Genomic DNA, 144,179 nt, shown 5'->3' with positions numbered 1-144,179 from the left:
AAAGCAAAAGAAATGTGATCATAGGCATAAATTTCTGAGACAGTAAAGTCTGTGAAGAGACCCCAGACAAGATCCTGACTCTAAAGAGATGGAAGTTACTTATGAGTATTCATTCTCATTCTTTTGTGTTGTTGTTGTTCCTTTAAAAAAAATTAACTTCTGGACATGTGTACTAGTTTGGTAAGTTTGTCATAACAAAATACCACAGACTGGGTGGTTTAAATAATGGAAATTTATTTCCTCACAGTTCCAGAGGCTAGAAGTCCAAGATCAAGGTGTAAACAGGTTTGGTTTTTCTTGAGACTTGTTTCCTCAGCATGAAGACAGCTATCTTCTCACAGTGTCCTGGTGTGGTCTTTCCTTTGTGCATCTGTGATGTCTGTTTGTGTCTTAATCTTGTTTTCTTATAAGGATGCCTGTCAGATTGGATTAGGGTCCACCCTCATGGCTTTGTTTTAATTTAATTAGCTTTTTAAAGGCCCTACTTTCCAATACCGTCATAGTCTGAAGTACTGAGTTTGGGCTTTAAGCATATATATTTTGGGGGGATATAATTCAGCCATAACAGCACTATTTATGAAGAATGATAGAGATAATTTGAACCTCTGGATAATGTTGTCTTCCTTCAGAGTGAATTTACTTTCACTTTAGGGAAGCAGTTGGAACAGGGGCAGACCTCTTTAATTCAGTCAAGGGTTGAGCTGAGTAGGAGCTGCTCTTCAGCTGTAAGTAGTTCCACTTCATTTCCACTTCTAAGGTACATGCTTCCAAGGACCCACTTGAAAGCTTTGTTTTCCAAGACCCCTCCTTCTTAATGGGTCCTGGGTTTCCATTTTTGTCCCTTCTGACCTTTAGCTGCAGGTTTTGAATCAGTAAATGACTCATGAGGAATAGTAAGAACAGATTTCAGACTAATTCCTCTGTGTTTTCCTTCTCTTGAACTTCCACTGCTGGTAACTTACTGATTCCCTCAAGTAGATTTTTAAAAAATAATAATGAGTCATATGGAAATATACACATTACCATATGTAAGATAGATAGCCAATGGGAATTTGCCTTATGACTCAGGGAAATCAAACCGGGGCTCTGTAAACCTAGAGAGATGGGATGGGGTGGGAGGTGGGAGGGAGGTTCAAGAGGGAAAGGACATATGTATACCTATGCTGATTCATGTTGATGTATGGCAGAAACCAATACAATATTGTAAAGCAATTATCCTTCAGTTAAAAATAAATAAATTTCAAAAAAGGAAAAACAAAATAATATGCCAAATTTTTTTTTTTTTTTTTTATGTTCTCAGCAAGAAGATAGAACTTAAACAAGCCAGTCTATGTTTTCCAGAAGGAGAACCCCATCCAAGTCCCTGAAATCAATTATTTGAATACCTCTTAACCAAAAAATCAACCAAATGATTGGTTTCCTAATTTATCTTTTACCAAATGCCTGTGTTTCTTTAATATTTATAAAACTTTATATTGGATAAGATAATATTAATACTTTTAATTATGGTTAGAGGTTTTGAACAATGTTAGATGTTGATGAGTTTTCATTCTTCTTTTCATAACAGTTTTTAAAGGAATGTTGAGTTTGTCTCTCCCTGAACTCCATGATTAAAAAGAGCCAAGGCAAAGGTAGGGACCCTCTACTAGAAAAAAGAAGAAGAGTCAATCTGAGCTCTATTTCAGCTGTCTATGTAAAGAGCAATATTGCATAGGAACCTGGAATGTCAGGTCCATGAATCAAGGCAAATTGGAAGTGGTCAAACAAGAGATGGCAAGAGTGAATGTCGACATTCTAGGAATTAGCGAACTGAAATGGACTGGAATGGGTGAATTTAACTCAGATGACCATTATATCTACTACTATGGGCAGGAATCCCTCAGAAGAAATGGAGTGGCCATCATGGTCAACAAAAGAGTCTGAAATGCAGTACTTGGATGCACTCCCCAAAATGACAGAATGATCTTCTGTTCATTTCCAAGGCAAACCATTCAGTATCACAGTAATCCAAGTCAGTAACACTGAAGAAGCTGAAGTTGAACAGTTCTATGAAGACCTGCAAGACCTTTGAGAACTAACACCCTAAAAAGATGTCCTTTTCATTATAGGGGACTGGAATGCAAAAGTAGGAAGTCAAGAAACACCTGGAGTAACAGGCAAACTTGGCCTTGGAGTACTGCCGGGAGCCGGTGAGGCATTCCGCTCGTGACAAAGGTCATGAGGAAGGAGGCTCGGCATACGCAAAGGCGGGATCGAGGCTCAGGAGTCCGCCCGGATATTCTCGAGCATTTTCCCCCCAAAAAACCAGAGTCTGCCTACTTTATTGCTTTGTGCTCTCACCTCTGACTTTACTGGGGGCTGTCCCTTACCACCATCTCGCTCTCTCTCTGTTGACAGAGTTAACTTACAGCTCCAATTAATAAAGTTCCTGGGCAATTAGGAGTGTTTAAATCCAAACCCCTCAGATGGCTCTCTAACTCGCCTGACAAGTTTACCCGGACTCCTGCAGCTATGCATACGATTGTTTACAGTCTCCTAGCCTCCAGAGGCACGGGAAGCTTAAGATATTCAAATAGCTTAGAGCCTCTCAGAGAGTTAAAAACTGTCAGAATAAACTAGTAAAGGATTTCATTGATGAGTCAATGCTTGTTGCCAAGTTTTCACATCCCCTGAATTGTATCCTTGAATGTGTATTAATTAATAGTTGGTATATGGAAAAAAATAAGTAGTGGCCTTGGTGTTAGTAACTTTAGACCCTTAAGGTAATAAATTCTTTCCTTTGTTGTAAACCCATTACACATCCGCCCTATAGGAATGCAATTTTATCTTTGGAAGATGGTGCCAAACCTTAAAATAATTACTCTTAGAGAAAATAAGTCTTTGTTGATAAGTCCTTGTCAAGAGTCATAAAATGTTAGTAGGCCTTCTGGCCAGAAGATGATGTAAATCACCTAAACCATTTGTATACGATAAATTTGCAGGAAAGAAACCTTGGTTTTTGATAAGAATCAAAGACTGCTGACTTTGCATCCCCTATTATCCTCTATGTGTAACTTAGGGTATAAAAGCCCCTGTTAAAAATAAAGCTATGGGCCTTGCTCACCAACGCTTGGTCTCCCCATGTCATTCTTCCCTTTAACTTCCAGCTGAGTCTCCATCTGGAGCGCAGAACCCACCATGCTTACTAATTATGCCTGGGCTTCTAAGACCCACTCGAGAAGGTGTCTAGGGTGAGGCACCTTCCGCTATTCGAGAGGGCGCCTGCGGCCTACGTAAGTGGTGCAAACTTCTTGTCTTGAAGTTTTATTGGTCTCCCACGTAAACCAAGCTACTCAGCCTCTTTTCTCCACTGAATTTTCCTACTGAGCTATCCTCATTCTATTATTCTTTATATCTCTAATTAGCATATAAATAGTCGCCTAGGCCGTCTCTCCTTCGAATACCCTGGATCAGCTGGGGCTGGTCCCCAGCAGAGTACAGAATGAAGCGGGGCAAAGACTAATAGAGTTTTGTCAAGAAAATGCACTGGTCATGACAAACACCCTCTTCCAACAACACAAGAGAAGACTATACATGGACATCACCAGATGGTCAACACCGAAATCAGATTGATTATATTCTTTGCAGCCAAAGATGGAGAACCTCTATACAGTCAGCAAAAACAGGATCAGGAGCTGACTGTGGCTCAGATCATGAACTCCTTATTGCCAAATTCAGACTTAAATTGAAGAAAGTAGGGGAAACCACTAGACCATTCAGGTATGACCTAAATCAAATCCCTTATGATTATACAGTGAAAGTGAGAAATAGATTTAAGGGCCTAGATCTGATAGATAGAGTGCCTGATGAACTATGGAACGAGGTTCGTGACATTGTACAGGAGACAGGGATCAAGACCATCCCCATGGAAAAGAAATGCAAAAAAGCAAAATGGCTGTCTGGGGAGGCCTTGCAAATAGCTGTGAAAAGAAGAGAAGTGAAAAGCAAAGGAGAAAAGGAAAGATATAAACATCTGAATGCAAAGTTCCAAAGAATAGCTAGAAGAGATAAAAAAGCCTTCTTCAGCGATCAATGCGAAGAAATAGAGGAAAACAACAGAATGGGAAAGACTAGGGATCTCTTCAAGAAAATCAGAGATACCAAAGGAACATTTAATGCAAAGATGGGCTCGATAAAGGACAGAAATGGTATGGACCTAACAGAAGCAGAAGATATTAAGAAGAGATGGCAGGAATACACAGAAGAACTGTACAAAAAAGATCTTCATGACCCAGATAATCACGATGGTGTGATCACTGACCTAGAGCCAGACATCCTGGAATGTGAAGTCAAGTGGGCCTTAGAAAGCATCACTACAAACAAAGCTAGTGGAGGTGATAGAATTCCAGTTGAGCTATTCCAAATCCTGAAAGATGATGCTGTGAAAGTGCTGCACTCAATATGCCAGCAAATTTGGAAAACTCAGCAGTGGCCACAGGACTGGAAAAGGTCAGTTTTCATTCCAATCCCAAAGAAAGGCAATGCCAAAGAATGCTCAAACTACCACACAATTGCACTCATCTCACATACTAGTAAAGTAATGCTCAAAATTCTCCAAGCCAGGCTTCAGCAATATGTGAACCATGAACTTCCTGATGTTCAAGCTGGTTTTAGAAAAGGTAGAGGAACCGGAGATCAAATTGCCAACATCCGCTGGATCATGGAGAAAGCAAGAGAGTTCCAGAAAAGCATCTATTTCTGCTTTATTGACTATGTCAAAGCCTTTGACTGTGTGGATCACAATAAACTGTGGAAAATTTCTGAAAGAGATGGGAATACCAGACCACCTGATCTGCCTCTTGAGAAATTTGTATGCAGGCCAGGAAGCACCAGTTAGAACTGGACATGGAACAACAGACTGGTTCCAAATAGGAAAAGGAGTATGTCAAGGCTGTATATTGTCACCCTGCTTATTTAACTTATATGCAGAGTACATCATGAGAAATGCTGGACTGGAAGAAGCACAAGCTGGAATCAAGATTGCCGGGAGAAATATCAATAACCTCAGATATGCAGATGACACCACCCTTATGGCAGAAAGTGAAGAGGAACTAAAAAGCCTCTTGATGAAAGTGAAAGAGGAGAGTGAAAAAGTTGGCTTAAAGCTCAACATTCAGAAAACGAAGATCATGGCATCCGGTCCCATCACTTCATGGGAAATAGATGGGGAAACAGTGTCAGACTTTATTTTTCTGGGCTCCAAAATCACTACAGATGGTGACTGCAGCCATGAAATTAAAAGATGCTTACTCCTTGGAAGGAAAGTTATGACCAACCTAGATAGCATATTCAAAAGCAGAGACATTACTTTGCCAACAAAAGTTTGTCTAGTCAAGGCTATGGTTTTTCCTGTGGTCATGTATGGACGTGAGAGTTAGACTGTGAAGAAGTCTGAGTGTCGAAGAATTGATGCTTTTGAACTGTGGTGTTGGAGAAGACTCTTGAGAATCCCTTGGACTGCAAGGAGATCCAACCAGTCCATTCTGAAGGAGATCAGCCCTGGGATTTCTTTGGAAGGAATGATGCTAAAGCTGAAACTCCAGTACTTTGGCCACCTCATGTGAAGAGTTGACTCATTGGAAAAGACTCTGATGCTGGGAGGGATTGGGGGCAGGAGGAGAAGGGTCGACAGAGGATGAGATGGCTGGATGGCATCACTGACTCGATGGACCTGAGTCTGAGTGAACTCCGGGAGTTGGTGATGGACAGGGAGGCCTGGTGTGCTGCGATTCATGGGGTCGCAAAGAGTTGGACACGACTAAGTGACTGATCTGAACTTATCTGAATCTTGAGAGTGGGGAGACTAAGGAGCAGAGGACCCAGGAGGGGACAGGAATAGGGAGAATTTGGAGGTCTAAGGAGGTTAGAGTCAGGCTTCCCACAGTCTCTCATTGGAGGACCATATATTTCTGACAACTTTATAAAAATATTTAAGAAAAAGTTTTTGGTTAATAGATGCATTTGGTTAATTTGAAAAATTGGCATTTAGCAGATTGATCCTCAGGCGGAGTAGCCGTTTGCAATTATTGATATTAATTAGGGTGCAGGATACTATAAATAGACTCCAAGATATGGGAGATTAATAAGATTGAAATGGATATTTCTTTCATTTAACACTCTGAGCCCAATGTTGATAGAACAGCTCCTTGATATTCAGAAGCCAGGCTTTGCCATCCCAAGGTTTTGGCCTTGTGTAAATGGTCAGAGAAGGGCCAAATTATAATCATGGTATTCATATCACAGTGGGGAGGACAAAGCTGGGACAAAGGAGAGTACATTTATCTATTATAGGGACATGGAGTAATAGTTGCATGTATCACTTTTGCTGTAACATCCCCCTGACCAGTACTTGGTCATATGGCCACAGCTAGGGCCATGGTAAGCTGAGAAATGTAGTTTCCTTTCTGTATGGCCATGGGTAGTGACCATGGGTCCAGTTAAATGCAAAGATGTTTTGAGTAGAGAAGAGGGGAAATTGTTATTGGATACACTATGCAGTCTTTGTTACTCTTGACCAAGAGCAATCTTTGTACAACTTGGTTCGTATTAATGTTTATTCATTATTTTGGTAAGACTTTATTGACAGCCTGTACTGAGGGACACATGCATACAGCCCATGCCTTAAAATACTTACGGCTGGTATGTGAAAATAACTATAAAAAAGTAAGTGTAAAACAGTGTCTTAAGTTAGGGCTCCTGGGAAATACACTCCAAGGTGGAGTTAGCTGGGGAGTGCACTGGTCGGTCTCTGTGGGGAAGTGGGAGAAGAGAATCAAGCCGTGAATGGAGTTGAACTGTTTTATGTCCTCCCAGGAGCTCAGGAGCAGGAATGGACATCAGAATCATCTCATGTTGAAGCAAGAGGTGCTTTGTATCCTATTTTTATCGACTCATCCTGGATTTGAGCTGGCCTAGGCAAATTTCGCTGGGGGCATTCAGCTGAGACTCAGCATCTCAGTTCTAAAGTGGCGATCTGGACACCACACACTACAGCGTGGTGCACGGTATTATGACTCAGTGGTGGAACTGGGTTAGGGTACCAAGAGTGAAAAGGCACATGTGTGCATGTGTGTGTAGCACGTGTGTCTGTCAGTCAAAGTTTTCATAGAAGAGATGATGAGGGGGATGCCTTCCAAGATAGGGGTTTATCAGGTAGAATAGAAGCAATGGCATTCTAATCAGAGAGAGACACATAAGCAACGACAGGCACCTTTAAGGAAATGTCTGTCACTCATGTGGCTGGGAGTATAGGTTATAGGAGGAAGAGAGGAGGAGAAGAATGGTGAGGTGATGATAGAGGATGAAGCTGCAGAAGTAGTGGGAACTAGATTAGGGTTGGCTGTGGTATGCTCAGCTGTTTGCATTTTATTCTAACAGCAATGCAGGCTTTTAAGTAGAGAAGTTGTTGTGTCTTATGAAGTTGTATTAGTCACAGTCGTGTCTGACTCTTTGTGAGCTGTAGCCCACCAGGCTCCTCTGTTTATGGAATTTTCCAGGCAAGAATACTGGAGTGGGTTGCCATGCCCTTCTCCAGGGGATCTTCCCAACCCAGGGATCAAACCCAGGTCTCCCGCATTGCAGGTGGATTCTTTACTGTCTGATCCCCTGCTGCTGCTGCTGCTAAGTCGCTTCAGTCGTGTCCGACTCTGTGCGACCCCATGGACTGCAGCCTACCAGGCTTCTCCGTCCATGGGATTCTCCAGGCAAGAACACTGGAGTGGGTTGCCATTTCCTTCTCCAATGCATGAAAGTGAAAAGTGAAAGTGAAGTCATTCAGTCGTGCCCGACTCTTAGCGACCCCATGAACTGCAGCCTACCAGGCTCCTCCATCCATGAGATTTTCCAGGCAACAGTAGGGAAGCCATTTAAGCAGAGGAGTCTCAATCAAATTGACTTTAGAAAGATTATCCAGGCTCCTGGATGAATTGGAAGGCAGCAAGGAGAGAGGCAAAGAGTTAAGTTAGACACAATTACAGTAGCCTGAGTTCTTTTCTCTAAATTTTGAGCATCTTGAAAGCAGCGACTATGATTATATATATATATACACACACACACACACATACATACATCTTACATACATATTTCAAGATATATGTCCTTCGTGCTTTCAAGATATATATATCCTTCCTTGTGCGTATGAAATAGCTTCATTATTTTATATGCTTAAAAGTAGTAAAACTGCAAGGAAAACTCTTTAATTCAGATGTTCATTGTTTAGACCAGCTTTTTAATTTGCGGATTTCTATTCTAGATGAGGTCAGAGTAGGAGCAAGTATAGAGAAGAGAACTCACATTTGCTATTTTTCTTTGCAGGAAGGATGGGGCCTTCTCTCTACCAACTCTTTTGAACAGCCGAATTCCTGTTGCAGGGTACTTTACTTGCCTTCTCCCCTCCGTTTCTGTGTTAACTTAGGGAATGGTATGCTTTGTTAGGAGGCTAAAATAGATGATAAATTCAATTTGCCTAACCATTCAAGGCATTTAATAAATAGAGGCCAGTCAGTGCAGTAGTTAACTAAATTTTTTAGTTTTTATTATTTTTATGGGGATTATAAACATTCCTACTTCCCTTTTCTGAGTTCACATTACACTGTGATTACCTGTTATTTCTCCCTCTGTTGCCAGTTATAAGCCCTTTTTGAACACGATTCTTGTCAATATTGTTCGCCTAATGTTTTCTCAGTGACACCTCAGGCGGTGTATCATTTACTTGCTGGACTCTATAAATATAAGAGAAATAAAAGTACGAATTCTCCAGAAAACATAGTAATAATAGAAAATGTTTGTGTGGATCTTACCTATGTGCCAGGAGCTGAGCTAAGTATTTTAAGTAGATCACTTACTTTCAGCTTTGAAATAAATCTTTAACACAGTCTATTCGGTTCGGTTCAGTTGCTCAGTCATGTCCAACTCTTGGCAACCCTATAGACTACAGCACGCCAGGCTTCCCTGTCCATCACCAACTCCTGGAGCTTGCTCAAACTCAGGTCTATTGAGTCGGTGATGCCATCCAACAATCTCATCCTCTGTTGTCCCCTTTTCCTCCTGCCTTCAGTTTTTCCCAGCATCAGGGTCTTTTCCAATGAGTCAGTTCTTCACATCAGGTGTACAGTTTTAATGTACAACCAGGGAAAATAAGGCACTGAGAGGTCTGATAACTTGCCCCAAATTCCCACAGCGTAATAGACAAGGGGCTCAGAATTAAAACCTGGGGTCTCTGTCTGGGGCTCCACCCTTAGCTCTCATGCTATTCAACCCTATTTTATGAGTTGCATTTCTGGTGTTTATATTTCTGGTGTTTAGACCCTTTTTGTTCAGCACTATTTCTAGGTTGCTGAACTTTCTTCTAAAAGGGAGGATATTTTCTCATATATTCAGCATTGTTTTCTTAAGGATAAGTCTAATTTCTCGACTCTGACATGGTGCAATTTTCTTTATGTTCATCTCTTTTTATTAGCTTTTAAAATTTTGACCTTCTTGAAATTTTTTCAATTGGTGATGGTGAACACTTTATTCACCATCATCAATTTACTAGTGTTTTAAAATTCCCTGGTCCTTTGTAAGCTCCTTTCTAAGGGTTGAAGTTAAATAAAACACATCCTCATAGTACATACACATTCCATCATTGTATATATAATATTCTGAGTTCATAACTGTGTTTCCGTTAGACTGTGAGTGCCTTGAGGGAGTGGACATCATGCTGATGTCTCTCCAGGGATGAGCGTCTAATAAATAGTGCATGACAACCAGTGTTTGGTTATCGAATGGAAGAGTGAGTGCTGCTTTTGGAGGTGTAACTCCTTTGGGTCCCCATTTAGATTTCAGATCGTCTATCCCAGAACTTACTTGATATCTGATATGACAATGAATTGGAATGAATTGCTAAGGTAGCCTATGAATAATTTTATTCTGTGAATACTCGTAGGTGCTACTCTTGATTTCCTCAAAACAGTAATTCATTCTCCTGATGCTCAGAATATATGACATTAAACACTTGTTTGGACACATTATTGGTTAAGTATTGTTATATAGACTCAGCTTCAAAATAAATGAATTTTCTGTAACTCAGGGAGAGACACAGATCTCAAACTACACAATCACATTATCTTCTTCAAAGAGGCTGATCACTATCATGAGCAGTCTGATCATGATAAAAAAATTTTTTTTAAGACTTGAGTTCATTTGACATGCAAGACAAGAATTAATGGATACTTCATTGATTTTATGTGACTGTTCAGCCCATGTGTTCTCTAGGTCAGCAATTTGATTTCAGCATTGCATCTCACTCAGTTGGTTCTAGCAGTGGGACTGATTTTCAGATAAGAAGCCCAGAGGATCTCCTATGATTTTTTTTGCATTTCTTAAAACAACAGAAAATTCAAGGAATGAGCTTCTTTCTATGGATAATGAAGAAAAAAACGGTTGGATAGTTACTCTTTGGCTTTTGACAAAGAAGTGCAACTGGAGTAAAGTTTATATGTGAAAGCTGATTAGGAAAAGGAGCCCCTGGCACTGCCTGTGTCACCCTAGCTGGAGGCAGCCAGGCTCAGTGTGGGTCCTGTAGGACCTCTGCAACTCCTGGCTGTCTTGTCTGAACCATTCAAATTTAGGACTGAAGAGCCGATCCATTGTTATGAAATAATCTATCGCTGTCACCATGCTGCATTATGATTTTAAAAAACACTCAAACTTTAATAAGACACTCCTTTCTTCGATTTCTTCAAAGGACTGGGGGAAGCCTCTGACTCTAATCTCTTCTTAGGTTATTTCATTCATGCCCATGGCTTTAAAATCACCTATACTATGACTCATAACTCTTCCTTGATCTCCAAACTTGTATATCCAACTACCTACTCTCCTAATGACCCACTTGGATGTTTGTTGGAGTGAATGGGTAGTTGGAGATGAAAATCAATTAAATTTTGAACATGAGAAATATGATATTTCTATTAGATGTCAGATAAAGTTTGCAGAGGTAGAAAAGTTTAAAAAAGCCCAAGGCATCCAACGTTTAAGGGTCAATAGGGGAGGGGGCCAGTAAAAGAGATTGCAGAGACACCCAGAGAGATAGGAAGAACACCAGGAATTGGGGCATCTCAAAACCAAGTGAAGATTGAGCTTTAAGAAAATAGTCACCTTTCATACTCTACCAGGAGCCAGGGCAAGGTGAAGATTACAGATGTGACCATTGTACTTAACAGCATGGAAGTACTTACATTGTTGTACTTGACAGGGGTGGTGATGGTGGTGGTTCAGTTGCTAAGTTGTATCTGAGTCTTTGCAACCCCGTGGACTGTAGCCTGCTAGGCTCCTCTGTCCATGGGATTTCCCAGGCAAGAGTACTGGAGTGGGTTGCTATTTCCTTCTCCAGGGGATCTTCCCAACCCAGGCATTGAATGTGGGTCTCCTGCTTGGCAGGCAGATTCTTTACCACTGAGCCACCTGAGAAGCCTCAACACAGGGGTAATACAGTGAGACTGACAAACAATTTCAGGGTTGTGGGAAGACAGAGCCAGATTGAAGTGGATTCTATCATGAATTCTCAAATCAGTAAAGCAAATGGCAAATTCTTTATGCTGTGCAATTTCAGTTTGTTAAAACAAACAATGATAACAAAGTTTCTTCATAAATGCATATATGTTTGCATAGATGGCAGGGGATGTGGATCAATATAAGCCATGTTATTAACATTTGTGACCTTACAGAAGACATCCTTAGACCATTGCATTTCTTTACAAGGTACAGTGAATACGCATATTTATTTAATTAAAAATTAATAAAAATGTTGAAAAGGGAATGGAGGATAACAAAGTGGTGACAGGGTACTTTGAGACTTTTTGCTAAGCGTTGTTGTCAAGCAGAGCAAGGATATGGGACCATAGCTGAGGGTGGGTGAGGTCCAGGAAGGAAGAGCTTAGAGCATGTCCAAAATGCTTCAGGATGGTTGAATAGAGATGGTAAGATTGAAAACACAGAACAGGGATAACTGCAGAATAAGGTTTGGGGACGATGCCTGTGTCTTAATCTCCTAGTTGAAAAATGATCACAGGAAACAAGACAATTCCAGCCCTTGCTTTGTGGAGTTGTCTTCCCTATATTCTACAGTGTTTCAGTGACAGAAAGTTGAGGGCTTTGAGGTGAGTTGAGAGAGGAGAGCTATGCTCTCCTCCTTCCTCCTCCAATGGCTCTCACGCATCCCTTGGTCCAGACATGTGACTGTGGTAATGCCTTTAGTCTTTATCATACTTGAATGTTACCACATTTCCCTCAACCCCGTGTTTCAATTCCATACTTCTGTTTTCCCCTGTCTGTTTTCTTTATACTGTAAATCTGCTTGTATGACTAAGTAGGTTTTACAAGCTTTCATGGATGATTTATATACTTTTGTTTGCTTTTATTGGAACTTTTCTGTTAAGATATTCTGTTATGAGGAATCTTTATAAATCCTTGAGGGCTAAGAAATTTCTCATCAATAGTGTGTCTCATTCTTTCCGTCTCTCATCTCTCATGTAGAAATGGGTGGGAGAGTTCTTCCTGGTGACTCTTTACCCAACAGAAGGAATCATTATGAGAGTTCTTGATCAAGAGAACAGAATGACAAAGGTCTTAGTCTTCACTACTTGAACAACTTTCAGGCCGTGACATACCCTAACCCCTGCTTAAATACTTGATAGGCAGACATTGATTCTTTAAAAAACAGATTAATAATTTGAACAACATGTTTAAAAAAAATTTGCTGTTTTAAATTAGCAAAGGCAGTGTAGCAAGAATGCTACATCATTAAGTGACACTCCAGCTATTATTTTTACGATGCCTATTCCGGTTGGGGAAACTGGCTAAGGCTATGTTGACTTCTTTCACACTCTATATATGTTAAAAGATCTTTCCACACATTGACGGAAATATTACAAATCTATGCCACTAAGAGGAAGAGTTGTAAAAAATTGGATTATCTGGAGAAAAGAAGAATAAATGCTACATGCTTGATATCTTAAAATGTTGGAAGAACTCTTGCTTATAATAGGAATAAACTTATTTTGCATGGCCACTGACTGGAAGTTACAGGGAATCAGATTACAGCTCAACACAAGAACAAATTCTCTAACAATATCGAAGTCTTCAAAATCTTCCTGGGAATCTTTGGGTCATATCATTGGAGACATTTGAATATGGAATGGTAGAAGGCACCGGGAGGAGTATAATTCAAGAAGACTAAGAACAGGCTTTGTGGTTAACCTAGAAAATTAAAAATGCTATTTGTTAAAATTTTTTGGTTACAAAGAATTGTGTAGACTTTGCAGATATGGGAACCCTAAGAGGAAAATACAAATCATCTTAATATAATCTTAGTACATGAAGATAAGAACCAGTAATATTTTGATCTGTAGGGTATCCCTATGTGGCTGTTTTGGTTACTTCCTGCTTAAAAGGGGCCTGAAAAAAGAGAACAAGTGAGGCCCTAAGTGCAAAGTTGCGGTAATAACTGTGTACTGTTTTGTAGATTACTTTTCTCTTGTGCTGCTTTGCAAACATTTCTCATGTGGTCATGGGATTTTTAAGGCCAGTGTAGTAAACATAGTTTAGGTACACAGTGTGAATGTACTGTAATTTCTTTAAGAAAATAGCCTTTTGCGTGCACTGAAGTTTGTGATGTTGCGCTCTTAAAATGTGATCTGGGCATTGTGCATATTTTTGACTTCTTTCTAATGATAAATTCTCTGAAGTGGCTATGCTATATCAAGGTAAATATTTATAAGGTTTTGATCCATATTAGGTGATTTGTTCCTGAGATTCTGCTAGAAAAGTTAACTTGTCAAAGTTTACACAGCTAATTATAAGCAGATTTACTTTTAATTGTATTATCCACTATCATGTGGCTTGTTTTAATTTTTCTTGAATACAAAATTCAAAACAAAGGAAATGTGTTTTTCCTCTAATCTTGTTGCTACTCTTGAGATAAAATGGGGAAATTATTAACTAATGTATTTTATGTTCAGTGATTTTTTTTCCCCTTTCTAATCTTTATTTTCACCCCTTTCTGACTGCATATAAATTCTGCCTTTTGAGTTTATTGAATGTGGAGGCCAGTTTCTACACATACTTATTTTGTATCTAAAAATATATCTAAGTTATTGTCATTTTAAGACAGTAATTTGATAGGCTATTTTGCTCTTGAATTTTCTATGTAGGTCATCATATCATTTACAAATATTGTTTTTTCTTCCTTCCCAGTATCAACCTCTATTTATCTCCTCTTATGCATTGGCTAGGTTACTGGAGTAATCGTGAATAGTAGGCCTCAGAATGAGAGTCCTTATTTTATTAGTAATTTTAGTGCCAGTACCTTCAGCACTTCAGGCTTCAGAGCCGTGTTTTCTCAACTGTGTAGGTGTGTACCCTAGGTCCCAGTGGGGAGAGCAAAGGGTTCAGTAGTCTTAAGAAGCTTGGGAAACATCACAGCAAATTCCATTCCAGAGGAGTCACGGAACGAACATGTTAGCATATTAAAGCCATGAGAAACGCCCCAGTATAAAAGAAACCCGTTTAATTTGCTTAATAGCTAAACAAACCAACTTATTTGTTATGCAAAAGATGTTTTTTTCTAAACTTAACTGGGCACATCTCCTCCCTTCATAACAGTTTAAGGATCTCTGCTCTCTTGTTTCAATTTTGAGTATTGTGTCTGCTGGTGGTTTCTGAGAAATACTTTTTTATCCTGTAATTGATGTTAAACATTTCTATTTAAACTCAGGAATAGCTTTTACATTTTATCAAAACCTTTTCTACTTTTATTGAAATGATCAGTGTTTTTTCTGTATCTCTTAAAAATAATACCTTGTTTTCATGTGAAATCACTCTTGCACATAATTTAGAGGTCAAGATGTTAGGCTTTGTGGTCACTACATACCATGTAGTGTATGTGTTTTTGTCTGTGTTCCAGTCTTGGGCAAACTCTGGGAGTTGGTGATGGACAAGGTAGCCTGGCATGCTGCAGTCCATGGGGTCGCAAAGAGTCGGACACGACTTGGCAACTGAACGACTGTGTTCCAATACCAGGTCTACCCCCAAAAGCTGTGTGAAAGCTGACAAATTACTTTGCCTGTCTCTGCTTCTTTGATTATAGAAAGAAGATTGTAGTCAGTCACCTAACAAATAAAGTGCTCAAAACCATGCCTGGAAAGTGCTAACTGCTAACAATCCCTCTTGCTTATGTTGAATATTAATAATGGTGGCTTTTGAAGGCCTGGTGACTTTTCAGATCAGATCAGATCAGATCAGTCGCTCAGTTGTGTCCGACTCTTTGCGACCCCATGAATCGCAGCACGCCAGGCCTCCCTGTCCATCACCAACTCCCGGAGTTCACCCAGACTCACGTCCATCGAGTCAGTGATGCCATCCAGCCACCTCATCCTTTGTCGTCCCCTTCTCCTCTTGCCCCCAATCCCTCCCAGCATCAGAGTCTTTTCCAATAAGTCAACTCTTCGCATGTGGTGGCCAAAGTACTGGAGTTAGCATCATTGCTTCCAAAGAAATCCCAGGGCTGATCTCCTTCAGAATGGACTGGTTGGATCTCCTTGCAGTACAAATTTGACAGATTTTTATTTTATTTTTTAGAATTAGCTCTCTTAGGTCATCTGCCTCTTCTTGGGGTGATTCTGATAATTTATATATATTTTTAAGAGTATCACATATTTTATCTAGATTTTCAAATTTCACCTGTATCTGTGACTGTATTGGCTTTCTTATTGCTAATTTTGCATATCTTTTGTTCTTTCCATTTTTAATTTTTATTCAGACTTGCTAGATCTTTGTCTTATTTGTGCTAGCAAAGGTTTTTAATGCCATTTCACAATTTCTAGAAATATTACATTTCTAGTTTGTTAATTCCTGCTTCTATCTCAACAGAGTCTTTCTTTTGACTCCCTTTTGGCTTACTTACTTATTCTTTCACTAGCTCCTTTAGAAGAATAATGAAATAACCTGTTTGATATTTCTTATTTTCTAATGAATGTATTTGGAGTTATATTATTTTTATTCCATACTCTGATTTCATCTTATAGTTTCAATGTGTTATCATTGCCTTTCCCTTTAAAAATTCTATAATTTCAGAATCAATTTCCATTTAACCTAAATTGTTTGGAGGAAGATTTTTAAAGTTACAGATAATTAGCTGGATGGTGGGAGTGTGGAGGATACCTGCTAGTAATAACTGCTTTTATAGCAGTGTGGTTAGTGAGGCACACTGTAATATTCTTACTTTTTGGAATTTATTATGATTTCTTTTATGGTTTACTGTATTATTAATTTAAAAGATAATTCTATGATATCTGAAAATAATGAGTATTTTATTGGGTATAAAATTCTACATGTTAATAAATAAAACTTATCAAGTTATTCTAATTTACTGTTATTTTATTGTTTTTCTCTCCTTGATCTAGAAAATATGTCTAAGGTCACAGTTCTTTTGTTCAGAATTCTATTTTTTTTTTTCTAGTAATGGCTAAGATATTTACTTTTTAAATTCTATACTCAATAATATAAGATAGAAATCTAAAACTTTTGATTCTTATTTGGGGATAATCTTGTAAAAATTATTTTTTAAGCATGCAGCACTTTCTTTATACCTGTGGAATTAAAAAAATCTCACCAGAAAATGTCTAGGTATACTCCCTGACATTCAATAATCAAGCCCTTTTTGGGGAAGGATTTTTCTCTTACGTTTTCAAACTGGCAGTCCAAAGAATGTATGTGCAAACCTTGGATACCTTTGTGTGTTTGGAAAACTGCAACTGGGCCTGTGTGCTTGGAAATGTGTGAGCTTGGGGAAGGATGACAGAAGATGCCAGCTGGGAAGTAGACAGGGCCTGGATTATGCAGAACTTTTGGAGGAGAGAGGTTGGTTTTCATTTAAGTATATTTGAAAGTTGTTGGTGCATTTTAGGTAAGTTGGTGGCATTAATTAGGTTTATATTAAAAAAAAAAAACAACTGTTCTGGATGTGGTATGTCTGGAACATTGGAGGTAGACAAAGTGGAAGCAGGAGCCGAACGAGAAAGCTGTTTGTAGTGTTTCTGGTGAGATTTAGAGTGTGGCTTGGGCTAGGTTGTGGGTCAGAGGAGAGGAGAGGAATAGATGGAGTCAGGATTTATAGTGGAAGTAGGACCAATTAAATTTATCGATAGATTAGGTAAAAGGGATTGGGGAGTTAGAAGAATTAAGGAAACAGACTTTCAGATTATTCAGTTGGTGGAAAGGAGGTACAGAGTTACAGTTGAGTTTTAGAGACACTTAAATTAACCCAGCCTTCTTATTCTTTACCCTTGTTTCATTCTGCAAATATTTGCAGAAAACCTTGTGCACCAAGAACTAGAGTTGCAAAGATGACTGAGATCCCTTGCCAGTTCTCAGCTGAGTCCCAGAATTATCCTTGGTCTGGTGAGCATAATCTATGGGCATGCTGTTCATGAAATGATGTGAGCATGACAGTAGAGCTGTGCTAGAGGCTTTTGTTGTGAGTGGCTCTCCAGCATCAGGAGGAGCTCAATTGCTGTTCAACTGATTGATAAAGTCTGGCAGCATCTCCCAGTCAAGGAAGATGACAAGTTTTGGCTGTTCAACAACATTCTGTTCATATATAGGAACCATAGTCTCTGAATCATTTGGGAATAACAAATATTCTTGGAAAATAATCCAACATATTGAATTGATAAGAGTCTGAAATCTAAATCAAGGTAGAACAATACAGTTGCTCTAGTCCACTAACAATATTTACATAAATATATAATTATATAGTAAATTAGTGTATATTCATGTAATTTAAATTAATGAATATAATTTAAACTAACTAACTTTAAATAAATATAATTATATATAACAGGAGTATAGCATATTTCATTTATATATATTATATATATATATAAATGGATGGAGAAGGCAATGGCTACCCACTCCAGTACTCTTGCCTGGAAAATCCCATGGATGGAGGAGCCTGGTAAGCTGCAGTCCATGGGGTCGCTAAGAGTCGGACATGACTGAGCGACTTCACTTTCACTTTTCACTTTCATGCATTGGAGAAGGAAATGGCAACCCACTCCAGTGTTCTTGCCTGGAGAATCTCAGGGACGGGGGAGACTGGTGGGCTGCCCACAGAGTCGGCAGAGTGGGGTCACACAGAGTCGGACACGATTGAAGTGACTTAGCAGCATATAAGTGGATTGTTCTACTCTGATGTAGAGTTTAGATTCTTATCAACTTTATATTGAATTCTTTTCTGAAAATTTTTGTTATTTTCAAATATGTGTCAGAGAACATGTGCTATTCATAATGATAATAATATTATTATTAACATAAATACTATTATTTACTATTATTAACATAAATACTATTATTATTAACATAAATATTATTAACATAAATACATAACATATAATTCCTAACTGTTGAGTGGAATTGAATACACATGCACCGTATATTACAGATACTATTTATAAGTACACATAGAGAATTCTCTAGTTTGTCAGTCCTGTCGTAAATCACTTGTAGAGAATTTGGGAAGCAATGCGGTATAAAAACCAAGCATGAATCTTAAGAATTTGGCTGAAGTTAACCCATGGAAAATCCTATGATAAAATGAAATCATCTGGAAAAACACTAGAGCAATGCAAGGAAAAGTATAAAAATTTACAGGTTTATTTAATAAAAGAACTTTATGATTTTGATTGGTGTAGAATAAAGGACACATTATAGTATGGTAATTGCTGGAACAACTTAATACTGAAGGAAATTCTTCTCAAGAACATAGGAATGGATATAAAACACTCAGTTATACACCTCTTAAAATCCACGTTGAAAAGTCAAGACATAAGAATCATTTACTCTTAACATTGTGTTACTACATATTTTATAACCATATGACCTGTAAAGTCATATTCCAGACCAGCCAGACATATAGGCCTAATATATGTGATTTACAAGTAATCAGATTATAAAAGAGAAAAGTGGATAAAGAGTGTTGAAACCTTAACCTTTCACAGTTTTAAAAGTGCCTGGAAAATAAACTAGACTTGAGTATTTTAAAATGAGTTTATAATAGCCTTACAAATATCTCTTTCCACTGTCCCACATACTAATATCAGCAAATTCTATCTAGATTACACACAGTGTGATGGCTTGGTTCATCATTTTATCAACCCATTTTACCAAGTGGGTTCAGCTGGTTGAGAACAGACAAGTCTTATACTTGGTGTTACCTCACCATTATCTTAAGTACATAAGAAGTGATGAGTGAATATTTGAGGAATTTATTAACATTTCATTCCTCTATTATAAATACCAGATTTTGAACACAAAATCTAATTTTTCACATATTAGAAAATTGCTTCTGGGTTAGATAAACGTCTAAGAATTTATTGTGTGATTTAACTCTTATTCATTAAATGAATGAATCAATGAATATCAAAATCTATACTTTATCCTGTGCTATGTATCTTGCCATATTGAATAGCAGTTAAGAGCATGGGCTTAAGAATTACAGTGATCTGGGTTCAAATCCCAACTTGAGCACTTAGTAGCTGTGTGACCTTGGGCAAATTACTTCATGTGTAAAATGAGAATAACAAGAGTACCTATTCCATAAGGCTGTTGAGAGAATAAAATGAGTTAATGTGTGTAAAACAACACTCTCTGAAAGACATCTTTACACATGTTGTTCTTCCTTCTCACTCCATTCACTCTTAAACCAACTCCAATCTGGCTTCTATAGACCCCATCACCCCACTGAAACTTCTTTTGTTAAATTCATTAATGATCTCCATGTTGTATTTATGTTGCTTTTTCTTTGGTTCTCTTATGCTCAACATCCTAGTGGACTTCCTCTTTTATTTATTTTTATTTCTCCCAAGATTATTTCACTCTTACCTAAGTTTTAAACACGGTCTACATGCCAACAATGTCCAAGTGTGACCACATGAGAAATGCTTGCAATGTGGTACAAGAGAAAAGTAACTTATAAAACAGTGCACAGTGCGTTCCCATCTTCACAAATTCACACACTTTGGGCCCCACTTGCTCTCTTTGCTAGACACCTTTGAGCGAAAAGTAACCTAAAGAGTCATATAGGGACTCCCTGCAGATCACAATATTACTGAGATTTATCTCTACATTATATGAGGGCTTCCTTGGTGGCTCAGACAGTAAAGAGTCTGCTTGCGGTGCAGAAGACCAGGGTTCAATCCCTGGGTCAGGAAGCTCCCCTGGAGAAGGAAATGACGACCCACTCCAGTATTCTTGCCTGGAAAATCACATGGGTGGAGGAGTTTGGCAGGCTACAGTCCATGGGGTCACAAAGAGTCAGACACGACTGAGTGACTTCACTTTCACTAAGATTATATAAATTATATAAACATAAAGGTGAGGTCTGAGGACCTTTTTTTGAGACCTGACTTTATAACTCACTTTCCAAACATTCTTATAATACAGTACAAATCCAAATTGTAGAATTTGGTATTTAATATATGTTTATTAAACATATAGTATATTTGTTGTTTAATTTCTAATTCATGTTTGACTCTTTTGCAATCCCATGGACTGTAGCCCACTAGGCTCCTCTGTCCATGGGATTTCCCAGGCAAGAATACTGGAGTGAGTTGCCATTTCCTTCTCCAGGGGATCTTCCCAATCCAGGGATTGAACCCTGGATTATATCTTGCATTGGCAGGCAGATTTTTTACCACTGAGCCTTAAGCTATATACTATAAACTGTATACTGTACACTATATTGAACTTCCCTGATAGCTCAGTTGGTAAAGAATCTGCCTACAATGCAGGAGATCCTGGTTCAATTTCTGGGCCGGGAAGATCCACTGGAGAAGGGATAGGTTACCCACTCTAGTATTCTTGGGCTTCCCTCATGGCTCAGCTGGTAAAGAATCCACCTGCAATGCAGGAGACCTGAGTTTGATCCCTGGGTTGGGAAGATTCCCCTGGAAAAGGGAAAGGCTACCCACTCCAGTATTCTTGCCTGGAGAATTCCATGGACTGTATTAAGGGGTCGCAAAGAGTCGGACACAATTGAGCGACTTTCACTTTCTTTCATTTTCACATATACTATATATTAGGTTTCCCAGGGATTTCTTGGTAAGGAATCTGCACCTGCAGGAGATGTGGGTTTGATCTCTCAGTTGGAAGATCTCCTGGAGAAGGAAATGGCCACCCATTCCATTACTCTTGCCTGAGAAATCCCCTGGACAGAAAAGCTAGGTGGGCTACAGTCCATAGGATTGCAAAGAGTCGGACATGACTGAAGTGACCTATCTTGCACGCATGTGTAGTATTTAATATAGCATTCAGTTGGTTTTGTTGTCAAAGTCACCATATATTTCCACTTTCTTAAGCATCACTTCTAAGGAATGTATTTGACCTCCTGGTAGCACTTGTCATAGTTGATTACTTTTCTGTCCTTTACCTGTTTTCTTTACTTTTGCCCCACAGAATATCACACCTATCTGATTTGCCTTCCACCTACCTGCTACTTCTTAGTCTTTTGCTATTCCTTTGTCATCAGCCTGAACTCAACCGAGAGTCCTCCTCTTCTTTCTTCTATCTATAGTTGCTCCTTTAGTGATCTTTCAGTCTCCTATTTTAAAAAGTCATCTATAGGTGAATATTGATAATTCCCTAATTTACGTCTTCTGCTTGATCTCCAAGCTTATATATACAATTGCCTGCTCAACGTATCTACTTGTAGTTCTAACAGGCATCTAAAACTTACCACATCTGCAACTGAATTCCTATCTACCTCACCAAACCATCCCTACACCTATTCTTGCTCTTCTCAGCTATTAGGAACCTCATCCTTTTCATTGCTTTGGCCAACATCTGGGAGGCAACTTGACTCTTCCTTATACTCCGTGTCCAATCCATTAGTGAATCATATTGACTCTACCCTCAAAATATGTTCAACCTCTTCTCACATTTTCACACCTTGGTCCAAGCCACCATCATATCCTTCGTGGGTTAGTCTGGTTACCTCCAAACTGGGGGCCTGAAGTATGAGAGGAACTTGACAGAAGTAACAGTAAGAGCAGCCACGCCAGAGGGAACAGCTAGTGCCAGGAGCCAGGTCTCCAGGTCTTTTCTCATTAGAATGAAAGGTTTCCAAGGGAAGGGATTTTGGTGTTCTGTTCACTGCTATGTCCTCAGAGGACTTCCCCGGTGGCTCAGCAGTAAAGAATCTGCCTGTAGGACAGGAGATCCAGGAGACATGGGTTCTATCCCTGGATCAGGAATATCCCCTGGAGGAGGGCATAGGACCTGACTCCGCTATTCTTGTCTGGAGAATCCCATGGGCAGAGGAGCCTAGCAGCCTACAGTCCATGCGGTTGCAAAGAGTCAGGCATGACTGACTGACTAACACACACACATGTGTGCGCACGCACGCACACACACACACACACACACACACACACACACACACATATCCTCAAAGTGTCATGAAATGCCTTCAAAATTATTTAAGTTAATGAATTTTTACTGTTAATGATATCTCATGACAGGGAGCCTATGGATTTCTGTTGTACAACTTCTCATATAAAAATTGTAAAACTTTTTATATTATTACTGGCAAAATTATGAAGATTTTGCAAGTAATAATAATTGTTTTTGTCCACTGTTACTCCTCTCTGCCTTGACAATCTTATTCTTTTTTATTCCACCTTCAAGTTGTGCTTTAAATTTTTAAGATCTTTCCACAACTATGTTTATTCACTTCAAAAAGGGAAGGAGAGGGAAGTAGGAGAGTGGTATCTTGTGATTCAATAATTTTTGCAATTTGATATTTTATTCTTAAGCATATTAACATTTGTAATATTCATTAAAACATAATAGAAAAATTACAAAAGTTTATTTCTATGAACATATTTCTTCATGAACATTAATCTTGCCATTTCTTGGGAAATATTTTCTAATCCTGCATATGCATTCTTATTTTGAAGTTTTTTGAACTTCTACTTATGAAATAATAAGAAAACTATACCGCAATTAGCTGAAAGTCTAAGACTACATTGAGTGTGTGCATGGGAAGCCCAAAACGCCATTAGCCATGGACAAACTGTGTTTTTTAAACAGCAAAAATGAAAATCTAATTTTAATAGTACATATTTTCAGATTTTCCTCTGATAAACAATGAAAAATGTCTATTTTTCAAATGGAACTTTTTGACTCTTCCCTTTTTTAATGAAGGAAGTGGTACTAAGACCCAAGCATTTATTTGGAAACTTCTTTGCAAGTCAGTTCAGAGTAGCTTAACACTCACTTCTCCCTTGGAGGACTTCCCAGGTGGCACTAGAGGTAAAGAACTTGGCTGCCAGTGCTGGAGACATAAAATGAGGGTCTAATCCCTGGGTTGGAAGATCCCCTGGAGGAGGGCACGATAACCCATTCCAGTATTCTTGCCTGGAGAACCACATGGATAGAGGAGCCTGGCAGGCTTCAGTCCAATGGGTTACAAAACATTGGACATAACTATGCGACTAACGTTTTCACTTTCTCCTCTAAAGGCTCTGCAAGTGGGGAGAACATTCAGTGCCAGACTTTTGCCCTGACAGTCCTTAGCTGCTGTTGTTCAGTTGCTCAGTAGGGTCTCACTCTTTGTGACCCCATGGACTACAGCACTCCAGGCTTCCCTGTCCTTCACCATCTCCTGGAGCTTGCTCAAACTCATGTCCATTGAGTCAGTGATGCCATCCAACCATCTCATCCTCTGTTGTCCCCTTCTCCTCCTGCCCTCAATCTTTCCCAGCATCAGGGTCTTTTCAAATAAGTCAGCTCTTCACATCATGTGGCCAAACTATTGGAGCTTCAGCTTCAGCATCAGTCTTTCCAATGAATATTCAGGACTGGTTTCCTTCTGGATTGACTGGTTTGATCTCCTTGTACTCCAAGGGACTCTGAAGAGTCTTCTCCAACACCACAGTTCAAAAGCATCAATTCTTCAGTGCTCAGACCTTGTTATGGTCCAACTCTCACATCCATCCATGACTACTGGAAAAACTACAGCTTTGACTATACAGACCACTGGTAGGAAAGTGATATCTCTGGTTTTTAATATGCTATCTAGGTTGGTCATAGCTTTTCCTCCAAGAAGCAAGTGTCTTTTAATTTCATGGTGGTAATCACCATCTTGCAGTGATTTTGGAGACCAAAAAAATAAAATCTGTCACTGTTTCCATTGTTTCCCCATCTATTGGCCATGGAGTGATGGCACCAGATGCCATGATCTTAGTTTTTTGAATGTGAGTTTTAAGCCAGCTTTTTTCACTCTCCTCTTTCACTTTCATCAAGAGGCATTTTAGTTCTTTTTCAATTTCTGCCATAAGGGTGGTGTCATCTGCATATATGAGATTATTGATAATTCTGGCAATCTTGATTCCAGCTTGTGCTTCATCCAGCCCTGCATTTCACATGATGTATGCTACATATAAGTTTAATAAATAGGGTGACAATATACAGCCTTGACACACTCCTTTCCCAATTTTGAACCTGTCTTTTTTTCCATGTTTAGTTCTAACTGTTGCTTCTTAATCTGCATACAAGTTTCTCAGGTGGCAGGTAAGGTAGTCTAAAATTCCCATCTTTTGAAGAATTTTCCACAGTTTATTGTGATCCACAAAGGCTTTAGTATAGTCAGTGATGCAGAAGTAGATGTTTTTCTGGAATTCTCTAGCTTTTTCTATGATCTAACGGATGTTGGGAATTTGATCTCTAGTTCCCCTGCAGTTTCTAAATCCAGCTTGAGCATCTGGAAATTCTTGGTTAACATACTACTGAAGCCTAGCTAGGAGGATTTTGAACATGACCTCGCTAGCATGTGAAATGAATGCAATTGTGCTGTAGTTTGAATGTTCTTTGGAATTGCCTTTCTTTGGGATTTGAATGAAAACTGACCTTTTCCAATCCTGTGGCTACTGCTGAGGTTTCCAAATTTGCTGGCGTACTGAGTACAGTACTTTCACAACATCATGTTTTAGGACTTGAAATAGCTCAGCTGTAATTCCATCTTGTTCATAGTGATGCTGCCTAAGGCCCATTTGACTTCACACTCCAGGATGTCTGGCTCTAGGCGAGTGATCACAACATCATGGTTATCCGGGTCATTAAGATTTTTAAATATAGTTCTTTTGTGTATTCTTGCCACCTCTTCTTAATATCTTCTGCTTCTGTTAGGTTTAAACCATTTCCGTCCTTTATTGAGCCCATCTTTGCATAAAATGTTTCCTTGGTATCTCTAATTTTCTTGAAGAGATCTCTAGTCTTTTCCATTCTATTGTTTTCCTCTATTTCTTTTCATTGATCACTGAGGAAGGCTTTCTTATCTCTCATTGCTATCCTTTGGAGTGCTACATTCAGTTGGGTATATCTTTCCTTTTCTGCTTTGCCTTTCACTTCTTTTCTTAGCTATTTGTAAGGCCTCCTCAGACAACCATTTTGCCTTATTTCGTTCCTTTTTCTTGGGGATGGTTTTGATCACTGCCTCCTGTACAATGTTACAAACCTCTGCTCATCATTCTTCAGGCATCCTGTCTATCAGATCTAATCCCTTAAATCTCGTTGTCGCTTCCACTGTATAATTGTAAGGGATTTGACTTAGGTCATACCTGAGGCCTAGTGGTTTTCCCTACTTTCTTCAATTTGAGTCTGGATTTGGCAATAAGGAGTTCATGATCTGAGCCACAGCCAGCTCCTAATCTTGTTTTTACTGACTGTGTAGAGCTTCTCCATCTTCAGCTGCAAAGATATAATCAGTTTGATTTTGGTATTGAAATCTGATGGTGTTCATCTCTTGTGTTGCTGGAAAATGCTGTTTGCTATGACCAGTGCATTCTTTTGGCAAAACTCTGTTAGCCTTCGCCCTGCTTCATTTTCTGTTCCAAGGCCAAACTTGCTTGTTACTCCAGGTATCTCTTAACTTCCTAATTTTGCATTCCAGTTCGTTTTGCTGAAAAGGACATCTTTTTTGGGGTGTTAGTTCTAGAAGTTCTTGTAGGTCTTCATAGAACTGTTCAACTTCAGCTTCTTCAGCATCACTGTTTGGGGCATAGACTTGGATTACTGTGATATTGAAAGCTTTGCCTTGGAAACGAATAGAGATCATTCTGTCGTTTTTGAGATTGCAGCCAAGTACTGCATTTTGGACTCTTTTGTTAACTATGAGGGCTACTCCGTTTCTTCTAAGGGATTCTTGCCCACAGTAGTAGATATAATGGTCATCTGAATTAAATTCACCCTTTCCAGTCCATTTTAGTTTACTGATTCCTAAAATGTCTGTGTTCACTCTTGCCATCTCCTGTTTGACCACTTCCAATTTGCCTCTATTCATGGACCTAACATTTTAGGTTCCAATATTGCTCTTTACAGCATCAGACTTTACTTTCACCACAGCTGGGCATTGTGTCTGCTTTGGCTTAGCCTTTTTTGTTCCTTCTGGAACTATTTGTTTGCTCTTCTCCAGTAGCATTTTGGGCATCTACTGACCTAGGGAGTTGGTCTTTCTGAGTCATATCTTTATGCCTTTTCACTGTTCATGGGGTTCTCAAGGCAAGAATGCCGAAGTGGTTTGCTATTCCCTTCTCCAGGACCACATTTTGTCAGAACTCTCCACCGTGACCTGTCCATCTTGGGTGGCCCTGCATGGCATGGCTCATAGTTTACAGCAACTGCTGTAAACAGCCTAAAAAAGGAGGATCTTACCAAATAGTCTTTGGACCTCTACTTTCTGCCTCCTTGAATCACTCCATCTACTTTCCTGAGTTTTCTAGAAATGCTGGTGAATGGTAGACATTATTTTTTATAGTAACCCTAAACCTTTCTTTTCTGGAAAATGTTCAAAGAGTCTAGGTTAGACTTGGATTACTGTGATATTGAAAGTTTTTATAAAATCATCTTGGACCTCATAAAAATACCAAGGAGAATTCTGAGAGCTAGGAATCATAAAATCTGTCTTCAGTGCTTATAGAGAGAAAATACTGTTGGGCACAGTAGTAGTTTCACAGTTAAGATTGTTACTGCTCCAGTGTTATTTAGTTTAAAAAAAAAGTGCATTCATTTAGGCTGTTGGTTCTTACTTCTTATTTGTAGCTGGTTATTCTAGCTTGTACCAGCTTCAGCCTATCTCTACCCCTCTACATACATATACATATGTAAATTATATTTTTGCATTTAAATACTGGGAACCATTAGGAGAGAGAAAATGGTGTCAAGTTATAAATACAGTTTTTTATGTAATTTTAAAATGACAGGATTTTAAGAATTGATCTATACAATTTAACTTTTTTTTTTGCTCAAATATTCATTCTAATACTTAAAAAACCCTCTCAACTATTTTGAAACTTTACTTTTACCTTCTAATGCTGTTTAAGAGTTCTTACTTTTTCATTAAGTTTTTATTGGCTTCTAAAGAAAAGACACTTTAAATAAGCATTGATTATATTAGAAAAGATCATATTATGTTAGAAAGATAGCAGCATCACTTGTTATTGAATATCCTCTTAACCCCTTCATATCTGTATTTTTAAGAAAAGCTATTTGTTTTGTATTATTAATATTAATATTAATAAGCACATGTATTTACAACTGAGCTTTTCTCAGAGGGATTCTTCTCACTGCTTGATTTTCATAAGTCTTAGAAGCACTTGCTTTGTCTTTCAAATAGCCTTAAGAATTGAGGTTATGTGATAAGGAAATACTACCGGTAACATTTGGGCTGGAGGAAGCACAAGCTGGAATCAAGATTGCCAGGAGAAATATCAATAACCTCAGATATGCAGATGACACCACCCTTATGGCAGAAAGTGAAGAGGAACTCAAAAGCCTCTTGATGAAGGTGAAAGAGGAGAGTGAAAAAGTTGGCTTAAAGCTCAACATTCAGACAACTAAGAATGGCATCTGGTCCCATCACTTCATGGGAAATAGATGGGGAAACAGTGGAAACAGTGTCAGACTTTATTTTTTTGGGCTCCAAAATCACTGCAGATAGTGATTACAGCCATGAAATGAAAAGATGCTTACTCCTTGGAAGGAAAGTTATGACCAACCTAGATAGCATATTCAAAAGCAGAGACATTACTTTGTCAACAAAGGTCCATCTAGTCAAGACTATGGTTTTTCCTGTGGTGATGTATGGATGTGAGAGTTGGACTGTGAAGAAAGTTGAGCACCGAAGAATTGATGCTTTTGAACTGTGGTGTTGGAGAAAACTCTTGAGAGTCCCTTGGACTGCAAGGAGATCCAACCAGTCCATTCTAAAGGAGATCAGTCCTGGGTGTTCTTTGGAAGGAATGATGCTAAAGCTGAAACTCCAGTACTTTGGCCACCTCATGCGAAGAGTTGACTCATTGGAAAAGACTCTGGTGCTGGGAGGGATTGGGGGCAGGAGGAGAAGGGAACGACAGAGGATGAGATGGCTGGATGGCATCACCAACTCGATGGACGTGGGTTTGGGTGAACTCCGGGAGTTGGTGATGGACAGGGAGGCCTGGCGTGCTGCAATTCATGGGGTCGCAAAGAGTCGGACACGATTGAGTGACTGAACTGAACTGAACTGAACATTTTTTAAGAGGTGCATATATTTGTCACTACTTATTATTCTTCAATAGGTTTGATCAGAGTAATAATAAAGTTTTCTTGAGCTTTTCCTATAATGTGTGAAATTTATTTGCTCCTTGTAAGAACCCTATAAGGTAGTTTGATATAAAGCATTTAGCAACCTATAAGGCTTGGTTTCTGGCCCATTGGAATGAATTTGGGGTACAGAGCTGGATCATGGTTGTCAGATTTCTGCTGTTCAGAGCATTAGATTTTCAATATTTAAATTTAATGTTTCCAATATAGAGGCCACACAGGGGCTGAGGCCTGGGTGGAGGCTGTGTGAGTGGGCACCGTGATGCTTGAGATGGCAGCAAGTTATCTACTGGCATAAAAATATTTCAGTGTTTTAAGGAGCCAGATCTCTCATCCTGGTGCATGTTGAAGAATATTAGTACTAGTGGTGGCACTGTTATCCCCAATTTGTAGGAAATCAAGGCATAGAGGGATCAAATACCTCACTGAAGTTCATAACTAATACATGATGAAGATGGAGTTGAAACAGGAATGTTGGCGCCAGGACCTGTGCTCTTAGTGTGTAATACCGCTTCAGAGAGATGTGTGCTGCTTGTCTTTTTTTTTAAGTTTAAAATTTCATTTTATTTATTTATTTTTAAAATTGAGGTATAGTTGATTTACAGTGTTGTATTAGTTTCAGGTGTACAGCAAAGTGATTCAGTTATACACACACACACGTATACGCATGTATATGTTTTCTTTTTCAGTTTTTTTTTTTTTTCCATTATGGGCTATTCTATGGGTATAGAATGTAGATCCCTGTGCTATAGAGTAGGACCTTGTTTATTTTATATATACTAGTTTGTATCTGCTCATTCCAGACTCCTAATTTGTCCCTTCCCCACCTTCTTCCCTGATTGGTAACCGTAAGTTTTCTAAGTCTGTGAGTCTGTTTCTATATTGTAAGCAAGTTCATTTGTATTATCTTTTAGATTCTACATATAAGTGATATCATATGATATTTGTCTTCCTCTGTCTTACTTAATATGATAATCTCTAAATCCATCCATTTTGCTGCAGATGGCATTATTTCATTCTTTGTTATGGTTGAGTAATATTTTATTGTATGTAGATACCACATCTTTATCTGTTCAACTGTTGATGAACATTTAGGTTGCTTCCATGTCTTGCTGCAGCTGCTAAGTCGCTTCAGTCATGTCCGACTCTGTGCGACCCCATAGACGGCAGCCCACCAGGCTCTCCCGCCCCCGGGATTCTCCAGGCAAGAACACTGGAGTGAGTTGCCATTTCCTTCTCCAATTCGTGAAAGTGAAAAGTGAAACCGAAGTCGCTCAGTCGTGTCAGACTCTTCGCGACCCCATGGACCACAGCCTAATATAAATAGTGGTTGCTATAAATATGTATCTTTTTGAATTAGACAGTTACTCTTTTCCAGATGTTTGCCCAGGAGTGGAATTGCTAGATCATATGGTAACTCTATTTTCAGTTTTTTTAAGAAACTTCTATATTTTCCATAGTGGCTGCACCAATTTATATTACCACCAACAATGTAACAAGGTTCCCTTTTTTTTCTGCACACTTGCCAGGATTTATTATTTGTAGACTTTTTATTGATGGTCATTCTGACTGGTATGAGGTGATACCTCATTGTAGTTTTGGTTTCCATTTGTCTAATAATTAGCGTTCTGCTTATCTTAAACCTCAATAAACGGTATAGAAATTGAGTGGAAGGGAGACAAGTGAACTCTAAAATGGATATCAAGCTGCTTGATCCTCTATCACAAATGATATCCATAAGAAATTCAGTTGTGAAATGAGCTTCAGAAACCATAAAGGAGAAAATTGCAATAGAATGTGTCTGGTATATATTTTTTTATTTTTCAAAAGTATGGAAAACTATGTAAGTCCATTTTAAATTGGAAATGGGTTGATTTAAAAAGAAATGAAAAGAATTTATTAAAGTGTTCAATTAAATTGTGAGAAATGTTGCAAGTATATAAAGTATATTAATATTAATACATATATTATAAATACACATTTTATATACTAAATCATTAAAATTGTAATGTGAGAAAATATTATGAACTCATAAGGTGTTGCCTATCATAAAATGGATAAAAACATGCAGTAATTGTGCTCTAAGTTTTTCTAGATCCTTTAATTCTTACTCTTCCTGACCTTCTATTATTTTAGCCTTGATCCCTTGTTGGTTTTATTAGGGAGGATGAGAGCATGGCTGCTGTGTGTGGGGTTAAAATCTGAGTGAGCATGAAGCAGTGTTCTAGCTTGTGGACTCATCAGTATTAAGAGGACAAGATTGTGTCCCATGTCTAGCACAGCACTTAGTTGGTGGGTGCTCTAGGCAGCTGAGTCTGCCTTTCAGGGCACAGGCAATGTACAAATTCTTCAGTGAGAAGAGCTCCATTCTTACATATTGCCTTTTCCTCTTTTGATCACTTCAGTTTTTGTAGAACAAAATGACTGTAATAATATATTCCAGTGTCTTTTTGGCATCTTTGCTGTGGGGTTAGCAAAGTTTGATTCAGAGTGCGGACTCTGGATCATTACTGCTTGAGTTTGTCTCTCAGCCTACCACCTACTAACTTTGAAACCCTGGGCACATTCCTTATCCTTATCCTGGACACATTCTTTATCCTCTTTGTATGTTACCTCATATCCAAAATTGGGATAGTAAGAGTACCTGCCTCATAGTACTGTCCTGAGAATAAAATGTGTTAGGTTGATACAAATAAAGGACTTAAGAAAATTCTTGGAAGCATAGAAAATGCTCAAAAATGTTGATTACTTCTGAAAGTCAAAGCATACAGGTGACCACCTACAGTTTACTTATGAAAATCAGCATGAAAACAGACAATAGTAAGAATCTGCAAAGCATATGATACTCTATGAGAACTGTTACTAGATGTCTGGTGAGAGACAGAGAAATAAAGGAGACTGCTCCCATTGAATGAGATTAGTCATGTTGTTAATTGCTGAGCAGAAGTTCAAAACAAGGTAGCAAAACAGAGGCCTGGTTTACTGTGCTCTTGATGATCAACACTGTGCTTCATTACTCATTTTGTGGGGAGAATAAGACAGTGGTCCTGCCTAATGAGATCAAATGGGCCACTAGAACAGAATCATCAGACTTAGTCAAACCTTAATTTTAATGAATTTTTTCACTGATTTTTTTTTTTATGAGTGTCAAATGTATGTTGCAACAGAGCAGTATTGGAGCCATTCTCATCATCATACATTTGAATGCACTCACCAACCACACCTCTTCCTGACAGAGTTATCAGTTACACCTTTCCCACTCTCCCCCGCAGAGTAAAGAGCTTCTTATGTTAGTTCTGCAATAACTACCTGAGAATTTTGGACAAGTCTGCAGTGTCTTGTGGGACTTGTTTCTCTGTCTTTAAAATGAGGAGTTACGTTAAAAGTTCTCTAATTGGACTTTCCAGTCTACTGTTATTATAAGATGGGGATAGTTATTCAATCAAATTTGGAAAGAACTAGAGTTATCAATTACTTCCTTTCTGGGCATAGTTAGGCAAGTTCCCTAGACTCCTGGAACTTTAGTTTCTTTATCTGTGCGATGAGGAACAGGTTAGTATTTGCAGTGAGGATTCAGTGATATAGTCTGTGTGAATTACTGGGAACAATGTCTGGCTGTATGGCAGGCACTCAATAATCTCAGATATTACCATTATTTACAGCAAAGTTCAGACTCTTTTGTTGACTCTGAGGGGGCAGGTCAAGAAGCAACAGTTAGAACTGGACATGGAATAACAGACTGGTTCCAAATTGGGAAAGGAGTACGTCAAGCCTGTATATTGTCACCCTGCTTATTTAACTTACATGCAGAGTATATCATGAGAAAATGCTGGACTGGATGAAGCACAAGCTGAAATCAAGGTTTCTGGAAGAAATATCAATAACCTCAAATACCCATATGATACTACCCTTATGGCAGAAAGCAAAGATGATGAAAGTAAAAGAGGAGAGTGAAAAAGTTGGCTTAAAACTCAACATTCAAAAAACTAAGATCATGGCATCTGGTCCCATCACTTCATGGCAAACAGATGGGGAATCAATGGAAATAGTGAGAGACTTTATTTTTTTTTTGGCTCCAGAATCACTGTATATGGTGACTGCAGCCATGAAATTAAAAGATGCCTGCTCCTGGAGAGAAAAGCTATGACTAACCTAGACAGCATATTAAAAAGCAGAGATACTACTTTGCCAACAAAGGTCCATCTAGTCAAAGCTATAGTTTTTCCTGTAGTCATGTATGAATGTGAGAGTTGGACTATACAGAAAGCTGAGCACCAAAGAATTGATGCTTTTGAACTGTGGTGCTGGAGAAGACTCTTAAGAGTCCCTTGGACTGCAAGGAGATCCAACCTGTCCATCCTAAAGGAAATCAATCCTGAATAATCATTGAAAAGACTGATGCTGAAGCTGAAACTCCAATACTTGGCCACCTGGCGTGAAGGACTGACTCATTGGAAAAGACCCTGATGCTGGGAAAAATTGAAGGTGGGAGGAGAAGGGGAGGACAGAGGATGAGATGGTTGGATAGCATCACCGACTCAATGGACATGAGTTTGAGCAAGCTCCAGGAGTTGGTGATGGACAGCAAAGCTTGGTGTGCTGCAATCCATCGGGTTACAGAGTCAGACACAACTGAGTCACAAATGAACTGAACTGAATAGCAAAGTTGGCAATACATTTAGAAATCATTAAATTAATTCCACACCATTGTTATTTATATAAAACAGTACACTAGAGCCTCACATTTAACTTTCAGCTTCCAGTTAGGTTCCAGGTAGGACATTTATCTTAGATGTAAAATGCCAGTGGATGTTTATAATAGCCTACATTGCTTGAACCTTTGGCACAGTGTCTGTTGCTGTGTCTGACAATAATGCATTACTTTGCATCACTTACATTACTTATTCTGTACAGCAGTCCTTTCAAGTAGATATTGCTATCCATGTTAAATTGCTTTGCATGTAAGCATAATTTACTCTTTACAATAATGCTATTAGGTAGGTACTTAAAAAATATCTATTAACAGATGAGAAAACTGAGGCTTACAGAGGTTAAGTAGTGGGGCCAGTTTTCAGAACCAGATCTTTATGATTTTAGTGTTCTTAGTCATATTTTCACATTGCATGTGACATCATATTATGCATCTTCCATCATGATATCTCTCATTCACATGCTAGGAGCAATCCCCCGACCCCCACCCCAAAGAACTGGCATTTCTCCCTTCTTTGTTTGAAACAACTACATGACTTCCTCTACGTGGTTCTTACTAAGAAGCTTAGATCCAAATATGAGACTCAAATGCAGTAATCCTATAATGCTGATAAACTGAATATTTAAGTTTTCCTGGTATTTATGTCTACTCTCTTATTGGTATTTTGCCCAGTCCTAATTTTTAATTCTGAATTTGCATTTTTAATTTAACAAACTATTAGATATAAAATGAGCTACAAGGATATATTGTATAACAGGGAGTATAGCCAATATTTTATAACAACTTTAAATGGAATATAATCTTTAAAAGTTGTGAGTCACTATATAATACACCTGTAACTTATTTAATATTGTATATCAACTGTACTTCAATAAAAATAAATTAAAAGATAAAATAAAAATTAACCATCTGTTTTATTCAAACTATAAGCCATAGTCAGATCTTTTGTGGAGCAAGACAAATGAATAAATAAATAAAGCGTATATCCATAGCTTGATCAATTGCTTAACAAGGTGGATTAAAGATAAGATAGGTATTGACTGACAGTGACCACTGCTTCTGATTATTTCCACAAATTTTATGAATCTCAAATAATCAAATGATAAAATATACATTTTTGAGTGTCAATATTATGGGTTGTTATCTGGAGTTATAATTCCTTTCTGTGAGGTAATAAACATTTTAAGAGCATGCCAAGAGTAATATGTCATTCAGTAACTGTTGACTAATGGTTAGTTAAGCATTATGAATTAGTAATTCTGAATGTATGCACCCTGAGAAGCAGTCCTTCACAGAGAATTGTACAGCACATAAACAAAACAAAAAAGTGCAATAATTTTTTAAAAAGAAACTAAATAGAGGTCATATTTCAGTCTAATTCAGGGGCAATTTAATTCAACAGAGGATTCATTTATTTTACAAAAAGGAATGTTCTAAGATGTGGCGGAGGTTAAAGGTTATGCGAGTAACACTAGGCAGTCTGGCTTCTTTGGATGCTTTTATCACATTACGAGGTGCTTCCCTGGTGGTGCAGTGGTAAAGAGTCCACCTGCAAATGCAGGAGATGCAAGGGCTGGAGCTTCCATCCCTGGGTTGGGAAGATCCCTTGGAGAAGGAAACGGCAACCCACTCCTGTATTCTTACCTGGGAAATCTCACAGCAAAAGGGATCCCACTGAGCCTGGTGGACTCCAGTCTATAGAGTCACAGAAAGTTGGACACGACTGAGCACAACAACAAAAACCACATCTCAAGATCAGATATTATACATTCAAATTCTCAACTAAATAGTTTAAACTATTTGTATGATTTTACCTTATACAGTTTAACTTTTCTAATTGACACTTATTGAGTCCTTACTGTGTCCCAGGTTTGGGTTGAGATAACCTGAGGGAACAAAACAGATCACAGTCCTATTCTCATTGAGGTAGGCTGAGAAATGCCCACCAAAATAGTTGATGTCATGGTCCCAGGAACCTGTGAATATGTTACTTTTTGTGGCAAAGGGACTTTGCTGGTAGGATTAAGGACTTTCAGATGTGAAGTTAGCCTGAATTATCCTGGTGAGCCTCTAAATGTGATTAGAAGTGTCTTTACAAGAGGGAGACAGAGATTTTCCTTCAGTAAAGGAGAAGGTAGAGATTGGAGTAGTGTGCTTTAAAGTTATAGGAAGGGCCCACAAGTCAAGAAATGAGGACGGCTTCTAAAAGTTGAAAAAGAGAAAGAGATGGATCCTTCCATCAGAGCCTCCCTGCTGACACCTTAACGGAAGCCTGTGGAAACTGACTTTGGACTTCTGACCTCCAGAACCATAAGAGAGCACATTTGTGTTGCTTAAGCCACCAAGTCTGTGGCAGTTTATTATTGCAGCCATGGGACACTATGGCATTCATGGAGATGTTATTCTAGAAGATGAGTAGAAAAATGTTATAAGAAATAAGGAAATCATATATTTTGTTAGCAGGCAGAAAGCACTATGGAAAAGAGAAAAAAGAGCACAGAGTAAGAGGGAGGGAGAGGGCCTGATCCACGCAGGGTGCTGGTGAGGTATGGTGGGCTGGTGCTACACTTTACGGCATAACTAGGGAACAGACTTCATTGAGAGGGTGAGATTTGAACAAACACATGATGTTGGAAAAGGAGTTAGCTAAGTGGATATCTGCGGGAAAATTATTCCGGATAGAGAGAACAAGAGTACACACACCCTAAGGCAGGAAAAATAGCCAAGGTGATTAAGGTGAGAGGCAGAGGAATATTAGAGAAGTAGTTTTCAGGCTATTTATGTAAGCCTTTGTAGAATCTACTGTTAGGAAGAGGAAATCATTAATATCTGTTCTGTTAAGTTAAATAGGGGGATAACCATAGACACACAGACATCTTCTAAATTAGTTTCAAAATACCAGTTTGGGACAATGAAATCAATCAACCGATGATGTGTGTGAGACAAAAGTTTTCCATTGCTTTTGAGTGTAAATATATAATGACTGTACTTGAAGTCAACTAAGTTTAGCAGATATCATTGCCTCTTTTTATTTTATAAATATTTGCTTATTTTAAGGTCAAGCTTTTAATTCTGATGAAGTAATTTCTTCTCAGTTTTTTTCTTCTTCTGGCACATAGTCTTGGATTACATCATGCACTTTTGGTATAGTCTATGTCTAGATTTGTGTTGTCAAGGCTGTATATTGTCACCCTGATTGTTTAACTTATATGCAGAGTACATCATGAGAAATTCTGGACTGGATGAAGCACAAGCTGGAATCAAGATTTCTGGGAGAAATATCAATAACCTCAGATTTGCAGATGATACCACACTCATGGCAGAAAGCGAACTAAAGAGCCTCTTGATGAAAGTGAAAGAGAAGAGTGAAAAGGCTGGCTTAAAACTCAACATTCAGAAAACTAAGATCATGCTACTGATCCCACCACTTCATGGCAAATAGATGGGGAAACAATGGAAACAGTGAGAGACTTCATTTTTTGGGCTCCAAAATCACTGCACATGGTGACTTCAGCCATGAAATTAAAAGATGTTTGCTGCTTGGATGAAAAGTTATGACCAACCTAGACAGCAGAGACATTGCCAACAAATGTCTGGCTAGTCAAAGCTATGGTTTTTCCAGTATGGGTGTGAGAGTTGGACTATAAAGAAAACTGAGTGCCAAAGAATTGATGCTTTTGAACTGTGGTGCTGGAGAAGACTCGTGAGAGTCCCTTGGACTGCAAGGAGATCCAACCAGTCCATCCTAAAGGAAATCAGTCCTGAATATTCTTCAGAAGGACTGATGTTGAAGCTGAAACTCCAGTACTTTGGTCAGCTGACATGAAGAATGGACTCATTTGAAAAGACCCTGATGCTGGGAAAGAGTGAAAGTGGGAGGAGAAGGGGACAACAAAGGATATGATGGTTGGATGGCGTCACCAACTCAATGGACATGAGTCTGAGTAAGCTCTTGGTATTGGTGATGGACAGGGAGGCCTGGCATGCTGCAGTTCACAGGGTTGCAAAGAGTCAGACATGACTGAGTGACTGAACTGAACTGAACTGATGTCTGAATTTAATGTATATGAAACTAGTAGAATCTACATATGAGGCAGAGGTAATTAAGTTTTAGTTAGATGGGTCAGCCTCAGGCCTTCCTGACCAAACAGCTAGACTGACCACTCAAGGAGATTTCCTGGCAAGTTGAAGGTATAATGACACAGCGATGGACAGTCTAATCCTAGACCAGTGGTTCATTTCATGTTCCAAGCACCTTCAGGTTATCAGTGGCAGCATGGCTTACAGTGTGTTTTCTATACCACACCCTGATGTGGTTAAATTCCAAGATAACCTGCAGATGTGGTGTGAATTATGAGCTCCACTTCTCTTTCTTCTTCACTTATTATATTTGGGTAGTGACTATCATGCCAATTCTATCAAAGGTCTCTTGCCCACTTAAGTTTTAGCTGTATAACTTGATGGCAATCTCACTCCAGAAAGCCTAAAATCATTGTATCCAGAACTTTGTTCAAGCTAAACAAATAAACGTTTGTTGAATAAATGAGTAAGCCAGTGGTAGAATTAGCAGGGTGTGTCTGTCCTTGCTAGAATCTTCTCTAGCAGATTCCTGGGCCTGTTCTGATGATCAGTGGACTCGGATCACAAGCCAAGGGGAACTGGAGTACACTTTCCCATGGAGTATGTGGGATGAGTCCTAGGCACTTGCATGTCCAGTGAGCTGATTTCCACTAATCCACTACATTCACCTAGTCTTTACAAATGGCTTTCCCCTTAGTTTTTTAAATTCTGTCCTCTAGTTCCCTCTGTGACTCATATTCTGTATGGAGTGCTATCCAGATGCTCGTGTCCCGACCATCCACCTGGTATATGGAATGGTTGTTCTCATGTAGAGGTCAAAGAGTAGGATTAGGATTTTGTATTAGGTTCTGCAGAGAAAGAGAGCCACTAGGCTGTATGTGTATGTGTATATATACTGAACACCTGAATAGAACAAAAAGGCAGGCTTTCCCAAGCAAGAGGGCATTTTCCAGCTGTCTACCTTTGGACTTGAACTGGAGCATGGTTCTGCTGAGTCTCTGCCTGTGGGCTGAATACTCATGTAATATATTAAGTATACATATGTAATATATATTTTACATATGATGTATATATGAATATGAGTGTTGTATATATTTGTAATGTATATATACACATACACGCATGTGCACACAAACACATAGATACCTTATTTATTCTGTTTTTCTGGAGAACTAATCCAGAATCCTACGGCTTCCCAGGTGGCTCAGTGGTAAAGAATCCACCTGTAATGCAGGAGATGCGGGTTTGATCCCTGAGTCAGGAAGATCCCCTTGAGAAGGAAATGGCAACTCACTCCAGTACTCTTGCCTGGAAAATCCCATGGACAGAGGAGCCTGGCGGGCTACAGTCCATGCGGTCGCAAAAGAGTTGAACATGACTGAGTGACTAAGCAACAACATAGAATCTTGAAGACTATTCTAGCCCTGCCATGTCTCTTTTTCTCTCTCCCTTGCCTCTTGTTCTCCAGTGTATAGATGAAACATCTGAAGATCAGAAGGATCCAGTGACTTTTCCAAGATAATCAGCAAACTGATGACTAAGTTGGCATGTTGAGCCATTGTTGGAGTAGGGAGAGAGGGGGCATCACTGATGGCTAAAATGTTGACCCACTGGATACTTGGGATTGTTTAAAAGAACAGAGATATCAGGAGAATGTTCACATTTTGAGACAAAGTTCCAGCCTCATGCAGTTGTGCTTAGACCATCAGCTGTGGTGGAGATGCAGAAGGTGTTCAATGTGTAGGAGAAATACTTCCCCTCTGGAAAGGGAGACTTTCTTCTGATGATTGTCCTGTTGAGAATAAAGATTTATTCTCAATTATGATGATGTGCAAAGACAAACTCCCAACATGTGTGGAAAAGCTAAGTTTCTGTTTGTCAAGGACACCGCGTTCTGACAGCAGCATTGTTCCCTCTGGTTAGTGATAACTGGTTCTGGCAGACACTTTCACAAGATGAGAGCCTCTTAACTGTTGGAGAAGTCACATCTGAGAGCCAAGATGTTTTTGAACTAAAAAAAAATTTATGACCACACAGAGCTTTCAACTTTCAATTTGATTTAAAACATTTTTATGATAGAAGGAGAAACAGCATCAACCATGTTAGCATAAGTTCCAACTGGCTTTTAGAAAATGAGACTTGATGCCTCAGCTTTGCCTGGGTAGGAAGCAAGTTGTGGAAAAGATGGCTAATGAGTTGCACAATTCCATCTGAGAACGACTTTTTCCTCTCAATTCTTTTTATGTCTTGTGTGTTGGATAATTCGAGAGTATTTTTTGTTTTTATTTATTCAGCCTATAATTTTGATCTTCACTTCACAATGTCTCCAGAGATACAGTTACTGAGACAAGGGAAAATAAAAGTGTATGTGGTGATTCAATACACTATAATGATCATCAACAAACGAATTATGCTGAGTTTTAGGGAAATACAAAAATACAAAGGACACAGCTTCACTGTCAGTTTAGCAGGTAGAGAGTTTTTAATGCCATAAGGGAAAATTGTTATGGAAACTTATTCATTCACTTACCAAATGTTTATTGATTGTATGTTGTAGCCTAGAGGAACCCAGAAAACTAGGATCCAGTGTTTGATGTGTGGAAGCTGAGAAAGAAATGTAAAAAGTAGGGGAAAGTACACTTAAAAATACTACAATATAAATTTTTTCCCTTTTTTGGTCTCTCTCTGGACTTGTCATGGTGTTGTTTATTTGCTACTTGATGCTCTAAAAAAATAGAAATTAAAATGTTAGATTACTAGGATGAATTTTCTTGTTCCTTTCTATGTTGTGCAATGCCAATTCAAATGCAAATATCACATTTCACTTGGGTGCGGAGTCACCAAAATTACACAATTTCTATTTTGTGGCTTGTCGTTCAAGGCTGCCTCTAGCTGGTAAGAGACAAACTCAAGACAGAATGAGAAAGACTTGTAAGGAAGAAGAGAAAATTCCCCAGAGTGGAGCTTTTTGAGAGGCCCTCCAGGAACAGGGGCCAATACAAAACCCTCACAGGTACCCAAGGATCTTTGAGGTGTGTGTGAATTTGCTTGAGCCTGATGGCTACTGGGTTCCTTCTCCCATCAAACTAGGGACCCATGTGCAGTGTCTGTACAGGGTTTGGGCCGGAGGGATCGAGCCAGGTGGCTCCTTATTTCCATGGGCCGACTGCCTCAGTTCATAGTAGATGGGAGACCCCTGAGGAAATGGCAACCCACTCCACTATTCTTGCCTGGGAAATATCATGGATAGAGGAACCTGGTGGGTTGTAGTCCATGGGATCACAAGGGTTGGACACGATTGAGCTACTGAGCATGTGAAGATCTTAAACCTCTGTGCCCAGAGGTGCTCAGTACCTGGATGAAGCAGGGAGAAGCCTGCCCTGCCCAGCCCAGATAAGCTCATCTGGCATGGGAGTGCAGCAGCCATGCTTGGCCCCAAGATGCCTTATCCTTACCCTACCCAAGCTCATGGCCAGGCCTCTTCCTTGGTGAAGAGTGGCCCTTATGCCCACCGTACTCAATCTCATGGCCAGGCCCCTTCCTCGGTGAAGAATGGCAGCAGTTACCATGTGAGGGTGTCGATGGAGGCTGGCTGAGGTCTGGGATAGGGGACTGGGTAGCCAAGAACCCATCCCAGGGAGGCCCATCCCGGGGAGGTGAATGTGTACAAGATTTGGAGGTCTCAGCTGCGGGTGCAGGCTCTATTGTCTGATTGGACTTCACTTAAATACACAATTCAAAGCTAAAATGATTGAGAAATTTCAAGATGGCACTGGCTGCATGCTGAAGCAGGCAGTCCTATTTGAGTTCAGCTTTTGGATATATTTTTTACACCCCTGAGATGGCTCCATCTTTCAGAGAAGGCAATTTCTCCTTTGTGCCAAGTTGGGGGAATAGTGAATCTATCAATATTTTCTTCTTCCAGCAAGGGACTCATTTTTAATGTTTTTTTAAAGGGGGATTTTCTTTACTTTGGCAAGGATGGTCTCATGATCTTTGTGGTGGTTTCAGATTTGCTCTGGGTTTGGATGTGGGTGTTTTGAAACTTCACTGAAGTAAAATCCATGAGAAAATTGTAGACAAGTATTGAATGCAGATAAAGAATCAAGATGACCCCTGATAACCACTTAGCCACAAAAGAACATTCTGTGATAGCTGCCAATATTGGGAAACCTTGCTTGTCAAACCACAGCGTGCAGGGGTGTCTTAGCTGCCAGTGAGGCAGTTGCGCCAGGAGTTAGGATCAAGGAGTTGAGCAGACCTGGTACTGAATTCGTTCTCTGTGTTAAGCAGTTTAACGCCTTAATCTTTCTGTGCCTCAATTACCTCTGTGCAAAGTGAGGGTCATGGTTTTGCCTTTTTAAATAGAGTTCTTGGAAAAGATAATTTAATATATATGTAAAGTGTTTAGCATTGAGACACCGTCAGTCCTCAATAGCTGTAAATTCTATATCTTTTCATATGCAAGCATGCAGAAAAAAAGTGAAGGTGGTAGTTTCTTTGCAAAACAGTCTTCCTTTGTGGCCCCTGTCTGTGATCCCCAGTGCCTTCAGGAATTTCTGTGATGTTGTGTCTGGTCCATTCTCTCCCCTGGTGCAAACTTGTCCTTGTCACTTCACTTTTGTCAAACACTGTATGTCTTGTGTCTCACCTGCTCAGGGGCCACTTAAAAATAATAGGTTACTGGGTGGATTAAATTTGCTTCTTAGTTGGATCCTAGCTATCTATATGAAATATTGAAGTCAGATAAGACAGGAAGAAAAATGTGAAGAGGGCTAATAGAATCCTAGAAAGGGATGAAGATGAAATGGAAAGAAGAGGGAAAAAAACAGGGGGTCATTAACAAGAACTAGCATGCTAGTGTAGATTTTTAAGCTCCTTGAGGGCAGAAACAGAGGCTACCTGATCCCTACATTTCAAACTTTGTTAGCATAACACGTTGCTCACTTTGAGTCTAGTAAATGTGTAGAATAAATAGTGAATGGTGATAGGCACCCAGAGCTCCAGTGGGAGTAGCCGATAGCAGGGTCCAGGCTAACGGGGAGATGTGGGGATGGATAGGAGATTTAAGAGGATCTGCATTGGCCCCCTATCCCTGAACGAAGCAGAAATTGCTGAGTATTTTATGGTTTGGTTTGCACCTCACTTTCAGCATATGTCTGTGATCTTGGGCAAATAATTTAGTTTTGTCTAGGCTTCAGTTTCCTCATCTCTCCTCTGTGCAATGTGGATAGAATAACCACCTGGTAGCATTGATGTGTACACTTAAAGAACCCATCACAGCGCTGGGCAAAGGGCAGAAAATCAGTACATATTCTCTTTCTCTTCTGCTTCCTTCCAACTTTTTCCTTCTTTTCACCTCCTAGATTTTCCATTTTGCCCGTCTTGAAGCGTTAACAAAAGCATCAGTGCTAGAACAGTGGCGCTGTGGGTCTTGGATCTTGTGAAAGAATGTAGATGGATTATTGCAAAACTTCTTGTACCAAAAGAAAAACAATACAGGCATCTGCCCTTCTGGTGGTAGGCTTAGTAGCAACAAACTGTGCATAAAGGACAGCACTTTATGTCTTATTAAACCCAGGGGCAATATGAAGAGTTGGTGAGAGTATGGGTTTTTTGGTCAGATAGATGTGGTTTTGTCACATGTATTTGCCACTCTAATCAGGCAAGTTTACTTCTTGATGCTTGGATTTCCACTTCTGAAGTATGTCCACTTAATTCATTCATTCTTTCCTGAGCACCTCCACAGCATGTGCAAAGTGCTGGACATGCAATGGCAATGATAGACGTGCAGTTAGCATGATATACAGAAATCACACTAATTTTTGAACATTGGCGTCTGAATAGGGATCAGGCAATGTGTGAGGGATTGAAGGAAGATTACTAAAGATAACGGTGCAGAAGGCCAAGGACAGGTTGTGGGAGCTGAGGATGTCAGTGTGACTGGGGCAAAGAGTTTTAGGGCTGAGGAAGGAGAGTTAAGCCTCACGGCAGAAGTAGGAACATAGATTAAGAAGTCTTGAAAACCACCTTAAAGAATTCAGAGTTTATCCTAAGGGTAACAATAGCACTCCCCAAATAGTACTTTCCAGGGGAACCGGAGTCCAGTGGAACCCAATGAGTATGGTAGGTCTGTCAAGGAATAATTATTTTCCCATGAATTGGATATTGGTCTATGAGAGATATAAATGTTAGATTCATGAGGAAGGGAGGATGTACAAATCTGTTAGGGCTGCCATTACAAATGGGGTGACTTAAACTGAAATGTCTCACAGCTCTGGAGGCTGGAAGTCTAAGATGAAGCTGTTGGCAGCATTGATTTGTTCTGAGGGCTGAGAGGGAAGACCCTGTTCAGGGCCTCTTTCCATGGCAGGTATTGTAACTGCGCCATCTTCACGTTCACATGGGGTTCTCTCTGTATGTGTTTCTGTCTCTGAATCTCCCTCTTTTATAAGGGCACCACTCAGATTGAATGGGACTCATCCCGATGGCCTCATTTTAACCTGGTTACCTCTGTAAAGGCCTTATCTAGAAATAAGGTCACTTTTTGAGGTGTTGGGGGTTAGGACTTCAATATGTGAATTTTAAAGGACACAGTGCAACCCATAATAGTGGGGTTACTTACCAATGGCACCACAAATATTGGTTATCTGTATTGAGGAACTCCCTGGATTCCTACTTCACAAATACTCAAAAATAATTATCTGTAGGATTAAAGACTTAAATGTGGAAGGCACAAATGTTGAAATGTTTAGAAAATATATAGTAGAATATCTTATAATCCAGGTTCTAGAAAGGCTTTTAAAATGTGACAGAAAAAATGCTAAAGTACAGCATAAAAGATGAGGTTTAAGATCTTGAAATTTGATCACATTAAATTAAGCACTGTATAAAACAATGACAGCAAAGAAAGGAGAGTAAGGAAAATGAAGAGGCAAGCTGTGATTTGGAAAAAGATGTTTTCTCTGCAACTGATAGAGAATTAGTATCTAGAACACATAAAGAATTAGTAAAAAGACCCAGAAAAGGCAATGGCAACCCACTCCAGTACTCTTACCTGGAAAATCCCATGGACGGAGGGGCCTGGTGGACTGCAGTCCATGGGGTCGCTAGCAGTCAGACACGACTGAGCGACTTCACTTTATTTTTTCACTTTCATGCACTGGAGAAGGAAATGGCAACCCACTCCAGTGTTCTTGCCTGGAGAATCCTGGGGACGGGGGAGCCTGGTGGGCTGCCGTCTATGGGGTCGCACAGTCGGACATGACTGAAGCGACTTAGCAGCAGTAAAAAGACAACGAATCCAGTGAAAATTTGGACAAAAGAGATAAACAGATATTTCACAGAAAAAGAGACAGGAATGCAAAGAGAAATATAATTTAGGTCCCCAATGTGATATTATTTTACAACTGTCTGGTTAGTAATAATTAAAGAGATAGACAATTCCAAGTATTGTCACAAATATGAAGGAAAACTCCTAGGCACAGCCTTATCCTGGAAAGTCGGACATTCTCAAACTCTGTGACCCAGTGATTTCACTCTAGGTATAAGTCCTAGAGAAACTCCTACACAAAGTGATAAATACAAAATTATTCATAGTAGATTATTTCCTAAGAACATAAAACTGGAAATAATCCTAATAACCATTAACAGGATGATATATGAAAAATTTGGAAATCCAAATTTTTGTGACTGCAGAATTTTGTAAATGAATAACTCCTACCGCATACAACAATATCTGTGAATCTTATAAATCTTGTATTAAAAAAACAAGTTACAGGAGGTTAAGTTACAAGACAAGGAAAATTAAATAATACATTGGTTCATATGCATATTTATGTAATAAAACAATACAATGCAAGAGAATGATGACAAACATACAATTCAGGATAGTGGTTATCTCTGTTATCTCCGGGGGTAGGATACAGAAGAATGAAATGGAGACAGAAACATGAAGATAGATGTAACAATGTTAGTAATGTTCTTGTATAGCCTTGCAATGGATTGAATGACTCTTTCCCCCCACACCCCCCAAAATATGTTGAAATCCAAACCTCCAGTGTCTTAGAATGTGACTGTAGTAGGAAATAGGGTTGTTGCAGATGTAATCGATTAGGATCAGGTCGTACTGGAGTAGGGTGGATCCCAATCCAATATGACTGGTCTTATAAGAAGATGACCATGTGAGGACAAAGAGAGAGAATGGCATGTGAAGATGAAAGCGGGGATTGGAGTGATGCATCTAAAAGCCAGGAATGATAAAGACTGCCAGCAAATCATCAGAAGCCATGCCAGGGATATGAAACAGATTCTCCCTCACAGCCCCTAGGAGGAACTAACCATGCCAGCACCTTGATTTTGGATTCCTAAACTCCAGACTGCAAGATAACGTTTCTGTTTTTTAAGCACCCAGTCTGTAGTACTTTGTAACAGCAGCCCTAGGAAATCCACACAGTCCTTAAATTAGATACTAGGTGCATGGGTGTTTATTTTATAATTCACGACTTACAAATGTATTACATATGTTACTTTTGGTGTTTCAAAGAGTTACATAATAATTTTTTTTTAAAAAAGAAGTTATTATTTTAATTACTGCCACACTGGGACATAGTTTCTAGCATGAATGTCAATGGTAAATTCCAGAAAAGTTTTCCTAGACAGTTTTATTAAAACTATAAAAATCAACTTCAACACGCCTGTTAATTTTTATGGAGTTTTTACTTCATCCTCAGTGTCATTGAGTCCCGGTTTCTCTGACTTTAATTATAATGTGCACACTTCTCTGAGCACAGTGTTCAGCATCCAATCCTGAATGAAGGTGATTGCCAAGCACACACCTGTCATGTTATCTCCTGTCGACAGGCTGACATCAGCTTTGGCACCATTAAAGGGAAGCCACCAAATCACATCAAGGTTTCAGACATAGGCTCCACAAAAGTAAGTGCCCTCCTTTACCTCAAAGCCACACTAGAGGAAGGGCTCGGATGCTTTGTCCACACAGCTGTGTTTCTGCCTCTTAGAAACAGTGTGTGACACAAAGTAGATGCTCAAGAAATTTGTTGAATGAAGGTGTAAGTTAAGAGTTTTATGTGTGTCTGCTTCTCAGCAGTAATGATACCAACTACTGTTTTTCAGAAGAATTTTATCAGCTACCCCCCTTCTCACCACCCCCCCCCACCATCTCTCACCCCCTCCACCCACCAACTAATTTTTGATCTGTTTGTTTCTATCTGCTGATTTGCCAGCTCTTCTTCCTTATACTCGGGCTCCCCCGGTGGCTCAGCAGTAAAGAATCTGCCTGCCATGCAGGAGCCGCAGGAGACACGGGTTCCATCCCTTGGTCTGGAAGATGCCCTGGAGAAGGGCGGGGCAACCCACTCCAGTATTCTTGCCTGGAGAATCCCATGCACAAAGGAGCCTGGTGGGCTATAGTCCATAGAGTCACAAAGAGTCGGACACGACTGAAGTGACTGAAGTGACACTGGTCATTCAGATATACTATTTCTCTACTAACTAGTACTTCTTTGTATAAGTACTTCTTTATATAAAGTCTTTATGTAAGTACTTCTTTATATAAAGTCAGAGGCTGCCATTGGGACTTTGAATAGGGGTCAGATTTGGGTGTAATAAGGCCAGATATGTATTTTTTTCTTTTAAGAGTAGTTAGTTAATTATTTACTCTTCCATATTAGTTAGTACCTTCTCTACTGATACTAATATATTCTATCTTGAGAAGAGATGTAGGTTCTTTAGAATCCTTTATTGAGATTCAGGTGAAATGTATCTTGATTAAGGAATGGATTCTAAAAATGGAACTCCAAGAATACATGCAAAGTAGACACTTTTTTTTCCCCCAAAGTAGATACTTTAAAAATAATAGGATTTATCTAGCACTTTGAAAAATAGATTAATAATGTTTTGAATATACATAATAAACATTATGACTTGAAATTGCTTTCATGAGAATTTTCTCTTTTTTACCCAGTAGATTAAGTAGCTGTTGTTTGTGAGATGTGCCAGTGAGAGATCGGGACTTTTAAAGATCTTGAAGTGTAATCCTGGAAATGTTGCTTGTACCACTGATGAATTCAAGCAATGTTAATAAGTGACCAGGAGGATAGTCCTAGGTGAGGATGGAGAGATAATTAAGACCTTTGCAGATATGCAGTTCAGTGGGAGAGGCATAAGAAATAGATAATTGTATCCAATGTGATCAAGTGATATTAATCACTAAAGGATAGAATAGTACTCTGTGTGATTAACATATTCCATGTGGTTTATTACATAGTTGTTTTTTGGACACTGGTCATTCGGATATACTATTTCTCTGCTAACTAGAATATTTGGTTAACCAGAATTTTCAAGTGACTCTACCTGAGTAATAGTTTATTTTATAAGTTATGATCATATCATTAAAAAAAAAAATCTATGTCTACCACAGAGAAAAACTGCAATCATTCTTTTCTATAGTTAATGGCTAATTTATTTATCTCACTGTAGCATTTTATGATCCTTTTTAATTTCCAGGAGTTTAGAGACCTCTTCTGATTTTAGAACAGAGAAAAGAGGGTTTATTTCCATGAGGCATTGGTTTTTCACGTAAGTTGTGGCAATATTTTACTGACAAAAAAAGCAAAAGTCAGTAATACATTTCCATAAGCTATGAAAATAAGAGTTAATAGGTACGGATCGAAACAATATAAGCAAAAAGCGGTTACAATATTAAAATGACTCGAATTACAATTCTTAATGAAATAGTGGATATTTCTTGATTATAAAACTATTTCAGCCAAATTTATTAGCGTTTCTTTGAGTAAATACACCACTAGAAATTCTCTCACCATTGAGCTTTTAAAATCATTAAAATGTTATTGCTTTATCTGCATTCGTCCTTCGAGAATACGCCTCACCCTTTCCCTTCTCACCTTCTTTAGAAAGCTAGAAACAGTCCAGTCCTGTAAGTGACAGAGAATCCTAAGGCAGCGACTTCCCATTGACAACACGTGGCCCGAATGTTTTTCACTTCTTGGGGATATCGGCCCCTAAGCCCACCATCTCAAATGCACCATCTCTTTCTTTGTACCTGGTTTTATCTTTTTAAGATGGATTTGGGATGAACTGTCGGCAAACTACAATCTGACAGCTCCAACACGCTGTCACGACTGCTGTCTGCGCGCTTTCCTCGGCTCTCCTGATTGTTATTTTACAGCCGTAGAGATGGCGCCTTTAGCTGGAGAATGAGTTTAAAACAAAACTTTTCCCTAATTGCTCGGGCAGCTAAGAGGGCCGTAGTGATGCTGAGGAGGGGGGCTGTAGCATCTGAGCACGGTGCTGAAGTTTCTCCCGGTCAGGCTCAAGGCAAAAGGGGCGGAGAGGAAGGGGCGGAGGTCAACCGCGCCCTCCTCCCCGCCCAGGCGGCGAGCGCTGCTAGGTGCTAAAGGATCCAGCCAGCCGAGCGCACCAGGCAGGTTCCGCGCTGCGCGAGCGCGCGGAAGGACGCGCGGCGAGAGCGAGTCCGGGCCGGAGCCGTGGCGAGGGCGCAGCGCTGCGCTCAGGAGGCATCGGCGGCGGCGGCGAAGCAGAGCAGGGCGCGGGATGGCCCACGGGCTGGCGCGCCCTTCTGCTCCGCCTAGAGCCCTGCCCGCAGCCGGGGATGCCAAGGTCACCACCCCTTTAGCGGCTAGATTCCCACGCGTTGGTCTCCGGATGCTCAAGCCTACTGAGGTTTAGCCACCCCACTCTCGGACGCCCGGGGCGGCAGCAGGCAGCCGCACCCGAGGGCACCTGAGCCTGCGCTGGCCAACAAGTTTGGAACAGATGCCCCCAGCTGGGGATACAGCCTCAGAGGAAAGACCGACCCGTCCGGATTCTGAGGTGCGCGGCTGGGACCCGGGAGAACGGGTCTAAGAGGAGGGAAACGGGTAAAGGAAAAGATCCTCTTTCGCCCCTCGTTTCCCTGACCGGGACCCTTCGACTCCCACATCCGGATCAGCTCAGGTCTTTGGCGCCCCCGGGGTGGGAGGGAGACCGGCCCTCTGGCGTTTGAGCAATCGCAGAAAGTTTCAGCCAGTTAAGAGGTTTGGGAAGGATGTTGCAAGCAGAGGCCCGGGGGCGTCGGGGTAGCAGCGGGCGAAAGTAGCGCTGTGAGTAAGACTCGGAGGAGGCGGCCGCCCTGCGGGCAGACCGGGGCGGCCCTTCTTGGGCCGGTCCCAGGAAAGGCTGGCTTCGGAATTCCTAGCCTCCGGGAAAGCTGTTGGGGAAACGCCGGCCGAAAGAGCTCGGGGCGGGGTGGCGGCGGTGGTGGGCATAGAGGGTCTGTGACTCAGGCCTCAGCTCACCAGGGAAAGAGCTGTGTGTCAGTCGTGTCCAACTCTGCGACCCTGTGGGGTGTTGCCCGCCAGGCTCCTCCGTCCATGTGATTTTCCAGGCAAGAACACTGGAATGGATTGCCATATCCTTCTCCAGGGGATCTTCCTAACCCAGGGTTCAAACCCGGATCTCCTGCACAGCAGGCAGACCCTTTACCGTCTGAGCTACCAAGGAAGCCTTAGGGAAAGAGCTACAAATGAATAATTCGCCTTGGATATTGCTGCCCTGAACCTGTAGCGTAAGATCAGCAGCATCTAGGCAGAACTACCCACAGTGAGGGTGGTCCGTCTCCCTGGCTGTCACCCACCTGCATTTCTGCACAGGTGGTAACCTTCCATGGGTCATTGATGTGTGTGGTTTGCTGTTATTTGAGCTAAATCACATAGTTTTAGCTCGAATTCAGCACTTATTCAGAGAAGCCCATGCAGCGTCAGTGCGCTTGCGGCTCCACCCTGCACCCTTCCAAAATTTGGGGAAGATGATTTTTGTCTGCGTGACAAACAGACATAGCTCCCAAAGGAATAATCTACACGTTTGGGGCAAAGTTCATCAGAGGAAAAAGCAAAAAGTTTAGAAGGTCACTTAGTTATTAGAATAGACTATCATACTTTTAAAAACTCATTGGGTTTAAATCTAGTCTTGTTAAGTGACTTGGTAAATCTGAAGTTTTAGGGTGACAGTGAAGTGTCAGGAGGAGATTTAGGAGGTGCTCATTGGCAGAGTAGACACAGAAGTTAACCAAAAGGTCTCAGTTCTGGTAGCTTCTTTACCTTGAAAATGAGATGTGGAACCCCAGGCAGATATGTGCTGTTCACAGCATGATGCAATCTGGCTCCTGATAGGCTGGATAAATATGATTCCCACCATAGGGTGCTGGGGTGCCAGATGAGCAGTTTTCCAGAGCTCATGATTTCTCTGTCTTTATGCTACAGATCTCTGGACTGCAAGCCTAAACTCTTGAGAAGGACATGACTTGAGTGGCCAGCTCTTATCTCCATAACAATGTCCACGAACAGTTCTATACAGCCAGTGTCTCCTGAATCTGAGCTCCTTTCAAATACAACTTGCCAACTGGAAGAAGACCTTTCAATATCTTTTTCAATAATCTTCATGACAGTGGGAATCTTATCGAACAGCCTTGCCATTGCTATCCTCATGAAGGCATACCAGAGATTTAGACAGAAGTATAAGTCATCGTTTTTGCTTTTGGCTAGTGCTCTAGTAATCACAGATTTCTTTGGGCACCTCATCAATGGAACTATAGCAGTCTTTGTGTATGCTTCTGATAAAGACTGGATCTACTTTGACAAGTCAAATATCCTTTGCAGTATTTTTGGTATCTGCATGGTGTTCTCTGGTCTGTGCCCACTTTTTCTAGGCAGTTTGATGGCCATAGAGCGATGCATTGGAGTCACCAAACCAATATTTCACTCTACAAAAATTACAACCAAGCATGTTAAAATGATGTTGAGTGGGGTGTGCTTTTTTGCTGTTTTTGTAGCTTTGCTGCCCATCCTCGGGCACCGTGACTATAAAATTCAAGCTTCAAGGACCTGGTGTTTCTACAAAACAGATGAAATCAAAGACTGGGAAGATAGGTTTTATCTTTTACTTTTTGCTTTTCTGGGGCTCCTAGCCCTGGGTATTTCATTTGTTTGCAATGCCATCACAGGAATTTCACTTTTGAAAGTTAAATTTAGAAGTCAGCAGCACAGACAAGGCAGGTCTCATCACTTTGAAATGGTCATCCAGCTTCTGGGTATAATGTGTGTTTCCTGCATTTGTTGGAGTCCTTTTCTGGTAAGGATCTATGGTTTTGACATTTTTTTTTGCCTTTTTCAGTTAATCCATATTCAATACAAGGTTTGTTGTCTTTTTCAAAGATGTTAGTCTTGATGGGCAATGCTGTTTCATCTTTTGAGTGCTGGAATTGACTCCTGTTCGGAACTTACTTTAGTTCTCAGCTCTGGCTTAGAATTAAGCTAACTATGACACAGATGGTTATTTTCCCACAAGCCTGGAAATAAAAGAAATATCTCAGTAAACAATTCTAACCGTAGTGTTAAATATTGCAGTGTGGTATAAAGTAATTTTCGCAGAAATGACAGTCTTAATATACTGAATATGATTAGTTTCTAAAATGTGAAAAAATGACTATAAAACAATATTGGAATGGACTCCAGTAAGTCTTGATAGAAAATCACATGGGCTTGTAATTTATAGATTGGCTTCTCAACACACAATGATCAGGTCTCAGTTTGCAAAGGGAAGTGATGAGTTGAGATAGTTGGATAGTGCAGGTGATCTCAATGGGTAGATCAGGTAAGGAATGGGTAGATCAGGTAAAGAAATCTCTAGTTCATTAACCCAGGATGATAGTAATGCAGGGAGGGATATGAGAGCCAAGGAATCTTCTCTTATCATTTCATTTCCTCTTTTTCCAGCAGCTATATTTAACATCTTGGTATTTTTATTTGGAAATGAAGGCTAAGCTTAAAGAATTAGCAACAAATATAAATCATTTATATGACTTTCTAAATAGAAGACAAAAAATACTTGTGATTGATAAGTATGGCCATAACTTTGGCCAACAATTTTTGATAGAAAAGGTGACAACATACAAGGAAAGAGAAAACATCCTTGTGTATGTGGCTACTGATGGCAGTGAAGATTATTTCCATTCCTTTTTCCATTTGCCAAGGGGGAAACAGATTGGTATTCAAAGGTAGTAATACAGGTGATACTCAGGTAGAGGTAAGGCAAAAAAGTTAAGACAGAGGTAGCCATAACACAGAGGTCATGGTCATACCTTGCATAGTGATGTGCAAGTGCTTATTCTTGTTTGTTTTAATGCAGTTCTTCCACGCTCCTGTGGGTTCATTGTCTAAGAACTGTTGCCAGTAGAGCTTTAATAAACAATCCTGATGGTCCTGGTGAACAGAAGTCTTGAGAGTTGCTGCTGCAGATAGATCCTCTAGTAGTCAATTTTATTCTGCAAAAGGATTTCTTGCTTTTAAAATATTTCTTTATTTCTATACCTCTTATTTCCTTACAATTTGCATTTAGCTACTGAAATTGTATCATTTAAGTATTTTTTTACACAGTATTCTGGAATTAGTCCAAGGTGCCCAATCTAGCAGAGGATAGACTACATCTGTCAATGGCAAGTCAACATGTTGAAGCTTGCTTATTGTCAATTTAGGAGGCCTTAGGTGAACCCAACTCGGGGTCTCATCTGAGCTCATAGTTTAGTTGTTTGAATGTGAATAGCTGAGAAAAGTTTGTCAACACTTGGAATCACTTCAGTGTTCATTCTTGGAGAGTTTAATTTATGCTACTTGACAAAGGGAATTCCCTTAGAATAATTCTCCTTTTCTTTTAAACTTTGAAATAGAGTAGCTTTTTAAAATAAAAAATAAGTCTGAGTAAAAATGACTAATTTGAGGGTTGGAAAGGGAATGCTAAGCAAGGGAGAAAAGAGGTAGCTGAAAATATTTAAAGAGAATGTAAAAATGAAGCTCTGGAGAAAGCCTGAAAACCATGAAGTAGTGAACTTAATGAGACACAGGTAACCTTGGATAACTGGGCTAATCACTGGTGTTTTGGTTTTTGCTTTTTTTTTTTTCAAGTCACCTTTAAAATTCTACTTAGTTTTGGCTTTTGACTTTGAAAAAATAGGAGTTTTAGGTTAACTACTGTCAGGCAATAGAAGGTAACAAAGTTTCATCCTCACCAGGAATATTTTGAATTTATGTTTTTCTCTAATTTCTTTTCCTGAAGTTTTGGTTTTCTTTACTGCTAAAATAGATATTACAATTTAGTTAATATCTTGCATATATATCCTAGTGGAAATATAATTTTATTTTAATGAAATGTTTTCTGAGGTCTGTGTTCTTTTCAACTGTGAATTATTGCTACACTTAGGACCCCAATGCATCAATACTTCTAAACTGCTTTTTAGTGTGGAAAATTGTTTCTGCATCAGATGGGTAGTAGGTCTACCACAGATACCCCAGGCTGAATTGATGTTTTAAATTGTTTCAAGCATTCTTTGCATTCCTAGTTTCTTTCTCTTGTGAAGTCTTGGGTCTTCATGGCAAGTTCTGGCTAAAGGATTTATAACTTGTGACTTATAACAAGTGCCTTATTTGCTTTGTTAAGGCCCTCAGACAGTTTTAAATGGAACCTGAGTGAAAAATCCAGGCTTGGAAATGCCAAAATAATACCCAACACTGATTTCCCTATTGAACCATTTTTCCTTTATCCTCTGAATGCCCAGGAGAAACTGCATAGGTGTTAATGACTGAGCCATCATTCTGCTTCCTACATGTTAGAAACTTCTAAATGTTCAAAACATATCTCTGAAACTGAGCTTCTAAATTCCCACAGATGCACTATAATTGTGACATCTTCCAGGTCAATGCCCTACTCTACACTGTGCCTTCTCTCATCCTGATAAGGATGAAATGTTGAATTTGTCATTTGAATGAACATCTGCAGACAGTCTTTGACCTGTGTTCACTGTCATTTTTCAAGCCTCAAACTGGAATAAGGGTACAGGTGCATGCATAAACTGAAAGGAGGAAGTGAGTAATGCAGGTGTTGATGTCTGGGATTGGCAGGATTTACTGCATCAAAACTTATCAATAGTTTTGGCATAATTTCTAAAACTTTTAAAACTTGTGGCTGATGAAAAAGGGGATACTTTATTAATTTTGATGATTGAGTTTAATACAAAGGTAAGAAGATCATGATATTTGTTAGAAATCTCTTTTAATAGATTTTATTTTTCTTGAGTAGTTGTAGGTTTACAGAAAAATGAGTAGAAAGCACAGAATTCACATACCTCCTCATGTTTCCATCCATTTACACTCAGTAATCCTTATTATAAACATCTTGCGTTGATGTAGTTCATTTGTTACAATTGATGAGCCAGTATGAGTACATTATGATTGACTAGAGTCTGTAGTTTATATCAGGGTTCTCCTTGTGCTGTACAGTGTGTGGGTTTTAACAAATGTATATTGATATGTATCCACCATCACAGTATAATACAGAATAGTTTCACTGCCCTAAAAATCCCCTATTTTTTTCCCCACAAAAAGAGGAATGTATGTGTATGTGTGTGTCTGTATATGTTTATTTTCAGGAATTGTTACTTAGAAACATAGTCATAATACTAACTTAAAGTATAACTTGTTAGTGTCGGAAAAATTTTCAATATCTGAATTTTATAGTTTTAAACATTGTTAATTCATTTAATTACAATCCCAACTGAAAAATACAGGGAAATGCAATAGGTACTGACTGACCTACAATTCCATTTAGCAACAAGTTAATACAAAAAGCTTTGAGAATCAAATGGCCATTATAAAATTGTCTTGCATGCATCTTAGGTGAACCACTTTTTCCTAATAAATAAACCTTGAAGATATTTTTCTGATGTTTCTAGAGTGATGTGGAAAAAGAAGACACTTAACAGCACTTCTAAGTAACATTTTCTTAATATCTTTACTTTTGTCTTTCTTCAGGTAGTGAGTCTTTTTAACATTCCATTTCTAGACTATGTAATCCTAAAAAGAACTTATTATTATTCCTATGTTTATTTCACTAGTTTGGCAGAGCAATAAATACTTGTTGACTGGTTGACTGTAACTTAAGTAGTATGAATGTCAAGAGATGGGAAATGATTTACCAGAATGTGGGTTCTGAGTTCTGTAGGTAAGTTAATTAAGCAGATATTGAAACCAAATGGTAATTTTTAATCTGTTCCGTAAGTCAGCAACTGTCGAGTTATGACACAGTTCAACTTTAGCAGTCTTTTACTGGAAGGATCATTTTGAATTGGGAAGTATATGAAGAGCAAAATGATAACTTATACAGGCGAGTTTACCCAAGAAATGTGTTTTCTTTCATATATAGAGTTTGATTTTAATTTTTCTAAGGTTTTTACTCTTCTGCTAGTATTTGTAGTCATGTAGTTAAACATTTGGTCACTAAGATGTTTGTCAGATATAAATCAAATAACTGAATGGTTAATTGAATTCTACTGAATTGCTAAAGGTATTGGCGTCATAAAGACCAGATCTTACAGGGCCAGTGGCAAATGGTGGAACAAAACAACAGAATAGAACATTTTGACTATTAGTAAAGATTGCTTTCTTTGAGAGGCTGGCCCTCATTATCTGTGTAAAAACTGTATAATGACAACCTGTGTATGTGTCCTGTCCACCTGGCTCTATACCAAAAGGATGGTGAGTGGATGTATATTTACATATTTCAAATGAAAATGTGGAAGTCTATAAATATATGCATACATAATGTGTACCTGTTTGAATTATTTCCCAAACTAAAAAAAATAATTAACCAATCCATCATTGGATCTCACTGTACCAAATAAAGGACTTTGAATGAGTTTCATTTTAAAATTAAAAACAAACTGGATTGTTTTATAGCTTTATGTCAGATCTTTTTGGCTATTCTTGCATTGCTACTAGTTTAGAGGTGATATTGTTGATAATTGTTTTAGCTGGTTTCCCTTGTGAAGTGGGAGTGCTCCCTGGTTTAAGAATGTGGAAGCTATAATGATGATGTTTGAAGAAAGGACTGATAATACTTGGGTTCTACTTTTATGAAATTCTTTTAAAAAGTATTTATTTATTGTTTTTGACCACACTAGGTCTTTGTTGTTACATGAAGCTTTCTCTAGTGGTGGTGAGCAGGAAGTACTCTCTAGTTGCAGTGTGTGGGCTTCCCGATGCTGTGGCTTCTCTTGTTGCAGAGCATGGGCTCCAGAGCGCAGGCTCAGTACTTGTGGCTCACAGGCTTAGTTGCCTCTCAGCATGTGGAATCTTCCAGGACCAGGGATCTAACCCACATCCCCTGCGCTGGCAGGTGGATTCCTAACTGCTGGACCACCAGGGAAACCCCACTTTTATGAAATTCTTAAACAACTCAGACACATGCAACTCAAAATTCATATCCAGAAAATAAGGCACATTTTAGAGATAGTTAAATATAGTTTCTATGCTGGGTATTCAGGCTGCTCTTGTGTTTGGGTGGACATGAAGTATGTGGTGTGAGGTCAGTGACGGGAGCTGGCAGAGGAGCAGTTCTCAGAGATTTGGGAACACATCCTGAGCCTGAAGCCTTGGTGTTCTCTTGCCTGGGGTACTCTCCTCCTGACATCCATGTGGTTCCTCCCTGACTCCTCTCTTAAATATCATGTTGTCTAACCAGGCTGTCTTAGAAAGTGACCCTTCTCTTCTCTATTCCATTCCTCTGCTTTATTTTCTTTCATAGCATTTAGCAGTATCAGATAACATGGGATACACTTATCTGCTTATTTGGTTGTTGTTTGGCTTCTGCCTCTAGCATATAACCTCCTTAAAGGAAGGAACCTTGTTTATTGCTGTGTCCTCAATTCTAAGACCAATGGCTGGCACAGAGTTGGGCCCAATAAGTATTTTCTAAATGAATTTAATGTAAATGAGGGCTCAGTGGGTAGTGGTTCTCATTTCCACTTTGGACTCAGTCTGCTGATGGGGTTAGGACTTGATTGGTCGGCCTTGGGAATACTTCAAAACTGTGGATTGGGATTTGGATTAGAGAGATCCGAGAGGTGAAAGTGTGTTCAGAGGTTTCCCAGGAGTATTAGAATTGGCATCCTGGAGAATCCTGAACATTCGACAATTTGAGTCTGGTGCTAGGATTTAGGAATTTCATCAGCAACCTGGAAGAAGTTCATAGATAAACTGGGATTGATACTATCTTGTTACATCGTTTATGTGTCAGTTTCCTCTGTTAGTCTCAATGGTTCTTGGCATTTAAGAGCTATTTGCTGGTTTATGTTTTAGTTTCTACAAGAAGTAGGTCATAACCAATGTTTATTGAATGAATGAATGAAAAGGAACCAGGTATCAAATGTGAATTATTGAAGGCAAAGGGAAAAAGCTAGGTGATACAACTTCTTCAAAGTTATTTTTGCCCCATTATTATCTTTAGCGCTGCCTTTTTCTCTACATGCACAAATTTTTTTTTTCTCCAAAATGTATATTTATTGGTGTTTTATCTTTGAGGGGATTATTTCAGGACACAGGAGGAGAAAATGTCTTTTGGTAAGACCTACAGACACTGGTCGTACATTGTCATAAATAAAAGCTCCATAGTAAATGTTAAAATGTCTCTATAAAATGAGTTTGCTTACCTCAAGCCTTTGCTAGCTGATTGAGTGAATATATGGCTCAATTTGTATTGCTGCTGCTGCTGCTGCTAAGTCGCTTCAGTTGTGTCTGACTCTGTGCCACCCCATAGATGGCAGCCCACCAGGCTCCCCCGTCCCTGGGATTCTCCAGCCAAGAACACTGGAGTGGGTTGCCATTTCCTTCTCCAATGCATGAAAGTAGAAAGTGAAAGTGAAGTCGCTCAGTCATGTCCGACTCTTAGCAACCCCATGGACTGCAGCCTACCAGGCTCCTCTGTCCATGGGATCTGCCAGGCAAGAGTACTGGAGTGGGTTGCCATCGTCTTCTCCGATTTGTATTGCTAATCAGACTGAAAGACTGAGTAGGTCTTATATTCACAGAGGATAAATTCTCAGAAAACTCCAACAGCCTTGTTTAGTAGACACTGGTGTCCCCCTTGGATCCCTATGGGGTGAGTTTTCCCCTCAGGGAAATTACCCTCAGCCAAAGGGAGCTGCCTTGCCGGTGGTTGTGCCCCCCTCTCTTTGGTCATTCTGTGTACAGTGACAGGTGGGTGTGGGGACCTAAAGCACACCTTTGCCTCCTGTGGGACATTTCTGAAGGGTCCTATGCACTTCAGAGCTTATAACTGCATTCCAGCTCTGTGCCTCCTTCTGCCAAATCCTGCTTTCCTCATTGCCTCACACCCTTCAGAAAAATTTCTGCATGTAGATCACTGTCTCAGAGTGTTTCCTACAGAATCTGGCTTAGGACCCTCTTCTAGAAGTCCATTTATTTACATGTTATCTCAGTATAAAGTATATTACACATAGGTTTACACTGTGATTTGGTAAATCTATTGAGCTGTCTATAGGTCTTTGGATTTGAACTCATATTTGAGTATAATATCTCCCTTCATGGAAATAAATGGTGTAAAATTGGACCAGCAAAAGTCAATCTAATTAAGAAAAAAGACACTGCTGGATTGAGAATTTACACAAAAGTCTGTTGATTTAGTTGTGCATGGTGGTCTGTAATACTTTGGTATTTTAAGTTTATTTACTCTTGCCAAAGTATGATTTCCTGTTTTTTAAGGAGAAAGACACAAAATGCCAGAGATCTCATAGACATTGAGATGGCACTTACAAAACATTACTTGAATGCTTCAAGTGTAAATGAATCAGACACATGTGGATTAAATTTATACCATCATGGATCTGAAAGTCTTCTGCTTTAATGTGCTTTGGAGTTTTAAGTTAAGACCCAAAACATTTGAAGCACTATTCAAGATGTTTATGTGCCCTGAATCTCTTTGGGTTGCCAGTTCTAACTTTATTTGCTTAGTCTTATGCAGATGACACCACCCTTATGGCAGAAAGTGAAGAGGAACTAAAAAGCCTCTTGATGAAAGTGAAAGTGGAGAGTGAAAAAGTTGGCTTAAAGCTCAACATTCAGAAAACGAAGATCATGGCATCCAGTCCCACCACTTCATGGGAAATAGATGGGGAAACAGGGGAAACAGTGTCAGACTTTATTTTTTTGGGCTCCAAAATCACTGCAGATGGTGACTGCAGCCATGAAATTAAAAGACACTTACTCCTTGGAAGGAAAGTTATGACCAACCTAGATAGCATATTCAAAAGCAGAGACGTTACTTTGCCAACAAAGGTTCGTCTAGTCAAGGCTATGGTTTATCCTGTGGTCATGTATGGATGTGAGAGTTGGACTGTGAAGAAAGCTGAGCGCCGAAGAATTGATGCTTTTGAACTGTGGTGTTGGAGAAGACTCTTGAGAGTCCCTTGGACTGCAAGGAGATCCAACCAGTCCATTCTGAAGGAGATCAGCCCTGGGATTTCTTTGGAAGGAATGATGCTAAAGCTGAAACTCGGGCCACCTCATGCGAAGAGTTGACTCATTGGCAAAGACTCTGATGCTGGGAGGGATTGGGGGCAGGAGGAGAAGGGGACGACAGAGGATGAGATGGCTGGATGGCATCACTGACTCGATGGACGTGAGTCTGGGTGAACTCCGGGAGTTGGTGATGGACAGGGAGGCCTGGCGTGCTGTGATTCATGGGGTCGCAAAGAGTCGGACACGACTGAGCGACTGAACTGAATTGATCCTTACAGGAGGTATATAAAATGCATTTCATTTATATTTGCTTTGGAAGGCATTCATAACCACATCAGATTTTACCTGGTCTATCAATGCCATTTAACTGTATTCAGAGAGAATTTCATTCAATAGGAGAAATTTGCCTTTTGGTATTTGCAAATATTACCTTTCAAAGTTTGGGTAAATTTGTCAGTGCTAAGTGTCAGGATGGTGATGCCACAGAGGAGTTGGTACAATTGTGGCTTTATTCAGACAGGCAGGTGGTTTTTCTCACTCCAGCTAAGCTATTGAATCCCCAAATTAAATTCAGACAGTGAAATGCCAAAGTGAAGTGTGGCTTGGTGTGATGGCAGAGGAGACAGAGACAACTGGATTATGTAAAAGGAATCATTTTAGATTTTAGTCAGTCAGTTCAGTTTAGTTGCTCAGTTGTATCTGACTCTTTGTGACCCCATGGACTGCAGCACGCCAGGCTTCCCTGTCCATCCCCATCTCCCAGAACTTGCACAAACTCATGTCCATCAAGTCGGTGATGCCATCCAACCATCTCATCTTCTGTCATCCCTTTCTCCTCCTGCCCTCACTGTTTCTCAGCATCAAGGTCTTTGCCGGTGAGTCAGTTCTTCCCATCTGGGTGCCAAAGTATTGGAATTTCAGCTTCAGCATCAGTCCTTCCAATGATTATTCAGGACTGATTTCCTTTAGGATTGAATGGTTGGATCTCCTTGCAGTCCAAGGGACTCTCAAGAGTCTTCTCCAACACCACAGTTCAAAAGCATCAATTCTGTGGCCTTCAGCTTTCTTTATAGTCCCACTCTCACATCCATACATGACTACCGGAAAAACCATAGCTTTGACCAGATGGACCTTTGTTGGCAAAGTGATGTCTCTGCTTTTTTAATATGCTATCTAGGTTGGTCATAGCTTTTCTTCTAAGGAACAAGCATCTTTTAATTTCATGGCTACAGTCACCATCTGCAGTGATTTTAGAGCCCAAGAAAATACAGTCTCTCATTGTTTCCATTGTTTCCCCATCTATTTGCCAGTGATGGGACCAGATGCATGAGTTAGTTTTCTGAATGTTGAGTTTTAAGCCAGCTTTTTCACTCTCCCCTTTCACTTTCATCAAGAGGCTCTTTAGTTCTTCTTTGGTTTCTGCCATAAGGGTGTTGTCATCTGCATATCTGAGGTTATTGATATTTTTCTCGGCAACCTTGATTCCAGCTTGTGCTTTGTCCAGCCTGGTGTTTCACATGATGTACTGTGCATATAAGTTAAATGAGCAAGGTGACAATATACAGCCTTGACGTACTCCTTTCCCTATTTGGAACCAGTCTGTTGTTCCATGATTTTAGATTTTGGTGCATAATCCCCAGTCAAGCCTTCCTTTTAGAATACTCTAGTTACTTAAACATAGACCAGGTCCCAACCCCACCACCTGTTAGCTGTGACCTGTAGTTACTCTAAGCCAATTTTGTACATCTGTGAACTGGTTATGATAATAGTACTTACTGACAAGTGCTGTCAGTAGGTATGATCTGCCCTGTTTACAATCTCATAACATGGTGATTGGCTCATCGTATGCTCAACCCAATCCCCAAATCCTCAAAAATCTTTTGCTGTCATTACCACCCCCCATCTCAATTAGAAATAATCATCTGTGTTTAGTTCAGATGTTTTCCATTTTTCCTCTGTTGAGAAGATTTGGAAGATTAGAAAGGAACAGAGGGAGCTCATAGCTACAGAGAATGTTCCTGGACAATTTCACCCAACGGTTCAGATTATTGTGCCTCATTTCACTGCCTTTACCAGAAGTAAAGATGTTTCATGATAATCTTTCCCATCTTATTTGAATTCAAATTTTTATTATTATAGTATAATTTATTAGATATTAACTTATACATTATTAATCAGTGCTAAAATTAGCAAAAAATTATTGAGCCTATGACATATAAGGCACTACTCTAGGGGCTGTGACTGATTCCAGAAGGTAAAAGATTAAGCTCTTTCCTTAAAGAGCTAATAACTCACTTGGAGTAAAAGATACACCCTAAGAATTAAAATACTAGGTCTTGGAGAGTCATTATCACGTAGTGGTTAAGAGTCTAGGTTCAAGTCCTATTTCTTCCACTTTCCTTAACCACTCTGTGATCAGTTTCTTCATATGTAAAATGGGTAGAGTAATAGTATCACTTCACTGAGTTGTTTTTGAGGACTAAATAAATACATGTGAATTAAAATAATTGGGCTTCCCTGGTGACTCCACGGTAAAATAATCCTCCTGCAAAGCAAGTGACATGGGTCCATGGGTTCAGAACCTGGGTCGGGAAGATACTCTGGAGAAGGAAATGGCAACCCACTCCACTATGCTTCCCTGGTAAATCCCATGGATAGAAGAGCCTGTTGAGTTACAGTCCATGGGGTCGCAAGAGTTGGACACGACTTATCGACTAAACCACCACCAAGTTAATACAGTGCTTGACAGAGTAAATACCATATGCTTCGGTTACTATGCTGTTATCATTATTGTTGCTGTTACTGTTAAATATTAATGCTGCCGACCAGTAAAAGCCCACAAAAGATCATTTGTCAACAAGATGATCAAAAGCACTTTTTAATTAGTTGTTAAATGAATAAAGGTGCTATAGCAGGAAGCTGTTACCCTCAAACTGGTGGTCCGCAAGGAATTATTTGTTTACTCATTTGACAAGTGGTTATTGAGCACTACCAGGTGCCAGGCAGTATTCTAAATGCAGAATAACAATCTCTGTGATCTAATTGGTAATGATATCTATGGCCTTAATTAATAGTATTTATAGAAAAGGAAAATGGAGGACATATATAGAAAATTGAGAAATGAAGATATTTGATTATACTTTATGTTATAATAAAATAGCAGATACAATAGCAGGTGCAGTCAAGTTTGGACCCCCTAACTATCCCTCTGCTGTATTTAAAATGGATAACCAAAAAATGCTTTTGCTTGAAAGAAAAAAAAAAAACTATGGCAAAAAGGAATAGCAGGTATTCTGTTATGAATGTAGTGGATGAGACTGTTTTGGTAACATAAATATCTACAGCATATCATTTACAAAGAAAAATTACTGGAAAAAATGTGATCCAAAGTCAAGTGATGTAAATTGTAATGTAAAACCAGGAGAAAAGAGATAATGTATATAATTACTAGAGATATAAAAGTGTACAAATAAGAAACTCTTTAGTATTTGGAACAGGCTTGAACAAGATTAGAGTACAGCAGTTTACTGTACTGAACAAGATTAGAGTACAGATTAGAGTACAGCAGTAATAAATTAATATTAAAAGCTAAGATGATTTTTCAAGTAAAATATGACTAGCAGAAAAATTGAATCAGGTAATAAAAATTTAATAATTCAAATTAGTATTTTTAGATTATCTTTTGATAAGGAAAGTGACTTAGGATATGGAAGAGAAATAAATGTTGGTGAAAGCATTACAAAAGCAATTAACTCTTTCCAAGAAGTTAGGTTAAGAAAATGTTAGCAGGGACTTAAAGAAAAACAAGTTGCTGTGAACGTTAATAAATATAAATGAAGGAAATTGAATCATTTATGCTTCCAATCTACTTGTTAACTTATTCACTGATTTATTTTTTCTGCAGCTTTTTGTTGAGCAAAAGGCTGGGTATCTCTCTAGGTGAAGAGTAAAGCATGGAGATAAAGACATGACCTGGGAAAATATTCCTGAGCCAAATTCTAGAAATCATAATTTCTAGCTCCTTCAGTTTATCTATGAGCTTTGTACTTGTTCTTCCAATCTCTCTTATGTGCATCCTCCTTTTCCTTCTTTTTCTTTGTTTAATATGACATAAATATAACTATTTGTATTTTTCTGGCCCTTCTTGGGAGCACAGCAGAGGGTTGATTGCTTTAGTAATAGTGGAGGAACCTCTGGGCCCAAAGGTGCATTAATATTAAATAGCAGCAGCTGGTAAAGAATCCTGCAATGTGGGAGAGCTGGGTTTGATCCCTGGGTTGGGAAGATCCCCTGGAGAAGGGAAAGGCTACCCACTTGAGTATTCTGGCCTGGAGAATTCCATGGACTGTATAGTCCATGGGGTCACAAGAGTCAGACATGACTGAGTGACTTTCACTTCAAGCAGCAGCAACAGTAATTGTTATTGTTATTACTATGGTTGCATCTTTCCTTATTTTGCTTCCTGCATTTATGTTCATGACGGAGGACCAGAAAACAAGGAAAATAAAAACCACATGAATGACAGAGAGACAGAATACTGGATGGGGAGAGGAGCAGGGAAGAGGCAGTGAAGGCAGCAGAAAACTGGCTTATATGGGTGTGAGGGTGGAGAGGTGCTCTCTTGTTGTAGGAATTCTGCTGGAAAGAAAAGACCTCCCGTTATTTCCATGGGTATCTTCTCCTTACTGAGGAATATTGACTTTCATGTGTTATAGTCCCTCAAGCTACTCTAAAAAAGGCAAGGTTTTCCTCAACCATAAAATTTTATTGTAAGAAAGTAAAGTACAAATTAAAGTTTAAAAACATCGTTCAAATCTCATTACCCAGAGATAAACACTGTTAGCATACTGGGTGCATCCTTTTACTCATCAGAAACAGAATTCATACTGGTTAAGTTCCTTGATTAACAGAGTGAGCTTTTTTCTTATGCTATTGGGCATTATCTCCTTTCTTTTGTGAAGGTATGGTTATCTGTGAATGATTTACAAGAAGTCTTTGGATGACAAAGATTAGATAATGCTGATATGTAAAAGTAATTATAAAATCAGTTTTTACAAAAGCAGTTGTTTTCCCATGTTCATTGTTAGCTTTTTAATGTAGTATTTTTCCTTATAAGGAGTGAATGAGTCAATAATTTTTTTGTAGCTACTGCTTTCTGTTTCATGTTAAGAAGTACTTTCTCCGGCTAAGATGATATTGGTGTTCATTTCTCCTAGCACTTTTGCTTTTTCATTTTTTTTTCTTTTTTTAATACATTTAAAGTTTATGTTGGTTTAATTTGCAAGTTAATAGCATGACTTTTTTTTCATTTTGAATGGTTAGCTTGTTATCCCAAATCATTTATTAAATCGTCTTTCTGCAACTGTTTTAAAATTTTACCGTTATTATATATGCAGTTCTTAAATGTGTTTGAATTTTTCTATACCCTTTATTTCATCTTACTGACCTAACTTTAACTTTTCTTCACATTTTATTTACACTTGTGTTCAGTTTATCAATTACAGTATAAGAATATTTCCTTTCATGATCATAATCATGTTTTGAATAATAATTCTGTAGTTTCTTCATAACAGTGCTTCACATCATTTTTATCCTAAGATTTTAAAATGTTTTCCTATCATAATAATAAAATCTTTTTGTTTTATTATTTTATTTTATTTTTCATATCATTATATAAGAAAGCACCGATCTTGATACATTTATTTTTCATTTTTACTGTGACAGTATTCATATAGTATAAAATTCACTATTTTGACTTTAAAAGATGCAATTCAGTGACATTTAGTACATTCACAGTACTCTGCAACCATTATCCCTGTCTTGTCCAGAAAATTTTAATTTCCTCCTTAAAAAAAACCCAATACCCATTAAGTGATCATTTTCCCGTTTCCCATTCTTTGTGATCCCTGGCAACCACTACTCTCTCTTCTGTCTTTATGAATTTGCCTATTCTTGATAGTTTATGTAAATGGAAGCTTATACCTTTAGTATCTGGCTTCTTTCACTTACCATAACTTTTTCACAGTTCTTCCATATAATGGTATGTATCAATACATTATTCAATTTTTTGGCTGAATAATATTCATTCAGATAAATGGACCACATTTTGTTTATCCATTCATTAGCTGACGGGTATTTGGATTGTTTCCATCTTATGGTTGTTGGGAATAGAGCTGCTATGAACATTTGTGTACAAATTTTTGTTTGAACATTTATTTTCAGTTCTTTAGAGTTTATACTTAGGAGTGGAATTGCTGGGTCATATGGTAATTCTATGTTTAAGTTTTTGAGGAACCACTTAATCTCTTCCACATGGTGCACCATTTTACTTTCCTGTCAACAATGTATGAGGGTTCCAGTATCTCCACATTTTTGCCAACACTTATTTTATTAAAACATTTTGTATTATGGCTGTCTAGTTGGTATGCTAAGTCATTTCTAGTTTTGATTTGCATTTCCTTAAAGGCGAATGAAGGGCTTCCTGGATAGCGCAATGCAGGAGACCTGGGTTCAGTCCCTGGGTTGGAAAGATCCCCTGGAGAAGGGAATGGCTACCCACCTCAGCATTGTTGCTGGAGAATTCCATGGACAGAGGAGTCTGGTGGGCTACAGTCTATGGAGTCACAAAGAGTTGGACACGACTAAGCGACTAACACATACAAAGACTAGTGATGTTGAACACCTTTTTCATGTGCATGCTGGTATTTGCATACAGTTTTTTTTCTTTTTAAAAAAATTTTATTTATTCATTTTAATTGGAGGCTAATTACTTTACAGTATTGTAGTGGTTTTTGCCATACATTGACATAAAATAGCCATGGGTGTACATGTGTCCCCTATCCTGAACCCCCTTCCCACCTCCCTCCCCATCCATCCTTCAGGGTCGTCCCAGTGCCCCGGCCCTGAGCGCCTTGTGTCATGCATCGAACCTGGACTTAAATTAAGTCTTAATTTAATTAAGTCTTCAACTTTAATCTCAAAATATGAAATTATTATGATTGGTCACTCCAGAAATAAGATGTTTTATGAAGAGGTCTTTCATGCATGTTTTTGTGTTTATAAAAGTTTTATTGGTCCATAATTTTCATTTGTTTTATTCTTTTGCTTTTAATACTAGAATGATGTTAGTTTTGAACAAGAGTAGGAAAAATTTTTTCTGTGTTCTGGAATAATTGAAATAACTTGGATGTCAACTGTTTTGTGATGATATGGAGTCATTTCAGTATTATTTTCATAAAGTTTTAGTTTTTTCTATTGGTTTGAGGTTAATACTTTTTTTGATCCAATATTGGTACATTTTTGCATAATTTAATCAATTTTTGAGAGTATAAATTTAGTAGCAAATTTTTGTACTGAGAATTTGCTTATTAAGATTCTTCTGTACTAATATATATATTATATATATATACACACAAATATGGATATATACATTTATATATGTGTTTATTTTATGAATATTTTGTATGAAATTTGAAATTTTTCTTTTTAAGTTAGTCTTCCCAGAGGATTGTTTAATAGTTTAAAAATGTTTTATATCAATTTATAAATCTTAGTTAAGCTCTTATTATCAGATTTTATAAATATCCATGGGCATTTGAAAAGAATTTATACTATTTTTTAAGTTACAAATTTCAATATACAGCTATTAAATCAAATAATTGTAGAATCTTATTTTCCTACTTCTCTTTCTAGTTTCTCTGTTAAATAATATGTATGAGAACTTAGAATTTCATTATATTTATGTTTTGTTAGTTTGTGTTTCTAATGGTTTTCACTGGATTTCAAAGATTTAGATTTCAATGTAATGTCATCAAGGGTTAATTCATGTCTGTTATATCTTTGTTTAAATTATTCCTTTTATAAATATAAAGCAATCTTCCCTCTCCCTTTAAAAACATTTTGCTTTAAATTCTTTATCTTATCCTGAAGGTGAGCTTTATTAGTGCAATGATAGCAATAGACTTTTTGACTATTTTGGATTTTGTTTGTGCATTTACTATTGGAATAGTCTAAGAATCTTTTCATGCCATTCTTGTTAATGGAATATAGCATCATCATAACATTCAAACAGAATAAGAATAAATTTTCTTTCTCTTTCTGTCATGCCTCCAATAACTCTTGGTTGCGTGCTAGAATTCTGATATTGAAAAAAAATACAACATGGGGAGTAAATTTTTGTGTTTCCTGTGGTCCGTATTCTGGTGGATGCTTTAGTTCTGCTAATTTGGGGAGTATGAAGTTAAATCAGAAGGGCAGCAGGTCAGTGAAGGGAAGAGCATGGCTAATTTCCAGTATAGAAAGTAAGTCAGTTCTGCCTCATCCCACGAATTTGCTGCAGACCACAGTGGACCCTGGGTCTTTCCTGGAGGCTCAGATGGTAAAGAGTCAACCTGCCAACGTGGGACACCCAGATTCGATCCCTGGGTTGGGAAGGTCTGCTGGAGAATGGAATAGTTACCCACTCCTGTATTCTTGCCTGGAGAATTCCATGGACAGAGGAGCCTAGTGAGCTACAGTCCATGGGGTTGCAAAGAGTCGGACATGACTTAGCACTGAACAATGACAAGATAGTATGGTACTGACACAAAGACAAAAATATAGATCAATGGAACAAAATAGAAAACCCAGAGATAAATCCATGCACCTATGGACACCTTATCTTCAACAAAGGAGGCAAGAATATACAATGGAGAAAAGACAATCTCTTTAACAAGTGGTGCTGGGAAAACTGATCAACCACTTGTAAAAGAATGAAACTAGAACAGTTTCTAACACCATACACAAAAATAAACTCAAAATGGATTAAAGATCTAAATGTAAGACCAGAAACTATAAAACTCCTAGAGGAAAACATAGGCAAAACACTCTCTGACATAAATCACAGCAGGATCCTCTATGAACCACCCCCAGAATATTGGAAATAAAAGCAAAAATAAACAAATGGGACCTAATTAAACTTAAAAGCTTCTGCACAACAAAGGAAACTATAAGCAAGGTGAAAAGACAGCCTTCAGATTGGAAGAAAATAATAGCAAATGAAGCAACAGACAAAGAATTAATCTCAAAAATATACAAGCAACTCCTGCAGCTCAATTCCAGAAAAATAAACAACCCAATCAAAAAGTGTCCAAAGACCTAAATAGACATTTCTCCAAAGAAGACACAGATGGCTAACAAACACATGAAAAGATGCTCAACATCACTCATTATCAGAGAAATGCAAATTAAAACCACAATGAGGTACCATTTCACGCCAGTCAGAATGGCTGCTATTCAAAAGTCTACAAGCAATAAATGCTGGAGAGGGTGTGGAGAAAAGGGAACCCTCTTACACTGTTGGTGGGAATGCAAACTAGTACAGCTACTAGGGAGAACAGTGTGGAGATTCCTTAAAAAACTGGAAATAGAACTGCCATATGACCCAGCAATCCCACTGCTGGGCATACACACCGAGGAAACCAGAATTGAAAGAGACACGTGTACCCCAATGTTCATCGCATCACTGTTAACAACAGCCAGGACATGGAAGCAACCTAGATGTCCATCAGCAGATGAATGGATAAGAAAGCTGTGGTACATATACGCAATGGAATATTACTTAGCCATTAAAAAGAATACATTTGAATCAGTTCTAATGAGGTGGATGAAACTGGAGCCTATTATACAGAGTGAAGTAAGCCAGAAAGAAAAACACCAATACAGTATACTAACGCATATATATGGAATTTAGAAACATGGTAACGATATCAGCATTCAGAAAACTAAGATTATGGCATCCGGTCCCATTATTTCATGGGAAATGATGGGGAAACAGTGGAAACAGTGTCAGACTTTATTTTTGAGGGCTCCAAAATCACTGCAGATGGTGATTGCAGCTATGAAATTAAAAGACGCTTACTCCTTGGAAGGAAAGTTATGACCAACCTAGATAGCATATTCAAAAGCAGAGACATTACTTTGCCAACAAAGGTCCATCTAGTCAAGGCTATGGTTTTTCCACTGGTCATGTATGGATGTGAAAGTTGGACTGTGAAGAAGGCTGAGCACCGAAGAATTGATGCTTTTGATCTGTGGTGTTGGAGAAGACTTTTGAGAGTCCCTTGGACTTCAAGGAGATCCAACCAGTCCATTCTAAAGGAGATCAGCCCTGGGATTTCTTTGGAAGGAATGATGCTAAAGCTGAAACTCCAATACTTAGGCCATCTCATGCGAAGAGTTGACTCATTGGCAAAGACTCTGATGCTGGGAGGGATTGGGGGCAGGAGGAGAAGGGGATGACAGGGGATGAGATGGCTGGATGGCATTACCAACTCGATGGACATGAGTTTGAGTGAACTCCGGGATTTGGTGACGGACAGGGAGGCCTGGCATGCTGCAATTTATGGGGTCGCAAAGAGTCGCACATGACTAAGTGACTGAAATGAACTGAACTGAACGATAATCCTGTATGCGAGACAGCAAAAGAGACACAGATTATAGAACAGTCTTTTGGACTCTGTGGGAGAGGGCGAGGGTGGGATGATTTGGGAGAATGGCATTGAAACATGTATATTATCGTGTGTGTAACGAATTGCCAGTCCAGGTTATATGCATGAGATAGGGTGCTCAGGGCTGGTGCACTGGGATGACCCAGGGGATGGGATGGGGAGGGAGGTGGGAGGGGGGTTTGGCAGATTCATGTCAATGTATGGCAAAACCAATACAATATTGTAAAGTAATTAGCTTCCAATTAAAATAAATAAATTAAAAAAAATTGCTGTTTTCAGTCAAAAACAAACAAACAAAAATACTAGGCAGTTTAAAATGCATGGCATTTAGAGGAGATCTTCGCCTTTTTAGTACATCTCTCTCGTCTTGTAGCAGGCTGATCCGTGATTATGGATGCCAGAACTACTTGCTAAAAGCTCTCCTGAATGGTAGAGAAAATAGCAGTCTGTCTAGGCATAATTTCCATTGTGTGCTCTTGACCTTCTGATTGCCCACTTTAGGTCTGTCTAAGATAAATGGTAGGAATGCAAAAGCTACTTTGCTTATTTCTATGGTTTTATATTGATGTGGATTTCATGGTTGATTTAGCAAGCCATTTTATATTTGGCTGTTAAGATGAATGAATAACCTGGTTCACCTGTATCAGTGCCCTTGTCTTGAATATCTGCTTTGAGTATGAATTGATGTAAGCTGAACCATGGCATTGGTGTCACCTTTCTCTTGGCCTTCTTGCTTTGTTTTATATAGCTGCTGAAAACTCAAATACACATCAGTTCAAATCACCCAGAGATTATTATATGCTAAACAGGATAATGAGACAAGCAAACAAGCAATTAAAATTCATGCATCAAAGTGATTTCTGAAGGATTCCCTGTATATTCATGTCTTGAGCAAAGTAATAGAACCTAATGAGTCCAGAGGGGTTTCTTGGTCCAATGCCCCTCCCCCCTCCCTCACAGCCAAAACAAAAGTGTTTCAGTTTGAAGGATGAAGGTCTATATTTTGGAATTAGCCTCATTTTTCCTGTCCATGAAGGCCACTGAGATATGTGGGAAACAAGAGCCTTCTTTGCGGTAGGTAGAGGGAGAAGTTTGGTCTTAGGTCTCCCTGTTCAGAGACAGACCTACCCCCAGCTTGAGGAGGGGAGGGAGAAGTTAATGTGCTAGCATGACTTTAAGAACAGGTGAATATGTATCATTAAATAATGCTTTTATAATTAAAATCAGAACCTTTTTCCAGGGGATCTTCCCTACCCAGGGATCAAACCCAGGTCTCCCACATAATAGGCGGATTCTGTACCAGCTGAGCCACAAGGGAAGCCCAACAATACTGGAGTGGGTGGCCTATCCCTTCTTTGGCAGATCTTCCTGACCTGAACCAGGTCTCCTGCATTGCAAGGGGGTTGTATACTAACTGAGCTATCAGGGAAGCCCAAAATCAGAATGCTCATATACAAATGTTGATTAAGTAATGTAATTTTCCTTCCAAAATTTATTAAAGAAAATCTAAATTTCATAACTAAAATGTCCAAATTGCATGGTTTAGAATGAAGTATATGTGGCTGTTGGCTAAAGATTATCTCTCTATGAGAATATGTTGTTATAACATGTTACACTGATGCAAATCTGATTTTCTTTTTATTAGAGAATTACAGTTCTGGAAGTCTTGATTTGTTTTTTATATCTGTAATAATTTTCTTCATGACCTATTCTGATTATTATAGCCCATATTTATCTCTCTTTCTATGGGCAAAGTATAGCATCAAATTTCTATATAGTTGTAAATTTACACTACTTGTCTTGTGACTGTCTAATCTCTCAAACAAACAAGGAGCCCCTGATGACATAGTCAAGGCCATATTTTTCTACTCTATTTATCCTGCAGTGCCTGGTATACTACTTGCAGAGGTTCAAGGAAAATGCAGCTCATCTCTTAGAATCTTTTCATCACAAATGAAATTAGTGAATGAAACAGCATCCTTGTAATGATGGTTAGTAAATTCATATAATGTCACATAAGGATTTTATTTTTAAATGTTAGTTTTGAAGTGAAAGTGTTAGTCACTCAGTTGTTTCTGACTCTTCGTGACCCCATGGACTACAGACAGCCAGGCTCCTCTGTCTATGTGATTTTCTAGGCAAGAATACTGGAGTGGGTTTCCATTTCTTTCTCCATGAAATATAACTGGAAACTGTAATTGTTGTGATGATTTAAAATGTAAAGTTTTTGCCTAGACATTTTGTTTTGTAGTATAAAAATCAATTAATTAAAACTCCTCATATATAGCTCCTGACATATGCCAGACCACACTCTTAGCACTTTACAATGTTTGTTGTTGTTGTTCAGTCAGTAAGTCGTGTCTGACTCTTTGCAACCCCGTGGACTGCAGCACACCAGGCTCCTCTGTCCTGCACTGTCCCCTAGAGTTTGCTCAAATTTATGATCATTGAGTTGGTGATGCTATCTAACCATCTCATCCTCTGCCGCCCTCTTCTCCTTTTGCTTTCAGTGTTTCCCAGAATCAGGGTCTTTTCCAGCAGTTGATTCTTTGCATCAGGTGGCCAAAGTATTGGGGCTTCAGCTTCAGTCCCTCCAATGAATTTTCAGGGTTAATTTCTTTTAGGATTGACTGGTTTGATCTCCTTGTAGTCCAAAGGACTCTCAAAGAGTTTTCTCCAGCATCACAATTTGAAAGCATCAATTCTTCAGCGCTCAACCTTTTTTATGGTCCAACTCTCACATCCATACATGACCACTGAGAAAAAACCATAGCTTTGACTATATGGACCTTTGTCGGCAAAGTGGTGTCTCTATTTTTTAATATGCTATCTAGGTTTGTCATCACTTTCCTTCCAAGGAGCAAGTGTCTTTTAATTTCATGGCGGCAGCCATTACAGATGTTAGTGCACTGAATCCCTATTGCCTTTTTAGTTATATATTTCCTCATACAAGGAAACTATAATTCTCTATGTTCAGAAGGTTTTCCCAAAGAATCCAATCATATAAGGCTGGACGTTATTTGCATTTAGCATCATGAGCAGTTGTAACATCACTGGCCATATGTTACAATGCAAAGTTTAGTTAAAATACCTTCAGATTTAAGTCAGGATTCACAGATAAGAGCTCTGACATGAAGACAGCTTAAAGACACTGATCAGGTTGTGATTTGTAGAAAAAGGTGAACAGGACAAAAAGGAGGATTATTTTGGTACTCCACTGTTATTCTGACGTAGGCCTGACTGGGAGTAAATCTTTGAACAAATATGCTAACAAGTCTGCCTTCAATAATTGGAAAAAAAATCGCTTCTCTTCTCCCTTCCAGAGCACTGACAATGTCCTTAGTCTTCTAGCTTTCTCTGCTGTCCTCAACCTAAACGGGTCCTAATTTATCTGGGTAAATTAAAAAAAAAATAATGGCAGCTCTGTTAGTTGGTTTTAAATATCAAAAGTAGCCTGGATAATGTACAGTTTTTTGGGTTTTTTTTACCCATTGAGAAGTGTTTTTCTCTTCTCTTCCACCATTGAAAGTTGAAACCAGAGGAGACTGTCCTTGCTAAATGTTTGGAGGGACCAGTGAGGCTTGATTAAAACCAGAGGGTTCCATGAGGAGCCAGTTTCAGAATTTTGATTACTACAAAACAAACTTTTATCTTGAAAATGTGTTCATCTTCACTGAACAGCCTGTTTATTCCAAATGTCTTGCAGTCATTCATAGCCAGGCATATTTGCAGTTGGAGGAAGCCATTGATTGTCCTTGATTTTTAGACAGTTGAAGATAGGGCCTTAATGAAAATTCACTATTAAAAACAATTAAACTGCATCCATAAATATAATATGTTTAGAAATGTTCATTTATTCAATAAATATTTTTCTTAGAGCCTTCCATGTGTCAGGCATTGTTCTGTGTTCTAGGACTATGGTGCTAGACAGCGAAGTGAAAGTCGCTCAGTCATGTCCTTCTCTTTATGACTCCATGAACTATACAGTCCATGGAATTCTCCAGGCTAGGATACTGGAGTGGATAGACTTTCTCTTCTCCAGGGGATCTTCTCAACCCAGGGATTGAACCCAGATCTCCCGCATTGAAGGAGGATTCTTTACCAGATGAGCTACCAGGGAAGCCCATGGTGCTGGACAAGACAGGCAATATTCCCTCTGTCATGGAGGTTTCGTTTTTCTAATGGTGGTGGTTGCCAGGGATAGGGACTGATTGGACAGAGAGATAGAGAGAGAAAAGTAACCAAGGAAATTAACAGAATAACTTCATCTAGAGGTAAGTGCTGTTACTCAGAGTGGATCTGGGGCTCTTTTATGTTGGGTGGTCAGGGAAGGCCTCATGATGAGGTTAACCCTAGATGATAAAAAGGAGCCCACCACAAGAAGATATACTGGCAGGGTGGTCGGGTAGTGGGAACAACCGGCACAAAAAAACTTAACAGTGAGGATGAGCTTCTTGTATGAGAAACAGAGCAAAGGCCATTAACTAAAACAAAGGGTGCACAGATGAGGGTGGTAGGATTTGAGGATGGAGAGGAAGGCAAGGATCAGATTGTCGGTGACCTTTGATTGTCGAGGATGTTTTCGGTCACTCTGAGTTTGGATTAAATTTGGTTGAAATGCTTTCTTAACAAGATAAAGATATGATCTGATGTATGATTTTAAAAGATAACTGGCTGCAACGTAGAGGATGGATTACAACAGAGCAGGAATATAGCAGAAAGTTGTTTGAAAAATTTCATTTGAAATATGTGGAATGAATACAATACTTTTCTAGAACTTATGTTGGGAGATAAGGCAAATAATAAATCACTATTTAGCTTGTGAGTAACAAAGGAAATACTTTGAAAACAATTCTTCTTAAGGCTTAGTGTGCAATTATATTGTGTGGTAAAAATTTTAAAGAAAAACAGTTAATTATATCTTATCTGTTTTACTTGGTCGATAATCTCAGTATTTCTTCTCTACTGACTTACCAAAGGGCATTTTGATGATCATTTGTTTGGTTGAAAATATGCAATTATCCATCTTGTTTTGCTTTTGAGATGAGGTTGTTTGACTCTTTTTTGATTCCCTTTATTATGATTTATTTTTTTGGTTTCGGTTTTACACGGCTACACACATACTCACAAATTACATAACTCCATTCTTTAGTTACAAGTGATTTTCTGTTTCTTGACTCTAGAGACATCAGTTTTGAAATGCCCTACTAATTATTTGACCACAAAAGAGAAACATTCAACCATTTCCGTGTCTGTGACTACAGTGTGAAGAATGAGTATGTATATGTATTTCTAGGAGAGTGTATATTCCATGTCAGATAGACCATGAGCCAGGCATTTACAGATCCCTTGTTTGGGGTTCGCAGGCTTTGATTCTGGAATAAGGAACATTTTTTTATTTTACTATTTATTTTATTACTATAGTGCCCACTGTTTAAATTGTGTGAAGCATCAACGGGGCATATCATTTTATTTTATAGACTTTTTCTACAGGGGCTTAAAGTATTTAAGAGCAGAGGAAAAGAACAAGCCCCCCATAAAAAGCCTCAGCAAATTCTGACTTGTGTAGATACTATGCCTTCTAAGTCAGAGTGCTTGACTATTCTTCAGCTTCCGTCGCTGGGAAGAAAGGATCAGCATTCATTCCCAACCTATGACTAGCCACATCTCCTTTGGCAAATTATTGAGGATCTTTGTGGGCTTCAATTTTAGTTTCTGTCAAATATGGATAACAGTACTGACTATATCACTGATTAAGTTACCTGTAAATCTTCACATAACACCTGGTAAGCATTCAGTGGAGGTGCCATGTGGTTGTTTTGATGATTATTATGACCATTATTCCATATGATACTCTAGTAAAGTAGCAGTTTGAAGAACAGTCACTAAGTGTCTACCATGAGCATTTGCATGTGTACTTCATGGGTATATAAACATGAATAAAATGGGATCCTAACTTCAAAGGAATTTGTGGTTTATTTAAGGGGGCGTGAGCAGAACTGACTGTATTGCAGAAGCACCCTGTGAACAAGTGCCCATGACCTTCCAAGGAGCAGCTTTGCTGGAACCTTCATCTGTATTTAGTCTACACTTCGCAGTGGAGGGTAGAGAGTTCTTGACTAAAGCTCCCTTGAGTTCAGGCTTATGTGGTTTCTGGTGGTCTTTAGGCTTAGTGAAGTAGGCTCTTAACTACAAATCATGAGATTGAATTCTTGTCTAGAATTGCAATTCTTGGTTTTTGATTCAATCACTGGTTTATAAACTTTTTGTTTTCTTTTTTTCCTTGGGGGTTAAATGATCTCATTTTTTCCCCACACGGATTTCTTTTCCATAAACTTGTTGTAAATGTCATTTTTCAGTTTGTACTGCCTCCTTTCTTTTCATGATGTGTTTCTTAATATGCATGCATTTAATAAGGTCAGTTCTTCTCAGAGATGCCAACCTCACACCATTTTACCTTTTGGGATTTTGGACCTTTGCAAGTCAGGGTTTTGGATCTTGTGTCTTTCACTGGTTAACCCAAGCAGAGGAATCTGAAGGCCAGTGCAGTCCTTTATCAAAACACTTACCTGAATGCAAAGCCTGATTTCTTGTTGATTACATATCTATATTTCCTCCTGTTTATTTCTGGGAAATATTTTCTTTTAAGCAAGACCATTTTTGTGGTACTATTTGCAAAACCTCTTAGGAATACGATATTTTCTATATAGCCACAGAGGAAGGTCTTGGCTTTCTGGTTTCACAAATAATACCAGAAAACTTGGTAGCTTGATGGAAAAAATAACAGGGAATTTATATACTGGAAAGAAGGGAGTGGCATGGAACCACAGTTTTATACTAGTGCAAGAACGAAATTTCCAGAGCATTTGTTGATAGTCTCCTAAGGGAAGAACGGTCTTGATACGTTTGGTGATCATTTTCAGGCTTACCAGACCTTTCTGAGTGATATGAATTAGTGCAATTTGGCAACAAACTGCCTTCAATTTGGGATCAATTGTTGTTAAAGTATACAGAGGGTGTTTCTCTCTGGTGCTCCTTGAATGTTTTTGTAAAATGAAAACAATTTGACCTCATTGGTTATCTGTTTTAAATATAGCAGTGTGTACATGTCAACCCCAAACTCCCAATCTATCCCTTCCCCTCTGGTAACCATAAATTCATTCTCTAAGTTTGTGAATCTGTTTCTGTTTTGTAAAGTAGATACGTGCATTTTCTCAGTTTTAAATATTTTATGGCTTTGTGCAAGGCCAACTACTGTTAGGCACCATTGATGTTTGATCGTGAACTAGTTGCATGAATAATATTTTGAAAACTATCCAAAGATGGAAAGGAGTAAGTGCAAAATTCTAAGATGGCATGTTTTTAGAAGTCATGTGTTGACATTCTAAAACAATTTGAATTAAGAGAAACAAGTTATCTGTTGGGGATACCAGCATTGTGATAAAAAGAAAAAAACCCAATTTGACCTCTTAAGCTGCTTTTTGTTACACTTATCACTCTGGTGGATTTGATAAAAGTACTTACTTAATATGCTCACATGCTTTAATTACTACCTTTTGCTTTCTCCGGGGTCTGAACATCAAACTCCAAGGATTTTTAACTTGGTCATTTCATAATTTGAAGGCAAGTAATGGCAAGGTCCTTTGTTTGCATTTCTGAATGACTGGATTCATGTGGGGACATGTAATCTGAGCCATATGTTTTTACTCTGTTCCCTCAGGCAGGATAAGATGCTCAGCTTGCTGATCACTTGCAGGCCACATGGGCTGATTTTACTTTTTGTTGTTGTTGTTGAGCAGTGAAGCCCGTGGGATCTTAATTCCCTGACCAGGGCTTGAACCCAGGCCACTACAGTGAAAGCACCGAGTTCTGATCGCTGGACCGCCAGGGAATTCCCTGGTTTTGCTTTCTTACTCTTTCATTCTCCATCCCATGTAAAACCATGTAAACATATCCTTTTCCCTTCTATGCCAGCTGTGTTTTTTTGTTTCATGTGTTTTTAAAGTAAGCCAGCTTGCCTTATTGATTTAATTGTCCTCTCTTTCTTTGTGAGTACAGGAAAAAATAATTAATTGAGAGAAATTTTTCAAATAAAATGTAAGGCTGAAGTTTGTTCTTCCCAGCCAATTCAGGGAGAGAAATATAATAATTAACAATTAGAGGTTGTGAGGCTCTTCTTCACCTGGCAAATACCTGAATGGCTGAGCGACTTCTTTATTGCCCATGCAATTCTGATTGGTACCAATGTTCTAAATATTTTGAGTATCACCATTGACGTGGTGTATTTTTATTAGCAAAGCCATATGTGTTCATTAAATAAATTTTGGAAAATACAGAAAAGGAGAGGTGAAAAATGTAAGAGCCCTTATTGGGCTTGTTTATTTCTTAAGTAAATTCCTAGATAGTTTATAATTTCTATGCTGTTTTGAATGAGTTTTGTCTTATATTTTGTGATTGGTAATGTCAGTATAGAGAAATGTTTTCTATCTTTCTGACATGGTTGTGTATTCAGCAACTTTGATAAACTTATTGCTTCCAATCACTTATTGATTCTAATCATTTCAAGATGACAAAGTTTGATCTCTTCTTTTCTAATTCTTATATACCTCATTTAAAAAATAGCATTGGCCAGGAATTACAATGCTTAGTTAGGCAATGGTAGTAATAACAGATGTCTTTATCTTGTTCCAGATCTTAAAAAGTGTCTGCACTTGATTTTCTCCTTCAACTATAATGCTGTTGTAGGTTTTTAATATATAAATTTTATTGTTTCCTAATTCTAAGTCCCTTGTGAGTACTCTATTAGTTTTCTATTGCTAGATAACAAATTCACACAAACTTAGCCTAGTGACTTAAAAAGCAGAGACATTACTTTGCCAACAAATGTCCATCTAGTCAAAGCTATGGTTTTTCCAGTAGTCATGTGTGGATGTGACAGTTGGACTATAAAGAAAGCTGAGCACCAAAGAATTGATGCTTTTGAACTGTGGTGTTGGAGAAGACTCTTGACAGTCCCTTAGACTGCAAGGAGATCCAAACAGTCCATCCTAAAGGTAATCAGTCCTGAATATTCATTGGAAGGACTGATGCTGAAGCTGAAACTCCAATACTTTGGCCACCTGATGTGAACTAACTCATTTGCTGCAGTCCATGGACTGAATCAGACAGGACTGAGTGACTGAACTGAAATGAACTCAGTTCAGTTCAGTCACTCAGTCATGTCTGACTCTTTGGACAATAGCACGCCAGACCTCCCTGTCCATCACCAACTCCCGGAGTTCACTCAAACTCGTGTCCATCGAGTCAGTGATGCCATCCAGCCATCTCATCCTCTGTCGTCCCCTTCTCTTCCTGCCTTCAATCTTTCCCAGATCAGGGTCTTTTCAGATAAGTCAGGTCTTCACATCAGGTGGCCAAAGTATTGGAGTTTCAGCTTCAACATCAGTCCTTCCTAGCAGTGTGAAATTGCCAACATTATTACCTTGCAGTTCTGGAGACCAGAAGTCTGGATGAGTTCACCTGGGCTCTCTGCCCTGAGAATGACATCAAAGTAAGAGTGAGGTTGGGCTCTAGCCCAGAGGCCTGGGGAAAGAATCCTCTGCCAGACTGATTCCGGTTGTTGTCAGAGTCCAGTTCTGTACAGCCATAGATTTGAGGTTCCTATTTCCTGGCTGTCAGCTGGGGGCTGCTCTCTGGTCTTAGAGGCAGCTGACCTCTCTTCTCATGTGGTCCCCTCTGTCAATAAAGCAGAAATTGTGCACTGAATCCTTGGGGTCTCGCTGACTCTTTCCTACCTGCTGAAGAAAGTTCTACGCTTTTAATGGACCTCTTGTGGCTATATTAGGTCCACCTGGACAATCTCACTGTGTTAATATGGTCCATGTACCTTATAATATAGCATAATCATGGGAGGTTCATCTCATTACATTGGATTGGGTTGGGATATCTTTAAGGGTCAGTCTAGAAATTCTGCTTATTGCAGGTACATACCCAACCTCTGTTAAGTACTGTTATCTTTCTGTTAAATTCTTCCATGCTTTTCTCAAAACATATAAACATGTATTAGAGAGGCTGTATTATGGGTGTGATTTTGGGAGCCGGATTGTCTTTACTAACCATTTGACCTTGGGCAAGTTAATTAATTTTATTTTGTCTCTTTTTCCTTGTAGTTAAAATGGGCTTATTAGTAGTACCTATTTCAGAAGGCATGTAGTAATTATGCAGTAAATTTTAGCTATAGTCATTACTATTGTAATCAAACTAAAATGCTACTATTTTGTAATCTTCTTTATTTTCTTAACTACAATGTAAATATTTTGTCTTTTCTGTAAGCGTTCTTAGGCAACATCATTTTAATGGCTGCACACTGTCCCATTTTGTAGCTATCCTATAACCTATTTTACAAATTACTACTTATTAGCGGTTGCTTCTGTTTTTCTAGAGGCTGCTTTCTGTTTACAAACAACACTGAGGTGAGAATCCTGTGGATTTTTGCACACTCTTCCTATTTACTCCCTTAGAATAAATTCATAGACATAAAATTGATAGTTTCAAGGGAAAATATCTTATAAAGACATATGATGATGTATTTTGCCAAGTTGTCCTACAGACAGATTAAACTAGTTTGTAGACTTCCCTCTCCTTTCTCCAAGAAGTCACACTTACATCTTTAAAAAGTTGTAAAATTAGGGATTAATATCTTTAGAGACTGAGTCCAAGGTGGCCAGTACCTTGAAGCAGTCGAAGGAGGAGAAATAGTTCAATTCAGAGCTCATGGGGAGGTGGTCAGGAATAAAAATTCTGCATTGGAGAATAGCATCTGGGGAAAAGGAGAATGTGAAGGACAGGTATAAGTGTCTTTGGATTAACTAGAATATCGGGATTCTAAGTGTCAGAACCCAGGGATGGAACCCAGTTCTCCCACACTGCAGGTGGAATCTTTACCAGCTGAGCCACAAAGGAACCCCAATAATACAGGAGTGGGTAGTCTGTCCCTTCTCCAGTAGATCTTCCTGACCCAGGAATTGAACCAGGGTCTCCTGCATTACAGGTGGATTCTTTACTAACTGAGCAATCAGGGAAGCCCTAAGATATGATATAAAGTTCAATTTATAAAATAACTTTGTGTGTGTGTAAGGATTACTAACATTGCAACAGAATTTTATTTTAGTTAATATTTTGTGTCAGTGCAAAATATTTTAAATTCGATTCTGCATTGTTATGTGAGCTGTATTCTGTGCTCTAAAAAGTAACTGATAAATGAGTGATATTTCAAAAGTTTGTAAATCAGGGACTGTCTGTGTTTCATTGTTTAAAGAATGGGTCCAGAAGGTTTTTAAAGTACTCAGTCACGCATTTGTTCAAATGCTGTCCTGATACACTCTTAACTCTTGGGAACTGTACTCCTACTATGTCTAAAAGCGGCCTCCAATTCAGCAAAAATATCAATACCAGATTTCTGAAGACAAAATCTCATCAGCTCTTTGGAACACAAAGATCTGGTTGTAACTGACAGTTTACAACAATTCATGGATTTCTTAATCTTGATGGTACCTTTCAGGCAGCTGGTGTAGTAGCTTATTGAGGATCATAATCTGTTCATTGAAAGAGACTTATATAAACTGATAAGGGCATTTCTTATAGGCTGGTGAAGCCACCTCCATCCATGTACTTGTCCACTTCAGCCTCCACCCCTTTCACCCCACACTCAGCAATGGTATATATCCTGCTGCTGCTGCTGCTAAGTTGCTTCAGTCGTGTCCGACTCTGTGTGACCCCAGAGACAGCAGCCCACCAGGCTCCCCCGTCCCTGGGATTCTCCAGGCAAGAACACTGGAGTGGGTTGCCATTTCCTTCTCCAATGTATGAAAGTGAAAAGTGAAAGTGAAGTCGCTCAGTCGTGTCCGACTCTTCACGACCCCATGGACTGCAGCCTACCAGGCTCCTCCGTCCATGTGATTTTCCAGGCAAGAGTACTGGAGTGGGTTGCCATTGCCTTCTCCAGGTACATACCTTAGACTTGATTAATTAATTTACCCCAGAAGATCCTGGAGCCCGTTTAGTCCTTCTGACTCCTACAGAATGAGCAAGAGACTAAATATATGCTATCTATACCACTGCCCTTTTATCAGTTCTTGAAGTGACTCCAGAACCAGAAAATCCCAATAACAACAACAATAATAATGGTAAATTTAATAATTATGGTGATGTTCATTAGCAAATACTAGATATAACTTTGTAGGAATTTATGTACCTGACACAATACTGTGTTTTTTATTTAACCTTATTCACTTGCAAATATGTTTCTATTATTCCCATTTTCAAATGTCAGATTGCATTCTTGGTTATGTCCGACCCTTTGCAGCCCTGTGTGTTATAGCCCACCAGGTTCCTCTGTCCATGGGATTTCCCAGGCAAGAATACTGGAATGGGTTGCCATTTTCTTCCCCAGCAGATCTTCCCAACCCAACGATGAAACTCACCTCTCCTCGTCTCCCGCATTACAGGCAGATTCTTTACCTTCTGAACCACTGGGGAAGTCCATTCCCATGGGCAGAGATTAAAGGAGATTAAGGAAGTTGCCCAAGGCTACATTGCTAGTAAGAAATAGAACTGAGTTTTAAACCCAAGACTTTGACTCTAAAACCTATATTCCTTTAAAAACAAAACACAACAACAACAACCAATTCATTTCGATATTTGGCAAAACTAATACAATTTTCTAAAGTTTAAAAATAAAATAAAATTAAAAAAAATAAATAAAATAAAAACACAACACAACAACAACAACAGGAAGCTAAAACCTCCCCAAACAAAACAAGCACACACAAAAAAACAAAAAACCACACAAGCTTATTTTTTTTTTGAAAAAATATAGATTTGCTAATAGTTGCAAAGATATCCTTTACCTTGCTTCCCCTAATGTTAACCTCTTGCTTTACCATAGAACAGTTATCAAAACTAAGAAAATCACGTTGGTATGATACAATTAACTTAAATATAGGCTCTATTTGGAGTCTCCTTAAGACCATTTTCTGTTCCAGGTCCAGTCTGAGACCCAGTATTACGCCGCTGTGACTCCGTCGTCATGTCTCCTTAGTCTTTGTGGCAATTTCTTAGTCTTCCCTTGTCTTTTATGGCTTTGACACTTTTGAAGAGTTCTTGTCATTAGTTTGTACCATGTCCCTCAGTTTGGCTTTAGCTCTGGATCATAAACTGATAGTCTTAACTGCTAGGCCTCTAAACCGATGAATTAAGTTTTCATGTAAATAATTTATACTTGTGTGTTTGTTTTGATGGACTGTATCATTCTTCGTCTCTGGAATCCTGAGGAGCTCCCCAAGGATTCTGCAAACAGCAGCATGCCTCCCACTTTTCCTTATGGAACTGGAGAGCTATGTATTGGAAGGTCTTCTGCAACCAGGAAATCTCTTACTTTGTTTCTCCCCTGGACAGTGCCGTGGAGGCTCAGTGGGCCACAGGTGTGTAGGGGCTCTAGAATGTGCTTACACACTCAGGTAGGTACCTGACTCCTTTACTGTCTGCCTGGTTTAGATTCCATCATGATTCTCACTGGAGCCAGGAATTACAGAACTGAGTTTTAACTGTTCAGACAAGGAATTGGTTCTACCTTGTTTATTATAAGACTTCTATGATAGAGATTGAACAATACTATGTTAGAGTATACCTGACTTTCTTCATTGTTTTAGCAAAACCACTGTGGTTGTTGAGCCATGTGGAAAGAAAAGTAACAAGATAAGAAAACATGTCTATTGAGAGCTTCAAGCAAGTTGGCAGTCATATCCCATGTATACAATAGGGAAGTATGCAATAGGGAAGGTTTTTTTTTTCCTACTTAAAAAAATTTTTTTTTGTTTGTTTTTTGTTTTGCTTAAAACCCTTTAATGGCCTGTCAGGCTTATAGAATAATGGCCAAACTCCTTGGTTGGCCAGAGAAGACCCCCTCATGATATCCCCAACTTTCTTCTCTGTGCTTTCTCATGGCCTTCACCACAGGACTTATACAGCTGTGTTTATTTTTTAATGAAGGATCAAGTTCTCCTCACTAGAAAAGAGGGGCTTAATAATTAATCTTGACATCTCTAAGTACCTAGTACAGATTTATAATATATAATTTATAATAGATGCTTTATAAATGCTTATAAAATGAGTGGGTTTCTGCATTGGCTACCTTTTTTGTTATGTAAGTCAGCAGAAATGCAAAGAAGCTATGAAAAGTGATACTTTAATGATCAACAGAAGAAAGACAAAGCATGTGATTGTATCCCACATAGCTATTTTTCGCTCTCTCTCACTGGCAAACAACTAGAATACAATTTATCTGCCTTGGTAACTGAACATGTTTCACCACAAGGAGTTTGGATATCACAGTGTAATTTGAGATATTACAGATCTAGTCCCAGCTCTGATGTTAAATAGCTATTGGGCAAATCCCTTAATGTCCTTTTCCTTAGTTATTTTATTCCCTGTGAAACAAACAGCCAAGGTATATGATTTTTAAGGTTCTTTCTGATTCCATCCTTTATACTTTTCTAATAAAGTATTTATCTTATGTCAATCAGAAGGGAGTCATAATAACTTTATCTAAAACTGTATACTTTGAACAAATGTAAGAATTTTTTTGCTGGTGATTATGCCTAGGGTGGGCTTCCCAGGTGGTCAGTGGTAAAGAACACCTGCTGATGCAGGAGACGTAGGAGACGCTGGTTCGATCCCAGGACAAGAAGATCCCCTGGAGTAGGAAATGGCAACCTGCTCCAGTAATCTTGCCTGAAAAATCCCATGGATAGAGGAGTCTGGCAGGCTACAGTCCATGGGGCCACAGAGTTGGACATGACTGAGTGACTGAACCTGAACGAGCACGATGCCTGTGGTATACACCATGACTTAGTTCACATATATCCTCTGACTGCCTTTTAAAGGTATGAAAATGGTATCTTGGTCACCAGTTCCAACATGTGTAAGATCGATATCAGGATGCCTAAACTGAAGCAGTTCAGGATTACTATAATATTTCCAGTCTTACTTAACCTTTATCACACGTACATGTGCAAAGATGTAACAAGGGACCTGTAATAGAATTCTGATGCTAACTGGTCACAGTTATTTCAGATTTTACAGATTAAGGGCACAGTCTCCCGTCAGACTGCCCTCACTTTAAACACTAACTGCAAGTTTGGAGATTCTTAGGCCACCTGCATTTCTGACCAACTGGAAATAAATTCAGACATTCCTCCTACCTTCTCAGGTTTGATAATTCTCTAGAGTGACTCATAGAACTCAGGAAAGCATTTTCTTTAGTGTTTTGCTGTAGGGTGGGTATACAAATCAGCCTAGCCAAAGGAAAAGACCCATTGGGCAAGATCTGGGAGGGTCCCACAATATCAAGTTTACATGTCTCCAAGATGTTTTGCCCTCCCAAAACATCAATGTGCAGCATCAACCAGGAAAGCTCAGCCAAGCTTTCAGTGTTCAGAGTTTTTAATTAGGTTTCATTACCTAGTCATGATTGATTGAATTACTGACCATGTCAGCCTCCGGGAGGTCAGGCTGATCTCACGTGGTTCAAAGCTCCAGCCCACTAATTACATGAATGGTCTTCCCAGCATGGCCTGTCCCCATCATGAAATTATTTAAGGGACCACCATGAGGCACCTCATTAGCATAAACTCAGGCCTGATTCCAGGGGCCCACCATGAATAATAGACACATCTATCATTTGGGAAATTTCAAGGGCTTAGAGGCTCCTGCCCAGGAACCAGGGTACAATGGCCACCCAAATTCTTTATTATACTCCAGGACCAAGCGTGGTGTCACAGTATTTTGTTTGGTGCTTAGAAATCTTTGAAACTGTTTGAATTCACTAGTTATAAGCAATCTTCTAAAATTAGTGATAGGCTTGTATAATATCAATACATGTTTACATAGTGCTTGCACCAAGGAGTACTCTAGTTGACTTTAATCTATTACTGAGACTTACTTATATTAGATTGGCAATATGCCTTTAAGAGCAAAGCACAAACAAAAATTCCAGGTCCTGCCCAATACTGCAAGAACTATACACAATATGTTATTCCCCAAAACTAAAAACTTTATTGCTAGATCTTTATTTCAAAGTGGTGTCCTATGTGGTGGTAAAAAATTGAAGACAACCAATACATTTCTCTGAGAGGCTGTGGGAGTGCAGGGTGATGTAGCATCAACACCACACTGAGAGTAGATAAGGCAGGAACGTTCCTGCACCTCCATCATAGGCATGATACATTTCCATACCTCTTAAGCAAGAGGACTGAATCCTGCTCCATGTGTCCTGGTGCTCTTGGCTTTTGCTTTGTTTGGCATCATTTGTCCTTGGGGTATGATCAAAATGTGTGGTGTTAGTGAGTAGCGCTAATATCCAGTTTGCCACAGACATCCAAGGTCCCAAACAGTTTCAGCAACAGTTTTAATAGAGGGGCAGGACAGGAACACCAGTAATTTTATCAGAATGAGGTTGGGTCACCGGCATTTCTGCAAACACAGATTCTCATTTGGGACAAATGAAAAGAATGAGATCACCATCTGTGTCCCTGTGTGGCAAGAAGTAGTCATGACAGACCCTGTGATTTGTGATTGTAGTAGGAGTGAGGTGTCTGGTGGAGCAAAAGTATGGGGTCAGTAGTGAGTCAAGGAGGTTTTTAATGGATGGGTTTCAGTCACTCATTAAAAGGAAAAGAATGCATTTGTGTGATTTGTAGAGACAACCATAACTTATCCATGAAATAGGTAGAGCATTCAATCTGCTTCATAAAAGGCAAATCTCACAAGGCTGTGTAACTCTTGTTAAGGATGAATAAGAGTTCATCAAATAGCAAATAGCATGATTGATGTTTCCTTTCTAGTAGACCACTTTGGCAAATTCTCAAAGTCTTCTTCTTATACTTTCCCACAAGACATACAATTCACATCAGCTATGAATTTTTAGGTAAGATAAAATGCTGTATAAAAGACAGAGCTCTTGCATTCAGTACTTTATTTACTTTATTTTCAGAAAGAGTATCAACTCAACCTAAAAACTGTATATACTACATTGTAAAGTTTTTATTTTTATTTAAAAGTTAGATTTTTTATGACTTTTGAGAAAGCTATGGGATAAAAGGTTAAACCTTTTTACTGGCATAAAGCAATAATTTTTCATATTGTTGTAAACGGGTTTAATTTTTAGACAATGGTTGCTGGCCTCTGAATCTTAACTATATTTTAAACTAACAAAAGATTTTATTGTAATTTTTGATGATGGTGATGCTAATACACCAGTAAATGATAGCCTTTCTGAAGTCTTAGGGAAGTAATGATTAATGGGATGCAAAATGTCATTGTAATTGCATTCCCTGAAATCATGCCAAAGAGACACATCAGTGACATACTTACGCTAGAGTTCCAAGGTCCAAGTTTACCACTTCAAGTAACTTAGTCTCTTGCCAAAAATAAATAAAATAAAATAAATATTAAAAGATCCCCTCTTCCCAAACACTGCAACTCATTAACTCTGCCTTCTATTGGATGTTGAACATAACAATATCATAAAGTTGATGAATGCTGGCTACTCGTTTATTTATGATGCTGATGCAACCATTGAAGCCAACTGGGATAGTTCTCAGCATTACTGAGAAGTTTGTATGCCAGTTAACAATTAGGCAGTACTATGTGCCCAGTGCAGTGTAAAGTAAGAGTCGTGGTTTGTGTGGCTTCCATGGACCATGAAATTTCTTCTCATTCATTCCTCCATTTGGTATTTACTGGGCTTCCCTCATGGCTCAGCTGGTAAAGTATCTTCCTGCAATGCGGGAGACCTGGGTTTGATTCCTGGGTTGGGAAGATCCCCTGGAGAAGGGAAAGGTTACCTACTCCAGTATTCTGGCCTGGAGAATTCCATGGACTGTATAGTCCATGAGGTCGCAAAGAGTTGGATACAACTGAGTGACTTTCACTGTTATGTATTGCACACTGAGCAGGGCAATAAGGATAAAGATTTACAAAACAGTCTTTTTCTTTGCAGAGTTTATGGCTTAGTGGAGCCATGGTATATGCTTCTGAAATGGTTGATGATTGGGTAATACAAAACAAAGTATCAAGGGAAAGAACCACAATTGCACTAGATTGTTTCATAGAGGAAATGGATTTGGAACAGAGCTTTGTGGCTAAGTGTTGAAAATCACATGGAAAAGAGTGAATTTTATTGGATTTAGGCCAGTAGCCTGTTGTCAAAAGAATGCTAGTGTATTCACAGACTTACAACTAAGGAAGCTGAATTTCAGTTTTCTACTTAGATATCCTGAAGAAAAATAAAAAGTGTAATTATGTAACTCTAGAAAATTAAGATCAGAAGGTAAAAAATATCTCAATGATTAATATTATTGTTAATCATTTATCAGTAAATGACTGATAATTCATTTTTATCTTACCTTTGTGACTAAACAACCAGACTCAGGTCAGACACATGACTTAAGTGCTGCCATGAAACAGAATTATTTTTAACTAAATTGACTTGGATAATCTGCAAGGTCTGTTTTATTTCTCCTGAGCAGATGCATATGTTGATTTCATTTTGACCTATACTTATATTATGCTTTCTAGTGAAATAGACATTGGTTATAATCCTGACTCACAGTACCTAGTTATGTGTTGCTGCTGCTGCTGCTGCTGCTGAGTCACTCAGTTGTGTCCGACTCTGTGCGACTCCATGGACTGCAGCCTACCAGGCTCCTCCATCCATGGGATATGCCAAGCAAGAGTACTGGAGTGGGGTGCCATTGCCTTCTCCGAGTTATGTGTATGTGTCTCGATTTGTTCATCTATAAAGAGTATGTGACAAACATACCCGTAAAGTTGTTGAGAGCCTTTGCAGTTGGTTTGTGGGTTTAGATTGACTTTTTCAGTGACCAATTTTCTCTTAAAAATGGTGGATATCTTTTCTCTTTAAAGGTACATTCATTTCATTAAAAATTCCTGCTACATAATGAATTATTGTGCTAGAGCCTAAAAGAGGCTTCAGAAAATCTTTCCAAACTTCTGCCATAATAAACCAACTTTGCCTGTTGTAAATTTCTCTTTGGAAAAACATTGTGTTTCAGGGTGGATGTTTTACTGAAACACCCTATCATCCACTATGGAACACCTTACTGCTACAATCTACTTTTGCTATTAAAACAATGTTGCCAGCAGTCAAACAAAGTCTTTTGTTCCTCCAATACTACAATTGATTTCCGACTAATTGTTTTTCTGACTAATTGTTTTCCCTTTAAGTCATAGGTGACTTGCTAATAATTACTTTAGTCATGACATTTAAGATAAACATTTCTTAGGATGAAAATACCTTATGTATCTATCACTGCTAATGTTTAGAGCATAACCATTTTTTTTTTAAAGTCTAATTATGGGTTTGAGGTAGATGATCATAGCTAGAAAAAGCCAGAGTTTACAGTACTGCTATAGCATAGTTTAAAGTAAAATAGGACATATAAAGAAACATATCTATTTTCATACAGATGTTTTCTTTTTTTAAGGCCTGAAATTTTTGCCTACTAATTTTTAATTTTCATCATTGCCAAAGAACAAAAATAATCAACTAAGGATAACAGTTTAGGAGTGTGGATTTTAAAAAAGTAAATTGAAAGAAAAAAGATCCTAAAGGATATTTGAAGACCAGTCAAAAGGATGAGAGGAAAGAGACTAATAAAATAATAATCATGCCATCCATCATGGAGTAGATATGAAAAAGGAATAAAAAAGATTCTGAGCTTTAATTCCTGGGTTGGAAAGATCCCCTGGAGGAGGGCATGGCAACCTACACCAGTATTGTTGCCTGGAGAATCCCCATGGACAGAGGAGCCTGGTGGGCTACAGTCCATAGGGTCGCAAAGAGTCAGACATGACTGAGCAACCAAGCACAGCACACAGCAGAGCTTTGTCTATTCTATCACTTTACATCTCTTCAGTTCGGTTCAGTTCAGTCACTCAGTCGTGTCCGACTCTTTGCGACCCCATGAATCACAGCACGCCAGGCCTCCCTGTCCCTCACCAACTCCCGGAGTTCACTCAAACTCATGTCCATCGAGTCGGTGATGCCATCCAGCCATCTCATCCTCTGTCGTCCCCATCTCCTCCTGCCCCCAATCCCTCCCAGCATCAGGGTCTTTTCCAATGAGTCAACTCTTCACATGAGGTGGTCAAAGTATTGGAGTTTCATCTTCAGCATCAGTCCTTCCAATGAATACCCAGGACTGATCTCCTTTAGGATGGACTGGTTGGATCTCCTTGCAGTCCAAGGGACTCTCAAGAGTCTTCTCCAACACCACAGTTCAAAGCATCAATTCTTTGGCTCTCAGCTTTCTTCACTTAGTATACTTAAAAAATACCTTTGCTTTCTGAATAGATAGCTCTTCTCTGCTCTTGCATTTTTTGACAACCGTCCTTCTGAAGAACACTTCAGTTGTGTGGTACTCAACTCATATGACTTACCTGTCAGTTGCATGTGTTATTTCGGGCACAAGAGATTTGGAGCAATGCATTTATAAGCATATGTTCCTGATTTAAATAAATGATACTAGTAAAAGTATATGAATAGAAATACTGGATGAGAGAGTGCTAGAATCAGCTAGAAACGCAACTAGACATAGGCAGACGGAAATAGAAACCTGCTGCTGCTGCGTCACTTCAGTCGTGTCCGACTCTGCGACCCCATAGACGGCAGCCCACCAGGCAAGAACACTGGAGTGGGTTGCCATTTCCTTCTCCAATGCATGAAAGTGAAAAGTGAAAGTGAAGTCGCTTAGTTGTGTCCAACTCTAGCGACCCCATGGACTGCAGCCCACCAGGCTCCTCTGTCCATGGGATTTTCTAGGCAGAAGTATTGGAAACCTAGAGATTTAAAAATGAGACATACCAATGCCGGGAGACTAGTAGATGAATCCTTCCTCATCATCTCCAGTTTCTCAAATCCTGACTCAACCATATTTTAGTTGCATTACCTGAGGCGAGTCACCTAACTTCTCAGTGCCTCAGTTTCTTTATCTTGATATAGGAATAATACTGGTTTCCTCAAAGGATTGTTAACAGGCTTAAAGATGATAATAGATATAAATTATTAAAACAATGCCTGGAACATAATAAGTATTCACTAAATGTTATTTATTTTCTTTTTATCATCTTGTTTGTGAACATAATATACCACTACTGGTCTCATTACTGGGAATGGTATAGTGAAAGGTCATGGGCTTTGAAGCCAGGTAGACTTGGATTTAAATCCTGCCTCTGCTGTTTACCAGCAGAGTAAACTTAGGCAAATTAATGTCTTTGTGATTTGGTTTTCTTGTCTATAGTATCAGAAAAATAGTCCCTATTGACTATTTGAGACTATTGAATATTTGAGACTATAAAAATAGTCTCAAAACTCCTTGGGAGTTTTGTCAATATGTATCAAGTGCCAGTATGATTTTTCCTTTCCTTTTCTGCCCTTCATTGAAGACAGAGTGGAGTAAAAGAATTCCATTATTCCTACTATGCCCAAGCCACCCCAGCAGATCTCGTCTTCCTGCTCCACTCCTGTGACTGGAAGTGTCAGACAGTGAAAGAAAGGAATATCCCATGGCTTAGTACCAATCCAGTGGTGCTAGGTGGCTTCTCTAAAATTAAATCAACCTAAGTGATTACCAGTGAGTTTGATTTAACAGTGGTTGAATCTAACAATGTATTATGTAGAAGGTGCATAGCACAAGCTCTTTTTTTTTGTTTTTTAATGGTAGCAAACGCTACAGTCTTGTTCAAGGAATGATATAATTTTTAGACAATATAAAAATCTTTTCAAAGTTGTTGATGTTCAATATTATATGTTACAGGTGTACAGTATAGTGATTCCCAATTTTTAAAGATTATTTAATTTTTTTTATCTTAATGAAGTAAGAATTATTTTATCAGGGTTTTTAAAAAGTTTGTTTTGGGGGGTTTTCAGTTTTATTTGCCTCCATTGGAATTACTGTTTGCATTATGTTTTGATTTGGTTCAAAGTTCAAAAGCTTTAAAAAGGTAAGTTGTTTCACTCTTGTCCTATCCCTGACAGGCAATCACTGATATTGGTTTCTTATTTGTTCTTCCAAAGACATTTTATGAATATGCATGCAAACGCAAATTTATATGTGTAAACTTATTTCTCCTTCATAACAAAATGTAATGCTTTTCTGCAACCTTGATTCTTAATTTTTTTTAAACTGGAGTGTAATTGCTTTACAATGTTGTGTTAGTTTCTGCTGTACACAGAGTGAAACAGCTATAGGTATACATCTATCCCCTTCGTCCTGAGCCTCCCTTCCACCACCCCCATCCCACCCCTCTAGGTCATCACAGAGCACCAAGCTGAACTCCCTGTCCTGCACCTTGCTTTTATCCTTAACAGTGTACCATGGAGACCACCCCATTAGGATATGCCGAGTGTCCTACATCTTTTTTTTTTATAGTACTTGTATAGGTATGCAGTATTTCTTTTTTGTTGCTTGTTATTTCTTTTTTGGCTTTTATTTATTTAAATTGACATATAGTGATTTACAGTATTTTAAGGGTGCAGAAAAGTGATTCAGATATTCATTATATATGTGTATATGAGGTTATTATGAGATTTTGAATTTAGTTCTCTGTGCTATACAGTAGGTCCCTGTTATTTATCTATTTTATGTATAGTGGTTCAGTTCAGTTCAGCCGCTCAGTCCTGCCTTACTCTTTGCGACCCCATGAATCGCAGCACGCCAGGCCTGCCTGTCCCTCACCAACTCCCGGAGTTCACCCAAACTCATGTCCATCAAGTCAGTGATGCCATCCAGCCATCTCATCCTCTGTCGTCCCCTTCTCCTCCTGCCCCCAATCCCTCCCAGCATCAGAGTCTTTTCCAATGAGTCAACTCTTTGCATGAAGTGGCCAAAGTACTGGAGTTTCAGCTTTAGCATCATTCCTTCCAAAGAAATCCCAGGGCTGATCTCCTTCAGAATGGACTGGTTGGATCTCCTTGCAGTCCAAGGGACTCTCAAGAGTCTTCTCCAACACCACAGTTCAAAAGCATATGTATCTGTTAATCCCAAATTCCCAATTTAACTCTCCCCCTTTCCCCTTTAATAACTAAGTTTGTTTTCTATGTCTGATTCTATTTCTGTTTTGTATATAAGTTCATTTGTATCATTATTTTAGATTCCACATGTGACATCATATGAGATTTATCTTTCTCTGTCTGACTTATTTCACTTATTATGATAATCAACACAAGCTTTTTAACCTGTAAGACAGAGAGGTCTGTGTTATAGCACCTTGATGATCCCATTTCCCCTCCTCCCATTTCCAAGCTCCTTGCTGCTAAGTTGTTTCAGTCATGTCCGATTCTGTGCGACCCCATAGAGGGCAGCCCACCAGGCTCTGCCATCCCTGGGATTCTCCAGGCAAGAGCACTGGAGTGGGTTGCCATTTCCTTCTCCAATGCATGAAAGTGAAAAGTGAAAGTGAAGTCGCTCAGTTGTGTCCAACTCTTCACAACCCCATGGACTGCAGCCTACCAGGCTCCTCTGTCCGTGGGATTTTCCAGGCAAGAGTACTGTTTAGTCCTTCTGGAATCTGGCCAGTTGGAAATCTCTGATCCATATCTCTCCTCTTCACCCTCCTAAATCATTCTCAGTTTTGACCTGAGATTATGACCCTTCCCTAAGGACAAGAAAGGTTTCTGAGAAGATGTTTGATTTCTAACCTTAAAAAATTTAAGTATTTAGAACTCACTTTAACCAAGTCTCTTTAAGTAAATAGACACTTTTGGGCAGACTAGAAATTAATGGTCTCAAAGATCTGAGGTAATCCTTGAAACACAAGTCCACATAAGCTTTCTTTTACATCTGTTGTTTTTCACCTTGTATCCCTGACTTGGATCTGGGGTTGCCAGGCCTGCTTTCTGCTTGAATCTCTGCACTTCTGTTCTTGAAATTGCCTGTTTCTTCTTATCTTTCTTACCTAAGCTATGAGAGTCCTTTCCCTGTTCTCCTGTGTATCCTAGAGAGAGGATTTGAGAAAGTATAATTCCTACTCAAAGCTTTTACAATATAGGGAAGGATTAGTATACATATACTGTCATTATCTCTTTGCAATATATCTTTTCATATTATACTGATACTATGTCTGTCAGTGCTTATGAAGTGGTGCCAAGCATGATGGGACTCTAGAAAGAGAGGTTACCAAGCTATAGACAGCTTAGGTAAGGCTTCTTAGTGAGGATGGAGTAGGAAGTGTGGAAGGATAGGTCATTCCCAGGGAGGAATTAAATTTCCTGTGATATACTAGGAGTTAAAGTCAATTCATGCATGCAAAGGAGAAACTAGCCGACATAATACTGGAGGCACAGATAGGCAGTTTATTCAGATCCCAGGGAATAATTGTTCCACTGAACTTTGTACCTGTTAGATGATACATAGAGCATTAATTTTATTTCTGACTAGTGAGTTATTTAAAAGGAAGCTTCAGACTAGGGTATAAGAGGAAGACAGCCAGGAGTTTGCAAACCATGTTGTATGAGGAATAGTTGAAGAACTGATGAAAATGTAAGACCAGTGTTATTTTTCTTTTTCTTTCAGATTTCTTATTTTTTATTTCTTTTTTATATTAGGGTAGACCAGTGTTGTTCTTAAAGTAAAGTATGTGAGAGGCTGACATTTAGTAAGTGGACTTAATCCATGATGCTTTGGAGAGCAAAAAAATAAGATACGTAAATTTTAACTTGTGATAATAGGGAATGTTCAACAATCCACACAGTTAAAGTGGAGGAGGTTCTTTCATGAGTAATATGCTGAGTCTTCTCACAGTTAATTAAGGAATTTCTGCTTTGTGGAGAAGACTGGACTAGATAAAGACTTTCCTGTGTTGCCTAAGATTTTGTGATTTTTTTCTTTTCAGGTGAAGTGATGAAGACAGTTCCATGTGTATATAATAAATAGAGCACATTTTGTTTTTTCCTACTCTTGGGATCAATTAAATTCTATCTTTGAAACATGAACATGGGTCTTAGCTGTAGTGGCTAAGCTAACATGGATCGTAGAAACACATAATCATTTACTCATGAGTGGATTTGGGTCACAAAAACATTAATATAGTTCTTCAGACCCCTCTGACTCAGAGACATCAATCCTAAACCTTATTTTGTAGCCTCTGCCTTATTCTTGACCTCTTTCAGTGGCAAGTTGGATATATTTGTGTTAATCTGAAGGGAAAAAGAGAAGGGCTTCTTCAGGCATGTTTACAACTCGAGCAGGACTTCAATCCTGAACCTGTTTCTCCTTCTATCCCCACCACTTCCTCAAGGTGGATGGAAACATTGGCTGGAGCAATAGATTCAAGGGGCCTCCTTCCCTAGGCCTGGTTGTGGTGAGAGCTCTGTTCCCTTAGGTAAGGGTCTCTCCCAGTGTCTCCCTCTCCCTAAGAAGCTTTCTTTACTCTCCTGAAGTTTGGCGAGAATATTGAGCAGGTAAATTGCAGGCCCCCTAGGCAGTCTAGTGTAGCAATTAGGATAGGCCCTGAGTCTGCTTTCATTCAAGCCCAACACTTCACATGGACTGGTCCCGTATCTTATTGAACCTCAGTTCTCTTATCTGTAAAGTGTAGATGACAATACTACATAGTCATAGGGTCATTATGAAGATCAATTGACCAACTATATAAAAGAGCTTTCCTAGTTGTTATTATTCTTGGCCGTATCTCTTGCTTTAGGTTCTATAGCATGTTCCTCTAGTTTACAGCAGGCTTTCTGTCTTTCCTGAGAATTAGTATCCCATAACTACCAGTATGACCAGTTCCTATGACTGGATCCTGGCATGTATTTTGATGCTGGTCCAGTTCTGTAGTAGAGTCTGCAGTTGGTAATAAATTTTCTTTTAACTGTAGAGTTTGTTCTCATTCAGTTATGAGTAAGTTGCTTTCATTGTAACTCAGTACAATCTCTATTTGATTCGTGGAACATATCTTTTGATTTATTTTGTTTCAAATTTCTTATGTTTTTTTTTTTTTCCCCTGGATAGCTCAGTGGGTGAAGAATCTGCTTACAATGCAGGAGACACAGGAGACACTGGTTTGATTCCTGGGTTGGGAAGATCCTCTGGAGAAGGAAAGGGCAGCCCAATCCAGTATTCTTGCCTGAAAAATCCAATGGACAGAGGAATCTGGCAGGCTACAGTCTATGGGGTTGCAGAGTCGGACACAACTGAGCAACTAAGCATGGTACATATCCATAGCCTTCCTTCTCGTAAGATGTACTGTGCTTAGTTGCTTAGTCGTGTCAGACTCTTTTGGGACCCCATGGCCATGGAATGTAGTGTGCCAGGCTCCTCTGTCCATGGGGATTCTCCAGGCAAGAATACTGGAGTGGGTTGCCATGCCCTCCTCCAGAGGATTTTTCTGACCCAGGAATTGAACTGGGGTCTCCTGCATTGCAGGCAGATTCTTTATCAGCTGAACTACCAGTGAAGCTCATCACTTCATGGCATAAAGATGGAGAAACAATGGAAACAGTGACAGACTCTGGTTTTTTTGGGGGCTCTATAATCACTGCAGATGGTGGCTGCAGCCATGAAATTAAAAGATGCTTGCTCCTTGGAAGAAAAACTATAACAAGCCTAGACAGTGTATTAAAAAGCAGATACATTACTTTGCGAAAAATGTCCATGTAGTCAAAGCTGTGGTTTTTCTAGTAGTTGTGTGTGGATGTGACTGTTGGACCATAAAGAAAGCTGAGCACTGAAGAATTGATGCTTTTGAACTGTGGTGTTGGAGAAGACTCTTGAGAGTCCCTTGGACTGCAAGGAGATCCAACCAGTCCATCCTAAAGGAAATCAGCCCTGAATATTCACTGAAAGGACTGATGCTGAAGCTGAAGCATCATTACTTTGGGCACCTGATGTGAAGAGCCAATTCATTAGAAAAGATGCTGATGCTGGGAAAGAATGAAGTCAGGAGGGGAGGGGGATGACAGAGAATGAGATGGTTGGATGGCATCACCGACTCAATGGACGTGAGTTTGAGCAAGCTCCAGGAGATGGTGAAGGACAAGAAAGCCTAGTATGCTGCAGTCCATGGGGTCACAGAGTCAGACATGACTGAGCAACTGAACAACAGTAGCCTTCCTTAGAGAAATGATCACATGTGATATATATCTATGTATATATGTGTGTATATATATATGTATATATGTGTGTGTGTATATATATATATATATATATATATATAGGCTTCCCAGGTGGCACTGGTGGTGCCAATGCAGGAGGTGTCGAGACACAGGTTTGATCCCTGGGTCGGGAAGATCCCCTGGAGGAGGGCATGCAACCCACTCCCATGGAAAATTCCATGGAAGAGGAGCCTGGCAAGCTGTGGGTCCATGGGGTTGCAAAGAATTGGACATGACTAAAACAACTTAGCGTGCACTATATGTGTGTGTGTATATATATATATATATATAAACATTTTACTGAAGAATTTTTTTATGTTTGGTATTCTAAAATGACTATATTTTATTCCTTTGAAAAGTGTCAGAAAATTACAACTTTTGCAGGTGTAAAAACTAGCAGCAGGGACCTATGTGGACAATTATTCCTAGAAATTATGGCATAAATTTTCCTTCTAAACAGACTCAAAAAAAGTACAGGTCTGGCAGAAGGTACTGGAATACAAAATGATAATACATGTATTCTACAAATTACCCTTGTCTGGAAAGATTAATAGTTTTGTTTTTCAAGTATTATACTTATTTTTCTTCTCTACATACTGTTCAGTTGAAAATTTTTTCCTGCTCTTTGCTTTGTACCTCATTTCCTCAGCTGTCAGGAAGGAGCAAAGATGTATATAAAACATTATAATTTGGGACAGTCCCATTCTAGGGGGAGCTGTCTTAATGTAGTATGCCCTATTTTCTCACTTCTTTGTAACTGTCAGAGTCTGTAGACAGAGACAAAAATGCACTGTTGATTGGAACATTGATTAATCTATCAACAAACCAAACAGAAAAAAACATTATTTGTACAAGTGTTTGTATTATGCAGCATAAATGTATACTTAGGAGGTAGGCAACATTTCACTGCTGTTCTTGAGTTGTGTTGTAAGAAATAATATATATTTTTGTCTGTTTCTCCCAATACTGTAGTATTTCTGTTTTACTTATCTCTACATCATTCACCAAGTACAAATATTGTCTTAATTTTAATGAGTATTCAATAAATAGGAAATTATTGAAATATTACCTTCTATATTCAACAATATGGACATTTATAACATTTAGATATGGAAAAAGTTCGTAGTTGAAAGATATATCCTGCTAGAGCTTCTACATTTCAATTTGTTACTTTAAAAAAATATTATGTAGGAGTTAAGTTTTTTAAACTAGAGTCAAGTTTTTTTTCTCAAGGTTCTTGTAGTCACTGTTGCAGAGATAAGCTATTCTATTTTAAGCATAAATGCTATAGTTAAATCACCATAAGTATATTTAACTTTAAAAGTTACCTGTTCTAGTGAGATAGATTCAGTGATTATACTCAGTGATTATATGCCTTTTAAAAATTGCCATTATGGCAATATAAATGAAATTAAATGAAAATTTAATTTTTAATTTTTGAATTTTTGTAGGTACTATGACATTTAAAAATCACTCATCTATGCATCGTTCTTTACCACTAGTTGTCCAAATTAACACATTGATTGAACTTCTTAAACATGGAGGTGTAAGGACGTGGTTCTTTGGTAAAACTTCCAAATGGACTTTTATCATCATCTGGTAAGACTGGATTGTAGTTGCATAATCAGAATTAGCCCTCATTTCTGTGGTTATTTAAGTGCCAAACCTAAAGATCAGTCTTTGGATAACAATGTTATAAGGGACAATAGCTTGAAAATCAGTGGACTGTACCTCTCTATATGCTTTTATTCCCTAAAAAGGTGTCCCTGAACTAAGTCTTCTCTGATGATGGAAAGGAGGAAGGGATGGTGTGCTCCTTGGAGTGAGATAACTATGTATGAAATTACCTGTGTTAGTGACTAGATGAGACCGATGTATAGTCGTCATAGGCACTGTTCATTTGAAGACAGATGTTGATAAAATTCTAAAAAATGGCTTGGTATCTAAAGAAGCTGAACATTCTATCAGAAATGGGTTTTTAATTACATATTCATTTAACTGTCCTTTAAAAAATGGTGCCAAGGAGAAATATAAACTGCTGCAGAATCACCATAAATGCAAAATTATTCAACTCTGACTAAATGAAGTTTCTATGTACTAGAAAAACTACAAAAACTCACCATTTTAATGACTGCATCTGTGATCATGTACTAGCAAATAACTCTGCTTGTAGCACCTTTTATATGTCTCTATTATATTACTTACAATAATGTAACTGTTTTCTTTCTTATCAGTTTCTACTCACAGGGATTTCATTCATTTAATTAATTCAACTAATATTGACCTGTCCTATGTATGCCAGGTGCTGGGTATACAACAGACAACCAGATAAAAATACATGCCTTGAAGATGATATTTTAGTTGCAGAGACAGAAAATCTAAATAAAAGAGCAAAATATATCATATGTTGAGATTTCTCTAACTATTGTTCTTTGCATCACTAGCATCTACTATAAGGACTGGTCAGAGTATACACTAAGAAACTATTCACTAATGGATTGATTTACTTTCATGATTACTCAGAGGAACGAAAGCATAATTCTTAATTTAACATTGCTTATAATTGTTAGTAGCCACTGGAGTGCTGATACCAGTCAACAGAAAAACAGACAGGGTAGGGGATGATGGCGTAACTTCCAGAATAAAACTTTAATGAATGTGAGCTCTATGAGTATGAGTAGAGTGGCCTGGAAGATTGATTAATTGGGTGACCTTAATGTTTGATACGGAATTGTTGTTTAGTCTCTGTCATGTCCAACTCATTTGCAATCCCATGGACTGTAGCCTGCCAGGCAAGAATGTTGGAGTGGGTTGCCATTTCCTTCTCCAAGGGATCTTCCCAAGCTAGGGATTGAACCCACGTCTCTTGCATTGGCAGGTGGATTCTTTAGCACTGAGCCACCAGGGAAGCCAAGATAGGCAGTTGTTGTCGTTCAGTCACTAAGTCATGTCTGACTCTTTGTGATTCCAGAGACTACAGAACACCATTGAGTTGGTGATGCCATCCAACCATCTTAGCCTCCATGGCTCCTTTCTCCTCCTGCCTTCCATCTTGCCCAGCATCAGGGTCTTTTCCAAGTAAGTTGGCTCTTCACAACAGGAGACCAAAGTAATGGAGCTTCAGCTTTAGCATTACTCCTTGCAATGGGTATTCAGCGGTGATTTTCTTCAGGATTGACTGGTTTGATCTCTTTGCAGTCCAAAGAACTCTCAAGAGTCTTCTCCAGCACCACAGTTCAAAAGCATCAGTTCTTCAGTGCTCAGCCTTCTTTATGGTCCAACTCTCACATCTGTACATGACTACTGGAAAAACCATAGCTTTGACTGTGCAGACCTTTGTCTGCAAAGTGATGTCTCTGCTTTTTAATATGCTGTCTAGATTTGTCATAGCTTTTCTTCTAAGGGGCAAGTGTCTTTTAATTTCATGACTGCTGTCACTGTCCACAGTGATTTTGGGGACCAAGAAAATAAGATCTGACACTGTTTTCATTTTTTCTCCATCTTTTTGCCATGAAGTGATGGGACTAGATGCCATGATCTTAGTTTTTTGAATGTTGAGTTTCAAGTCAGCTTTTTCACTCTTGTCTTTCATCTTCATCAAAAGACTCTTTATTTCCTCTTTGTACCCTGTCATTAGGGTAGTATCATCTGCATATCTGATGTTGTTGATATTTCACCCAGCAATCTTGACTCCAGCTTGTGATTCATCCAGTCTGGCATTTTGCATGATGTACTGTGCTTATAAGTTGAATAGGCATGATGATAATATACAGCCTTGACATACTCCTTTCCCAATTTTTAACCAGTCCATTGTTCCTGTCTGATTTTAATTGTTGCTTCTTAACCTGTGTACAGATTTCTCAGGAGGCAGGTAAGGTGATCTGGTATTCTCATCTCTAAGAATTTTCCACAGTTTGTTGTGATCCACACAGTCAAAGGCTTTAGTGTAGTCAATGAAGCAGAAGTAGATGTTTTTCTGTAAATCTCTTTCTTTTTCTATGATCCAGTGGATGTTGGCAATTTGATCTCTGGTTCCTCTGCCTTTTCTAAATCCAGCTTGAACATTTGAAAGTTTCGGCTCATGTACTTCAAGCCTAACTTGAAGGATATTGAGCATCACCTTGCTAGCATGTGAAATGCATGCAATTGTATGGTAGTTTGAACGTTCTATGGCATTGCCTTTCTTTGGGATTAGAATGAAAATTGACCTTTTCCAGTCCTGTGGTCGCTGCCAAGTTTTCCAAATTTGTTGGCATATTAAGTGCAAGACTTTAACAGCATGGTCTTTTAAGATTTGAAATAGCTCAGCTGGAATTCCATCACCTCCACTAGCTTTGTTCATAGTGATGCTTCCTAAGGCTCACTTGACTTCACACTCCAGAACGTATGGCTCTAGGTGAGTGACCACACCATGATGGTTATCTGGGTCATTAAGACCTTTTTTTGTACAGTTCTGCTGTGTATTCTTGTCACCTATTCTTTATTTCTTCTACTTCTGTTAGATCCCTGCCATTTCTGTCCTTTATTGTGCTCATCTGTGCATGAAATGTTCCCTTGTTATCTCTATTTTTCTTTTCTTTCTTTTTTTTTTATATAGCTTTTATTATGTTGAGGTATGTTCCTTCTATTCCTGCTTTCTGGAGAGTTTTTATCATAAATGGATGTTGAATTTTGTCAAAGGCTTTCTCTGCATCTATTGAGATAATCATATGGTTTTTATTTTTCAATTTGTTAATGTGGTGTATTACATTGATTGATTTGTGGATATTGAAGAATCCTTGCATCCCTGGGATAAAGCCCACTTGGTCATGGTGTATGATCTTTTTAATGTGTTGTTGGATTCTGATTGCTAGAATTTTGTTAAGGATTTTTGCATCTATGTTCATCAGTGATATTGGCCTGTAGTTTTCTTTTTTTGTGGGATCTTTGTCAGGTTTTGGTATTAGGGTGATGGTGGCCTCATAGAATGAGTTTGGAAGTTTATCTTCCTTTGCAATTTTCTGGAAGAGTTTGAACAGGATAGGTGTTAGCTCTTCTCTAAATTTTTGGTAGAATTCAGCTGTGAAGCCGTCTGGACCTGGGCTTTTGTTTGCTGGAAGATTTTTGATTACAGTTTCAATTTCCGTGCTTGTGATGGGTCTGTTAAGATTTTCTATTTCTTCCTGGTCGAGTTTTGGAAAGTTGTACTTTTCTAAGAATTTGTCCATTTCTTCCACGTTGTCCATTTTATTGGCATATAATTGTTGACAGTAGTCTCCTATGATCCTTTGTATTTTTGTGTTGTCTGTTGTGATCTCTCCATTTTCATTTCTAATTTTATTGATTTGATTTTTCTCCCTTTGTTTCTTGATGAGTCTGGCTAATGGTTTGTCAATTTTATTTATCCTTTCAAAGAACCAGCTTTTGGCTTTGTTGATTTTTGCTTTGGTCTCTTTTGTTTCTTTTGCATTTATTTCTGCCCTAATTTTTAAGATTTCTTTCCTTCTACTAACCCTGGGGTTCTTCATTTCTTCCTTTTCTAGTTGCTTTAGGTGTAGGGTTAGGTTATTTATATGACTTTTTTCTTATTTCTTGAGGTATGCCTGTATTGCTATGAACTTTCCCCTTAGGACTGCTTTTAAAGTGTCCCATAGGTTTTGGGTTGTTGTGCTTTCATTTTCAATAGTTTCTATGCAAATTTTGATTTCTTTTTTGATTTCTTCTGTGATTTGTTGGTTATTCAGCAGTGTGTTGTTCAGCCTCCATATGTTGGAATTTTTAATCATTTTTCTCCTGTAATTGAGATCTAATCTTACTGCATTGTGGTCAGAAAAGATGCTTGGAATGATTTCTATTTTTTTGAATTTACCAAGGCTAGATTTATGGCCCAGGATGTGATCTATCCTGGAGAAGGTTCCATGTGCGCTTGAGAAAAAGGTGAAATTCATTGTTTTGGGATGAAATGTCCTATAGATATCAATTAGGTCTAACTGGTCTATTGTATCGTTTAAAGTTTGTGTTTCCTTGTTAATTTTCTGTTTAGTTGATCTATCCATAGGTGTGAATGGGGTATTAAAGTCTCCCACTATTATTGTGTTATTGTTAATTTCCCCTTTCATACTTGTTAGCATTTGTCTTACATATTGCGGTGCTCCTATGTTGGGTACATATGTATTTATCATTGTTATATCTTCTTCTTGGATTGATCCTTTGATCATTATGTAGTGTCCGTCTTTGTCTCTTTTCACAGCCCTTGTTTTAAAGTCTATTTTATCTGATATGAGTATCGCTACTCCTGCTTTCTTTTGGTCTCTATTTGTGTGGAATATCTTTTTCAAGCCCTTCACTTTCAGTCTGTATGTGTCCCTTGTTTTGAGGTGGGTCTCTTGTAGACAACATATACAGGGATCTTGTTTTTGTATCTGTTCTGCCAGTCTTTGTCTTTTGGTTGGGGCATTCAATCCATTTATGTTTAAGGTAATTATTGACAAGTAAGATCCCATTGCCATTTACTTCATTGTTTTGGGTTCGAGTTTATACAGCCTTTCTGTGTTTCCTGTCTAGAGAAGATCCTTTAGCATTTGTTGGAGAGTTGGTTTGATGGTGTGGAATTCTCTCAGCTCTTGCTTGCCTATAAAGCTTTTGATTTCTCCTTCATATTTGAATGAGATCCTTGCTGGGTACAGTAATCTGGGCTGTAGGTTATTTTCTTTCATCACTTTAAGTATGTCTTGCCATTCCCTCCTGGCTTGAAGAGTTTCTATTGAAAGATCAGCTGTTATCCTTATGGGAATTCCCTTGTGTGTTATTTGTTGTTTTTCCCTTGCTGCTTTTAATATTTGTTCTTTGTGTTTGATCTTTGTTAATTTGATTAATATGTGTCTTGGGGTGTTTCACCTTGGGTTTATCCTGTTGGGGACTCTCTGGGTTTCTTGGACTTGGGTGATTATTTCCTTCCCCATTTTAGGGAAGTTTTCAACTATTATCTCTTCAAGTATTTTCTCATGGTCTTTCTTTTTGTCTTCTTCTTCTGGGACCCCTATGACTCAAACGTTGTAGTGTTTAATATTGTCCTGGAGGTCTCTGAGATTGTCCTCATTTCTTTTAATTCATTTTTCTTTTATCCTCTCTGATTCATTTATTTCTACCATTCTATCTTCTAATTCACTAATCCTATCTTCTGCCTCTGTTATTCTACTATTTGTTGCCTCCAGAGTGTTTTTAATTTCATTTATTGCATTATTCATTATATATTGACTCTCTTTTATTTCCTCTAGGTCCTTGTTAAACCTTTCTTGCATCTTCTCAATCTTTGTCCCCAGGCTATTTATCTGTGATTCCATTTTGATTTCAAGATTTTGGATCAATTTCACTATCATTATTGGGAATTCTTTATCAGGTAGATTCCTTATCTCTTCCTCTTTTGTTTGGTTTGGTGGGCATTTATCCTGTTCCTTTATCTGCTGGTTATTCCTCTGTCTCTTCATCTTGTTTAAATTGCTGAGTTTGGGGTGTCCTTTCTGTATTCTGGCAGTTTGTGGAGTTCTCTTTATTGTGGCGTTTCCTTGCTTTGTGTGGGTTTGTACAGGTGGCTTGTCAAGGTTTCTTGGTTAGGGAAGCTTGTGTCGGTGTTCTAGTGGGTGGAGCTGTATTTCTTCTCTCTCCTTTCGAAGACTTGGGTTGCTTTTCTGGGTGCCTGATGTCCTCTGCCGGCATTCAGAAGTTGTTTTGTGGAATTTACTCAGCGTTTAAATTTTTTTTTGATGAATTTGTAGGGGAGAAAGTGTTCTCCCCATCCTACTCCTCCGCCATCTTAGCTCCTCCTTGTGTTTCAGTATTTTAGCTGAGTGTTCAGCCAAAGGTCTTGAAATAGCTCATCAGCAAAAGTACTCTGAGTGCTTATACACAGAGTCTGGAAACTTCCTTTTCATTCTATTTGCAGAGGATGAATTTTCAGATTGCTTCTCCAAAGCCAAGCCTTCCTGTTTGGTAGACCCCCTATTTTTCTTGAAGATATCTCTAGTTTTTCCCATTGTATTGTTTTCCTCTGTTTCTTTGCTCTGTTCTCTTAAGATGGCTTCTTATCTCTCCTTGCTATTCTTTGCTGCTAAGTCACTTCAGTCGTGTCTGACTCCGTGCGACCCCATAGATGGCAGCCCACCAGGCTCCCCCGTCCCTGGGATTCTCCAGGCAAGAACACTGGAGTGGGTTGCCATTTCCTTCTCCAATGCATGAAAGTGAAAAGTGAAAATGAAGTTGCTCAGTCGTCCCCAACTCTTAGCGACACCAAGGACTGCAGCCTACCAGGCTCCTCCATCCATGGGATTTTCCAGGCAAGAGTACTGGAGAGGGGTGCCATTGCCTTCTCCGTTGCTATTCTTTAGAACTCTGCATTCAGATGGGTGTATCTTTCTATTTCTCCATTTCCTTTTGCTGCTATTCTTTTCTTAGCTATTTGTAAGGCCTCCTCAGACAACCATTTTGCCTTTTTGCATTTCTTTCTTTCTTTTTTTTGGGGGGGGGGGGGAATGGTTTTGGTCACCACTTCCTGTATAATGTTATGAATAGTTATTCATAGTTCTTCAGGCTTTCTATCAGATCTAATCCCTTGAATTTATTTGTCACTTCTACTGTATAATCATAAGAGATTTGATTTAGGTCATACCTGAATGGTCTAGGGTTTTCCCTACTTTTTTCAATTTGAGTCTCAATTTTGCAATAAAGAGCTGATGATCTAAGCCACAGTTAGGTCCTGGTCTTGTTTTTGCTGACTGTATAGATCTTTTCCATCTTTGACTGCAAAGAATATAATCAGTCTGATTTTGGTATTGACCATTTGGTGATGTCCAAATCTAGATTTGTCTCTTGTGTTGTTGGAAGAGGGTGTTTGCTATGACCAGTGTGTTCTCTTGGCAAAGCTCTGTTAACCTTTGCCCTGCTTCATTTTGTATTCGAAGTCCGAACTTGCCTGTTACTCCAGGTGTCTCTTGACGTCCTACCTTTGCATTCCCATCCCCTAAGATGAAAAGGTCATCTCTTTTGGTGTTAGTTCTAGAAAATATGCAGTTACCATAACAGTTAATTGTACTATGTGGCCCAAATAAGTGGAGATCTTATTGTATCATCTGTCTATTTTGCTCTTTGCAACTAGCAATGAACACAAACATTCTGGCCCACATACTTCTTTGATTTCATTATTTCTCTATTGTCTTAATGTTGAATGTCTTGAGAACTATCAAGTTAATTCATTTGTTTTTCCAGAGAACATCCAAACACTTGGCCTTTACACTTCTCAGTCAGAATTCTAATCTTTAACAAGGATGACTGAATATAACCTGCCAAGCTCTAAAGGAAGATATTTTAGAAAATAACAGCATAGTTATGTGTCAAGTAGCTCTTGGAAACTAGATGAAAGATTGCACGAGTGATGAAAATCTATGCACAACTCTCTGGAATCCAAGTTCCAGTGAGCCAGCCAGAGAAGAATGCTTTCAAGGTTTGTGAAGTGACTTTTGATGGAGCCTGGGGAAAATGGTAGACATTCCTGCTCTTACCCCAACTCCCAACCTTCTATCAGGCTTATCAGGGCTGAAATTCTCCAGCAATTCTGTAGTACCCCACTCACATAAACACAGACATTCATAAATGATCAACATTAGTTCTGAGTCTTTAGCACAATAGTGCAGGCCTACTTTGGGGATCAAGGGCTCTCCTGATGGCTCAGTGGTATAGAATCCACCTGCTAGTACAAAAGATGCAGATTCAGTCCTTGGGTTGGGAAGATCCCCTGGAGAAGGAAATGGCAACCCACTCTAGTATTCTTGCCCAAAATCTCACGGACTTAGTACTTTGGTAGTCTACAGTCCATGGGTTGCCAAGAGTTGGACATGACTTAGTAACTAAAACGACAACAACAACAACCTCGGAGATATCATGAGTTTGGTTTTAGACCACCACAGTAAAGTGACTGTCACGGTAGAGCAAGTCATGAAATTTTAGGTTCCCAGGGCAAACACAATTATATTTTACACTGTACTGTAAGCTCTTAACTTTGCAATAGCATTATGTTTTAAAAAAATGTGTATACATACCTTAATTAAAAATACTTTATTACTAAAAAATGCTGACCGTCATCTGACAACACGAGGTTCCATAAACCTTCAATTTGTAGAAAAAAAAAATACAGTATCTGCAAAGCACGATAATAAAGCTATGCACAATACAACACGGTATGCCTGTATATTTCAACAAATTACTTGAGGGAAAAAAAGTACAGATTATAAAGCAATTCATAATCTAACAAAGAGGAAATTAGAGACAAAGCACAGGAGAAAATCAAAGTCCTCTGCAATTCTACTATCTAGAGTTAACCAAGAAAATCATTGAAATACACTAGTTTTTTTTCTATGTGCGCACAAAATTACATAAAGTTTTTCAAAATCGGGATCATACCGTCAATATATTTGGTAACTTGCCTTAAAAAATTAAAACTGAGAACTTACCTGGTGGCTCAGTGACTAAGACTCTGAGCTCCTAATACAGGAGTCCTGGGTTAGATCCTTGATTGGGAAACTAGATCCCACGTGCCACAGCTGAGAGTTAGCAACTAAAGAGGATCCTGCATGCCACACCTAAGATGAAAAGGTCCTGTATGCTGCACCTAAGACCCAGTGCAGCCAAATAAATAAATAAAATATTAAAATAAGACTGAATCACAAACATGAAAGCTTACATATCTTCCACTGCATGAAAGTACCATAATTTATGATTTGTTGCATACTTGAGTTGTCCTGAATTTTCAACAATATACTATTGTCAACAACATACTAATGATCTTTCTTTTATATAAATACTCCACCCACTTGGTGGGTAACTGTTGGTGCTTCTCCCAAGCTAGGTTCTAGAGCAACCTCGCTTCCAGGCTGGGGCTGGGGTCATAGGAAGGGGAGAGTGAGGAGTGTCTGGCCACTACCCTGGTATTCTGGAAAAACCCTCGGTGCTGGAAGCCCTGGGTACTGGCTGCCCTCAGCAGAGGACTCAATGTTTTTTCATGGCTGGTGACCACATTGGTGTTTGCAAGGGAAGGAGGAAAGTCAGAGAAGTGAATGTCATGTAACTCAAGCATTTTAAGCTTGTATGTTTCTAAACTAGGCCCAGCTATTCCATCCAAGTGCACCAAGCATCTTTGTTCCCAGCTACAGAGAGCAATGTCTTGGCTGGGCTCTGAGATCTCTAGGAACACATGTAGTCATTAACAGGAACTGCATTCACTTAGTATTTATCAGGCAAGAGACCTATTGCTTCTTTCATTCTTCAACCCACTCCTCCCCACCCCACGTCCAAAAAAAAAAAAAAAAAGAAGGCAAAGAAAATAGATTGTAAGTTTCATAAGGACAGGCAATACTTGCTTCGTTTGCCACTGTGTCCTCAGAGCCTAGCACATTGCCTGGCACACAGCAAATGAACAAATATTTGATAAGTAAAGAAAAAACATAAAATGAAAGTATCTCAAGTCAATTGCCAATTGGGCCTTGGCCCTTCTTTCTTTTAAGAGAAACAGGGCTCATATAGGCTTATTTCTTCAATCCTGTTAGCTAACTTGGGGAGAAGTGATAGAAGAGTCTGGAAGTAACCCAGGGACTATTGTCTGAGGACTAATTATCTGTGCAGTGAAACTTGGTCAATTTTATTAGCTAGAGAATCTTTAGACCTGCACTTTGATCACTTTTTCCCCTACAAGAGGAACCATAAAGGAAAGAATCATTTCCCAAAGTATCTGCATGGACTGCAAGATCTTGTTTCTTTTAGTGGCAACAAACCGCCTTGGAATCCTTTACTTTTAGAAACATTCTAGGCCTCAAAATACTGCAAGGAGATCCAACCAGTCCATTCTGAAGGAGATCAGCCCTGGGATTTCTTTGGAAGGAATGATGCTAAAGCTGAAACTCCAGTACTTTGGCCACCTCATGCGAAGAGTTGACTCATTGGAAAAGACTCTGATGCTGGGAGGGATTGGGGTCAGGAGGAGAAGGGGACGACAGAGGATGAGATGGCATTCATCCTCTGGATGGCATCACTGACTCGATGGACGTGAGTCTGGGTGAACTCAGGGAGTTGGTGATGGACAGGGAGGCCTGGCGTGCTGCGATTCATGGAGTCGCAAAGAGTTGGACACGACTGAGTGAGTGAACTGAACTGAACTGAACTGAGGCCTCAAAATATCAGACCACTGTGATGGATGAGCAGATGTTTCTCTGATGACTAGATGCTGTTCTTCTAGAAACAGCCTCAATGAATAAAATATAATATAATTTTGCTCATTTTACCATTTACTGAGAACATCTTAAGTACCAGCTTTGTACCAGCTATTAGAAATAAAAATAAAAAGAAGAGATGATCATAGATTTGCAAGTAAATAATACATTATCATGCAGTGTGGCATGTGACACAGCTGAGTAGGGACAGGGTGCTGGAGCAGCACAACTTGCTAATTCATCTCAGAGAAGTTGGGAAAAGTTTCATGGAGGTGAGCCCATTATGACGTGGGGCTTGAAGGATGGATAGGAGTTTTTCAGGTAGAGAAATGGCGAGTGGAGGTTCAAAATGAGAGCCATACAAGCCAAAGCTCAGAAGGGCCTGGTGGATCTGGGACAGTTGAGGCCTTTACTGTGGTTGGAGCGTAGGGTATTGGCAGGAGAGATGAGGTTATAGAGATGGATGTCAGATGCGTCATCAAGAAGGCAGTTAAGGAGTTTGTATTTTGTTGTGTAGACAATGAGGGTTTTGGTAAGGGACATTTCTCCTTTAACCATAAGTATCACCAGCCACATTGAAGCATTTTATTCTTGATAATGACCCATCAAGAAGACCAAGAAGACTTGATTTTTTTTTTTTGTTTCCATTTGGGTTTTAGGTTTTTACATTGTCTCTCAATCCTGCTGACATAATAGTGTAATCCCCCTTAAATTTTCAGTTTTACCTTTTGTTCATTTATTCGTTATTTGTTTTTGTAGCCAAGATGTTTTCAAAGACATTTTGTTTGTTCTGCAAATGTTCATTGAGAAGTAAAAGCTAGGCTCAATGCTTAGACCAGTTCTAATCTATAGCTAGGGCTTCCCTGGTGCCTCTGTGGTAAAGAATTCACCTGCCAGTGCAGGAGACATGGATAGCATCCCTGGGTTGGGAAGATCTCTTGGAGAAGGAAATGGCAACTCACTTCAGTTTTCTCGCCTGGGAAATCCCATGGATAGAGAAGCCTTGAGGGCTACAGTTCACGGGGTGGCAAAGAGTCAGACGTGACTTAGTGACAGTGTATAGCTGTTCTAAATAAAATTTTAAAAACTTTTATCTATAGTTTATATAAACTTTAGCTTATCTATAATCTATTTGCATAAATAAACTTTAGTTTTTTCATCAAGATTTACAAATATGTTGGCTTTGAATTTTCTATTCCCAGAAGTAAGAAGAGGTCTGTAACTAGGATCAGTGTTTGTCTGCTCTTCGGTCATTCTGTTTGTGCACATTTGACTTGCCGTATAAGTTGTCATTTTCGTAGTTCTGGTGTCAGTTTGAATTCGAAGGATTCAGATGTCTATGTCAATGTTTCTGCTATTTCTGCTATTCTGCTATCATTTCTTTTTCTCGGTGTTTTGCAAAATAACATCACTTTGTGGAAAGTGAAATAAATACCATGTAGCAGTTTGTTAAGTTAAAAATCTGTCTATCAAGTGATTTCTCTATTTTGTTTGTTTTGCAGGTGACAATGGCCAGCATTGGAATGAATATACAAGATTTTAAGGATTCCTGTGAAAGAACCCTTTTTACTCTTCGAATGGCAACGTGGAATCAAATCTTAGATCCTTGGGTGTATATTCTTCTACGGAAGGCTGTCCTTAGGAACCTCTATGTGTGTACCAGACGCTGTTGTGGAGTACATGTCATCAGCTTACATGTTTGGGAGCTTAGCTCCATTAAAAATTCCTTAAAGGTTGCTGCTATTTCTGATTTACCAGTTACAGAGAAAGTAACTCAGCAAACAAGCACCTAGTTGAATAGGATGGTAAATCAGTGTAGGTCTAGGACCAAATTTAAAAAAAAGTGTTGGCAATACTTCAGTTAATTGTGTAAATAGAGAAAGTCTAACTGGAAAAATCAGCCCTCACCCAGATAGTATGGGGGCACTTTTGTCAGACTTGGCTTTTAAATTTGTTAAATTAGCTGTTTAATTACGTATTTTAACACGCTTTTGTCAACTGGAGGTAAATGTGATAAAATAATGCCATAGGAGTCAAACGAAAGCAGTTTGGGCCTTATCTGTGCTATTGTTGCTTTTGAAATGAGTGACTCTCTTGAAGCCTGAAGCGTGTATTTGGTCTACTACCTGAACAGTGAAATGGCCATTTAGGGGGTCACTGCTCTATGCAGACCAAGCACAGTGAAATGGGGCACCCTTCTTTGATCTGGTCTGTTTTACTCCTCATGACATAGCCTCAGTTAATACGTGCGTTGTCATGTCACAGGGGATTGATTGTGGCTTCTTATAATGACTTCCACATATGTGGTTGGCTGTCAGGTTGCCTGGTCTTGTGAGCCTGTTTAGAATGAACCTTTCTTTGTCATATTTGACAGATACAACTCTTGCATTTATTGATATGAAGGTCAGTTTTTGTTTGAAGATATTCTTGTTAAGTCATAGATTTGCACAGTTTTCAAGTAATCACCATTTCCTCTGAAAATGCTTATGTATAGTCAATAGTTTGTAGAGAAACAAAGTCTGTGTGAGCAGGTGTAGAGGTGACTTGCACTGTAGCGGTTCCTAAGGAACTCAGCCATGGATAATGCAAACAAGCAGAAGTTAAACCCTAAGTGATGGGTGCAGAGAACATTGGTAAAGGTGCTTTACCTGAGAACCATTGACACAGTGTCATTTCTGTGTCAGGGAACAAAAGAAACACAGCCTCTAGAGAAAAATATTCAAAGACCATCTGCAGCTAGTGTGTTTCTTTTCACTTATACACGCACATATACTCACACACACACCAAGGACATCAGAAATTTAAGTTGAAAGGAATTCTTTAAATCTGTAAGATGGCATCTTCCAAAGCCTGTACTACCAATGTCAACGGGAACTTTGGCAATTAGCCAGGTATTTTGAGACCCTTATAATGATTAACCAAAAGATAAAAATCTCTCTCCAAATTTCCAAATAATACTTACATTTTTTTCTTTGCTTGTTTGTGTAATTGAACTCAAAGAATTTTAGTAATCATTCAAAATGTCCTGAGTCTGTCAGAGCAGAGGATAGCTAGTTCTGCTTTATATTCAGGAAATGCATTTCTATAAAAAACTCATTTTTTCATTAGTTGGGATCTGTTTTAATATTACTCTTCCTTGCGAAACTGACTAGATTCTCTAGGAAATCTGTATAGATCAATTAGACTTAAATTACTATTTTTACAAATTTTTGCTTTTGACTGGTAATTTAAAAGTTCTTCTTCTTGTTTACTTTGGTGAATGTTGGTAAATTCTAATGAATACATTAAAAGAATGTATGCTTAATGTAATGAATACACTGGAAGAATGTTTGCTCAAGCAAACAGCCTCAGTGAAGATTTAAAGACAACTGTTTTGTTCCCCAATGAATTTAAAGTACGGCAAGATGCATAGACACACTGGTGTATATGATATTCTTAGTTTATGACCAGTAAATGATGAATCACACCAAGTTAGGTCATTCACATATAGAGCACATAGTAGATGCTTGATACTTGCCAAATTGAACTACTGGAAAGGATATCTTGGTGCAAATGAGCATGGAAGTGCAAAGGTTTTGTGTACTTTTAGTTTAAGCTGACAACTACATGTTGGTTATTTTAAGATCTATCTATCTATCTCCAGTGTATATACTTTTTAAAAAGCCATTGCAATTTGTGATTGCTGTTATATTACATAAATGTTCTCACATGTTTTAGGAGCACTTAAAGACTAAAAGAATTAATTGATGGTTTAGAGGAGATACGTATTTCCTAGAGTTCCTTGAGAGAGTGTTGGTGTTCTGTGAGCTGAAGTAGAAGGAAGCAAAGTTCCATCCTTTCTCCTCAGGCTGGTTGGGATGCTGCAGTGACTAGTGCCCATAGAGCCTAATCTAGGAGATATGTGGAGGAGAAAACCTCAGTTTTAGGCCTTTTCTCCTTGAGAAGACAAATGACAAAATTGTTTCTCTTGCTATGATGTCGCTCTGGTCATGCGTGTCTGTGTTGAGGAGATATTGTGACATGGCCATGTATAGGACTGCATGAGCTTAGCATGCAAGATTTTGGGGAGTGACAGGGCAGTCATTCTCTGCACATCCTGGAAGGGTTATCTCTATTATCTGAGCTTAGGTTTAGAGCAACTAAATTGGTTTCATGATGCTGTTAAACTCAAGAAATAAACACCAAAAATTGGGGGGGAAAAATAGTCAAAGAATATGTGTGCTTACATTGTGTTAGGCTTTTTTGTCCACAGAAAATGAAATGAAATGAGCACAATATGCATATCTGACTTCAGAATTTTATTTCTGTTATTATATGTATTTCCATGTGGTTTGACAATTTATTGTATAATGAATAATAAAGTAGAGCATCTGCCAATAACTTTCATATATTTGTTCAAAGGGGAAGGATATTTGTTCAAATGACTGGAAATAGTGTTCAGGAAGCTTACCACTTTTAAAGTTTTACAGTCTACTTTAAAATTTATCATTAGACCATCAGAGTAACTGAATTTCCCTTCTCATTGGATAAAATAGTATCCAAGCAACTTCATATACAATTTGATTACATTATTTCTAGGGGATTATATTTTTCTAGGCAGATTACTTGAAAATAGCAGGCTTTTTCTAATGTTAGTGAACTTTTAAAAAATGAGACTACAAAACCCCAGCAGATGTGTTTAGGGGTACAGAGAGATAGTGCTGTTCCATAATTAGCTTTAAGTATATCCTAAAATATCAGACTTTTTACTGATGGGTTTAACTAGGTGATAGAAATATGTTCTTTAAACATTTTTTTTTTTTAATAAAAGCAGAAAGTTGCTTCCAATTATCTGTTGTTGCTGAAGTGAAAAATACTAAGTTAACACACACACATATACATAGATATATCTGTCTTATAAAACAAATGATCTTGTTTGATCATTTTCAGTATGAAAATGATAAACCTGCTTTAGTTTTGTGCCTAACCTGAGTTCAGAGTCCAAGTAAGATCATTTAGTTAATGAAGTGAACTTTTTGTGAAACTTGGTGCAAGCTTCACATATATATTATCATTATTGCTCAAGACTAATTGTCTAAGGTGAGACTATAAAGGATGGGAGTGTATATTTTTCTGCTTCACTGGGGGTCAGACTATTGTACTGCCTGGTAAATAATATTGTTGGACTTCAACTTGTCATTGACATATTTTAACAGTTGATGAAATGTGTTATGTGAATAAATGTATTTTATGCTCTTCATACTTGTTGAGTTGTATAAGAGAGTAAATAGTGATATGTATATTTTGTGTCTTCCATCAGCATGTAACTCATGTCATTTTAGTGCTTTGACTAGTTTAAAACTTCAAACAAATGATTTCTAAAAAATAAACTTTTGGTGTTTATCAGGACTGGTTATTTTTAGGAAGATCATATAAAATTTGGAACTCTGGAACCTAAATTTTCGGGTTTAGGTTCCTGAAACCTAAACTAAGGATTTCAGCTTATTTTCCTTTTGCTATCTCTTTCCTGTCCACTTTTCTGTGACATCTGCCTTGTTTCTTTTTCCTGTGCCTCATCTTACACAGGTAGGTTATAATTCTGGTGGGAATTTGATCATCTCCAAAACACACTGGCACAAGTATACCTATAATAACAGCCCCCCAGTCCCAGTGCCATAAATCCAGAAAGGTTTGTATCTCACCCGTGGATACTGTCCACTCAGAAGGGGAGCTCTGCCCACTGTGAGCACTCAGAGACCTTGGGACAAAGCAGCAGTAATCTTGGATGTTGCTGTTTGTGGTGCTAAAGGGAAAAACAACCTGATGAATCATGCACTGGCTCTAAGAGTTTCCACCTTGAGCTGACACATATTACTTTTGCTCACACATCTCTGGCCAAAGCAAGTAAAATGGCCCCACTAACTTCAAGCAGGGCAGGTAAGTGTAATACTATGAAATATCACAAAGGAGGGCTGAAAAAAATTGGTAGATAGCAGTAGTGATTTCCATATTAGGTAATTGTTTTTTGTTGTTTTTGTTATTTACTTCTTGCTGCTGCTGCTGCTGCTAAGTTGCTTCAGTCGTGTCCGACTCTGTGTGACCCCAGAGATGGCAGCCCACCAGGCTCCCCCGTCCCTGGGATTCTCCAGGCAAAAACAATGGAGTGGGTTGTCATTTCCTTCTCCAATGCATGAAAGTGAAAAGTGAAAGTGATTCAAACTGGAACCAGGTTTAAATTAAAAAAAAAAATGTTTTTAGAAACATCATGGGATACAAATATTTAGGTCTCATTTATTTAAGAATCTTGTAATCTACAAAGATAAAGCAGAATGAATGCCATATATATTCCACAAGCTTTTCGCAATTAATAGAAATTTTAGATGACACCATAGAATAAAAAGTGAAAAGCCTGGTTTTTAAAAATGCAGGGAGTAAAACATTCTGTACAATGCCAAGAATAGCCTAGTTGCAGCATTGTCTGAAATAGTTGTGTTTCTAATAAATGAAGATGTTTGAAATTTACTTTTACCTTTGCATTAATGGCCTGACCGTAAAGCATCTGCCCACAAACCAGGTAGACCTGGGTTTGATCCCTGGGTTGGGAAGATGCCCTGGAGAAGGAAATGGCACCCTACTCCAGTACCCTTGCCTGGAAAATCCCATGGACGGGGGAGCCTGGTAGGCCTACAGTTCATGGGGTCACAAGAGTCGGACATGACTGAGTGACTTCACTTGCGTTTTCAGTCTCTTTAAAATATTTTGATACCTTAATATACTCTTTGCTGTTGAATTTTATCAAACTATTAGAAAATCCAAAGTAGGATAACAGCACTAGAACAAGATTAAACTATATTTCTTTTCTTTTTCACCAAGTCGCTTCATTTTGAACCCAAACATGACAGTATATGAAATGAATCAGAAACCTGGCAAAATTGAAATCTTAGGAATCTTGAGATATAAGTTTATGTATACTGAATGTTAGCACATTCAAAAGCAGAGACATTACTTTGGCAACAAAGGTCCGTCTAGTCAAGGCTATGGTTTTTCCAGTGGTCATGTATGGATATGAGAAGAAAGCTGAGTGCTGAAGAATTGATGCTTTTGAACTGTGGTGTTGGAGAAGACTCTTGAGAGTCCCTTGGACTGCAAGGAGATCCAACCAGTCCATTCTGAAGGAGATCAGCCCTGGGATTTCTTTGGAAGGAATGATGCTAAAGCTGAAACTCCAGTACTTTGGCCACCTCATGCGAAGAGTTGACTCATTGGAAAAGACTCTGATGCTGGGAGGGATTGGGGGCAGGAGGAGAAGGGGACGACAGAGGATGAGATGGCATCCATCCTCTGGATGGCATCACTGACTCGATGGACGTGAGTCTGAGTGAACTCTAGGAGTTGGTGATGGACAGGGAGGCCTGGTGTGCTGCAATTCATGGGGTCGCAAAGAGTTGGACACAACTGAGCAACTGAACTGAACTGATACCAAATGTTTTGTTCAAAGATTCTGTAGGAAGTTATTGTAAAGAATTTCCGGCAGAGCTGTGTTTCTGCCCTGCAAAAATATCAACTGAAAGTAAAATAATAAAGATATGATATGCAATTATGAAAATGTATTAATAATTGGATGGTTTTTACATTATCAAAAATCTCATATTTACTAAAGTATACTTTTTAGTTACTCATCTAGATTGTGGAAGAATAGTGAAATTACACATCTTTTTTTTTTTTTTTTTAATTTAGAAGGAATAGCATTTCTTTTTTGCTCTTGGTTCCACATTTCAGAAATTACATTGTCTGCATTTTGAATTAAGTGAAAAAGTTGAGAAAGGTCACTTTTTCTCTTTTATATTTCAAAAATAAGCCAACTTATAGTATTCAGAGGCAAAACTAGAGGTCTACCACAGACATTTATTTCAACACACTGAAAGTGCTCCAGGAATCAGATGGGCAACTCTGGGCTAACATCATCTTTATCAAGTATTGGCAAAGCTTATAGCTGGGAAAGCCTTTGCTTGTTGAATGGAAGAGATATCATAGAACTGAGTAACTGATAATACTTCGATCTTGAATTAGGTTAGGTCTTAATCTGCTTCTAGCCAGTTGATCTCTTGAAATATGTGGGTTGTGCTTTTTGGTTGCTCTATAATTTTCTTCTTGCTTCTAGATGTAACGTATTCTTAATTTGTTTTACAGATCAATCTTTTTTCTTTGGAATAAACCAGTGTGGATGAGGGAGCCCAAAAGGGAATTAATCAGTTTTGGTGCATATTTTGAAGACACCTTCACAGAACATACTGCTCTGAAGTTAGGGTTAAAGTGAAACTTTCCATTAGGATAGTGCAGAGGACAACATTCTCTCAGGGGAAAGTAAACATTCTAAGCTTTCCTCTCCCAGGCATCTTCCCTCAGGCACTGAGACCACAGCCATCCAATACATGGGGACAGGCAAAAGAGACTTCAAAAGTCAATATATTTCAGCAGCTAATTTTTAGCAAGTCTGGCAACGAGATCTTTCTATTCTTCTCTCTTGTTTGTGATGTATGTAGGAGAGATTTAGCTGCAATAGTGATTCTGGCTGTTGTCTAAAGGAGTTCTGACACAAGGCCTCAGTGTTACATATCACATACATCCCACAGTCACAGCTATTTTTGTTGAGCAGGGGCTTTCTCTTCCACAAAGGCCAGTTTGTTTCCTTTTCTGCCTGAGAAAGCCTCTAGTTTTTCTGCCACCTGCTCTGCATGGAATGAGTTGCTAGCATAAGAATCATAATGAAAAAAGCCATTTTTACCTTGCAGATAAACCAACAACCTCCAGTGGGTTCCCCGACCTGTATGTTTGGAATTATCATTGATGGCTAAAAATACAACTCTCTTGGGGAGATCCAAGGGTTCAATAAACATGGTAATCTCTGCTGGGTTGACAGCCACTTGATGAACTGAGTAAGTTCGGGGCTGATGAAGCAGATGCAGTCAGAGCAGTCATGAAATTGACTGTTGCCAAGGTACTCAAAGGAAAACCCAGTAACATGGTCATTGAGCCAGTTTGGAGGATCCAGTAGTGAGATGACTTTGCAGGAGCCTGTTCATGTAACTCAAGACTACTGGGTCCATTTTGTACTGACCAGGGCTGCTCAGAAATTCCAGAAGCTGCTTCAGGCCTCACCACCCCTACCAGCCTCCAATCGGTTTTATATGCATCTTAGTCATAAAAAAGAGACGTAGAATTACTGAAATCTGAAGGAACTGTATTTTGGATTTGAATGTAAACTCAATCTTAGAGTTTCATATTTAATTTCATCTGAATTATTTTTAATGTCTGATTGGTAAAACTCCAAATTAGCAAATTGCACCTGTTGTTATGTTGCTACCTTTCCCATGTTAAAGGAGACAATTTTACACTAATACACACCTACGTCATTTTAGTTTTAACAAATGAGATCATACAAGACATGCTGTTGTGTTCTTCACTTTTTTATTTCAATTTGTCGTTCAGTTGCTCAGTTGTGTCCAACTCTTTGCAACCCCATGGACTGCAGGATGCCAGGCTTCCCTGTCCTTCACTGAATTCTGGAGCTTGCTCAAACTCATGTCCTTTGAGTCAGTGATGCCATCCAACCATCTCATTCTCTGTCATCCTCTTCTCCTGCCTTAATCTTTGCCAGCATAAGGTTTTTTCCGAATGAGTCAGCTCTTCACATTAAGTGGCTAAAGTATTGGATCAGGATCAGTCCTTCCAGTGAATATTCAGGATTGATTTTCCTTGACTGGTTTGATCTCCTGTAGTCCATGTCAATATATTCAGAATACTGTTAACAGCTAAATAGTATTATATAATATAAGTGTGCTATAATTTAAATTAACAATTTTCCTATTGAGGGAAAGTTGTTTTTGTTTTCAGTTATTTCCCTTTTTAAAATGATGTTATTTTGATATGCACACCTTTATATTTTTGTGTATGTGTGTTTTGTGGAATTGCTAGCTTAAGACCTGCTCATTTGCTAAATTCTGGAGTGTACCCCTATCCTCTTTTAAGAGAAGATGCCCTATTCGTGACATCAGCTATTTGGTATTACAGCAATCTTTTTATTGTCACCAATCTGATTGGCAAAAAATAAATTATATTTAAGTCATCCTTGAGGTTACTTGCATTTTCCATTGCTAATGAAGATGAGCAACTTTTTATACGTTTATGAGTCATTTGCGCTTCCTCTGTAAATTTCCTGTTCCTGACCTTTATCCATTTTTAATATGCTCATTTTTCCTTCTTGACTTGCAGGAAGACTGTGTATATTAAGGATATTATCTTTGTCAGCTTGGGCTTCTCTAACAAAGTAGCATAGACTAGATGGCTTAAACAATTGAAATTTATTTCTCCCTGTTCTGGAGGCAGGAAAGCCCAAGATTAAGGTGTTAGACAATTAACTGGGAAGGGCTCTCCTTCTAGGCATCTTCTTGCTATATCCTATATGCTATGTTTTCACATGGCAGAGAGAGGAAGCAAACTGTCCAGTCTCTTTTTCTAAGGGCACTAATTCCCTTATGAAGACCTTGCCCTCAGGACCTCATCAAATGAGAACCTACTGTTATAGCACAGGAAACTCAGTGCTCTGTGTGACCTAAATGGGAAGGAAATTAAAAAAAGAGGGGATATATGTATATTATAGGTGATTCACTTTGCTGTACAGTAGAAACTAACACAACATTTTAAAGCAAGTATACTCCAATAAAATTAATTAAAAAATAAAAACTAAATTACCTCCCAAAGGCCCCATCTCTAAATACCGTTACATTGGGAGATAGGGCTTAAACATAGGAATTTGGTGGGAGGGAGACACAATTGTGTCCATAGCCTGTATTGATACTTTTCTATGTTCGCTACAAATGCTTTTCTACCAGGCTGCCACTTTCTTCTGCACTGAAGGTATCTTTCAGCACAGAAGAATTGTACATTTTCACTTAGGCAGAACCTTTAATGGATTCCTTCTTTTGTTTCTTGTTTAGAAAGACTTTCTGTCCTCAAAGATTATAAATATATCTCCTTATGTCATTTTCTACAATTTGAGTTTTGTTTGTAATCTTTAAACTGTGTAGTTTTCATGGAATGTATGTTTGTGTGTCATGTGAAATGGGTCTCTAGCTTTTCTTTTTAAATCCCAGATATATAACTAATAGATCCCACATCATGAGAGTAATTTCAGAATTTTGTTTCTAAGTTATATTTTTGAAGTCTTATCTTGGATATTTCCACTAGTCTTTTTGAAATATTGCACTTATCTCACCTGGCCTCTATTATTAATTCAGAATGGGAAACAGTGGTCTAGACCGCACAATAATAAAAGTAATACTACCCTTAGTATTCAACAATGCCACTATCACTAGTCGGACTCAGCCTTTGAATTGTTTTTTGAGTAAAGATATTTATGTAATGCCATTTTTCCTGTTTGCCATATGTCTTCTAGGACCATCAGTAGTTTCCAGGTGGTTAAGAGGGTTAATTAGGAGGTATATTATTTTGCTGGGGCTGTAATAAAGCACCATAGACTAGGCAGCTTAAACAACAGAAATGTATTTCCTCACATTTCTGGAGGCTAGAAGTTTGAGACCAAGGTGTCAGTAGAGTTGATTTCTAATGAAGCCTGTCTCCCTGTCTGTTTCCTTTATCTTCACGTGGTCTTTTGTCTGTGTCTAATATCTTCTTCTGATGAGGATAATATTGTAATATTGGATTAGGGCTCATCCTGGGGATCTCATTTAACCTTGCTGTTGTTTACTTGATATGTTATGTCTGACCCTTTTGGGACCCCATAACCGGCCAGGCTCCTCTGCCCATGGGATTTCTCAGGCAAGAATGCTAGTGTGGGCTGCCACTTCCTTTTCCAGGGGATCTTTCTGACCCAGGGATGGAAGCTGCATTCAGGCCTCCTGCATTGGAGGTGGATTCTTTACCACTGTGCCACCTGGAAAGCCCTTTTTACCTGAGTGTCTTGCTGAATCAGATTGCTGGACTCTATTCCACTGACTGATGCAGGAGGTCTTGGGAGGAACCACTAGATTTACATTTCTAACAAGATGTGGCAAGATGGCGAGGTAGGAGCATGTGCACTCATCTTCTCCTGTGAGAACTCCAGAACTACAACTGGCTGCTGAACCCCATAGACAGGAGAATGTTGGGTCCCCCCAAGGAAAGATATCACACACCCAAGGGCAAAGGAGAAGTCCCAGCAAGATGGTAGGAGGGCCGAAATCACATTTAGAATCAAACTCCATACCTGCCAGAGATGCTTGGAGGGCTCAAGCAAACCTTGTGCACACTAGGACCCAGAGACCCCACAGAGACTGAGCCAGAGCTGTGTCTGAGGGTCTCCTGTGGAGGTACAGGTCAGAAGTGGACTGCTGCAGGGACAGGGGCTCCAGGTGCAGTAGACCTGGGTGTGGCATAAGCCCTCTTGGAGGAGGTCGCCATTAAGCCCACCAGAGAGCCGCCAGAACTTAAATAGGACTGAGGAAACAGACTCTTGGGGGGCACAAACAAAAGCTTTTGTGTACCAGGACCCAAGAGAAAGGAGCAGTGACCCCAGAAGAGACTGACCCAGACTTGCCCGTGAGTGTCCAGCCATGTCCAGTGGAGGCGTGGGTTGGTGGTGGCCTTCTGCAGGCTAGGGGCACTGAGTGCCGTAGTGCCTGCATGGGACCATTTGAAGGAGGTCGCCATTATCTTCATTACCTCCACCACAGTTTGGCCTCAGGTCAAACAACAGGGAGGGAACAAAGCCCCAACTATCAACAGAAAATTGGATTAAAGATTTACTGGGCATGGCTCTGCCCATCAGAACAAGACTCAGTTTCCCCCTCAGTCAGTCTCTTCCATCAGGAAGCCTCCATAAACTTCTTATCCTTCTCCATCAGAGGGCAGACATAATTAAAACCACGATCACAGAAAACTAACCAATCTGATCACATGGAACACGGCCTGGTCTAACTTAATGAAACTATGAGTCATGCTGATGGACGGGTCGTGGTGGAGAGTTCTGACAAAACGTGGTCCACTGGAGAAGGGAATGGCAAACCACTTCAGTATTCTTGCCTTGAGAACCCCAAGAACAGTATGAAAAGGCAAAAGGATAGGACACTGAAAGATAAATTCCCCAGGTCAGGAGGTGCCCAATATGTTATGGAAATCAGTGGAAAAATAACTCCAGAAAGAATGAAGAGATGGATCCAAAGCAAAAACAACACCCAGTTGTGGATATGACTGGTGATGGAAGTAAAGTCCAACACTGTAAAGAGCAATATTGCATAGGAACCTGGAATGTTAGGTCCATGAATCAAGGCAAATTGAAACTGGAGCCTATTATACAGAGTGAAGTAAGCCAGAAAGAAAAACACCAATACAGTATACTAACGCATACATATGGAATTTAGAAAGATGGTAACGACAACCCTGTATGCGAGACAGCAAAAGAGACACAGCTGTATAGAAAAATCTTCTGGACTCTGTGGGAGGCGGGGTGGGGGGGATGATTTGGGAGAATAGCATTAAAACATGTATAATATCATATAAGAAACGAATCGCCAGTCCAGGTTCGATGCAGGATACAGGAAGCTTGGGGCTGGTGCACTGGGATGACTCAGAGGGATGGTATGGAGAGGGAGGTGGGAGGGGGGGTTTAGGATTGGGAACACGTGTACACCCGAGGCGGATGCATGTTGATGTATGACAAAACCAATACAATATTGTAAAGTAAAAAAAAAAAAGAAAGAAAGAAAGAAAGAAAGTGGTCAAACAGGATATGGCAAGAGTGAACATTGACATTTTAGAAATCAGTGAACTAAAATAGACTGGAATGGGTGAATTTAACTCAGATGACCATTATATCTACTACTGTGGGCAAGAATCCCTTAGAAGAAATGGAGTAGCCATCATAGTCAACAAGAGTCCAAAATGCAGTACTTGGATGCAATCTCAAAAACGACAGAATGATCTCTGTTCATTTCCAAGGCAAACCATTCAGTATCAGAGTAATCAAGTCTATGCCCCAACCAGTAATGCTGAAGAAGCTGAAGTTGAATGGTTCTATGAAGACCTGTAAGACCTAGAACTACCACCCCCCAAAAGGTGTCCTTTTCATTATAGGGGACAAAAGTAGAAAGTCAAGAGATATTGGGAATAACAGGAAATTTTGGCTTTGGAGTATAAAATGAAGCAGGTCAAAGGCTAAAAGAGTTTGCCAAGAGAATGCACGGGTCATAGCAAACACCCTCTTCCACAACACAAGAGAAGACTCTACACAAGGACATCACCAGATGGTCAATATCAAAATCCAACTGATTATATTCTTTGCAGCCAAAGATGGAGGACCTCTATACAGTCAGCAAAAACAAGACCAGAGCTGACAGTGGCTCAGATCATGAACTCCTTATTGCCAAATTCAGACTTAAATTGAAGAAATTAGGGAAAACCATTACACCATTCAGTTCAGTTCAGTTCAGTCTCTCAGTCGTGTCCCACTCTTTGCAACCCCATGAATTGCAGCATGCCAGGCCTCCCTGTCCATCACCGGACTTCACTCAAACTCACATCCATCAAGTCGGTGATGCCATCCAGCCATCTCATCCTCTGTCGTCCCCTTCTCCTCCTGCCCTCAATCCCTCCCAGTATCAGTCTTTTCCAATGAGTCAACTCTTCGCATGAGGTGGCCAAAGTACTGGAGTTTCAGCTTCAACATGAGTCCTTCCAATGAATATTTGGGACTGATTTCCTTTAGGATTGACTGGTTGGATCTCCTTGCAGTCCAAGGGACTCTCAAGAGTCTTCTCCAACACCACAGTTCAAAAGCATCAATTCTTTGGTGCTCAGCTTTCTTCACAGTCCAACTCTCACATCCATACAAGACCACTGGAAAAACCATAATCTTGACTAGATGGACCTTTGTTGGCAAAGTAATGTCTCTGCTTTTCAATATGCTATCTAGGTTGGTCATAACTTTTCTTCCAAGGAGTAAGTGTCTTTTAATTTCATGGCTGCAGTCACCATCTGCAGTGATTTTGGAGCCCCTCAAAATAAAGTCTGACACTGTTTCCACTGTTTTCCCATCTATTTCCCATGAAGTGATGGGACCAGATGTCATGATCTTCATTTTCTGAATGTTGAGCTTTAAGCCAACTTTTTCACTCTCTTCTTTCAATTTCATCACGAGGATCTTTAGTTCTTCTTCACTTTCTTCCATAAGGGTGGTGTCATCTGCGTATCAGGGGTTATTGATATTTCTCCCAGCAGTCTTGATTCCAGCTTGTGCTTCCTCCAGGCCAGTGTTTCTCATTATGTCCTCTGCATAGAAGTTAAATAAGCAGGGTGACAATATACAGCCTTGACGTACTCCTTTTCCTATTCGGAACCAGTCTGTTGTTCCATGTCCAGTTCTAATTGTTGCTTCCTGACCTGCATATAGGTTTATCAAGAGGCAGGTCAGGTGGTCTGGCATTCCCATCTCTTTCAGAATTTTCCACAGTTTATTGTGATCCACACACTCAAAGGCTTTGGCATAATCAGTAAAGCAGAAATAGATGTTTTTCTGGAACTCTCTTGCTTTTTCGATGATCCAGCAGATGTTGGCAATTTGATCTCTGGTTTCTCTGCCTTTTCTAAAACCAGCTTGAACATCTGGAAGTTCACAGTTCATGTACTGCTGAAGCCTGGCTTGGAGAATTTTGAGCATTACTTTACTAGCATGTGAGATGAGTGCAATTGTGTGGTACTTTGAGCATTCTTTGGCATTGCCTTTCTTTGGGATTGGAATTAAAACACCTTTTCCAGTCCTGTGGCCACTGCTGAGTTGTCCAAATTTGCTGGCATATTGAGTGCAGCACTTTCACAGCATCATCTTTCAGGATTTGAAATAGCTCAGCTGGAATTCCATCACCTCCACTAGCTTTGTTCATAGTGATGCTTTCTAAGGCCCACTTGACTTCACATTCCAGGATGTCTGGCTCTAGGTGAGTGATCATTCAGGTATGACCTTAATCAAATCCCTTATGATTGATTATACAGTTGGTGTGACATATAGATTCAAGAGATTAGATCTGATAGAGTACCTGGAGAACTATGGATGGAGGTTCACGACATTGTACAAGAGGCAGAGATCAAGACTATCCCCAAGAAAAAGGAATGCAAAAAGGCAAAAGGGTTGTCTGAGGAGGCCTTACAAAGAGCTGAGAAAAGAAGAGAAGCAAAAGGCAAAGGAGAAAAGGAAAGATATACCCATGTGAATGCAGAGTTCCAAAGAATAGCAAGAAAAGATAAGAAAGCCTTCTTTAGTGATCAATGCAGTGAAATCAATGCAATGAAATAGAGGAAAACAATAGAATGAGAATGGTTAGATATCTTTTCAAGAAAATTAGAGATACCAAGTGAACATTTCATGCAAAGATGGGCACAATAAAGGACAGAAATTGTATGGACCTAACAGAAGCAGAAGATATTAAGAAGAGGTGGCAAGAATACACAGAAGAAGTATACCAAAAAATCTTCATGACCCAGATAACCACAATGGTGTGATCAGTGACTACAGCCAGACATCCTAGAATGCAAAGTCAAGTGGGCCTTAGGAAGCATCACTATGAACAAAGCTAGTGGAGGTGATGGAATTCCAGTTGAGCTATTTCAAATTCTGAAAGATGATGCTGTGAAAGTGCTGCACTCAATATGACAGGAAATTTGGAAAACTCAGCAGTGGCCACAAGACTGGAAAAGGTCAGTTTTCATTCGAATCCCCAAAAAAGGCAATGCCAAAGAATGCTCAAACTACCGCACAATTGCACTCATCTCACATGCTAGCAAAGTAATGCTTAAAATTCTCCAAGTTAGGCTTCAACAGTATGTGAACTGTGAACGTCCAGATGTTCAAGTTGGATTTAGAAAATCCAGAGGAACAGAGATCAAATTGTCAACATCTGTTTGATCATCAAAAAAGCAAGAGAATATCAAAAAAACATCTGCTTTATTGACTATGCCAAAGCCTTTGACTGTGTGGACCACAACAAAATGTGGAAAATTCTTAAAGAGATGGGAATACCAGACCACCTGACCTGCCTCCTGAAAAATCTGTATGTAGGTCAAGAAGCAACGGTTAGAACTGGAACAACAGACTGGTTCCAAACTGGGAAAGGAATAAGTCAAGACTTTATATTGTCACCCTGCTTATTTAACTTCTATGCTGAGTACATCATGAGAAATGCTGGGCTGGATGAAGCACAAGCTGGAATCAAGATTGCTGGGAGAAATATCAATAACCTCAGATATGCAGATGACACCACATTAATAGATAAAGTGAAGAAGAACTAAACAGCCTCTTGATGAAAGTGAAAGAGGAGAGTGAAAAAGTTGGCTTAAAACTCAACATTCAGAAAATGAAGATCATGGCATCTGGCCCCATCACTCCATGGCACATAGATGGGGAAACAATGCAAACAGTGAGAGACTATTTTTGGGGGGCTCCAAGATCACTGCAGATGGTGATTGCAGCCATGAAATAAAAAGATGCTTGTTCCTTGGAAGAAAAGCTATGACCAGACTAGATAACATATTAAAAAGCAGAGGCATTACTTTTCCAGCAAAGGTCCATCTAGTCAAAGCTATGGTTTTTCCAGTAGTCATGTATGGATGTGAGTGTTGGACTATAAATAAAGCTGAGTGCCAAAGAATTGATGCATTTGAATTGTGGTGTTGGAGAAGACTCTTGAGGGTCCCTTAGACTGCAAGGAGATCCAAACAGTCTTTCCTAAAGGAAATCAGTCATGAATATTCATTGGAAGGACTGATGCTAAAGCTGAAACTCCAATACTTTGGCCACCTGATGTGAAGAACTGACTTTTTTGGAAAAGACCCTGATGCTGGGGAATATTGAAGGCAGGAGGAGAAGGGGATGACTGAGGATGAGATGGTTGGATTGCATCACAGACTCGATGGACATGAGTTTGAGTAAGCTCCAGGAGTTGGCGATGGACAAGGAAGCCTGGTGTGCTGCAACGCATGGGGTCACAAAGAGTTGAACATGACTGAGCAACTGAACTGAACTGAACTGAACAAGAACCTGCCTACCAATTCAAGAGATGTAAGAGACAAGGGTTTGATCCCTGCTTGGGAAGGTCCTCTGGAAAAGTAAATGCCTACCCACTCCAGTATTCTTACCTGGAAAGTCTCATGGACAGAGAAGACTGTTAGCCTATAGTCCATGGGGTCACAAAGAGTCAGACACGACTGAAGTCACTTAGCAGCAGTAGCAACAAGATCCAGGGGAAGGTCCTTAGGCAATGCTGGTCTGGGGACCACACTTTGAGAACCACACTGGTCTATCAACTACTCACAATGAACCAAGAAACAACTTTTTGACAGGGCAAAATGGTATCACTGTTTTAGTACAGGTAATTTAATTCCTTTCATAAACAGTGTTTTCACTCCAATACCCAAAAATTTGCCTTGAAAAATTTAAGAGCTATCTAGCAAGAGACTAGGAGAATATGGGATGATATACATTGACAGTAAAAATCATATTCAAAAAGACAAAGCAGGCATAAGTGAGGCCACAGTTTAGCTGGTTATAAATTTCTTTCTGGTGTCAAAGGAAGTTTTGTGTTGTACACTGGCAAAATTCCCATAGTAGTCCAAAAATATTGCTTACCCTTTATAACCCTAACCAGAAACGTTTTACAAGGCTATTTGGATAAATTTTGTATTTTCCTGCCTACACTTTCAGTGTTTACAATCTTCTTTGATCCTCACATTTTCCACTCTTGCTTGAGTTCAGTTGATCTTAAAATAATTTGCTGCTTTTGTAAAATAAATCTTTAGTCAGTTTTTGGCTTCCCAGAGGGGTACTGAAATGTTTCAGTTTCCAAATAAAATATAATACTAATGCTTTTGGGTCAAGTTAATTAAATTAGATTAACTGTAGACAATAAACAGACCAAAACTAAATAAAAATACTTGAACACAAAATCTCATTCTAAAGGCGTTAAAATACAAGGTCTTTTATGCAAGACCAAATAAATGGTATTTCTAAGGTAAAGGGAAAAAAACTACAGAAGCAAAGGCCTAGGCTGTGCTTTTTCATGCAAGGTTCTACCCAGGAAGATGCTCTCCCTCTCAAGAATAATGTATCATTGGTTACTGGGAGACTTACAAAGTAACATAAACACAGATAAACATGTTTTAAGTAGTCACTTCTTTAAATAAATATATCATTCTGAAATCTCAGTGCCAAATACACTAATCTGTAAAACATGGCACTATTAAAAGAGTGGAAAACAGCAACTGGATGCAGCTTCCTGAAGATTGTGACATTTGTCATCACTCTATGATTTTATTTTATAAGATTAGTGATTTCCTCACAGCAAAGCTCAAGAGAAAATGCTACACAGAGTAAAAAGGTCCTGAGAATTAAAGAAGCTAAAATTAGAAGCACTACATAGCTACTTGCTTTCCAAATTGCGGTTAAGCAGATATTAAAATTGTCATTGAGTGATGCTTTCAGTGATGCCTTAAGAAACAGTGGCATTTCCCATGAGGAAGCATGCTCCAGATGATCTCACTGTGGCTCCTGTGGGTCTTACCCTCTTTCTGGTGTGTGGCACTCATCTCCCAGCCTGTACTAATTGCACTAATCAGAAACTTGTGGTGATCAGGAAGGGTGTTCCAAGAACTCCACATGCCAAGGCCTCAAGGTGAAGAGCAGCTTGGATCTGTGCGGTGGTTGTGGTGTTGTGCTATCACAAAGAGGTATCAATTGGCTTTTTTCCTAAACATGCTAGTCCATCCTCCATGCCTTTGATGATAAATTGTTGGCCCTCTATTGATTTAAACCCAGTTTGTGTCTGACTAAAATAGAAATACATTTTGTACCAGCTTGCCTTTACCTGTTAAGAGAACCTATCATGGGTTGTCATTCAGGTCAGAAGTGAGACAGCAATTCATTCTGACCTAATGAAGCTGCATCAATTGCTTAGCTTATGCTCTGGCATTGTGGTCATTCACCTGTAGGTATTTAGAAAGTTTTCTGAATTTTAATTTGTGAGAAGTAAGCATCAGGGGAAAAGAATTACCTTATTGTCTCTAGCCTCAGAAGAAAAACGTCTGCAGATCTGAAGAATAACAAAGCAGAAATAGAGACACAGACACAGAGAACAAATGTATGGATACCAAGAAGGAAAGTGGGGTGGTGGGAGGAATAGGGAGATTGGGATTGACATATGTGTATATATACTACTGGGCTTTCCAGAAGATGCTAATGGTAAAGAAACTGCCTGCCAATGCAGGATACATAAGAGACATGGGTCAAATCCTTGAATTAGGAAGATCCCCTGGAGAAGGGAATGGCAATCCACTCCAGTATCATTGCCTAGAAAATTCCACAGAGGAGCCTGGCGGGTTACTGGGAATTTTACTTTTAATGCACTGTGGTGAACTGAATGGGAAGAAGTCCAAAAGGGAGGATATATATATAGTAGAGACTATAGTAGAATATATACTATATATAGTAGAGAATGTAGAGTAGAAACTAAACATTGTACAGCAACTATAATCCAAAAAAATTAATTTAAAAAAGAGAAATGGATGATGATACACCATCATATTACAACACTGCCCTTGGAAATAATTCAACTCTCATAAGCAATGCCAGTAATTCTTTATAAAATGATGACCCCCTGAAATTCAGCATTTCAGTTGTAATTCTGAAAAGTTTTGCAAGTCAGTGAGAGTCTCATGGTTAAATTTCTAACTATTAATACCATCTGAGCTTGTGTGGTTTGACCTTCACTTGCCCATTGACACATTTCTTTGTGAATACAGTCATTCTTTGCTCTGATGATTAAGAAAGGGTAGTTGGCTCTTGAGTTCCAACATGTAAGTTTTTCAATTTTGCTCTTCATTATAATTCCCACTGCAATCAAGCATCACGTTTCACCTGATCTATGTCTGCCTGTTTTTTATAACCACTTTGTTCACAAAGAATAACCACTTTGACCATTTACATTGAATGTGGAATTTTCCTCCTAAAAATATTTCTATTTTAGTTACCTTTGTTTTTTTGATGTGGACCATATTTAAGGTCTTTATTTATTGAAGTTTTTACAACGTTATTTCTGTTTTATGTTTTGTTTCTTTTGGCTGCTAGGCATGTGGGATCTTATCTCCTGACCAGTGATGGGACCTATACTCCCTGCATTGGAAGGCAAAATCTTAATCACTGGACTACTAGGGAAAATCTCTACCAGGTAAAGCTCAAAATCCTTCAAGCTATGGGATTCAAATGTACTTGAACCAAGAACATCCAGATGTACAAACTGAATTTAGAAAAGGCAGAGGAACCAGAGACCAAGTTGCCAATATCCACTAGATCATGCAAAAAGCAAGAGAATTCCAGAAAAACATATACTTCTGCTTCATTAACAATGCTAAAGCATCTGACTATGTGGATCACAAAAAAACTGTGGGAAATGCTGAAAGAGATGGGAATACCAGGCCTTCTTACTTGCCTCCTGAGAAACCTATATGTAGGTCCAAAGGCAACAGTTAGAACTGGACATGGAAAAACAGACTGGTTAAAAATTGGGAAAGAAGTATGTCAAGGCTGTATATCGTCTGCTTGCTTATTTAGCTTATATGCCTAGTACATCATGCGGAATGCCAGACTGGATGAAGCACAAGCTGGAATCAAGATTGCTGAGAGAAATATCAATAACCTCGGATATGCAGATGACACCACCCTTACGGAAGAAAGTGAATAGGAACCAAAGAGCCTCTTGATGAAAGTGAAAGAGGAGAGTGAAAAAGCTGGGTTAAAACTCAACATTCAAAAAACGAAGATCATGGCATCTGGTCCCATCACTTCATGGCAAATAGATGGGAAAAAATGGAAACAGTGACAGACTTTATTTTCTAGGGGTCCAAAATCACTGCAAATGGTGACTACAGCCATGAAATTTAAAGACGCTTGCACTTTGGAAGAAAAGCCATGACAAACCTAGGCAGTGTATTAAAAAGCAGATATATCACCTTGCCAGCAAAGGTCTTTCTAGACAAAGCTATGGTTTTTCCAGTAGTCATGTATGGATGTGAGAGTTGGACCACGAAGAAGGCTGAGCACCAGAGAACTGATGCTTTTGAACCATGGTGGTAGAGAAGACTTGAGAGTCCATTGGACAGCAAGGGGATCAAGCCAGCTAATCCTAAAGGAAACCAACCCTGAATATTCACTGGAAGGACTGATGCCAAAACTGAAGCTCTAATACTTTGGCCACGTGATGTGAAGGGCTGACTCATTAGAATAGACCCTAATGCTGGGAAACACTTTGAGCAGGAGGAAAAGGCGGCAACAGGGTGAGATGGTTGGATGACATCACTAACTCAATGGACATGAGTTTGAGCCAATTCCAGGAGATAGTGAAGGACAGGGAAACCAGGCCATGGGGTTGCAAAGAGTTGTATACAACCGAGTGACTGAACAACAGTTACAAAGTGATTTTAAATTATTTCCAGTCTTCATTACTATCAAATTTGTCCAAATTACTTAGCATGACAAACAAAGTTCTTCATTATCTTGTCTTTAGTGGGTCCTTTCTGGAGAGTCTGGGTAATCCAATAAACCATTTTCCCTTCTCTGAGATTTCTGAGTCCCCTTCTATTTTTCAGATGTGGTTACCAATAACTACGCTTGTGAATGCCTGCATACTCAGTCATGTCCAACTCTTTGTGACCCCGTGGATTACAGCCCTACAGGCTCCTCTGTTCGTAGGATTTTTCAGGCAAGAATACTGGAGTGTATTGCCAGTTCCTTCTTCAGGGTATCTTCCCAACCCAGGGATTGAACCCACATCTCCTGCGTGCAAATTCTTTACCTCTGAGCCACCAAGGAAGCCCCTAATTATGCTTGTACTCTGAGACTAATTGAATTTGACCACAAGTAGGCCTCTTAATCAGGTTCTGAATATCAAATTCTCTTGGCTGAAATTTTAGATTTATAAGCTTATCAGTGATCTAATTTGATCCGTACTTGGTAGTATTATTCCATTATACTATTATGTTATTTTAAATAGACAAAATCTATAACTTGGAGAAAATATTTGCTTAAAAGCACAGAGAGAAGATTAAAACACCAGTCTCTTAAGATCGAGGTTACCCTGATGCTATGAAAAGTAATTTTTAATGTGGTGGTATAATTAAAGAGCTGTGTAAATTACATAGTTTATAGGACTGGACATCAATACCATGATGAACAATTCCATTGCTCAGTCACTCAAGTCATGTCTGACTCTTTGTGGCCCCATGAATTGTAGCCTGCCAGGTTTCTCTGTCCAGGGAATTCTCCAGGCAAGAATACTGAGTGGTTGCTGCTTCCTACTCTAGGGTATCTTCCCAACCCAGGGATTGAAACATGTCTTATGTCTCCTTCATTGGCAGGTGGATTCGTCACCTCTAGCACCACCGTTACTCTGGTGTTTTTTAAAGGATTCTATTATGTACTCCATGTACTCCAAATACTACTCATTATTTTACCACTTTCTTTGTTTTCTTCTAGAAATATACTCAACCATCTTTTTTTTTTTTGCTATGCCTATGTTTTAAATGTTTTTTTTTATTGCAGTAGTCACATAACATGAAGCATAATATTAATATTTTAATCATATTTAACCATACAGTCCAGTGGCACTGAGTACATTCACATTGTTGTGCAACTCTCACGAGCATCCATCTCCCAAATTCTTCACCTTCCTAAACTGAAACTCTGCATTGTAAGTACATTTAATGAACACATTTTATTTGTGATTTCTAGAAAACAACAATAAATACTCTTTATTTATGTACAGGATGAATATACCTTTTAAAAAAGAAATATTCATTTCCAGTTGATAATTGGCTCTTAGAGATTTAGGGCTAATAACATCCTTTGACATTACTAATGTTCATATACTTCTACACCAATTGCAAGTGGGCAGTCGGGTAAAGGGGGATATATGTGTGTGTGTGCAGAGGGGTGGGAAACACATTTTTTGGAGTATTCTTCATTCTAATAGTTGAACCTGATGGACATGTTTTAGCCCTCAAAAAAACCCCTTGAGGACTTCCCTGGTTGTAGAGTGGTTAAGAATTTGCCTGCCAGTGCGGGGGACACAGGTTCAATCCCTGGTCCAGGAAGATCCCACGTGCCATGGAGCAACTAAGCCCCTTCTCCACAACTACTGAGCCGGCAATCTAGAGCCCATGCTCTATAACAAAGAGTAACCCCCACTAGCAACTAGAGCAAATTTGTGTGCAGCAGTGCAAACAAAAATAAATAAATAAGAAAACCCCATGAGACATATATTACTGTCACTATTTTACAATGAAACTGAAGTAAACAAAAAGTGCTTTGTACATCTCCAAGAGGCTTTATGTATTTACCATACCATAACATTACTATTAAATATTAATATAGTGGGGAATTATGTTAGTGTCCCTCCCTCCAAAACCTCCCAAAACTAGTAGGAGAATTGCACTAACAAAGTCGTAGTTGTCAGGTAAGAGAAATCTAAAGATAGTCAATCTGCCTGTGAGATCTAAGTTAATTTTTGTCATGGGAACTTTGTTCAGTTGCTCCATCGTGTCTGACTCTGCAACCCAATGGACTGCAGCACGCCAGAGTTCCCTGTCCCTCACCATCTCCTGGAGCTTGCTCAAACTCATGTCCATTGAGTCAGTGATGCCACTCAATCATCTCATCCTCTGTTGTTCCCTTTTCCTCCTGATCTCATTGTTTCCCAACATCAGGGTCTTTTCTATTGAGTTGGCTCTTCACATTAGGTAGCCAGAGTATTGGAGCTTCAGCTTATCATCAGTCCTTCCAATGAATATTCAGGGTTGATTTCCTCTAGGATTCATTGGTTTGATCTCCTTGCAGTCCAAGGGACTCTCAAGAGTTTTCTCTAACACCACAGTTCAAAAGCATCACTTCTTTGACACTCAACCTTCTTTATGGTCCAACTCTCACATCTGTACAAGACTACTGGAAAAACCATAACTTTGACTCTATGGACCTTTGTTGGCAAAGTAATGGGAACATTAAATGACTTTATTCTGAGAATTACCAAACTGTGGCAAACAATGAGATGCTAGAAGCTTGTAAAACCCCAGTTTTAAAAATTATTTTACTACTTTCTTTCATTGGGGCAGATAATGGTTATCTAAAGAAAAATCACAAAGAATTGACCATGTCAGCACTTGGGGCAGGACAGCAAGATGCTGTTATAGGAATCACTCAGTCCTAGAGATCTGGAAACTGCCTTGTACACTGAGAAAGGCTGTGGTACAATATCCATGTTTTATTTCTGACTTTGGTGTTCTGTGCCTTCAGGATTTCTAGGTGAATATACTATCTTCTTCAAAAGTTAACACATCAAAGATCATTAATTGATATATAAACAAAGGTCCTTGGTCCAATACATTTGAGAAACTCATTCTGAATTGTTTCCACAGCAAGTTTAAATCTACAGAAGGATAAAAACCTATTTAATGGTTTGCAAATTGTCTTAGCTAGAGACAAAACTTCTTGCATATTGTACTTACTGAAATCATTTAATATCTTTTTGGGAAGCTAGGATGTTGATAAGCAGAACATAGTTTCTTGTTGTTCTTATAATTTGTGACACTTTTCTGAGTGTTACTATTTTAGATACTAATTACATAAGGAAAATTCTAGATATGTAAGTCATAAAATAATGCAAATTCTAACAATCATCAATGCTATTCTATATCCTTGGTCTTTGAGAGAATAAATCAAAATGGCTTACTGACTTCTTAAATTCATATTCATCAAAAAGGAGGATAACCAGGAAGGATCAAATAAAATTATTTAGGGGACTAGACAAAGTAACACATAAATTTGGTGCTCTATTTTCCAGTGTTTACTTGTTTGTTCCTTAAGAGAAATATGTTTGTTACTCTCACATTCCAAAGAAGTGCTTGGATGTGGTTTCATCCTTGAATGCTGAGACAGTTGTTAATTCAGTCAAAAGGTGTTAGGCGGAAACTTGTTGAGAAGGAAAACTATCATTCTTTGACACGGATTTAAGAAATTTCTTCTGGCCTATAGAAAATTATTCTTTAATACAAAGTTTGTACTGTCCTGGGTTCTCTCTTAGCTAGTCCCAATTCTTCCAATTGCTTTTTTCTACAGCAAATTAAGTAAATCCAAGACTCAGTTAATAGTGAAAATATGTATGATTAGTCCATGAAATCAGGTTCCCAGGATTAGCTCTATTCAACCATAACTCAGTAGAAAGGCACAGTGTGTCGAGTGTATCTTCTACTAATAAGATATAAAATAGAGCAAAAGAAGTGAAGAAAGTAATTTAGGTGTAGTATGTTTCTTTCAAGCTAATGAGGTGGTTTCTCTTTTTTTAATTTTAATGTTTTTTATTACTGAAGTCTAGTTAATTTACAATATTGTGTTAGTTTCAGGTATGCAGCAAAATGATTCATATATATATATATATATATATGCTCTTTTCCAGATTCTTTTCTCTCATAGGTTATTACAAGATATTCAGTATCGTTCCCTAGTTTATTTCTTGTAATTGCCTATTTGATTTCTTTCAGGATATGAATCTCTGGAAATATTGAAGATTAAATTTTACAGAAAGTCAGACACACAAGAAAATAATCTAGGCCATCTAAAATAAAACCTTCATCTTGGTTGTAATATCATAGTTTTGGTACCTTGCTATTATTGCCAATCACTTGGAGAAACAGAATGACTGATTTCAGACTATCATACTGGGGTGTTTGAAGAAACAACATTCTGCTCTGTTTTGCAGAAACGGCTGCTGCTCTTTCTCACATCTTTTGACTCTCCTCCATGAGGCTGAAGCAGAAAGAGAATTAGTCTGTCTGTCCTTTACTGATTTGCAGGTTTCAACCTTTGGCATCCACCTCCTCCTTTCTTTTAAGAAGAAAACCAGAAATGCTTTGCTATTCTTTCTCCATGTCTTTCCTCCTTTCTCTGCTTCATTTTCCTAGAATGCCTTTCTTTGATACTGGTTCAATTTTCAGATAATGTATGTTGCCGGAAAGAAAAAAAGTGAATTGTGTGTCTGAATATGTTATTTTCTCCTACTGTATGGCTTATCTTACAAGTAATATTCCAAGAATATCTGCTTTGTTCTTACAGTTTTCTCATTAATTTTTAAAGCAATTGGTTTTATTAAATGCTTTTGGCAAATAAAGGGTTACCAAGCCCCCTCCCCTAGCTCTTGCCCATCCCATCCTGCAACTAGCAAAATAAAATCCATGATGGGAACTCTTTTGCTAAAGATTTTTAATCATTGGGCATTCATCTCTTGAATGCTTCAGTAATGTATTTCTGGAATCAGAGTGTTTGATATTTTCGAGATATTGAATAGGCATATGATGTTTTAAAGATGTTTTAAAAATACCAGAGTCCCAAAAGGCCTATCCTTTATAGGGTAATAGAATACATTAATCATTAATAGAATCAACCTAATCTTGTTGGTATGTACCTTTTCAATGTCAGTTAATCATCACTATGCATTACAGAACTCACTAGGTGAAGAATATTGTACTGAGTACTTTAGAAAACAGTGTGGAAACCTTAAAAGTGGAAATGAAGGCGGCAAATCTACTTGAAGTATGTGTGTGTGTGTGTGTGTGTTTAATACATCTGGAATCTTGTGCAGTGATAAGATGAGTGAGAATTTAGGAGTAATAATTATTTAATAGATTAGGTCAGGGGTGCTATTGCATTTGGGATAACTCAAGGTGTTTTGATGAGCATAAATGCTTATTAAATCCTAAGTTTTGGCTTAGAATCCTGAGTTCACAAAGTTAGGAGTGAAGCCATGTTTGATCTGAGGAAATCAGCGTGGAAACCAATCAAGTTCAAGTATAAGGAAGAATCCACAAATCAGACAGCATAGTGCCTGGCACATATTACATACTCGATTCATGTTACTGACAGCTACTAATTATTTTTTCATGCATGGTCCTGTTTTATCATCATAACTGTCCTGTGGCAAGTATTGCTATTACCACATTTCTGCTAATAGAGCCCCAAGAAGGCTGTCTCATTTGTGGAATCCTCCATATACTTGTATCACCAGAGATCAATTTGCCTATTCTCACACACAACATGAAGGGAATTATATATGTATATTCTTGTGTCTGCCTTCTTTCACTCAGCAAAATGTTTTTGAGATTAACTCACGGGTTAGTAATTTGTTTGCCTCACCTTCTATTTTTGAACTGAGTAGTATTTCTTCGTTTGAACTTACCACAATTTGCTCATCTATTTTCCTATTGATGGATATTTGGTCTGTTCCATGTTTGGGGCTTATTAAAATAAAGCTGCTGTGAGCATTCAAAGCTAAGCTTTTCTGTTGATGGACATGTATGTTTTAATTTCCCTTAGGTAAAAAGGAGTAGAAGTAAAACATTAAGCATCTTTATGAGCTTGTTGACCAATTATATATCTTCTTTTGTAAAGTGTCTGTTCAAGTGTTTTGACTGTTTTCTAATTGTGTCATTCATCTTTTTTATTGTCACTTTAGTAGTATCTTTGGATTGAAAAAACTTTAAAATTTTGATGAAGCCCAATTTATTATTTTTTTCTTTTTTGTGTGTTATCAGAAAAATTCTTGCCTTATAAAAGGAAAAGAAGATATTTCTTTACATTTTATTCTAAGAACTTTTGGTTGTGGGTTTTATGTGAGGTACATGGACTTTATTAAATTAATTTTTGTATATGGGATACCTTAGGTTTATTTCCATATGAATATTCAGTTGTTCCAATGTCATTTATTAGAAACACTGATGCTATTGAATTGTCTTGGCACCTTAGTTGAAAATCATTTGAATGTGTATATGTGGGTCTATCCCTAGATTCTATTATTTTTTCTATTGGTCTATCCTCATATTTTTGAACTGTGTTGGAGAAGACTCTTGAGAGTCCCTTGGACTGCAAGGAGATCCAACCAGTCCATCCTAAAGGAAATCAGTCCTGAATATTCACTGAAGGACTGATGCTGAAGGTGAAACTCCAATACTTTGGCCATCTGATGCAAAGAACTGACATAGGGAAAGACGCTGATGCTGGGAAAGATTGAAGGCAGGAGGAGAAAGGGAGGACAGAGGATGAGATGGTTGGATGGCATCACCGACTTGATGGACACGAGTTTGAGTAAGCTCCGGGAGTCGGTGATAGACAGGGAAGCCTGGCGTGCTGCAGTCCATGAAGTCACACAGAGTTGGACACGACTGAGCGACTGAACAGAACAGAACAGATCCTCATATCAATAGCATTATTTTTTGTATCGAAGTAACTTCACAATGAGTCTCACAGTAAATCCGAGATTAGTACTTCAAAGTTCTTTTTTTTTTTCACATCTTCCCTTTAAATTTTTATCAAAGTAATATGCATGCATAGACAAATACTAAGAAAACGTTTAACAGCAGTCCTGTTTCATTTCCCTCCCCACCCCCACCCTAGTGTACATTTTTTAAGCTCATATTACTTCTTGACTTATACATTCTGTGAGTCTTTCAGAAGTTTTATTTATTTATGGCTGTGCTGCGTCTTCATTGCTGTGCACAGGCTTTCTCTAGTTGAGGCACATGGGCTCAGTAGTTGTGACGCATGGGCTTAGTTGCTCCAAGGCATGTGGATCTTCCTGGGCCAGGGACTGAATCCATGTCCCCTGCATTGACAGGTGGATTCTTAACTCCTGGACCACCAGGGAAGCCCTGATTTATGCATTCTAGACATTGTTTATTGATTTCCAATTTTGATGGATGGATTTACCTTTTCTCCACCTCCCCTATCCTCTTAGGATTTTGGTTAAGAAAATATAGTCTTAGCATTGACATTTTGACTATAAATGTTTCCAACTTTTCTTTCTGGCATTAATCATTGCCTTGCTCTTGCATTTGCTTTTTTATGTAGTGTACTTATCATTAAGTCTTTCCACATAATCTAATAGCTTCTCAATTCATATTTTACTAATTCAGTTAAATGTACTAGATAACCCATTGGCTTTCTTTTCTGGACCCTTCCATTCCATTGCTCTGGTCCACACTGCTGGCTGTCTCAGTCTGTGAACAGCTCTCAGCCTTGGACTTCTTTGCATCATTCTCTGAACCCTCTTTACCTCTCCTCTGTGTTGGATCCGTTTGCTCAATAATTTGCTCCTCAATAGTATTAAAACACATCCTTTGGTAGTTTCCCTTGAAAGCATGAGAAATAAAATTTGGGGTGAACTATTATGGAAAAGATTCTGAAAATGTATATATATTAATATGTATAAAACTGAATGACTTTGCTGTACACCTGAAACTAACACAACATTGTAAACCATCTATATTTCAATAAAAAGTTTTGAAAAAAAGATTTTTAATTGGGGAGAAACTTGAAAAGATGAGAGTATGATTCTGCATTTCAAGTATTAATAATTTTCCTTCAGAATTCTGAGTCACTCCATTGTCTTCTAGCTTCCAGTGTTGCTATAAATGATCACTTTGATCTCTTAATTTTTCTTAAGCATTTGTACAGGACTTGTTTTTAACTCTCTTAGCAAGTCTTTAGGAAGTACTCTTTATCCCTGGGGATTCTCAAATTTCTTGGTGATATGCCTTGGTGCTATTCACTGTGCTAGGCATTGGGTGAGCACTTCCCATCTAGAAGTTCAACAATACTTTCTTGAATTATTTAGTAACATTACTACCATTTTTTTCCTGTTGTTTCTGCAACTCCTGCTAGATGTTGGACCTTCTGGATTGATCCTTTTTTATCATCCATTTTTATTTTTTTTTCAAGATTATGTTGGTAATTCTGGGTCCTTTATGCTTCCATATAAATTTTAGAATTAGTTCATCAATTTCTCACTACTAAATCAAGTTTGGTAATGATTATGTTGACTCTGTGATCAATTTGGAAGAACAGACATTTTTAATAACAGTGAGTCTTTTAACCTATAAACACAGCATGTTTATAATATAGGTCTTCTTTAATTTTTCTCGACAGTGTTGTGTATCTTGGCCATTTTTGACCTATTGGGTAAGTGGCAATATGTTCTAACCTTAGTAGATCAATCAGTAATTTGAATCTTTACAGAAAATGGATCAATTTAGGAAAATGAATTCTATCGTAGGTAAGGAGTGGGGAGACAAGCTCAATAGTCTCAAATAGCTAAAATACAAGGGACACTTTTTTTTTTTTTGAATTATTTCTTCCTAGGGGAAAACCTATGAGAAAGATTGTACTCTGTTTCATAGAAACCGTAAGAACCAACTCAAGGCTGACTTAATTGTATTAGTCAGTTAACAAATAACTAGAAATCTCAAAAGTGCACTCTCTATAATAAGAGGCTAGATTCTAAGAATACAATAAATAAGACAACATTCATTTCTTTGAGGGATCTCACAGTAGAAGAGAAACAGGTATTTAAACAAATTATGATGATATATTGTGATAAACATTATGTTAGAATAAGCTATAAGAAGGCAGATTAAAAAAAACTGCTGAATGAATTCTAAAATTTATATGGAAATGTAAAGGATCTATAGAACTGCCAACACTATCTTGAGAAAGAAAAATTTAGTTGAAGGACTTAAACTCATTTCAGTTCAGTTCAGTCGCTCAGTCGTGTCAGACTCTGTGACCCTATGTACTGCAGCATGCCAGGCTTCCCTATCCATTACCAACTCCTGGAGCTTGCTCAAACTCATGTCCATCGAGTCAGTGATGTCATCCAACCATCTCATCCTGGGTTGTCCCCTTCTTCTCCTGCCTTCCATCTTTCCCAGAATCAGAGTCTTTTCTAATGAGTCAGTTCTTTGGATCAGGTGGCCAAAGTATTGGGGTTTCAGCTTCAGTATGTCCTTCTAGTAAATATTCATGACTGATTTACTTTAGGATTGACTGGTTTGATCTCCTTACACAAGTGACTCTCAAGAATCTTCTTCAGCACCGTAGTTCAAAAACATAAAATCTTCCACGCTCAGGTTTCTTTATAGTCAAATTCTCACATTCATACATGACTACGGGAAAAACCATAGCTTTTATTAGAAGGACCTTTGTCGGCAAAGTAATGTCTCTTCTTTTTAATATGCTGTTTAGGTTGGCCATAGCTTTTCTTCCCAGGAGCAAGCGTCTTTTAATTTCATGTCTGTAGTCACCATCTGCAGTGATTTTGGAGCCCAAGAAAATAAAGTCTCTCACTGTTTCCATTGTTTCCCCATCTATATTGTATGCTGCTGCAGCTGCTGCTAAGTTGCTTCAGTCGTGTCCGACTCTGCGCGACTCCGTAGAGGAGCCCACCAGGCTCCGCCGTCCCTGGGATTCTCCAGGCAAGAACACTGGAGTGGGTTGCCATTTCCTTCTCCAATGCATGAAAGTGAAAAGTGAGAGTGAAGTCGCTCAGTCGTGCCCGACTCTTCGCGACCTCATGGACTGCAGTCTAGGAGGCTCCTCCGTCCATGGGATTTTCCAGGCAAGAATACTGGAGTGGGTTGCCATTGCCTTCTCTGATACTGTATAGCTACTGTAATGCAAAATGTGCGTATTAACACAGGAGAGGGGCTTCCCGGGTAACTCAGCTGGTAAAGAAGCCGACTGCAGTGCAGGGGACCCCAGTTCAATTCCTGGGTGGGGAAGTTCCCCTGGAGAAAGGGATAGGTTACCCACTCCAGTATTCTTGGACTTCCCTGGTGGCTCAGACAGTAAAGAATCTGCCTGCAATGTCGGAGACCTGGTTATTGGATTGGGAAGATCCCCTGGATAAGGGCATGGCAACCAAGTCCAGTATTCTTGCCTGGAGAATCTCCATGGACAGAGGAGTCTGGCTGGCTACAGTACATGGGGTCGCAGAGTTGGACACAACTGAGCGACTAATCACAGCAACACGTGAAAGAAAAAATATTTCTTTTTGTAGAGTTCTTTAAACACTGAAAATGAGATAACACATGAAAAAATTCAGCGTAGTGCCTGGCATATATAACACACTCAATTCATGTCTGACTGTCACTAATTGTTTTTCATACGTGGTCTCCTTTTATCATCATAATTGTTCTGTGGTAGGTTATTACTGTTGCTGATTTCTGCAAATGGAGGCCAAATGATACTAAGTTTATTGAGAGTTAGAATTAGAACTTAAATACTGATTATAGTACATTATTAATTCTTATATAATTTTTGCCACAAATGTAAAGAAATAGAAAGCAACATTTATCAGCTCCTCTGCCCCTGTCACCTTGTTATAGATATCCTTGTTGCCTGCCACATTGTTATTTGGAATAAATACTTAATGAGATAAAAATGGAAGGAAGACTTCAAAAGCAAGAGCAAAACCAGTTTAAATAACTATGCTGTTTTAATACATCTGTTCTAAAAGCTTAAAATATGAAAAATGTCAGTTATATCAGATATTATGTGTCATTATCTTTATAAGGTGAAATAAAATAAATTCCTCTTTAAAATTCCTATCCTGGCTTGTTGCTACATATAAATTTCTCACAGGAAGAATCATGCTGATAGGGGAGATCTATATCACAGTGATGCTGTAGACATTTTATGGCATTATTTATTTCATAAATAAATACTGTATGATTACTTATTAGAGTTGTATCTGTGTTATCAATTTAATTGTCTGAAAAATATTTGTAATTTGTTAGATTTTTCCAGGTTTGGAACAAGTTTCAATTTTATCCTTTGCTACTTGTATATTCTTGTTCTCTGATTTTTTTTTCTACTGCCAGCTTTCCAGGATAAAATTTCAGTAACTTCAGAAATTGAAGATAGAATCACAAAGCATACCTCAGTGGCCAGAGGCAGTAGTTTGTTGCATTGGTATTTTGTTAACAGAGATGTTTTCCTAAGAGCAGTGATGAAATTTACTTCTGTAAATATCTTTAAAAACATAACTGATATCCTTTGATCGGGAATGGTTTTAGCGAAGTCCTACCCTGAGACAGAGAAGAGGCTTCTCCAAATTGAAAGAGCTTTATTTAGCATTTTGCTGTCATCAGAAGTTGTTTTTCTTAACAGGCTGCTTGTTTGATGGCCAGAGAGATTTTATTTTCTTTGACTTTGAAATTTAAGGAAACTTTAAAGGGGAGAAAAAGCCAACAAAAAGCTAATTTGTTTTATTGTTTGATGACAAGACCAATTACTGTCTTGTCTCCCTCTGTTTTGATTTTAGAGAACATCCAGCCACTTACAAAATGGTAATAGGCTACGCACAGCCTTGCAAACTTTTGTAAACCTCAGGAAAGGCCTGCTGTACATCATGTTTTAATGAAATAATT

The 144,179-nt window shown here is 38.8% G+C and overlaps 1 protein-coding gene and 1 pseudogene across 1 annotated transcript; one reads left to right on the top strand and one right to left on the bottom strand.

Moving 5' to 3' along the window:
* The first annotated feature begins 48,955 nt into the window (after nucleotides 1-48,955).
* PTGFR (prostaglandin F receptor) lies at nucleotides 48,956-115,241 on the top strand. Its single transcript, XM_019957228.2, has 3 exons — nucleotides 48,956-49,378; nucleotides 50,806-51,673; nucleotides 111,362-115,241. The coding sequence occupies exons 2-3, from the start codon at nucleotides 50,876-50,878 to the stop codon at nucleotides 111,650-111,652; spliced, it is 1,089 nt and encodes a 362-aa protein (XP_019812787.1). The 5' UTR covers nucleotides 48,956-49,378; nucleotides 50,806-50,875; the 3' UTR covers nucleotides 111,653-115,241.
* Nucleotides 115,242-118,316: 3,075 nt separating this feature from the next.
* On the bottom strand, nucleotides 118,317-118,975 carry LOC109556830 (sentrin-specific protease 8-like; annotated as a pseudogene).
* Nucleotides 118,976-144,179: the final 25,204 nt, after the last annotated feature.

Source organism: Bos indicus, chromosome 3 (genome assembly GCF_029378745.1).
Source record: "Bos indicus isolate NIAB-ARS_2022 breed Sahiwal x Tharparkar chromosome 3, NIAB-ARS_B.indTharparkar_mat_pri_1.0, whole genome shotgun sequence".
Taxonomy (NCBI): domain Eukaryota; kingdom Metazoa; phylum Chordata; class Mammalia; order Artiodactyla; family Bovidae; genus Bos; species Bos indicus.
The sequence above is the reverse complement of the archived record's forward strand: the minus strand, read 5'-3'. Positions and strand labels throughout refer to the sequence as shown.

Excerpts from the sequence above, each read along its gene's own strand:
- PTGFR (XM_019957228.2), top strand. The coding sequence starts at position 50,876 with ATGTCCACGAACAGTTCTATACAGCCAGTGTCTCCTGAATCTGAGCTC. Across the intron at positions 51,674-111,361 it reads TTTGTTGGAGTCCTTTTCTG|GTGACAATGGCCAGCATTGG; the intron begins GTAAGGATCTAT and ends TTTGTTTTGCAG.